Raw genomic sequence first — 144,179 nt, forward strand, 5'->3', positions numbered from 1 at the left:
CAACCTCTGCCACGGCTTTACCGCTGTCACATAGGAGAAGGGAATACAGGTGACCTGGCCCCTGATAAGTAAGAGCTCTGTTAATTACCCAATTCAGGCTCCCCCCTGATGAGTCACAGCTATAGCCTGTAAAGAGAAGTGTGATAAAAGGGGGTGGGTTTGCTGGGGAAGGGACTCATGAAGGAGGAGAAACCTTCAAGAAGAGTGAACAAGATCATGAAGAATAATCCTGGGGAGAGAGAATCCCTGCAGTGAGGTCAGTCTGGGGCTGCAGTCAGAGCCTGTTGTTGGAACCTGCAGTCAGGGTCTGCAAACTAATCCTTGCAGTCAGAGTTCAGCAGGGAATAACCAGCAGTCAGAGGCTGCAAGGGAAACCCACAGCAGGAGCTGCTGCAGGCAGAGTCAGTGAATGGTTGGAGTCAGGATGGCTGAGCTGTAAAGAGGAATAAACCAGGACCCTTTTCATGCTGTGACAAACACGAAGTCTGTGACTCTGCTCATTTCTACCCTCTAACAAGAGGGCTGCTGCAACACTGTCACAGTAAAGTTCCTCCTCTTAATGCCTAATCTAAATCTACCATGTTTCAGTTTAAAGACACTCCCTCTTTGAAGCCTGTCTTACAATTGCACATTCTTCTAAACGTCTCCAGCTCTATTGTATGTATGTACTGGAAAGGGCTTTAAGGCCTCTCTGGAGTCTTCTCTAGGTTGGACAAGCCCAACTCTCTCAGCCTGTCTCCATACTCGAGGTGCTCCAGCCCTCTGAGGGTCCTCATGGCCCCCTCTGGACCCTCCAGCAGGTCCAGAGGTGCACACAGTGCTCCTGATGGGTCTCACCAGGGCAGAGGGAAGGAACAGTCACCTCCCTGACCTGCTCCTCACTCTGCTTTTCATGCAGCTCACACTGTGCTTGGCTTTCTAGGCTGCAGGTGCACATTGCTGGGTCGTGTGGAGCTTCTCACATCCATGGCCTTCTTCTGAGGACTCCTCTCAATCCATTCTTTGCCCAGCTTGTATTTGTGCTTGGGATTGCCCCAACCCATATGCAGCACCTGGCCTTGAATTTCATGGGGTTCATACAGACCCACTTCTCAAGGCTGTGAGGTCATCAAGAGGGGGTTACTGGGTTTTTGAACTAAGTACTCAACACAAGTCTCAGCTTGTCCTGGGCTTTCTGAACTGGCCATCCAGTCTTACTGTCATAATGAGAGGCTGATGAGGTGCATTGGAAGGTGAGGAGAAGGAGGCTTACCTGCTGCCCTGACCAGAGAGCCTGAGATTGTATGCAGGAGAGCTGTGTTGTGCTCCTGGGAGCTGCAGTGGAAGTACTGCAACATCCCTGCTGCATGGTGTAGTGTGTTAGGAATTAATTTTCTAATTTGTAATGAAAGCATTTCTTTATTTTCTCTCTCTCTCTTTTTATTTTTTTTTTAATATCAAGGTGCTGCTGTTTTGTGGATTAAGTGTTCGGTATTTGTCAAGCTTTAGAATAGAACTAAAGGGATCTCTGTTGCTTGCAGTCACCCATTGTCTCCATCAGATGACAATCCCTGAAGGTAACTAAAATAGATTTTGCTACAAATCTGTTAAGATTTACAGGAAGATTGAAGTGTGCTTGGACAGAACTCTTCATGGAGAAAGAGAGCACACTTCCTCTAAAGGAAGTGTGACCTGCTATAAGATACATAACAGAAAAGATGAGTGGTTCTTTTAATGTGCTTACGTAACTGTTGTAATTCAACACTGACCCAACACCAGGGCCACTTCCTCACCCTTCCCAGCTACAGCTGGGCAGCAGAGAGGAGAAAAAATTAACAAAGGGTTCGTGAGTGAGATAAGGACCGGGAGAAAACACTTCAAGGGCAAAACAGGCGCAATTTATAGCTGCAAAGGGAATTTGTTATTAAAAGAATCAGAGGAGGATAATGAGAAGTAAAATAAGCCCTTAAAACACCTTTTCTCCCCCAGCCCCTCTCCTTCCTACCCAAAAGAGCAGGGAGACAGGACATGGGGGTTTGGGTCAGTTCAACCAAGATTTTCTTCCACTGCCCAGGGAGAGGAGTCCTTCTCCTGTGAGATTCTGGGGTCTTTCCCGCAGGAGACAGTTCTCCCTGAGCTTTCCCATATTTTTCCTCTCATTGTGGCCTGGATATGCAACAGAAATTACTTCATTCACACCTTGCCTGGGTTGCACAGAGAAAATCATTACATCACACGTGGTTCTTTACTAGTTTTTTCACATACTTATTCAGACAAAGCCCAGAGAAGTTCATTGGTTCAATGTTCGTTTGTCCCAGATCACACAACTCTTAGCATTGGATTTCCTATCGGTCATTGATCCTTTTGCCTTCGATGCTAATTAGGTTCTCATTCTTAGTTCTCGTATTGATCTTTTCCCAGACCTTGTCTCCAACAGGCCCGAGGAGGATGTTCAGGCATTGATGTTTTTAATGGTTGCTTATTTCTTGTGCATCTTCTGGCAGCTCCCTGTCCATTGAGATCAGCCCTTGCCCAGGGAACAGTCTCTGGAAAAGAAACTTCCATTCCCTTCCCCCTGGGCGAAGAGGAACAAAACCCCTAACTAAAGTTAGTTTAAAAAGTTCAGAAGTTGCATCATTTTAATAGGGAAGGTTTGTGCTAATGTCTTTACAGACAATTCCATGGGTGAGGGTATCAGTGTTAAGGCCTCCACCAGCTTCAAGCAGCAGCTTTGTTACAGAACATAATTTGACTCCTGAAACAAACAAATGGCTCCAAACAAGCCTGACTGACTGAATTTTGGGGGAGAACGATGTGTTTAAGGGGGGAATATGTGTTAAGTGGTTCAGGAAGGCTGTACCTTCCTAGTATCTAGCCAGTGGGGAAAGGAAGAGGGCAACATATGGCTGGGAGTTTAAAAAGGAGGCTGTGTCCTCCAAAACCTTGAGAGAGAGACCCCAAACGCCAGGGGTAGGTGCCCCAGTGCACTCTCTCCCTTTACTGGAATAAAGCTGCAGGACTCCTCTGTCACCTCTATGGACATTGTCTTTTCATATTGTGATTTTCTGCACAAAAACAACATCCTGGCTGGAATGCTGAATTAATGCCGTAATTCTCTAACACTAAAAAATGCTGTTGGAGAGTTTGGATTTTTTTTTTTCTGTGGATCCTGTGACATTTCTGCTCTGGCAAGCATAATCTTGGTTGTATTTTGCAAAGGGAGACAGTTGGTTCATTTTCCTTTCCAAGGTAGGCAATAATATTCCTACGCTATTGAAGTATTTAGCTAAACTTGCAAGGACTTAAGTGACAAGTGTTTGAAGTGCCTTGGAATTTTGCACTAATACTTCCATATTTCCTATATATGGGGAGGTTTTTAAATCATCTTTTGCTTGGTAAACTAGGAGTAATTATTTATTTAGTAAGATTGTCAATTAATTTGAACCAAAAATGGAAAGCCTTTAATTACAAGAGTAAAAATGTGATATTTCTAAGGAGTTCTGCATGTCTTATGTGCTTATATAGAATATTTCTAGAACATCTTTGAAGTTGTTATACATTGATATTTGGTCTCAAAGTGTACACAGCACAATAAATCAACTACAGTCTATGTCTAAGAAAAATCTGCGATTCTCTCTCATTTTTTGTATAGATATATTATTGTTAAGATGCACATTATGCCTCTGAAATAAGCAACTGACCAGCCAACTAAAACACAAAACCCCCTCCAACTTGTCAAGATCAAAGTCATTTATCCTAATAGGAGGGAGGAAAAAGGATGCATTTCTGTGTCTTTAGGCAAGCAGCTGGAGTACAATCAGCTCTGACAAGAACAGAGTTGAAGATTAAGTGCCCAGCCCTTAATTACAGAAATTTGCCTCTAAAAAGGCAGATTTTCCTTTTGCTCTACATGCATTTACTGCTAAGCATTGTCTTCACTGTGATGCAATGGTACCTGTGTCTGGCTCAGTATTTCGGGTGCAATTGCTGCAGTCTCTGCTGGGCCTGGCTGTGTCTGTGCTGACCTGAGCTGGGAAAGCTGGTTACGCATCCTGTACCCTGAATTCTTGAGGTGCTCGCGGGCTCAGAGCTGTCACAGTCTTTATGGGATAGTCACATCAGAGCACAGCTAAAGCAACAGTGCTGGTCAGCATGAAGGTTCCCGATTGCTCAGTCAGTTCTGAGTGGGATGGAGGAATTAGACAAAGAATGACAGCGTTATGTGGTGTGGGTGATGTAGCCCTGCCGTGGCTGCACATTACCTGTACTGAAGTGGCTCAACCACCTGTGCAGGTATTCTCCCATGTAAGGCTGGTGAAACCCCTTGAGGTGAACCCAAGGAGCAGCAGTAGACCTCTCTGTTCCACCCCCTACTTCCCAAAGAACAAGGCACAGCAGTAATAGAATTAAAAAATAGTTCCTCAACTTGCAAAATTTTATAAGATCACTCAGCATTTTTTACTGCCTTGCTGCACCAGTACCTTCCCCTCTGTTCCACCCTGTATGAATGCACATAAAAGGAAGATCAAAGAAGTATTAGCTGCTGATACATGACTATGAGGTGCCTGGTAGACTGGAAATGTTGGCTTTTTCTCGAAGAGTTCTTTTTGTGACCTTTCTACTATGCTATCATAAGTATCCATGGTAACATGACTGTTCATTCAAGCTGGTACATAGCATCAAATTAACAATAAATACATATTTAAATTAATGTGATTGAATAGGATGTGCTGCCAGGTGTGCTGAAAAAGATTACTGGAGTTGGAACACAGAAAGTCAGAAAGTAATTATTTTTTGTTCTTTTTTGGCTGTGTATATCACCTTTTCTTTTTTTCTTTTACCTCCCATCCTTCTCAGTTTGCTGAGACTGAAGGATGTAATTCATTAATTTAATTTGTATTCACCATGGACATATCTTATTAAAGGACAATACTATTTTAAGAAGTCTTCAATTCATTTCAAACAGTAAATTTCTGTTTTCTGTGGTGAAACAGGAAATTACTCTGCAACAAACAGCTGAATGCAATGACTAACCAGTTTAAACTAAGGAAATTTTTATTTTATGCTTGTGAGGTATGATGTAGTTCCTGGATGCCTTTTGTAAGAGCAGACAGGCACATGGGTGACCAGGCATCTTTTTGATAATGACCACATTTCCTTCACTTGCAGACAAGTTTGTTTGATTGGGGTTACGTGGTGTTGTGCAGAAAGATTACTGATGTTTAAATGTTATACTTTCATATGATTTCCCATCAGGTGAACTTGTATTAAGGTAGGCAATTATCTACACGCTGGAAACAGGTTTAACCAATGCTGATTTATGTAATTTACAATGAAGATCGGGAGAATACAAACACAGGAAATATGAAAAAGGTATTTATTTCTTTGAAGGTCTTGTCCATTGTTTAAGGTGCTGAAAGGCTTTTAGAGATGATATTGTTCTAAATCCCATTCTGGAAGCTATTTCTGCTTCTATATTCAACTTGACACGGGGTGAAGGAAGACCCGATTGCAACAGCAGCTTGTGTGTTCCTGCTTGGCACTAACGACACCTGGCTGTGACCAGCCCTGCCTCACATCACCTGTCTCCTTTATAGCTGCATCACATAAAGGCACCAACTGCGATATCTTGGCGGTGTTTTTACCGCAGCTTTGTCACCCTTTTCCCCTGGCAGTGGGGATTTCTGTCCCCGGGCGGGGAGCGGGGAGCCGGGAGCCTGAGGCCGTGCCGCCTCCCGGGCCGCCCCTGAGGGGCGCGTCCTGCGGGCCGGGCCGGAGCGGCGCCGGGCGGGCTCTGGGCTGGCTCTGCCTCCTGATCCCATCGCTCCCGGAGCTCGCATCCCGCTCTTCCCTTCCTCACGGTGTCTGTCTGTCTGTCTGTCCGCGCTGCAGGTGGAAGCTCCGGGCAGCTCCCTTGGCGAGGCGGGCACGGGCGGTGTGAGGAGCGGCGTGAGGGACGGAGCGAGGCGAGCAGGGCCAGCATGGGATCCATCGCCGCCTATTGCGTGCTGCCTCTCCTCGCTGCCCTGGTCTGTGGCGCCGGGTGAGTATCGCCGGCTGCTTCTCCTTACCCTGCTGCCTTTCCTTCTTCGCTGCTTTGAAGAGAAATAACACAGGTTTCAGATTTTACCGGGGCATTTAAGTTTAGAGCGAAGATCGTCTCTTACCTGTCTCGCTCCCCCTCCTGATCGTGCCAAGATCGAACGTTCTCTTGGTATCGTTTGTTTGGGGTTTTTGTATTGGTTGGGGAATTTTTTTTTTGGATTTCTTTTTTGTTTCTACGTGGGTTTGTTTAGGTTTTTGTTTTTGTTTTTAATGCTGAGAAAAAGATGCTCCTGTATAACTTGACCCACGGCTTGTGGGATGTAACAAGGCAGTGACAAATGTGAGCTTTATATAGAGGGCAGTTAAACCAGAGGGAGCCTATTTCATTGTAAAGAGAGGCAACCAGCTGAAACTGAGAACACCCAACGTTTTCCCTTATAGAGCGCAAAAAATCTAAAAACACTTGAACATTCTCATCTCAGTTATGATTCTGTATCTGGATAAAGACCCGCCCGGGGCTTTTTTTTTTTTTTTTTTTTTAACCATAAGATATTGTAGTGTTATCTCAATGCCAGTAAATATATAAAAAGTTGCTGCAATCTAGAATAATTCCTTTCTGTGAAAGTGTGAGAAAATATGAACAAAATCTGTTGCAGCTTAAAAATGAACCTGATCTGACCATGCAGTGTTCTGGTAAGATAATGCATTTGCTCACTTGCTCAGAGATAGCATATTGTCTATGTTGTCAGTGTAATATGTTCAGCAAAGAAAAGATATCGCTGAGACACGTTATCCCGTTGTCTTGATGTACACAGATGAGAAATTAATCTTGGCTACAGAGCAGATCTGTGATGATATTGCTCTCTGTTTAGACTGCTCAATTTCCAGTTCTTCATCAGTAAATCAAGCCCAAATTTTGGCTGTGGTATTTCTCTGCTGTGTTAGAATAATAACACAGAAATAAGTGCATAATAAATAGTAATGAGTCTATAAAGCATGTTCTTGGAGGATATATGCATGTACATTTTTCAGGGAAATGTGGCTTTTTCCTTTATGCTGTGTCTCCTGTAAAATGGGCATGAAAGTAGCCTTTTGCTGAAGCACTGCATGTTTTAAGGCTTAATTGCTCACTGAGATGTAGAAAGAAAAGAAAAAAGATGTGCCTGTAACATAGTCAAAGACAGCAGGAGCTACATACACAGGTAAATAATAACTAAAAATCCGTGAATGGGAAAATGTCCAAATATGGGGAGAAATCGGGAAATTGCTTCAATTACCCAGTAACTTCCTTATTTCAGAGTGGGTTTTTATTGGCACAAGGAGGGTACTTTTTTTGGGAACATTTCTGATTAGGGGTTCCATAGTGCTGGTCCATATGAACCATGCCGATGTGCTTTGGAATATAACACTTGGAGGAATATATAGTGGTTCAATTCTTCTGATTTAATAAAACGCCTCAGGAAACTTTCACTAGCAGTCATGTGAATTAATTTGGATTAATAATTTTATGCTCATTGAAGAGCGATGCATCCTTGGAAGAAGAGTTGAAATGGAGAGGAAGCACTAAAGCAGCTTTTGCAGATGCAGGTTTGTGTCTTGCATGAGCTTGTGCAGGTTTAACCTGTACTGAAACGCGATATGGAAAGCTTAAAAACTGTCAGAACATTCCTGAGAGTGAAGGTATTTAGTGTAGAGCCCTAAAACTGAGTCCTTATCTCCTTGAGCAGATGTTACCAGTGTCAGAAATGAAGCGTAGCTAATTCCGGATAATTGTAAAAAAACTAAGAAATTCAAATCCTCCCTCAGCTTCCAAAAAATAGTTGGAAAGAATGTCAAGAACTTGAAAGTGGCATGTGGATGCTAATTAGGAAGATGATAATTCTGAGGAGTGTGTGTATTTTCATAAGAGTGCAATGTTGTGGCTTGTGGTGGTTTACATTCTCATGTAATTGAGAGATCAGTGGGAGAGAAATTCCAGTTAAAATTCCACCCAAGTAGAGTATGTGTTGCGCAGTGAGTTTTGGTGGCAGATTGGTCATCAGGTTAGAAAAGGAGACTGAAACTCCTTTGTAGAGTTGGAGATCTGTAAAAGTCCTGGTCTATTCTCTTCAGCAGTCATTTGGTTTTTAACTGGCTGTGTAGAAGATGGAGCAGCTTTTCAACAGCGCATACTGGAAGTTTAAAAAGTGCAATGCTGTCAACATGCCATTTGCTGGGAAGAGATTATGCTTTAATCTTCTTCAGCAGAAGGCAGCTCTGGCTCTGGCAGTTAATACTTGTTGTAAACCTATGGCTGATTCATTGGTTGGATCCAACAGGGGAGGTTTGCAGGACTAGTCTTTCCTGCAAAACAGCAGGGTGCAATGTCTTACCGTGTGAAATTGCTTAGCTGAGGCAAAACTGTCACTTTGCAGGACAGTGCTTTCCATCATGAGGGTTTATTTATTTTAAAAGTTTGTACTCTGTTTCATACGTTGGTACTGAAATGGGTGAACACAGTACTTATTGCAGAGGTGGACAGCTCCTAGATTTTTGTTCCTTGTCAGGTGGTGATGTCATCTTTTTAAAATCACGTCATGGTTTTGAAAGATCTCAGCATGTCTTCAAGCCTTATTTCAAACAAATACAAGTTGATGAGTTAAGCTACGTTAAGGCAGCATATAATCTTTTCTTATTTGATAACTTTGTTAAGAAGAGGGAAGTACACAGCTGCCACCATTATTTCATAATTTTATGTAACTTCTAAACTTGGTCCAAAATCATATGCATTAATCAAATGCCCATAAAATTACAGGAAGTTCATGGGTTTGTAATGAACGACCTTTTCTGCATTATCTAAACTGGATTTTGGGATGGCTTTGTGGCACAATGATAAGCTTAGTCATATTTCTTGTTGGTTGTAGTGCCAAAGAGGTTGTAAGATTATATTGAATTTGTCTATCCACTTACACATGTATGTTTGGATGGCATAAGTCAAAATTACTGCTCTAAAATCAGTCTCTCAAAATGTAAAGTGGAACATTTTTGAAGATGAATTTAGCTCAGTAAAAATTATGAAATTTGTGTTTTCCTGTCCACTTTTATATTTCCTTTGACATTTCAATTTTGGCAGATTTACTGTGATAGATTTCATATGTTGATTTTTATTTTTTTTTCAGCTGATGCTGAAGACAATACAGGGTTTTCATATGACATCAGAAATGAGTCTCACTGCCCTGAGAGTTCAGGGAGTAGACCCAGTGTACAATAAGCTCAGGGTCTTATTCCGTGTACACGTGTGTGCTTTTGTGGCCCCAGACCCCTTAGCAGTGTGACTGGGATGCTGCTTGTCCAAGGGAATCTACATGAGGGCAGTCACTGGGGTCAGGAACTAAGGTTTATGGTCCAGATGATCTTGTCTAGTGAGACCTCCCTACTTTTAGCTGAAAGGACAGTTTTCTGACTATTATTTGAACATTACTGTTGAAATGCTGTATACCAAATTTTTTTTTTGTCTATACAACAAAAGTATAACTCGTTAGAAGAAGCCTAATGTTAAACAGTGTATTCCTTTCTGTCCACATGTGAAATATAAGAAAGATACAAGACTCTGAATAATTTGATTGAAGTAGAATGCTTAATAGCAGAGAGCAGGACCATAAACTCAACAAGATGCACTTCAGTAACAATTTTAATATTTCTACTGCAGCAACTTACTAAATGCATGTAAAAATAACAGGGCTGTAAAGGGCAGAATTTTTAAATTGTAGAGAAGCAGCTGGTGGTCTTTCTTTTTTTCTCAAAGTACAGTTTATTGCCAGTCTTACTGCACTGGTGTTACAGAGCAATCTGTAACACAATGTCTTCAGAATAACACATCTTCTGTTGTGTTATGCAGGATAAAAGTGCTGTGCTCATTTCAGGTTGGTTAATGCATGTGCAGGTGTTGATCTGGTGTATGTCTATTGTTGGAAGTGATAAAAATATGATGAAGTTATTAATTAAGCTCGAGAATGGTTGAGCTTTCCTTGGGTGTATTTTTAAAGTCAGCTATTTTCTTTACATTTGTTGATTATGGTAATTATTTTTAAGGGATATGAAAATAATTTCCCTCCTTTCAGATAAAGGTGTGTAAATAACTCAGCCTGTGACTTGAGGAAAAGATAAAGAGGAACATGTCTGATGTTACTGTACTGGCATGGAGTGGGAGAAAGTTGAAAATCCTTGTTTCTAGTTTTCAAGATCTTTTTGATCTTAAAAACCCAGGCTACAATTGGCTGTTGAAAGTACCTGTTTTTCATTTAGACTGATGTGATAGTAGATGGAACCCTTCCTTATAGACTTTGAAGTTTGAGGCTCATTGAACCTTAGTGTTCTTGGCTGTAGCCAAAGCATTGTAACATTCTCTCTGGCAGGTAGCCAGAACTGATCCTCACTTGTGAGATCTCAGCCTAAGGTCCAGTAGTGTCCTTTCTCTTCCCCACAACTGAAGATTAATTCTGCAGAGCAGTAGTTGGCTAATACTTTAGGAGAAAATATGATACGGGGGTTTTTTGCTGTAGATTCTTAATATCCTTTCTGAATTCTTTCAGAAATGCAAGGGTAATAAATATAATTTTTCTCCTGCATGGAGTTCACAATTCTGTTGTCTGAATTATCTGGGTTCTGAAAGCCTTCTGATTTCTACCAGGTGCTTGTTTGGTGAATGGCTTGTAAGGATTTATATTTGAAGTACAGATATGTAGTATTTAGGATGTGACTTGTGGCCATGTTACACCTGTCAACTGTGTGCTTTTGTCACGGGCTGTGTATAAGCATAGTGGGTGCTTAAACCAGTGCTGCAACTCCATAATTTCGTGGGATGTGTTTGTCTTGATGGCTTTATTTTTATGGCTTACAAGAAAGTGCCTGACACAGCAAACTAGAAGCTACTTGCACCTTGCTGCCAAAGGAACAGAGAAAAATTCATTGGCAATATCAATGGTGCTCCATATATTTGAGATCACGAACCTAAGCTAAAAATCCACAAAGGAAGTCTCAGTTTGACCAGAAAAAAAAAATTCTTTTGTGATATGGGAACATAACAATTGAGTGTTATGCTATGTATAATGCATTTCTGCCCAGGAGACTTACCCTGGAGTTACTTTTGACATTTTAATGTATTCTTTGTGTTTAGAAAAATTAGTGTGCTGGCACTTTCCTGTGTCTGATTTATTAAGTTACAGTAAGGACAGAAGTTAAGGATATCTTAACCTAAATCGTAATCCCTTTTTCAGTGAGATTGTGAGCTCAATATTATTCTCTATATTTAATAGAAAAGTGTTCACAGACAGCCTTTCTTACAATGTACCATTCTGCAGACAGAGAAGTCTCATTTATGCCATTTATGTCAGTGGCAGTGTTTCTTCCCATTGTCTAGTTTTGCCCCGTGGTTGCACCTTTTGTCTTGTAAGGGTCAGATTGCAAGTAGTCTGTCTTTGGAAGTCGAGTAATATGTTTGTCAGAAAGCAAAAAAGATTTTTCATATCATCTTTCAGTCTTTATACTGTGAAAAGGTTCAAGATGTGTATTGTTATATTTGCTATTTCAAACACATTGGGAGGCAAGTACCTTTTAGAATTACTGAAGAATAAATATGGCATTTCATCAAATAGCAATTTTTATGTGCTGCTGTAGTTTTCTTTACTGTCTTTCCTTACTTACTCATCTTACCCTTTACATAATTCCAGTGGAGTTTTTTTTTAACGTTTACTTTTACTGGTTTTTATCTTGGCAATATTTTTTGTAGTGTTCTCTTAAGTTTCTGCTGTATTTGTAGATACAAACAATTCTTCAGTCAATCATTAGAGAAATCAGTACATGAATCTTACAAACTGAAGAAATAGGTGTACAAAGAATTTCTTCATATCTTACTTGGTGATATTGATTAATAGTTTCTATGGAAAAAAAAGTTGAGAAGTGTCAAAAAATTCTGGTGTGTTTTGTCTTCATGTGCTATCTTAGGAAGAAAAGACTCATTTGCTGCCCAGCTAATTTATATTACCCAAAGTGTTGATTTTCCCAGCCATTGACACAGTCTTGTTGTTGTTTATGAATTTTGTCAATTTGTGGTCAGTTTCCTTGCAGGAAACAGGGTTTGTTTGCATTTGCCAGCTATGGAAGTGAAGCTAGTTGAAAAACAAAGTAAACCTACTTTGGACAAATTGAAGCACTTAGAAAACAGAGCATGTATTTGCTGAGTCACATGTAATTGCAGAGCTAAAACCTTTCCCTTTTAGCTGGAGGTGGAACTGCAGCAGAATATCTTTATCTAATGTCTCCATATAAAAGTCTTCCAGGCCACCACACCCCTACCCATGACCCAAATATGTGCTCTTCCTTTGACAGCTTCAAAACACCTTCTGTGCAACAACAGGGAAACAGGGATTTGTGGTGGGTTCAATCTCTGTAATTCACCATAGTGAAATCATACATAAACAAGTCATCACTAGTTTCTTGGGGTGTTCATATAACTTATTTTAGCAGTGGGAGGGGAGACAAATTACCTGGTGTAAGTGGCAAACAAAACAGTTTACTCATGCTTTATATTGTTGAATTCTCTGCAGTTGATAGAGAATTCTTCAGGTGATTCTGTGTTTTTGTTGATATGAATGACTACAGAAGTGGGAGTCGTGACTTTGTAGCTCAGAATTGCTTGGTGAACCCAGAGCAGCAGTAAGCCCAGCAGTTATATGTCCACCATATATATGTCATCCTCATCATGTCTGAATGATTTTTCCAGCCATGTATTTGTTTCAGGCCAGTCTGTGACAATAAACGTGGGGGAAAAATCTGCGATTTTACTGAAATGTGGAAAAGGAAAAATATGTGGAAAAATTGAGCTGACAAGACAGAAAAGCAGCAGCTGTGCTTTGGGTAGCATTAGACTGTTAAGAAAGTTTCTTCCTCCTGAGGCAATGTAATGAAATGTGTGCTCGATGTGCAAAGAGAGACTGTCTCTCTTGAAAATGGAGAAATAAAATCAATTTTATACTGCTTCACTTGGGTTCTTTTTGCCAAGAAGTATTTTTCAGGATGGGGTGAAACTCTGCAAGGGTGCAAATCAAGGAACTGTGTCTAAGTGTGTAGTAACTGAACCTTTAAGATGTTATCCTGAAACTAATCAGTTGATAATTAATTGTTATTTGCAGTGCCAAAATGTCCAAAACAGCCCCTGTATTCTTACTACTTATCAATGGCTGGCATAGTCCATCAGTCTGCTGTACTTCCACCCCTCTGTTCTATGGAGAGTACAGAAGGTCCTGGTATTTCCTCCTCTGAAAAAAGCTACTTTGATTTTTTTGTTGTTGTTTTTTATTTGTTTTCTTCCCCCTTCCGTGAAGGGAGCCAACATTTACCAACGGACCAGAGATCTTTAAGAGCCTTAATACCTGTAATCTGTGATGGATTTTCTTTCAAGTGAGCTGAAAGAGTCTAATCTGATGACTTTTGAATTTCAGAAGGGGACAGCTGGTTGACTGCGCTAACCTTTTGAAACTCTGAATGTAAACAAGACCTATATTCTTTGAAATTTATGACTATTCTTTAGGTGCTTAGTGGTATGGGGGATACTAGATAGTCCTGGTTCTTAGGAATCCATCCTGACCTCTTTTAGCAAGCTTAGCCTTGCAGCTGTCTTCATTTCACCCTCAGTCGAGGAGTAAGATTATTGGGCTTAATGCAAAGGGTAATTAATCTGTAACCATGGTGCCTGTGAAGTGAGGAGGGGTCGGAGCCCATTACAGCATTGCTGCTTTCCTTCTGGTTCCTTAAGCATATTTAATGTTGCAATTAGTGCAGCCTGTGCAGTTTAATTTGGTGAAAAATACTGCTTTCTGTGAGATCACTGCATTCATATATGAATATATATGCACTCATATATGAAAAATACACTGTCCTCAAGTGCATAGATAGTGAATAGAGACTCATCTGATTTTTTGTTTACCTGTAAAACCTCTCTCTGCTCTTCAGTACACAGATGTGCTGTATTTGGCTCAGGAAAGTTCCTGAAAGCAGACATTTAATTTATTTTCTGTTCCCGTTTCAAACATCCTAGTTCTTTGCCTAATTTTAAGTCAGCTAGAGTTCCTTCGGCACAAGGGCAGATTGTTATCTGCTACTGGGCACAGAAGGAATTAAAATGCTGTAAAAATTAAATAGCAAGATCAGTTTTAAAGAAATTACAGTCACTCCATTTGACTCAGAAAAAACCTTGTATTTCTATCTGTTTTAATGTCATAATGTGTAGTGTTGTCAGTTTCATATGTACCTAAACTGACAGAATTTAAATAGCTTCTGAAAATAGCTAGGAAGAAATACAGGACATGTATACCAGAACTAAGGGTTTAAGGAATATCTGTTCCCTTTGTATGAGATGACTGGCTTCACTGGCTTATAAAACATAATCCCAAATGTTTAAGGCATTGCCATCAAATAGGTGACGTACAGGAGTTGATGCTGCAGTCAGGTTTAAATATTTCAGTGTGCACTCACATCATATGTTCCTTTGCTGCTTAATCTTGCTGATAATGCCACGTGTTAAGATTGTGCTGTAAAATGTGATGGGGAAACTGTTCCCAATACTACTCAGTAATTAGAGGAACATGAAGTTTTTATCACACCAGACACCTTGGAAGCAGTATGAAATAATTTAATCTGCCTTCATTCTTTCTGTGTCCTAGGGAATTAAAAGATCCTTAAGGTAGTTTTTGCCATTCCTGTGGAAGAATATTCAGTGTCTGTAACAGAGGCTTTGTTCTTGTGAATATTTGCAAGGGCCCATCTAAAGAAATAAGTAGATGTGTTTTCAGAAATTCAGCTGCTGAATAGGTCGGAAACAAACATATAGATGTGAGCAATCCCCCCAACCACCTGATTTTCAAGGAAACCATTGAGAAAAATCACTTTACAGAGTCAGATTTGTGAAGCTGCCAGAGCCATTCTGGGACCTGATAGGATGAGGTATCAAAGGAGGGTGATGGGAGAACAGTCTAATTTCAATGCCTGTTAGAAGGAGGTAGATAAAAAGGGACATTATGTGGATGGATAAGTTGAAATATTGATGCTGTTCTAGAAACACACTGTTGACCTGTATCTTACCAGATGCTAACTGTATCTGGGTGCTGCTCTTTCTAAACAAAGATTTTAAAAAATGCTGTTTGTGTAGAGAGACAATATTGGAGAGGAGGAGACTTTTTAGGCTGTTACTATTTGAGACTTAGAAGTTATAGTATTGACATAGTTTTAATTCTTTAAAATAAAAGCTTAAATTTTTTTTAAATATGTCTTAAAAGTCTCCTAATCAGAAAGCAGTACAAAAACTAGCACTTCCACTTCCATTTTGGGCAATAGAGCAGGTTCTTTTGGTGCTACAGATACCTGTGCTCCATACATTTTAAACTTCATACATTATATATACCTAGTGCTAACTTAAGGGTAAAATGTTTGGGGTTCTGTGGATGACACTGCTTTTTAGGCAGAGTATCTGTGTATGTATGGAAATCTGAGTGCTCATTACTAATGACACACTAATGAGGATGGAGAGAACTCCTACCTGGTCCTTGTTAATTTATGGCAGTAAGAAAGTCTCCTTATCTGGAGTAGGTACCAAAAGATCGTTGTGGATGCTGATAAAAAGAAATCAAAAATTGCAAAATTGTAATAAGTCTCATTGATATATTTTTTGTATGTACATCTGCTTCTACAGAATTAAATACTTCAAAACAGCTGGGTTTTTTTTCAACAGCTAAAGCATCAAATTTGGCTATACTTTTGCAGATAAAAATACCAGAATATTTCTACAGATAACATTGGTTTGGTTTTTTTTTATATTCTGCCACTTCCTTCAAATGCAAGAAACTATATTGGAGACAAGCACCGTTTCTGGCAAATACATTTACCTGGAATTACTCTGCCAGCTTCCACTTTTGCAGTCTTTCAGCTGGGCAGTTGCGTTTCAGTGTATAAAAAGATACTCACTTTTTTTAAATTCCTCGTATTTTAACAGAATTTCATATTTATGTTGATGATGGCCATTAGTCCCTGTCATTATGGCATAGGTCACACTGCTGAAAGAGAAACTTTAGCAATTGGTGTACTCTTAAAAGCTCACTCATCTCTTGGCCCTCTTGGTGTGTGTTTCTTGGTGGCCCATTTACCAGCATAACCTTCTGCTGCAGCAGCATCTGACATCCTGAAGCTGTTCCAGATAACTCCCACAGGGATGGCAAGCAGTGGGTGCTTTTGCAAAGCCTCTCCTCTTGACAGGCTCTGGAGCTTTTGCAGGGTGTGCATGGCAGGTAACCTTGCAAATCTTCTTTAGAGGAAGATCTGAATCTTTTCAGACTTCCTTTCAGTGCTTTTATGTTTCACCTGAGTAGGAGGAAGAGCTTCTTTCCTGTGCAGGGAAGACTGGAGTCTCCCTTGGAATAGAGAAGGTAAGCCGCCCCCCCCCCCCCCCCCCCCCCCCCCCCCCCCCAGCCCTTTTCCAAATTATTATAAATCTGCAATTAAAAGGCTGTCAGGCAAAGATTTTGGGAGTGGGTGTAGCAGTTCTTTATACAAATGTTGTAGTACAAAAGAATAAGCAAACAAACAAGGAATCTCAGAAAACCCTGACAGAATCAGAAATACAACCTGACACCCTGTTGGTCAGGGTGTTGGAAACAGTCCAAAGTCAGCCCTCCTGTAGTGGCAGATGTGTCCTGTTGGAAGCAGAGATGGTCTTGTAGAGAAAAGGGTCCACAGATGGGTCTGGTCTTCCTTTGGGAGTCCCATGGGAACACTTGATTTGTGGTGACACTTGTGGCTCCTTTTTATCTAGGTGGAAATGGTTTGGCTCCTCCTCCCCAGGTGCAGCATCTCACAATGGGATGATGTAATGTGTCATGTCATTGGTGAGCTTTAATGGTCCATTAACAGAAGATACCCCCATGGAGGTAATGGGAGGGTGAAAAGAGATAAGAAACAATGCCTCACTCAGTTGGCTTGTTTTCAGAAAGGCAGTTACCCCCTCCCTTCTGGAGTTACAACAGATAAAGGAAAAAAAAAAAAAAAACAACACCTCCCCAACCATATTTCAACAGATGGAATAGAATAAACTTTTTTTCTTTTTTTTTTTTTTTAAAGTTACATAACCCAAGACACCTGGACACTTGTGGAGTCCCCTTCACTAGACATCCTGCGGAGGTCTGGACATGGGAACATGGGCCTGCTTGAGCAGGGTGGTTGGACTGGGTGACCCACTGTGGGCCCTTCCAACCATACCTCTTCTGTGATAATGTGATAAAACAGTGTTCATGCTTTTACCATCATTTCTTTGACTTGCAGTGTTGTTTTTAATCAAGATAATTTGTGGCAAAAGAAGCGGCTTATGTTGGGCTTCAGATCCTTCACTTGGTGCCATGGTTTATTTGAGGTTAGGGTTGGACTGGACTTGGTGGTCCTGGAGGTCTCTTCCAACTTAATAATTCTGATTTTGATTTATGTGGAGGAGAAAAGTGGGATGATTACTTTTCCTATTTTCTATCTTTTATTTTCTTCTTCCAAAAGCCTGTATTGAAATTAATATGTAAAACTCAGTTTAGGTGGAAAAACTGATAAAATCCTGCCTTCCTAAAAGGCAGCTCTGGTTGTTTATGGGCATGGTAAGGCTTGCTGCTTCTTCATTTGATCTGGGTTTTCATCTCAGAGCTAGTCCGGGCATCATTCTAATAGGCTTGTGTAAATGTCTCTTTCTTAAAATATCCAGATGACCTGAATTTCCATAACAGCTTCATTTGGACTCTAAAAAATAAAAAAGAATGGTAGAAAACAAAATTAATGTTTTTGTATATTTTTGGATAAATATAAAAACTGATATGTTTTCTAAATATAGAAACTGATATGCTTTCTGTTTAAACCTGTATATTCTGTGTTTGTTGCTATAGCCTAGGATATGTCTAAGGAATGGAAGTTGGTTTTGGAGATTCAGTCGTCTTCCAGTTATTGAAAAAGTAATAATCGAAGAGAATGACTCTTTCAGTAATACACTAAAACATATATACGGATGTATTCCTAGTGAACATCAAGATGCAGTCTTTAAAATAATAATCTTTAAAAAACCCAGCCAAAAATCATAAAAACGCAAATGACAAAAAAATCCTCCAATTTCTCCAACAGTTCTCCAACACTTTGAAAATGAAGAGACTACTTACATAATTGTTACAGTGTTAGCAACATGTTCCATCTTACCTGTAATCTTTGTTTGCTTAACAGTTGCTTTGGCATTTTAAAATTTTGGGCCACAAGACTACAGTGACCATGGGATATTTCAGTGAAATCAATTTCAGAGTAAATAAACTTTTAGCCTTCAGGGAATCCATATACAGACCCTCAGACCACACCAGTTCTTTGACCATTTTGGATTTGAATTACTGTTTGTGATACTGACTTAGTAATTTCTTTTTTAGAGACAGAAATCATTTAAAACAGCAGAAGTGCCTATATTCTAGTATATGTAAGGGTGATTTTGATCCCTGGTTTCAATATAGTGGTAGAACAAGCAATACAAACTTCCTCTGTTCTAAGAAACAATATAAACTTCCTCTGCCACATTCCTCTGGCAATAGATGTTTAAATGCATCTTAAAAAGGAGGGAGGACCATTGACTTCAGATATTTTAGCTTAGAAACACGAAACTATCAAAACTCTGATTTGCCCTGTGGATCAAGGGGTGACATCCCAGCCCCAAGAGGAAGGGTGCACCCAAGATTCACAGGTGCTTATGGTTAAAAGGGATGACAAAAGTAATCACAAAAACTCACCAAAGTTTTAATAATAAATGACACAATTGGCATGGAAATTGGCGTGTTAGTGCCCATCCTCCTGTATGAGCACATGGCAGTGTGGTGAGGTGGAAAAAAGAGAGAGGAAGGCAGGCAGGCCTGTGCCTGAGCTTGGTGGGGGCACCTTTCTGTAGGGAGCTCTAGGGTGGGGAACCTGAGTTTCTCACTTTCTGTTCCAGTTAGTTCTCATTCCTTCGTAGTCCATTCTTTCAGCTCGGTCTGGAAATGGGGTAAAGGGCTTCAGGGGTCTTTGGTGGTCTTGATCCCCACCTTTATGGTCTGTGGCCACTTTTCAGCCTCATTCTTGCCCTTGAGCTGCCCTGCATTGTGCTTCTCTCCAAGAATTAGAATAAGGGCGTTTCTCCTGGAAAAGTGCTGCCCTGCCTCTGCAACAGCATCTTCTTCTTCCCCACAGAGTATGGAGACATCCTCATCACACCATCTTTTGGGATTCTACACAAGGCCATTGGAGTTTGCCTTGTTCAGATGACGTGGAGCCTTGAGAAAATGAAGTGGCTTGGCAGGATTATACTGAAGTTAGACTTGAATAACAGCCTGTAGCTTTAAATCAATTATTTGAGTACCTTCAGTAATGACTAAATAAATCACACACTTGATCCCTTCATAGTCATTGTAACATTCACTGAGTTCACTGAATCCCCATGGATGATAGAATAATATCCTGGTGTCTTCCTAGCACATGTGAAAAGAGAACAAGAAATAGGCATTCAGTTTAGCAAGACCTGAACCAAGACAAGCACTCAGATGTTTTAAAAGAGATAATTCTTCTCTTATTTATATACAAGAGAGTTACAGATTTTTTTTTAATTCAGCCTTTGATAGTTAGCTCTAATTTCTCTAAAACAGAAAATCTCAGAGTTAAGGCTTCTGTCTGAAAGTTGGCTTTTTAATTTTAATTTTTAAAAAATTATTTCATATTTAATCCTTGAAGTACTGACACATAGATTGAGTGAATTCTAGTTTTGCTTTCTTTCTTTATAGCCTTTGTATTTTGTTCATGCACACTTGATCTACTACTCACTTTAAAGTCCATGGAACAACAGTAACAGTGGAATGCATAATTACAGATCTGTCTTTTTTTTTTTTTTTTTTGTGGTCAACAGGTTTCTTGTTTTACAGGCAGCCAGCGAATTTACTGGAGTTCTGTGGGAAAAGTTCTTGCATCTTGTTTATTTAATGCTGGGGAAATGAGGAGAAAAGGGACACTCTTGATACAAGATTGTCACTTGTGTTATGGAAAGTGCTCTTGCAGGCTTTGCCCTCTTCCTATTTCACTTTGAACGTTTGGTTTGCTGAGGGATCCTGTTCCTCATTAATTTTATACTTTGGATTTATGTGGGGAGTATAAGAATTAGCTGTCCCAACTTTCTGCATCCCACTCAAGATGGACATGAGAGCTCTCAGGTATACAAAGCTTTCTAACTTACCTTCCTTTTCTATTTCTCTGAGAGCCATTCTGGGAAACAGAAGGCATTATTCTTCCAAGTGTGTGGAATTACTAGTATTATGTGCTGTGAGTACTGGTAGAGCACAGAAATGTTACGTGAAGATTGGAAATTAACGTGATTAAACATCACAGCTTATACTACTGACGTTCTAGTTAACTCTGTTAACCAGAGGCAGGGTGAACAAATCTTCAGTACATTAATTTGTATTTATAATTGTGGCATTTTAAGCCGAATATAATGATTGTGGCCTTTGTGCACAAGGATAAACTAATCCTCAGGTTTAAAGTAATTGCCACACCATATTTGTTATTGACTGAGTGGTTACATTGCCTTCAGCATCAAACAGAAGCAACTTGCTAGGCTTAATCTCAGACAATTTTCGTTTAACAAATTCTGATTTTTATGCAGTTATTAAGATTGTAGACTTTGAAGGATCACATGAAAATAGGCCTGACTTTGAAGTTTGATTTAGACTGATAGAGCTGTATTTATGAAAACAAACTAGTTGAGAAATACTGTCTTTCCTCTCCACCATACAGGAGAGTCCATTTCCTAATGGACTCCTGGCTTTGTCAAGCCTGTGTGTCAGAGGCAGCAGAAATAACTTTTATCATTTCTAGGAACATGTTTTGCTAAGCGTGTATATATATGTGTAGCAGAGACAGGTTCAAATATATGCAAATACTTGTAGAGAATTCAGGGGTGTACTTAAAAATTGAAGAGAGAAAATACAAAGACTGCATAAAGAGTTGAAGTTCCCTTTGTTATGTTGGACGTTCAGCTATTTTTGGTCCTACCTCACTTCTCTGAAGTGAAAATGTTGCTTTTTGTGTTTCACGGTGGCCTGGCTGTTGCTTGTGATAATTACTTCTGAGGGAGAGTTATTCAGCTTTGGAATAAAAAAATCTGTCTTTAATTTTGTCTGTTGAAGAAACCATACTTGAAACTCTTGTGTTGAGAATTAAAAAGAAAAAGTGTTTGAAGGATTTGAACAGCAGATAACTGTGCTGATTAGCTTCCCCTGTAAGGTTTTGTTAATGACCTTACCTGTGATGGGAGTAGAGAGATTGACCTGAAAGGGAGGAAATTGTGTGCAGAAATTTTCTGTATTTTAGAAACGGTTTTTATTATTCATATATTAACAAGAGTATTAACTTTCAATGGCTTTTTGTTATTTGTGTTTTTTTCATAAGTCCATTGTGCAGGTTCTGCTTGCTGTGGTGTAGAAATGTATCAGTGCTACTTTCCTCCATTGCAAAAACAGGTCAGCTCCAATTCTTTCCATTTCAAGGTAGTAGAACAGGTTGATTCTTGCACATAACTTCCACTACATTCTCTATTTCTGTGGGTTTTATACAATCAACCAGTTTTGGAGGGCAGAGGGGAGGAAAAAAGGCTTGATTATGAACTGAACAGTTTAACACATATGCTGTTGAGGTAATGTGAGATTAAATGGGGATTATGACTCGGCATGAGAGAGGCATTATGTAGGTAAACACATTTTTTCAAGACTTGTTTCTTTCAACTTAGTGCTTAGTCATCTGGTGGAATGTCTTTCAGTTTTTCAGAGAAGCATTTCCTAGTTAGTACTAAGATTTTTTTTTTTTCCTAAACCAAAAAGGGGTGGGTTTGGTGGGTTATGAACTTCCTTGGAATGAAAATATGTTCTTTTCAGAATATTAAAAAAAACAAGCAAGCAAACAAAAAAACAACCAAAAACCCCACAAAAACAAAACCCCACCAAAAGCCACCAAAAAACCCTAAACAAAAGCAGCGCCTTGCTAGCAGCTCATTCTCTGGTGGTTAAGGTTTTGGGTTTTTTGGGGCAGGTGTAGGTTGTTTTTGTTGTTGTGTTTTGGGGTTTTTTCATCGTTGGGGTTTTTTTATTTGGAAGAGGTTGTGATGTTTCTGACTTTGGGGGGTTTCTTTGGGGAGAGGTTTTTTTTGCTGTGTAGAGGGAGAGTTTGCTGTCTGGAGCATTTTTGTTGGTAGGAGAATTCTTATTTAATGAATGGCTAACAGATATAATGATCCCTGAAAGCTGGTCCCCCCCCCCTCCCCTTCCTTCTCTACATAGGTATCAATACAAGTGGTTTCTGGAAGTAGTGTAGTTCTGTGAAAGGATGCTTGTGAGTTAAAGGCAGAAAATACTTTGGGCTCTCACTGAAAGCTTAAGCTTGAGTCCTTGAATTGTTGAAATGATGCCAGAAAAAAATTGTTCATGTCCTTGGGTTGTCCTGGTGCTTCAGAAGGGCTGGAGGTGCTCAGCTGTGCCTCTGCTGGATTCTCTGGTGGCCTCTGCTGTTTCCTTAGTTTCTGTGTATCATTGCGTCTTGTTTGGCTTCACATTAGGGTTATTCTTACTGTAAAATACTTTAGAAATGCAAAATGTGCTGAAGCTTTCAAATTCATGTATAAGAAATATCAGAAAGCCAGTTTTGCTTTCACCTGTTTCATTCTGTATTATTTTCTGTGTCTCCTCACAGAAAACCTCCTTGTGTAGAGTTACATGAGGACTGAAGTAATTTTTAATCTCTTGAGAGAATAAGAAGGTTCAGGAAAAACATCAAATAGTACAGAAAATAAGAATTCAAGTGAGGTGTATTCCCAATTCTGCATTTTTTTCTATGAGATTGTTACTTTATATTTATATATTCTCGATTTTCTACTGTTCTTTAGTGTATGTTTCTGAAAAATGCTTGAGGGTCCAACAGTCTTAATAAACCAGATGAAATACTTCACGTAGGAGAGGACATCTCTGCTGTAGTGCTAAATGGGACCAGTTGAAATTTGAGTTATAAAAGTACCCAAAAGATAGTGAGTTAATTGCTGGACTAGAAACAAGCTGCTTTTTGGTTTGGGGTTCATCTGAAATCTCTGTATTCTATTGCAGAAAAATAGTAATTTCAGGTCCAGAATCGATTCCCCAGACTTTTAGAATATGTTTGGATCGAGATAAAATTGAGCCCTTAATGCACCTGAGCAGAATGGTCAGTGGTTCTCTTCAAGATTGAACAGAGAGCTTTGTCACCCACTTTGCATAAAGCTCAGCAAGCACTTTGAGGCCTATAATAATTTCCCTCCTAATGTATTTGTAAGACCTATATAAAAATAGTATTTTGAGTTGTTGGAATTATTGCTGTATGTTGTTATATTGAGCCCTAAAAGTTAGACCTTATTTTATACTCCAGAAATTGTGTTCCAAAGCTGAATTTTTGGACAAAGTGGTCTTTGATAAATATGAAAAGTGAAGTTGAACCTTTTTTTATAATTAATGTTTGTGGGGAATTAATTTTTCATGCTTTCTTTAGGGAAGGAAAAAATTATACGGAATTGTTTGATATTGTATATGTATATTCTATGTAAGTGTGTTTATGAAAACATCCAACCTCCAAAATCTCTGCACAGCCTCCAAAACACCTCCCCAGAACAGCTGGTGCAATACTATTTATGTTAATAGAAATACGTGACAGGCCCAAATGATGTGGCAGCATTCCATTCTTGAATGTTCTGTGTTTAAAAATTGACTGAGTCTCCACATTTGATTGTGGAAACCACTGAAGTGTGTTGAGTTTCCTCCATTAAAAAGTCCCAGTTGGTGTGTGTTTGCAGGGGTTTATTTATCTTGGCACTATCCTGAACCTGGGAATGTGGTCAGGAGGCAGAAGGAGCAGTCGGGAGGATCCCCAAGGCGGCAGCACCAGAGTAAAAACCCAGGGCCTGAGTCACAAGGTGAAACTGCATTCCTTTGAGCAGTAAAAAGCCATTTCCCAGAGTTTTTGCTTCTGCACAAAACACTTCATGTTTCTGGTGCTGATTTGTGAAAATGCACTGGGAAGCAGTTAGAAATATTTAAAATATGGAACAGTCCTGCTGTCAAAACCAATGGATATCACCAGCCCATCCCATGAAATGTGAACATTGCAAGCTTTCTTCCACAGTTCTACCAGCTGAAGGATATTTAGGTATTTTATGTCTTGTATGAATAATGTATCCCCCCCCCAATGCTTAAAAAAATATCAAGCATAGCAAAACCTGTTTATTATAAGGAACCACAGTAAAACAGAAGTAACTTCTTGCACAGCTGATGCTGTGGAGAGAACAGACTGCTTTCAATATTCTGCCTGAACGGTGTCAATTCTGTATTACAGTGTCAAGCAAGTAGGTTTGAAAATATAAGAATAAGATTTATGTGGCAATGTTTGGCAATGACTCTTCATGAAGTGCAAAAACATAGTGTAGAAGTAATGACATTGACAGTTTTGGGGAGAAGAAAGTCATCAACTATCTAAAATCAATAATGCAATGGATTTTTTTCCATTTATTAATGGGCATATTAAGCAAAATGACATTATTACAAATCAGTACATTATTAATCGCTACAAATGTAAATGTATTGATCAGACAAATGCTAAATTAGAGACATTCACCTTGGATGTTTTGATTATGATTTTAAAAAGGGGAAGCGAGTGGTGTTTAAAATTCAGTGTGCACTTGAGATTCTTGACAAAAGAAATCAGCTCTTAGTATTTAGTAACACTGACAATACAGAGAATGTGTGCTGTAGAACACAGTAATATGCTGAACGTTCATACTTAGAAAAGTGATTTAATGCAAAGTAAAAACAAAACTCCAACCTCAAATCATTTAATATGTTTTAATTGCTGAATTCCTGCTCAGTGGCAGGTTGCATTCAGTTATCTTCACTCTATTAAGATCTCAGCTAACCACAGAATTGGTTGGAAGGGCCCTGTGGGGATGATCCAGCCCAACCCCCCCTCCAAGGCAGACTCAGCTGGTGTAGGTGACACGGGACTGACTCAGGTGGGTTTGGGACATTTCCAGGGAGGAGACTCCTCAGCTTCCCTGGGCAGTACCTGATCCAACTTGTGTGTGCCTCTCTGGGCCCCTTGTCACTGGTGTTATTTATCTGTTACACATGAGAGAGATGCTCCAGAGCCCTCCTCATCTCTGTGGCCTCTGCTGGACCCTCTCTAGCAGCTCCTTGTCTTTCTTGTACTGAGTAGCCCACAGGACTCCAGGTGCAAAAGCCTATTAGAAATCTGATTGGTATGGATATGCAAAATCCCTTTTTTACCCTGACTGCTGCTCTTGGAACAAAAACTTTGTACCTAAACATTTTATGAACTTAGAGTGTAGGTAAATGTAAAGGTTCCCCTTTTACTTTCTGTAAGCAGATGTGAATGAGAGAAGATGAGTTTGAAAGCTTGTTTTGGCAGGTTAATCACTGTATTTGTAAGGAACTATAAAACCAATTTTGTTGGAAGAATAGAGATTTGTTAATCATTTAATTCTATGCATGGAATTAACTGTACTTGCTTTGATCTGAGTAGGTATGGTCACTACTATGGACCTTGAGCTTCTTGAAATTGGCTTTGGCTCTTGAAAAGAACTGAAAGCATGCTGTAATTTTAAAATAATTTTAAAGGTAATTTTAAACTGATGTTTAGGCTTTAAGGTGTTAATAGATTACCTTCTAAACAATGTCCTGAGATGTGGAAATCTGTTTGAGTGATCCCCACCTATGGTTACTTTAGCACTGCAATGCTGAGTGTCTGTCAGTGTCCAAGGCCGGGTTGGATGGAACTCTGAGCAACCTGGTCCAGTGAAATGTGTCCCTGCCCATGGCAGGTGGATTGGAACTGATGATCTTTAAAGGTTCCTTTCAACCTAGACCATTTCATCTATGGTTGAGTAACACTTTTTCTGGTATGTCCCAAATCAGAAAATGCACTTACTTGATGTACAAACACCTTCTTTTTGCTTTTCTCCTTTTCTTCTCAATGAGCAATTAAAAAATTAGAATTTTAAGTTAGATGGAGCAAATATCTTAGAGCAACATACTCTTGGTCATAGATCTGTATCCTAAAGAAATGCATTCAATCTGGAAAATAGCCAGGATTTTGTGATTTTGTCTGAGGTAAAACACCAACTTTAAGCAATTGTAGTTCATAAACTATTAAGGAGGGAGGAAAAAAATACAACCACCAGACCAAAACCACACAAAACCCAACCCAAAGGTGAAAAACTCCATCAAACTCAAGCAGAGGGATTAATAAAAGCTAGATTTTCCTGTCTTGAGATGCCAACTCAATTTCCCTGTCAATTTTAAGATATAAACTTATTTTTAAGTGCAGTATTAAAAATACGATGGTTTGACTGGTGATTAGAAATACCTCATCTTTTCGAAAGGCATCTTTTCTATACCTTACTAAGTGTTTTTCCAACACAAAACATGTCAGATTTCATGACTGTACTTTAGTAATTGCTTGTAGCATATCAAAGAGATTAATTAGGATCACATATATGTCTTGATATTTGCTAAATGTGTGTTTGATTGCATGTACATGTACTGTTTTCCAGTTCTTTATGTCGGTGGTTCATTTTATTGGTGATTATATTTCTTGGCCCATAAGCAGAATCTTCAATGTGTTACTAAGTTTTCTGGCAATAGAAAGGTGCAGCTGAGAAGGATGTACTGAGGGGAGAAAACGTGAGGAAAATAACATGAGCTCCTCCATACTGGTGGAATCTCTTGTGCTCGAGTTTTTGCTTCCTGCCTGAGGGTGGGTTAGTGAACAGTGAAGATTTCAAAGTAAAGGATGTGCAAATGATTGCCTGATGTAATAGATGTAAAATATAAATTCGTGTATAAAATTGTTGTATCGAAAAGTATGGACTATTAAAAAACTACCAGGGACATCCCCAAAGTTCCCAGACCGATTTTGCGACAGAAACAGCAGGACCTGGCGGAAGATGGCCCAGACATCTAGAAGGAATCTCTACTTTACATCTACTTAAGAGACTGATATCAATCTCGAAGGACACCTGCACCCTGAGAAAGAACTCAGGGAGACCCTCTGGACTCACAGGAAACCAAAATTCAGAACCACATGAATAATTCGGATTTTCATCTACACCCCAAAAGAAGGAGTCCGGGAAGCTTCTAAGACTTACAGGAAATCCTTTCAAACCAAGCCCAGGAATACAAGAAATACATGAATATTCGGACTTTCTCAATAATCATAGCCTCCGGACAAAAAACTGTATAAAACTGTACATCAGAAACCCAGCATTCGTGGGCAAGGTCGGAGAGCACCGTTGTTGCTCTCAGCCTGTCCCCCCGACATTCAATCGATGTTGTTTTTATTGTGGCTTTGCAATCCAATCTTGGTAAGTTGTTAAATAAATTCTTTTATTTTGAATTGGCTCTTAATCATTTCTAACACTTGGCAAGCCACTCTGTCCCTTTTTGGGGGGACCAAGGCCTTCAGCCTGTGTGACTCTGTAGAGCTAAATACAGGCACCCAGAATATCCAAGAACAGCAGAGGTTTTTAGCAGAATTATTTTCTGTCTGTGCAGTGGCTGCACAGGTTTTATCTTTGCCTACCGATGCAAGCAGACCTGTAAATTTAGTTGAGCAGAAGTTGTGGGGAGAGAGCTGGGTGTTGCTGCTCTGCCTCAGGATTGACCAAGAAAAGCCCCGTTACAGTTATTTATGGGGGAAGGTGGAGGAGTAGAAATTTCTTGTACATTTGTAGCACAGGTGCAGCAAGGTTGTGAAGCTGTGAAGAAATACCTTATTACCAACAGAAAAAAAGAAAACCCAGCCTGCTTGTCCACTTTGCACAGGCCAAATGTTTTTTCTGGTCTTCATTCTGATGGAGGCTCCTGGGGGTTGCAGGAATTGTACTCTGTGTTTTAATAAATAAAATTGCATCCTGGTGCTAACAGTGCTCCATAGAGCAGAGGCAGTGCTCTGCATTCCAATGACTCTCCAGCACACAAGACAGTGAATATCCCTGCAATGGGAGAGGAATCCATACAGTCTGCCCATTCAGGGCTGCTCTGGAGGAAAGAATGAACAGTGCCAGGATTTGGCATGATCAACTGGGTTCCTAAATGATGTGCTAATTAGGGCAGCAGACAAAACAAGAACTGTAGAAGCAAAATGTAACTTGAAACAAAAGCACCAGTTGTATGAGTTGATGCTAATGTGGAGGTTTTTTTCTTTAAAGAAATCTGCACTGGATTGATATGCTATTTAGTTTTTTAAAAACTTGTTCTTCCTTGGCAGGCATTCTCCAGGGAAGAGATAATCTGCTATTTCATCAGTTAGAGTAAGAAATGTGTGGTGTGATTAACAAACATGAACCTGCAATTAAGTAAAAGAGAAAGAGCTTGGCATAATAAAATAGGAAATAAAAAATGGTCCTTTGCTCGTTTTTGCTCTTCCTGATCTCAGTGGAATTGACCTTACCTGCAGGGGTCTACATCTCTTTATTAAGAACCTGCAATTACAGACTTTAAGTACCATGGGAAGAAGCACTAGAATAAGACTTTTAATATTTCTGGTACAAATTCAGTGAAGCAGAGAAAGTGTTGTCCCAAAATAGGTTCTTTCACCTGGTGTGCATTAGGCCAGGCCACACACAGAGTCAAGGTGTGTGACGTATTTACAGTTCTGCACAGAAAGGGGAGCTGGGTGGCAAATCCGTAAACTCAGCACAACAACCACCACAACTTTTCACTGCTCATACATTTTAACAAACAAAAGCATTGATGTTCATTGGGTACAAGTTACCTTGTAGTTATTTTATTAATTGATATCCTCTCTTCTACTGGTCAATATTTCTCTCACTTCTCATGTTAATTAGTCTGCATGCTCTTTCTCTTTTGAGTTGGTTGGTTTCTTGGGTCAGTGGCTGTGATCTTTCCTTTCCAGAATTACCTTTTACCCAGCTGGAGCTGTTTGCAGCAGTTTCTGAGTTGTCCTTATTAGTTTCTTCCTTATCTTGGGGGTTCTGCCCAATGTCCTCCTGGCCTGTAAATTCTGAATTCTTTGTGTCCACTATCAGGGGTGTGTCCCTCCTTCTTCCCAACCTTTGTTAACCTCCCCCTAAGCCTGAGATAATTGAAGCATGTCCAGCCCTACATGGTAACAAACTAATTCTGCCAACAAGTAATTTGCCTTTCTAACACCTGGACCTCACTTAGATCTTGTTGGCTGCTCTCTGGTCCGTGGATTAAATCTCCCTTCTTGTTGAAAACTTGAAAACTATTCAAAGAACGAATACCAAAATCATCCTTTCTTGAGAAAATTTTACATCAAACAAATTTTGCAAGAAGAGGAATGCCTTTCCAAGTGCAAATCACAGCTAAAATAATGTAATGTAAAAACCAATTCCTAATGCTTGCACATCCATTTTGCATTTTATATTTTAATCTTTTCAGGGGACTGGATTCACAGAACTGTGCAGTAGGTAGGGCTATAAATCAAGCCTAAAAAAAGAGGAAATGTGTCTCAGAAATGTGTCTCAAAATTTCAAACTCTGTTTTGAGGTGCCTCTAAGGCAGTGATCAGTCCCTCCATTGCCCCTGGGTTAAATAGCCACTGCCCATAAAAGCTCAAACCATCTCCTGTGCAAAAGGCACTGAGGTATCAGTAAAGCTGGACCACAGAATCTCTTTGTGGGTAGATACTGAGGCTTGGAAAGGCACAGTTTGCCCTGGTACAGAAATGTGTCCTCTTCAATCTGAAGCTGGATGTGTAATATGTAAACTCCAGTTTTCTGCTGGTGTAGAGGATTCCTCTGAGTACCTTAAAGTGAGAGAACTGTACTGAGCTATGCTGGCTCAGACTCCACACCTTATTTCACCTGCATGTCTTCTGCTACAACGATACAGGTGATCTGTGCTTCCAGACAGCTTACTCAGATTGTCTTTATGTCCCTTGCCCTATTTGTCTCAACTTTCCCATCTCCCATGAAATCTCAGGAATTCATTACATGGGTGTCAGCTTTTAGGCGGATACAACTATGCCATTGATGTGATTTCTTCTGTTTTGCTTGTGATCTCAGTGCAGTAGCTGTTTTCTTAGGTATTAGTGCAGCACCTTGGGAACCCTTGATCCTTGTCATCCAGGATTTTCACCGACAGTAGTAGTAATGATTGAGGTAGAGAGAAAGAACAGCTGCACGTGGAACTTGAGAATTATAAACATTCCAGTTGCTTGACAATTCAGTTTCTTATTGAGGGTTCTCAGTGTTGTCTCATGCCTGTGGTTTGCAAGGATTTGTTGTTGTTGATGATTTAGAGTGGTGGTTTTCTTTTTTAAGCTAGCACCTAATTAAAAATGAAGCCACTTTAAATGCTTTTTGTTTAATTGTTATTATAATCTGGGCATAGCCTCTAAAGAAAAGTAATAGAAATGTTAGATTATTAAAGCAGTCTCCCCTATAATTTTAGTGTATAGGGAGATAAAAATCCTGAAAATTTTAGGAATGCCTTTCAGTGTATGGGTTGTAACCTTGGCCAAGGTTACAAATTAGTAATCTTCCTCAGTGTAATTATTTTAGAAGCCAGTGGCCTTTCACATGCAAGGAGAATGTCATTTTTGTCCATCCTTCATGAAAGAGTTCCTGTCTAGTGGAGCTGTCATTGCACCATCAGCTTTCTAAGGCTGGAGAAAGAAGATGACTGCTAATCCTAAATGTGTTGTTGAAAGATTTCTTCGCTTGTCAAACATTTTGTTCTAGAAAGGACACGCCTTTTTATCACCTTTGATCAGCTGATGATTTTAGTGAATCCAGTGGTCCAGTTCATACTGAGATCCTCAGTTCCTGTTCTCAGCTCTACCATGGACCTGCTGTATGACATTGAGCAAGTTCCTGCCCTTGTGTGTCCCTCCCTGGGCCACTGTCACTTGTGTTATTTATCTGTTAAACAGTCCAGGGCAGAAATCATTACCTTCCCTGCTCTATGGAGTTGAGCCTTTCTTATAAGTGCCTAAATAGCAATGTCAGTATTTCAGTCCTATGGGCCCTGCTGTTACACACATAAATATAATAAAAATAAATAAATAATAATAATAATAATAGAAATTTGGATGGTAAAGTGGGAAGAATACTTGAGTTGTATTCTTCACAGTTAATTATAATGGAGACTTTATCTTGCTTTTTTTGTGTGTGTTAGAAACAGTTCTCTTTCCCTTGTTTACCTGCAAACCTTGATAATTGGAAAAACCAAATCAGAACTGAACAGCTTTTATCTGTAAAGCTGGGAAATAACAATCCATTTATCAGTGAGGCACCTTACTCTGCTGCGGATTGTGCTGCCTTTCTCCAAGTAGACTTCCATTGTCTTTGAAAAATGATAAACTTTGCTTATCTTAAATCATAGACTAGACAAAACATATGTTTTCAGTGTACCCTTAGTGTTATATATATGTGTTATATATGTCTTCAGTGTATACATTTCCTGAAAAATCTCCTGAGTTCTAGCAAGTGCTTGTTTTAAATTCCAACTGGTTGGTCAGTAAGACCAATGCCCCTGTATTAGTGGGAAATAGTGAACTGTGATGCTTCATTAGTAAAAAAGTTGAGTAGACTTTACGTAACTTTTCAAGTAATGTCACTTCTTTATGGATTTGTCCTGATTTAGTTCCACCCCTGCTTTTCTGGGATCTAAATGTTTGAATACTCCAGGTAATTCTTTCTCCCAGTACAGTAAAGTATCAGTCAGTAACCATTATACAAAATAGATGTAGTTTTGCAGATGCACAATAATGTAGATTTGTGCTATAAACTCTTCTCAGACTCAAGGTTTGTTCCATTCATTCTAGTGCATACTCTAGACTGCCTGCATCAAATTATTCATCCCAAAATTCCTTCCAAAAAGTTCTCAGTGAGTGACGGAAAGTTCCCGTTTGCTCTGAGATGCTCTCTGGTGTGCATTGCCTCTTTTTGGGGGTGTCATTAGTCAACCTCTGCTGGAGCACACTAGGACTGCAAAGTCTTTGCTCACTTTGTTCCTGATGGTGCTGCAGGACATTTGGGAGCTGACAGAAATCCTTTCCTGGGCTGCCGCTTCCCCAGCATATCAGAGGAGAGTTTCCTCAAACTCTGCCTCGCCTTTCTCGGTGGGATGCTCTGGGCTCTCACTGTGCTCAGTGACGTGTGTGGACAGCAAAGTTTGCATTGATGGGACAGATTTCAGCTCCTGCAAAATATTCCAAAGTGTTGCTGCTCTACTGCACCCCAGGCAAATTCCCTGGCAGACTCCATACTGAGCCTGGTGCCTCACTGACTTTTGCTCTTTACTCCAATGGCTTTGCAATTTCCTCCCTAAGGTGGAGTTTTGTTGCTTTTGGGGGATCTTTGCTGCCCATTGAGTGTCATGAACATCTCTTGGCTGAAGGGCACAAAGGAAACATATGACTTTACTTTCCTGGGAACTTTTTCTTTTGCCTTTCAGGCACGTGGTATAAGTCAGATATTCACATATGGTTCATGTTAGAAAACTTCCATTTAAGATGAGAATTATTTCTAATGTTGGAAAGGTTGCTCATACTTTAAAATTAAAGTAAACTGTAGCTTTAAACTCCTATCAATTTTAATAGAACTAAACTGAGGAACGTGCAGCCCTTCCTACCACAAAGAAAAGATAAACTATGAAGCCTTTGTGTTGCATATAACTATTTGTTGATGGGAAGATGAAATGTCAAACATATTTTAATAATATAGTGCAGCTTTTTTGCTTTGATGTTCCAGTTAAAATTAACATCTGGAATAATCCAGCCCACATGATACTCCATTAATTTGTCTCAGCAAGTTAGTTAGATTTTGTAAATATTTCATGTATTTGTAAATGGTGGGAGAGAAGTAACAGAAATATCTCATAGAAAATATGGAAATAGTGATTTCCTGTGACTGTGATAGTTACACATCATCTATCTGATGTAGCCTGTCTTTTTATAGCTTATATTTTCCTAACATTAGGGCTGTCATGATAGCCAAGACATGCTACATGGGAGGTATGAATTAAGGTGAGCTGTGATAGTTGGAAAAAGCACGACTGAGAATGTGCTAAACTGGGATGTTTTAATAGAGAAACAAAATTTTAATGTATTTTCTTTAATATATTGCATATTATTTTGCTGATCTCAGATTTGGTATGAATTGCTTCATTTGGGGATTTGAACATAACGAATGGTGAAAATAAATCCACTGTAGTGTAAAAATACACAGAACTAATAGAAGAGATTATTTCTGTCTACATTTATCTGAAATGTGAAGAAATAAGCTAAGTGCATGCTGGTGTGAGGAAATTAAATAGTGTGAAGCTCATACAGCTGTATTTAATCAGAATTCTTTGGTTTATTGGGTTTGTACAAATTAAATTAAGATTGTCCTTGTGAATCAGTAGTAAGAATCAGAATCCCGTGAAACACTACTGCTAAGGTTTTGTGTCATGTCACATTTCACTGCATCACTCAGATAAACAGATATTCATCCTCATTTGTGGTTGTCCAGGGTTTCCTATCCAGGGAATAATGTTTCCTCATGAGTTTCCAGGATTTTTCTCCCCTTCCATAGATATTTTCTTTCTAGTTTTAATTTTACTTTTGGCAGGGTAGTGAAATGGTCTTACAGCAGACATGGTTTTACGCCACTGCATTTGTGTACTATAAATAATGAAATGGATTAATTAGCTGCATGTTAAATAAAATGTTAAATGCAGCAGGAAATATATCTGCTGTTATCAACATCCAAATTGCTTGAAGAATATGGATTTGAGCTTAATGCATAGTACTTGAGGCTTTTTAATTGATGAAGAGATAGATGCTATGACCTTTTAGATTTGTTTATCTGGGCAAAATATCAACCAGTGCTTTAAAAATGGAGCAGTAGCAATGACTTAAGTTCATGTTAGCAGTCCTTGTAACTGCAAAAAACTATAGGGAATTGAGAAGCTCTGAGATTTACAGCCTTAATGGGTATTCATTGTAAGGATCTTTGGAAAGGTTTGTTTAAAACCAAGAAAAAAGCCTAAACCAAAAAGAAAGGAAATCTATTAAACTTCCATTTTAAAGTTGTATCCTACTGTTTATTTGTTGCATTTCAGTTTAATACTCAAAAAGATATTTAATACTGCAGAGGACCTAGTTATGAAAGCAATGTAATGAAGTCATTGATAGTCATCTATCATTTAAAAAAAAAATAGAAGGAACTTCCTGAGGAATCATCTGCATCGTATTTTTAGAGACAGTCTGCTTTTCAGAGTGAGAGGGACAAGACCTAGAAACTAGAAACAAGCTTCCCAGCAGTAGGATCTATCTGTGGAAATGTGTGTGTGTTTAGTTATTTACAAGCTCTGACATAATCAGATTACTTTGGAGTGAAATTCTCAATGCCTCACTTCACTTTCTAGATATTGAAGTGGGGGTTTTTTGTTTGTTTTGTATTTTTTTATTATGAAGGGCTGTCCTTTCCTAATTTATAAAGGATCTCAGGGTGTTCTGATTGACTTTGGTTATTTCCTGGGTAGCGACACCAACCAGTTTAAATATAGCCTTGGCCCAGAGCTAGGTGGTGTGCTACAGCTCAGTGATGTGCTTGATGAGCATTCTAGGAAAGGATCACAGTTTATATATAGCTCCAGATATAATTAGCATTTCTTTGCTTCCCTAGGAGGAGGCAGCAGCAGTGGCATAATGTTGTCTTGTCAGTTTTGTGGTGTGAGGCTTGGTCTGTTAAAGGTGTCGCTGGCCAAAATGGCAAAGAAAAAATACAGGAATAATGTAAAAATATCCCCGTATGTCCTGTCTTTTGTGACTAGTGGGAAGTGTTAGGTCAAACAGCCATTTTGAAATGTATATGAGCATGTAGACTATTGTCCCTAGGAAAAGAATCTAGAGAGGTTTCTGTGTACAATCTTGCCTTTCAAAAATCTCCACCACCACCTTTTGGGCACCCTCAGTTTGGTTGCTGAGTTTGTTTCAGGCACTTTATTTTCCTTTATTTTCTCTCTGTATGTCTTTGGGACAAAAGGTTTTTTCACTTGAGTTCATCCTTCAAAAGAACTGAAAAAGGGGAGAGAAGCATTGCTGCTGCTTCTGGTTCCACTGGTGGGTGTGAACACTCCATCCTCTGCCAGCCCTGCAGCTGCTGGAGGAGCCTGTGCTCTCCTGCTCACACAGGTTGAAAACAAGGGCAGGAAAGTGCTCCTGGAGATGGGGAGGAGATGGCCTTGGACATGGACTGATGGAGATGAGTTGCTGGAAATGTGGCTGGAAATGTGCTCTGGGAAGGAGGAGTGCAGTGCCCAAGTGGGTGTTTGTGAAGGAGCTGCAGCTGTGGGTCACCTGCCCCAGGGCAGGGACACACCTGAGCAGTGACAGACAGCCTGTGGGTCACCTGCCCCGGGGCAGGGAAACACCTGAGCAGTGACAGCCTGTGGGTCACCTGCACTGGGGCAGGGACACACCTGAGCAGTGACAGACAGCCTGTGGGTCACCTGCCCTGGGGCAGGAACACACCTGAGCATTGACAGCCTGTGGGTCACCCGCACTGGGGCAGGGACACACCTGAGCAGCGACAGCCTGTGGGTCACACGTGGCACAGTGGGACACCCCAGTGACTTCAGAGAAGCCCCAGCAGAGCAGGAGCAGCAGGGAAAGCAGCTGTGCACTGCCCCAGTCTCCTGTGGCTCCTGGGATGGCTCAGGGATGACCTGCCCTGCACACAAGTGGAGATGGGCTGGAGGAGAAAAGAAGAGATTTGGTGCAGGATGAGCATGGGCAAGAGGAAGGAAGAGTATTTATAGGAGTTGATTTTTTTTTTCTTTTATGCTGCCCTCTTTTCCAAGTACCCAGATCAGCAATCAGAAGTTGGGGTTTAATAACAGTAAGTTAATTTAAGGAAAAAATTCCCAAACTAAGACAGTTTTCCTGGTGATAGCCCTTAGCAAAAGAAAACTCAACATACTGATTCAATTACTGCAGAGGGAGAGTTCCTAGATTCTCTGCTGGATGAACATGCAGGTATTCCTGACTTAAATATATATCTCAGCAAGAAAATTATTGATATTATGGTACCTTTGAGAGAGGTAGAAATGAAAAGACAACTTCAAAGTCAAATCTTCATTTCAATTTCTAGGTCAATGTATTTATTTAACCTGAAGAAAACTCATGAGGTGTGAAGCATTTGAATTCTAATGTGAGTCTTTTAAGAGCTGATATATTTATGCTTGTACAAAAAATATTGAATATAAAGAGCAGCTGTCAAAAACCTATTATATAATGAAACTAAATTATAAAATTCTGCTTTGAAATCTAAGATCTTAGTCCAATTAAATAATAAATAACAGGTGCCCTTGAAATCAAACTTTTTTGAGTCAGGTCACCTTTTCAGAAGCTCTTAATTTCATGATGACACACAAATCTATGTAGTGATGCTCAAAAGTACAGAAAGAAATTGTGTAATTCCATCTTTTCTATTTCAGTTTTCTATTTGTTATATTTTCAAATGTCTATGCATTTATTCTTGTCTAAGTGCCCCTTCAGTAATGGTGGATCAGCAATATAACTGGAATTTGTCTTTCCTTTCAGAATTGCAAAAGGAAAAGTTGCAAGAAATATTTGTAGCTGGTACAAAAGTCAGCCAGATCTCTCAAAATAATTATTTTTGTAATTAAAACTATATTGGCTATATTTGGTGGAGATGCTTGTTTGGTGTTCATTGCATCTCTATGACAAATGTTAACAAACAGATGTCACTTCAAGAGGTAACATCAGTTGAAAATAAGGTCCAGTGCTTGTTTCTACCCTTCCTGAAATTTCCTGGCCAAGGCAATGATTTAGGAATTCTGATTTCAGGGAAGGAGTGAGTCCTCAGGCTTGTGCATGAGGTGGTTCAAATGTATCTGAAAAGACAAACAGGTCCACAGAAATGGCTGGTTAATGTGAGCAAATGCTGAATGGTTCTTTGTCTGAAGCTGTCAAGATGGGAGTTTATATATACATGTATCTTTTTGTTGTGAATATATATATTTAAAATGTAAATGTATGTAAAGGAATAACTGAATTACAGAAGACCCCATAATAGTGCCTGAGCTTCTCTGAGAGGAGACAGGGAACTAATTTTTGTTATATGCAGTCACACAGCTAAAATAATGCTACTTTGGCTTGGTTCTGTTTTAAAGACTAGGATATGCTTCCTTAAATACTGCAGTGTCTTTTCTCCTTTTCTAAATATGGAATGAGGATTTAAAAGCCAAGTCCTTTATTCCTGTCAGCAAAATATGAATTGAGAACACTCAAGGCAGGTAGCAGGAGTAGTAATGGACACCTGTATAAAAACAGAAAAAGCTTTGAGGCATTCCATGATGTACCTAAAAATCAATGCATAAACAAGAAAAATATTGATCAGGTTGATGAGAAGTCTGTGACAGCAGTGTCAGCACTTCCAAAAGACATAAAAAATCCTTTGCCATAAGTGTGTAGGTATATGTAATTATTAGTGTGGTTGTATTTGAGTGTGTATGCATACACATACATATACACAGCTTTTGTGTTCCCCAATGGGAGAAAAAGGTTAGAAATTATAGGGAAAACTGGAACTGCTGAAGTGTCTATGTCAAATATTATGAAATCATTAATTACCAGGTGTATTTCTCCCATTGAATGCTGCAGAATCCTCTTCCCAGACACTTGCAGAAGATGATCATGTTGAATTCAAAATGTCAGCATATCCTGAGAAAGGAAAATGAATGAAGGACAAAGGGCTTGAAACAAGATTCTTCTGTACAAAGCCAGAATGTGCAGAAGTAGAATCTCCTGTTGATTTGATGAACACAAGATTGCAAGTGGGGAAGTTTTTTCCCTGTCCCCACTTCCCCCTCTCCCCCCAACCCAGTCTGAACCACAGTGTTCAGGTAGTGCCCAAGTACAAAATACGGAATGTGAGTGTCATTTGAGTCTGGAGGATAGTTGTATCTTACAGATGCTGGGGTTCAGCAGAAGCACATCTGCTAATCAGCTCAATGCTTACATGACTTTTCCCAAGTGTCATAGTTAATGCAGAATTCAATTAAATCAAGTAGAAGTGCTTGAAAGTCAGGTTGGATACTATTATAATACTTTATATATGTGCTGTAATTATATGTAGCATACTTTATCTAGATAACCTGATCATTTTGGGTTTTGATTAATAAAAATTTCACAGATTTTCTAGGTTTAAAATGTTCCTACTTAGAAAGACAAGCAAATCAGCATTGCAATGCTCTGTTATATTACAGATTATTTCCATCTTGTTTGGTTATTGTACAATTTTAAAGATTCTTATCTTCAACTTCCATATGTGTTAACTTAGAATTATGATTAATCTTTTTCTCACTTAAATAAAACCAGATCCATGTGCCCACTTCCATTAGCAAGAATACCTTCAGAAGATTTCTTTATGAACATCTAGGTGATAATGCACTTTGCAAGGATAATAATAAGGATAATGCACACTTTGCAAGGGTACTTTGTAAGCAGTATTTGTTACAATTTGTTACCCTCTTATCAAATAACCTGATTTTCCTAGAATTTACACTAGAATGCCCTAAACTAGTAATTATAATTAGAGCACAAAAAGGGTTTTTTTAAAAAGAGGAGCTTAAAAATGAACTGTTGCATGTTTGCTGAAGGAGTGTCTAGGTTTAGAGACCAATTTGAGGAGAAAATGCTCTGGCAGGAATGTTTCCTCCAAAGAGAAGGGCTTTGGGAATCCCTTTTTTTTTGCCAGTGAGAAATGAATACCAGTGAGTGAAAGTGGGGAAAAAAAAAAAAAAGTAAGCCTGTTTATTACCAAAGCAGTGCTACTTCTCTTACTTTCTTCTCCATGGTGAAGGATGATGCCATCCTCCTCAGAGACATGTGTGCTTCATTCTGACAGGGACCTTGATATGGATGAGGTGTTCTTTCATCTGAAATCTTCTTCAGCTTCAGTGGAATTACTCTGATTGAGTCTTCTAACATCTGGTTCAGTTGGTTTACATGTTGCAGTTTTTTCTTAATGGAACAGATCATCTTGTTAGTTAAATTCAGACAAGTGTGCTTGTATTCATCAGGACAAAATTTCTGTGTTTGTAAAGATGTGTTTTGAAACTGGTATGTTTTCAAATATGAAATAAATGTCACTGTGCTGTGGTAAAAATATTTAAATTTTGTTAATCTAACATCAGCCTCAGAAAGCACACTGTGCTTTTCATAGAATAACACAGCTTCAGGCTGTTGGCATGCTGATGTGGAAAACTGACCTGTGTGAAACCTTCCTAAGAAATGGTTATCAAATGCATGTGAGACTAAAATTTGGTTATTTAGGAATCCAGATGAACTAAGATATGTTTTCAGGTGCATTGGCTGATGTTTTGGGATGATCTAATGCTTTTATTCTTTGTGTTAGACAGGGCTATGAGGAACTGGAAAGACAGCTGAAAGAAGTCTTTAAGGAAAGGACCAACATACTTCATCAACTGTTAAAGACTTCTAAAGAGCTTCAGGGAATTAAAGTCAACCTCCAGGTAAGACTCTGTCTCAGTTTCTATAGGATTACTTACTTACTTCAGCATTTTCATATTGGTGTCTTTTAATTACCAAAAAATGTGTTTCTTTTTTAAAAAAATTATTAGATATATAAATAGTTATTATTTTGGGGTTTTTTTGATCTTCTACTTAATATAAACATGATGGTTTCATGGAAAATTTCACCCTAATGTGTTGGGGCCTTTGTCAACTCAATAAAAATAAAGAAAATATGAAAATAGGATATAGGAAAAGGAAGGGAAGGACAAGAAATATTATTGTAGGGTTTTTTTCGTACTTTTTAGAGAAATACGCTTCTCCTTGTAGGAAATTTCTTTTGGAATGTAGCACAGTTGACGGTAGTATTTAGCAAAAGTACACCGTGAAATACTTTAGACTTAACTCTACAGAGATCCTGATGTGGACAAAGATCTGTATAGTGTTATCTTCTGTATATACACACCTACTTGGTCATAAAATTCTCATGCTTTTAGTAATTTGTCTGTTTCTAAATCTACTTACTGTATTTATCTCTCATTTAGTATCTGAAAAATACACAGCTGTGTATAGCTGACTGTGTTTGAGTTACAGTAAAAGAAAAGTCAGAGTATTCTTCCAATTTTCTTAAGTGGCGATGTCTGCAATTCACTAGAACTATTTTATGAATGAGGGCCAGATACTTTCACAGATTAATAATAAGAAGAATCTCATTAATAGAGTTTTTTTTTGTTGCCATCAGTCTTTAAAAAATGATGAAGCAGCAACCAAAAGTGACGTGCAGAAACTTCTGGAACTGGGCCAAAACCAAAGGTAAGACCCTCCCTTCCTTCTCTTTCTATTTCCTGACTATAAACTGTCAGACTATCAAATACCATCTTTCCTTTTGCTATATAGATAAACACTGCTGTATTCCAGAGTCTGCTGGTTGTAACAGTCAAATAAAGGCAGGAAATACACGTTTTGAAACAAATTACAGATTTGCTGGTATTGGACATATGATGATGGGAAAATATATTAAAATGCTATGGTGAGATATCTGCTAAAGAAAGGCTTTGTGAATTTTAAAGGAAGATTTAGTCATGAAGTATTGCTTAAAAATAAATTCAGAATATTTAGAAAATTAAATTACTGAAGTGTCTAAATCCCTAAGTTTGGAGGTGATGACATGTATTCAAACCTCTTAATTAAATTTTTATGTGTATAGACACTGAAAATCCCTAGTCCATGTGCAAACAGGAATATTTTCACTGGATTTGTGATCAATGGAGTTAGGAAGAGAAAGAAGTATTAATTTCAAATTATTCCTTGAGCACTTCAAAAGTGAGTTCCCCTGGCTGGGAATGCCAGTTCCCAGCCTAGTGCTTAGTCTCAATTTCCCTGGTGCTTCATTGCAGGTAAATCTCATCATTCTGTGTATCTTCATTCTTGAAATTCAGACCAGCAAATAGCAACATCAATCCAATTGTAATAGCAAGAAAATGTAACTAATATGGTCACCACTTTTGCTGGAAAAACGGTATATAATGAGTGCATCTCTACTTCATCTTTTTCCCTAGAAAAAATTTTTAGTAAGAAACTTTATTAAGTTCATACTTCCTTCGTTATTAAAAATGCAATAATTAAATTCCATGACCATCTTACATCCACATTCAGTGTAGAAGTACATGTGGAAGTGCACGTGAAATTGCATTGCCACATGGAAACCTTGTGAGAAAATGGCCTTCATGTCTTAAATACCCAATATATAAAGTCCACAGTACAATACCAGTGGAATTTCTTATTTTACTGTGATACATAACAATCTTTCAGGTATTCCTGGCAAATATATTAAATTATAAAGGCAAGACATGAGCTAATGTCCAGTTTAAATATTTACATCTCATACATCTCTGCATCATAGATTTCCTATTTCCACAGACAAAATCCTTCATCATAAATTAACTCAGTTTTGTGGTGGTTGGGCTGTTGTGCAACTTTCCTTTCTGAAATTGAGACATGAATTGATTAAAGGTATTAATGGACTGTTTACTAAATAGATGAAGAAAAGTGAACACAGTATTACACTTACATCTGCATTTAACCCAAAATTCAAAATACATCCCAGTGTTAATGTTATGATCTTTCTTTGAACAAACATGAGCTGCATTTGGTCTGAGCACGACTTTGATTATGCTCTACAATGCTGGATGATACAGTAAAGTTTAGAGTACTGGAATCTCAGTTTTTCTAAGTAAATGTTCTGCTGACTTCAAAATAGATTTTTTTTTAATTCCTTTTGTGCAAATTCTTCAATAATTCTCAAGTTGCAAGTAAGACTTGGTCACTTACTATGATGATCCCAGATTTATTCTTTCTATGCATCCTCAGCACTTTGAAATGATGGCATCTGTTAGTGCTGATGGAAAACTGTTTTCATGCTGCGCAATCACTAGTTCTGTGCTAGTGTTGCTGAACTTGCTGAAAGCAGTAGGAGTTATCAGCTAAAAAGAAAGGTGATCCAGCAGGCAGCAAGTTCTTTTAAAATTAAGTGGTTTCCATTCAGTTTCATTTCCACAGGGCTAAATTATTATCTGTTACTGTGTATAAATCCAGTTTTGGCTTGATCTTCGTTGAGCGTTTATCCATACAAGCAGCAACCCTCCAAAAGCTCTCCAGCTGTTATGAAAACTGTCATTTTACTACTTTGCTACAACTCCAAAGTGTGTCATATGCTGTGGGTAGAAAATTCTTGCAATTTGGAGAAAATCTCTGGCTGAATCAGTAAACAGAGGGTTTTCATTTGATTCAACTAAAGCCCAATCCAAGCAATTATCCTATTTTTTTCTTTTTATGCCACAATCTTCTACATTTTTCGCTTCTCTCTAGAAGGTACCATATGAGGTTGAATTTTATCAGAGCATGATATTTTCAAGCAGATATAAACTAGTTCTTATTGATAATAGCCTGTCTCCATGTCAGTGCATTTTCACTTGCCTACTTTCCTCACTATTTGGTGCCAGTCATTTTTTGTTAGAAATTATGCACTGGCAGATGTTTTGCACAGCAGGCCATTCAGTAGATAGAAAGAGTGGCCAGTTTGCATCAGAGATAATTTCTGTTTTGCTTTGGAACTTTGCTTCATGGAGTCATTATGATTTTATTTGTGAGACTCATACACAGAGTACATCTGTTTGCTGCTCTGAATAGTTAAAGGTCCATTTTTTGGAATCTAAAGAATTATTTCCTAATGGAAACTTGTGTTGAAGTTTGTGTTCTGTGTTTTCAATAAACCAGGGAAATGAAATCTCTCCAGGAAGCCCTTCAAAAGCAGCTTAATGAGGCAGCTGAGAAAGCAGAGAAACAGCAGGCTACCGTGAGTGATTCTCTTTCTTTCTTTATTTTTGTTATTCTTCTGTTGTTTCTTAACACTGCCTTGAGAATTTATTAGCTCAAAAACTTAGTAAAAAAAGAATGGATTTCACATATATATTACTACTCTGCAAGCTTCAAAAGAAAGGAGCTGGAAAAAACTTTAATGTTCTAAAATATTAAGATTCCTGGTTTTCCTTATTTCTGTGGAATTTAGGGATGTTTATACAATTTTGGAGACTTTAGACAGGAAATTTAGGCCTAAGCCTCTCCCTGGTGAATGATCTTTATGGATCCTCACATCTCATCTCTACTAATATACACTGTCATACATCCATTGACTTTTTAGGAATTACTATGGATTTTCAGCAACAAAATAGAAGTAGAGTGTCTGATTTTGACCATAGTGGAACTAATTATCACTATAAAAGGTCTTATTAAGTCCCATTAAGATTTCATGCTTTATTGAAATTCTGGTTCTGGGCAAACTGCACAGTTGTTTTGACTTCCATGTAGCAATGTAATGTTTTGGAGCATAAATAGACATATTTTGCCACTGTAGGCAAAAAAAAGGTAGAATCGTGTTTACTAAGATGAAAGTATATTACTGTGTTGGTTACCAATATCCCTGTAACCTGGACATAACTGAGCATGAGTTGACTAGATAATCTCCAGAGGTTCCTTCAGACCTCAAGTGTTTCATTCGAACTCTGGACTTGAAAGCAACCTGCTAGAAGTGTTTATAGATCTATTTTATATTTCATATTGGATAACTACTGATTTATTTACTAAGATTTTGCTGTCTTCTAGGGTCACAAAGCAAGGGCTTGTCCAGGACAGAGGTTTAAATGTAATTATTATATTCAACAAATATTTACAATGCCTTGTTTTGTATGACTGTGATTTGTATGTGGCTTTATGCCCTTGGTGAACAAAACGTCAGAGTGTATGTTTTGCTACCTTCTGATTAGAAACAGCATAGATTGTGGACCAAACTATTCCTTTTGCAGGTTTCTTTCAGTTAATCTGATTTTTGAAAACACGTGTTTTCCCTTTGTTGCTCAAAAGTCTGAAGAGTAAAGATGCTTTTTGTTCTTGTGTACCACACAACATATAATTAGTGTATTTTTGGTACTTGTATTTTTGTCTAGAGGAAAAAAAAGAACTTCTATCCTCTTCAGGAGAGAAAAGAAGTAATCTTGAAAGCTGTACTGAGTTTGGAAAGGATAGCATATTTTGGTGATCTTTGTTGTTTTGTACCAAGACAATCTATAAATTGTCTATGTTGAATCCTGGAGTCACAGGATGTTGAGGGACTGGAATGGACCTTAAAGATCATTTAGTCCCACCCTCCCCTGCCGTGGGCAGGGGCAGCTCCCACTATCCCAGGTTGTTCAAGGCCTGATTGAACCTGGCTTTGGGCACTGTAAGGGTTGGGTGTCCACAGCCTCCCCAGGCCACCTCTGCCAGTGCCTCACCTCCCTCACAGTGGAAGGTTTCTCCTTAATGCCTGACCTGAATTTCCCCTCTTTCCATTGATCCCTTCCTTGTTCCTTCTTGTCCTGAACCTGCAGTTCCTGAGGCAGGGTCTCTCTCCAGCTCCCCTGGAGGTCCCTTCACAGGCTGGAAGGTTCTTCTGAGGTCTCCATGCAGCCTTCTCTTCTCCAGGCTGAGCAGCTCCAACTCTTTCAGCCTGGCTCCACAGGGGATGTGCTCCAGTGCTCCAACAGCTTTGTCACCCTGCTCTGGGCTTGTTCCCTGTTGTTCCTGTGCTGGAGACACCAGACCTGGGCACACTGCTTCAGGTGGGATTTACAGGAGCAGAGCAGAATCACCTCCTTCAATACAGTTCTGAAATCGGAAAGAAATGAGTATCTGGTTGTCTCTGATAAGTTCTCAGAACATACCAGTTGAAAGCTGACATTTTTTCAGGTGCGTTGAATGCATTCCTGTTGACCTTTATCAGCACAATGAATTCTAGTCCTACAAATGGAAAGTGGAAAACATATTTCATTGTTGAACCTCTTGATTGGATTTTGATACTCAAGACTAATTCAGGAGTGGATTACATAAATCTGTAATGAATGGATTTGTTTGTGTTTGTTATACAGTGCTTTTTTTTTTTGAGCAACAGTGCCTTGTGTACATTCAGTCCCACTCCAGCACTTTGCAGAGCACAAGATTTGTTCTACACAAAACAACATCTGCTCTTAACTGTGAGCAAAATATCACCTGGTGCAGAAAGCAGGAAAAGCTCCTCTGAGTGCATGACAGAACCTGGCTTGGAGTGGTGGCAGATGGTTAAAGAGTCTGAATTCCTGAGCTATATTCCAGTACTTGCCACTAATAGCATATTAAACTTGCTAATAATTGTAAGGAAATCAGGACTGTGTCCTTGGTTTGTGACATTTGCTTCTTTGTGCCTCAGAGTACAATGTGCATAGTGAAGCTCAACAATACAGTAAGACTGAATAAATATTTTAAAAGTGCCTCAGGATCCTCAGATGAAAATTCCAGTAGAAATGGAAAGATATTATTATTGACACACAAGGTTAATTTATACCTGGTTTCTCTATGTGTTCCTTGTTTTTCCCAAAGCAATGTGAAATCTGTGAAAGAAGGTCTAAGTACTTCAACGCAAGACTAGTGAGAGGATGGGAGATTGAATTTAAATCTCATTTAATTAATTGTGAAACTTGTTTCCAATCCAATTTAAGTTTATTTTATATTGTAGGACTTGGTGAAGTAAATCTTGATTTTCATCAGAGTAAATGAAAGTAGAATTACCTTTCACAAAGACTAACCAAGCACTGGTGGGAGGGGGAAGGGTGGAAATACATATTTCTTTTCTGCACTTGCCAAGGAGGTATAGCACAGTGCTTTTGTTAATTGGCTCTATAAATTCAACAGGTAACACCTGCCTGAAGGGGTCCTTTATTAGCCATGTTTTGACCCTTTAGGACCAGAGAAGCCAAGAGCTGTGGGCAGCAGAGAGGTTGCTGCTGTGAGCAGCTGCTGAAGGGTTGGTGGGTCCCAGCTCTGGCTGGGAGAGGGGAGCCAGGGGAGCTGCTGCTGCCTGGGAACAGCCCTCCGAGGGCAGAAGCAGCAGCTCAGGCTGGAGGAAAGTGACAGGACTGTAAAGACATTGCTGTGCTCTAGAGCAGCAATCACACTGAGGGCTGACCTGGGGAATCTCACCAAGAGTGAGCTCTGCCTTGCTGGATTGTGTTCCTGCATCTGCAGCACCGACAGAAAGCAGCAGCATTCTGTCTTAGGATAGGTCTTTCCTAGAGAATGGATGGCAGATCTCAGATACATTTGTGCCTGTTGTTTCAGCTGTTTTGTCTGGGATAGTAAAATGTGCAGAGAAACACTAGTTATGATAAGGGTGGTTTAAATTTTAGACTAGTCCTGCATTGCAAAGTTCAAGGTCAAATCCAGTCTTCCAGAAAGACTTTGGTTGTGCAGGATCTTCTCTACAGATGGTCTCACACCAGAACTCTGGATTATTTTATATCTAAAATCATTTCAGAAGGACCATACTGGGTTTAGTTACACATTATGCATATAAAAGATGTAAGACGTCATTCCAAATAACCTGAGGTCCTCTTTAACAATCATTGAAGATTAACAAGGCTTTTCCGTCTGCATTTACATCAAATACCTAAGCAATTTGTATGAAGTTTTTGTGCAGTGAAAAAAATATTAATACTGTCAAGCTATAACTGTGAAGTGGAGCCATTTCTTCCAGCCACAGAGTTGGAGATCAGGGACTCACTTTCACTTTTGTTAACAAAAAGCCTCAGAGCAAATGACACATGTAACTTGAAAGTGTCTTGCTTTGTTTGTTTGGGGTTTTTAGTGAATTTGAATAAATAGAATAAGGATTGATTCTGTATGTCTTCATTAGGTGAAAAGGCTCTTAGAGCTTTTGGGAGACTGACTTTTTGCTTGGCTGGACTTCATACTCACTGTTTGCATGTTTAGAAATAGTTACATTTTTAGCAAGTTTGCAAACTTATTTCCCATTAACTGCAGTTAAAGCTTATATAAAGAGCTGGCTGGTTCTGGATGAGGGAGAAGATAAAGAAACATGGAAACACTCAAAAATAATTTGGCTAAGTAGAGTAAGCTTAGTCTACCTTTTCTGTTTTATTCCATTGGTATTTTATATCATGCTAGCAATTTTAAAGAAGATATGCTAATGGATTGTTGGGCAATACAGTTACAGTAGTGTACATCAAAATAAAGGAGAAAATAGGTCTGTGTAATTTCCTTTTTTTACTCAGTGTTCATTATGAGAAATGAGAAGTAACACTTTATGTATGACTTATAAAAAGAAACCATAAAAATATGGGTATTTTTAAGTCAGTAGGCTTAAGGATTATTTTAATTCATTATGTGAAATGAATTGTGTTCATTATAAGAAATGAGAATTTAGTAACAGTTTATGTATGACTTATAAAAAGAAACCATAAACAATATGGGTATTTTTAAGCCAATAGGGTTTTTCTAGTAATAAAAGGCTAACAGAATGTGGGGAATTTGATTCAGTATTATCTCCATACTTGGAAGATTTTTTAGTAAAAAGACCTGATGTTCTTTTCCCTTCAAAACTATTTGTTTTTTCTAGTAAAAGCTTTTATGACTGTTCATAAAGTCCTAAATGTTCCTTCAGCAAAAGTTTAATTTACTAATCAAACCCTAACTTGCAGCTGAGAAGTTACATTCATCTTAGAAACACTAATAGGTGAAGGTCTATTTAGCTTTGCTTTTAAAAGTACTTAGCACTCTGTAGAACACTTTTTGCCCAAAGGAAAGAATATTTTCTCTGTTTTACATAATAGCCCAGACAGTTCTCTCCGGCTTTTGAAGTCAATTTTTACGCTGTAACTTGAAGATTAGAGCAGGGAAATGAACACTGAGTATGTCAGTGTTTCCAGATATGACCAGAATAGTCAAGTGTCAATGAATGAATTTCAGTTACACCTGAACTGCTCATTTTAGTCCTGGGTAAGGTACAAGAAGCCTGGAGATGAGCAAATGTGCTCATAGCTGAGTCTTGGCTGTGCAGTAATGATGTTATATTGGGATTTTCCATCCTCTCATGGATAACTGCTGTTGTCTGACTCTGAGAATTAGATCGCTGCCATCTGCTAATGCATTCTCTATTTTGATGGGGGAAAATTTAATTTAAACATTTCAAGGTCACCAACTGCTGTGAGTAAAAGAATGGGAAGTGTTGTCTTTAATAAACATAATGAGCTCTGAAACACACAAAGCTCTGAGTATCTGATGACTGTCTCCAGGATATGGAAACAGTGTCCTTGCTTAGGACTGAAAAGTTCAGCCTTAGGACAATATATTTTCATTCTGTATTGTCATAATTGCAGCCAGATAGTAATTAAAGGCAGACAACATGTGGAAAGAGGTGACTGTTATGTTTTTCGCTATTAATTTAGAGCTGGGTATAAATGTCTGTTATTGTTTATTATACTATCAGGATTTGATGACTGAACATAGTATTTTTACATCTCTGCTAGAATATTCTAGTATGTCTTGTCCTTGAGACTTACTAGAAGGATCATGCAAATGGTCTGGTCCAGACTGATGTGCTTTAAAGCATGAAGCTGTACACATGGATACACTTAAATGGATGAGTAAAGTTACTCCTTTATTGGCTCCAGTAGACAGGTCATATCAGTCCCTCCTATGGAATTCTCCAAACCCTCCATATCTGTACTTTGTGACTAACAAAGTGGTTCTTCATTTGGTAGAGACTTAGGAAAAGACCCTTAAAATGCTCTTACAATATAAAGGCAAAAATTATTGAGCTCCTAAATAATATTTCTATTATTTTTTGAAAAATGAAGTTATGTAAAAAAAATTGTTTTGAGTTTTTAATTTGTTAATTTATTTTTTTTAAATTCAGCTAAGCTAAAACAGTATGTTTGCAGTATGTAAGATGTCCATATCAGTGATACAAGATGCATGTGTATGTGAACAGTAATTAACAAAATTTAACTAACATGGATTACTGGATAAATTTATAGTACTGGGCTGTCTTAAATGTCTCTGCCCCAAAAGATCCAAACTGTGTAGAGATAATAATTTTGGTATCACATCTCTTTAATGATTTCATATATATTCATAGCTAGAAATAAAGTGCCTTGAAGGAATATTAATATTCCTGAGAGATAGGTCTAAGAAAGAGAACACTCTTTAATGGAGGTTAGTATATTTGTTTTTTCAGTATTTGATGGTAGATAGCTGGCAAATCCTTTGAACTGCTGAAAAAACAAAATAAGCACAACAAATGGCTGTATTGTGTTTCTCCCCGTTCATCTTGATCTGATATTTTGATTATGACCTTTATATTTTGTCATGCAAAATCTTCATATTTATTATCTCTGCATGTACTAAATGTCAGTATTGGTGGATGTCATTGTTGAATAAAGCCTCATTCTCAGCCAGCAGGTGGATGTGGAACAGTATTGCCACAATCAAAGCACTCAGACAAAACTTGGGCAGAGTTTGTAAAAGAAGTTCTGTTTGTAAAAGACATTCTGTCAGGGAGCCCTGGTCTCATGGAGCCCACCTACATTTCTGTCTCAGGTGATGATGGCATTCTCTGCCTTCTCTTTTGGTACAGCTGAGAGTGCTGGCAGCTCAGGGATGGTTTTAAATTGCTGATATGTCTGCTGGAGTGTGGACATGATTGTGAGAACAGCTATCATACCATGTAGATTTGGTGTCATTTTTTATCTACATGACATCCAAACCATTAACCTTTGGGTCAATGCCTCTGTTATCTGAATCTGTTTCATACAGGAGTTTTGTTTTTCTTAACAAATCTGTTGCAGTGTCAGAACAGCTGCAGTTTCCCTGGAACTTGGGTAGAGTTTTGGGACATTGTGTAAATAGGGATGAGTATTTTGCTAATTGAACTATCCAAAAGCATCTTCCTTCAAAGTAATGGAAATGTGTTCTTTTAATCCTAGTTGTTTATAATTACATCCTCCTTTCTCCCGTTGTATTCCATAAACTCTGATTAAAGCTCAATCCTGAAAAAACTCACTTGTAAAATGAATTTTTTAACCTATGTTTGATTAAATTCAGTCTTAAGCCTTTTAACTGGAATTTCTACTTTCCTAGTCAAGCCATTGGCTTCAGCAGGATCTAAAGACCATATTTGAGTGCTTTCATGTATAACACACTTTATTCCACAGGTGGGTCTGACTAGAAGCAAGGTCTTCGTCTAGTTGGGAACAACACTGTAGCATTCAAATAAAATAACTGTGTTAGAAACCTGCTCTGATAGATATGTTCTTAGAGAGGAAAAATATTTTTGTTGGAAAATCAGTTAATACTGTTTTAAAAATCCTCATTCTTTGACGATCACGGTGAAAAATAAACACTGTCTACTGGTACAAAACAAAAGTAGGCCTATTTATGTACAGCAATTTTTCTTCATTTGATTATAAGTTTTCTAGTAAGTATGCTAAATGTTTGTAGATCTAGCAAATACTTGACTGTGGCCTGTACCAATTTGGTATGTATGCAAAATGTTTTGGTTTGGTGGTTAGTTTTTTTTTCCCAAAACTTTTAAAAGCATAAAAAACCAATTAGTATTTACAATTACATTTCAGCAACTCCCACTCAACATTTCTTTAAAATTGTAGATCAACTTTTTGAAGACTGAAATGGAAAGGAAGAGCAAAATTATACGAGATCTTCAGAATGAGGTAAGAGGAGCATTTGATTGTCATCTCACTTCAGGTTTCATACTGGAAAAAAGTGTGGTTTGGCTACATATATAAAACATGTTCCTGTAGTAGGTAAAAAAAGGCACCAGGGAAATTGTCTGGACAGAAAAACAAACGAAAATGACTGTGTGCATTTAGAAATAGTGTTTTCTTGAATGCAATGGTTGGCTCCATGCTAGTGGTGCTTAGTTTGATAGCACACCTCTGTAACTTTCTGCTGCTTTTTCAGAAAGGAGGTTCTGTAGATTATTGACACACAGTGAAATGTCATTCATGTTGTTATTGCTTGCTTTAAAAATAAATAGCAAGAGGAGGAGAAAGGAAAGCAATCTCAGAACTGAGATTACTAATAAAATTTAAAAAAACCTCAAACTCCTACAATGTTTTTTTAAGCTTTGTATGCCATGATAGCAATCATGGCAATATCAATCCCAGATTGATCCCAAAATTCCAAATAAAATATAAAATATGTTCTAAATAATGTTTGTTGGTATCAAGCTGAATTTATTTTGAAATTTGGTCTTGGAATAGAAGCTTAAAATATTTGAGCAGCATTATATTTCTTTTCCCCCTTATCCCTTTCTCTCCAAACAATTTGCCTAAATCATGATGTAATTTCCCTTTCTGTTTCTTTATTTTGCAAAGAACTTTGCACATGAAAATATTTTATTCATACAATGTCTTGTTCTCTTGCCAGCCAGGCTTCCTGTCTTTATCTGCTTTGCTCAGTTCTTATGCTTTTCTAAACTATTCTGTGTCTCTGCATATGAAAACTTGGTCTCCTCAAAGCTGTCATTTAAACAGAGATCTCTGATTTCTTTGGTCTATGAGAGTGTGTATATATATAAGGCAAATCTGAAAAAATGTCTACATTCCTTTTTAAGTCATAAATGTGTCCTGGTTTTGGAAAGGACAGGATGAATTTTTGGCAGTAGTCAGGGAGGGGGCATGGCCAGCCCATAATGTTATTTGATACCATCTTGCATCACTTGCCAGGGGCAGGGGCAGGGGACTCTCATTTCTGGTTCTCTTTGAGAGAGAAAAGCATGGTGACTGAAATGGTCTGGTACTGTTTTATTTGCAGTGTAAGTTTTTTTTTCTTCTACCTTTTGTTATTAATATTGTTGCTGTTCCTGTCCATTTTCTTATCTCATTGCTGTTTGTAGTAAATTGTTCTTATCTCACTCAGCCTGTGATTTCCACCTTTGTGCCAATTCTCACTTCCATTCCTGGAGTGGAAAGTGGGAGGGGGAAGGAGAAGAGGAAGTGAGCTGGTTTAGAAGAGTCTCACTGGCCTTCTGGGTTAGGGAGCACTGTTTCCTAAACCACCACAGTAGGAAATGGCTCTTTCAGTTGCTTGTGTTAATTAGGCCAAGCTCTCAGTTGTCTTCATCTCCAGTCAAAAATGCCTTGCTTTCTTTTCTCACTGTTACCATGGGATGCTTTGCAGCTGAGCCTGTGAACTGTAATAAATCACATCAGTCTCATCCTATTGACCAGTCATTAAAAATCTTTTACTGAACACAACTATATACTTCATTAATCAACATTCAAACTGTCTGTCTGTTAATGATTTGCTTAGGTAGGTCAGTAGACTTCTCTAATATTTACCGAATTTATAGCACATTTTAGAAAATCTACTTTGAAAGGAATCTTTCTTTTGGCACCAAATATCAGCTACTATGTGGAAAAGGAACCAAAAGCTCTACCTTCCTAATGGCTTTCTATTAAACTTCTATACCATGTTTGTTAGTTCCCTAAACGTAAACACATCAATTTTTTTGACATTTGTCTGAATTTAAATTATATGATTTTGAGGAAATATTACATTATTTAGGTCCTGCCTCCAAACACTGAATACACACTGCTTTTTAAAATCTCATAAATTTGGATGTGCTATATATTTAAATAATAATAATATATTTAAATGATAATTTTTAAATAGCATTTTCTGTGTTGGTTTTGAAAGAATAATCTGCATACAGATATGTAGAGACAGATGATGAAAGCGCTTCCTTCGTAGCTGCGCTTGTTCTTCCAAGTGCTGCATTCGCCCTCATTTTGAATTGCCAGATTGTGCATTTTGCAATCTCAGGCTCTTCCGTGGCTGTAGCAATAAGTTCCTATTGAGTTCTGCTCTTTCAGTGCCTTTCAGCTTGGCCATTGGGAGACACAAATCGATGGCAGCAGCCTTGCAGCTGAATGCAGCAGCTTCATGTCGAGTGTGAGGAGAGCACCTTGGACAGAAAGGCAATTTTTAGCCCCGGGACTGAGGCAGAAAGCTTTTTATTTTCAGGGTGGAAGCTTTGTGAAGAACACGTTAAGCAGTTTAGCAAGTTGTCTTGAAGAGTTCTGACTTTCGTGGGCTATTGCAATCCAGTTTTTAAAGTTGTTAGAGAGATGCCTCTGCCCAAATTAAAGTGCAAATGAGACCATATTGAACAGTAAATATGAGCTAAAGTGAGATAGAAAGAAATAGAAAAAGGGAGAGGAGAGAAGGAGAGTGTCAGAGAGACAGATTAAGCAGAAAATGTCACCATTCCTGTTCCTGTTGAGGCAAATTGTAATGCAAATGCCTTTTCGAATTCTGTAAGGGGTTACTGTGCCTTGATTAATCTCTCTTGTCTTATTTATATCTTTGCTGGTGAAGATGTTATCAATATATAAAATCAAGCCACTATGATCAAATAGTTAAAGGGTCCCTTAATATTCTATTAACAGTTACTAATAAACTGTTTTGGTTTTTTCTGTCCCACTTTCAGAACAAAAGCCTCAAAAACAAGCTCCTGTCAGGAAACAAGCTTTGTGGTATCCACGCAGAAGAGGTAAGGAAGATTCCTCTCTATTCTAAATCTAATGTACCTAAAAGAAGTTTGCATTAAAGTCTTTTTTACTGGGGTTCTGGTGTATTATACATGTACACAAGGATATATATATATATATATATATATACACACACACCAGAATACAGAATATATATTATGCTTATATGGTGAGTGTTCTAAAGTGCTCTCATCCCAACTCATTTCTGTGACTTCACAAGAAGCAGCTCAAAGGTATTAGAAAGCAAGTTGCAAATTCAGATTTTAGACAAAAAAATCATCTGGGCATGCCTATGATAGAACTCTACAGATATATACATTTATAACATATATAAACCAGTTTTAATTTCCATGATCTCCATGTATGCACTAAGACAGGAATTGTGAAAGCTCTGTTTTGAAATTAACTTGGAGACAGGGAATATCTATTATTATTGATTCCCAGAATGTTTCATTATTTCAGGGGGAAAAGGGTCACTTTATGGAGCTGAGGGAAAGAAATCTCCCCTCTCCTGAGGAGTGAGATAGATAGTCAATGATACAAAAGCCTTATTTTTGGCAGATTGCTCAATGTAGAAGTACCTGCACTCATGGGAGCACTCCTTTTAACTTTTCATTAAAAAAAGCTATTACATGTGATGTGAATCTGATTTAGTCACATTACTTTAGTCTGGATATTTTGCATATATAATTTCTGTTAAGGTCATTGCACCTTGCCAGAATGAAACCAAAGCATAAAAAATTTCCTCAGTACTAAAATTTTCCTAATTATGGTTGAATGCATTTTCTTCTTTAGAGTCTCTACCTTTTACCTTAGAGATCAGTACTTAGGAGGTCAAGTTTCTGATAAATTCTCAAAGGTAGGAAATAATAGGGTCAGGAGTATTTTCTTTTTCATTTTTCAAAATCTGTTGTCTTCCTTTATCCCTCTTGTTGCTTTCAAACATGTCACAGTATAGGAGTACAGATGTATTTTCTCCCCTTCTTTACTGCTTAAAAAGACCAGCAGGACGTGCAAATAGTTTCCTGTTTCCCCCTCTTTTTCAAGTTTGTTTTTCCTGGTGTATTGGGTTTCCAAGGCAATGTTTTGGTAGTGGGGAGAGCTATTGGGGTGGCTTATTCTGGGAAGCTTCCAGAAGCTTCCCCCGTGTCCAACACTGCTACTGTCAACCAGCTCCACTCTGAACCCACCCTTGGCCCAGGCTGGGACAATCAGAGGTGGAGTAACCCCTCTGTGATCATGTGTTTAAGAACAAAAAACGCTGTTGCCCAGTAATAATGGTTGGCAGAGCAGAGAGGAGTGAGAAGATATGAAAGAATCATCTCTGCAAGGGCAGGGCAAGAGGAAGGAGAGGAGCTGCTCCAGGCCCTGGAGCTGAGATCCCCCTGCAGCCTCGGGGGGAGCCCCAGGTCAGAGCAGGAGGATGCCCCAAAAGAAGGTTGGGACCTTGTGGGAAGGCAGTTCTGGGGCAGGGACTGTGGATCCATGGAGGGAGGAGCCCAGGCTGGAGCAGCTTCTGGTAGTACTTGAGAGCCCATGGAGGAGCCCTGCTGGAGCAGCAGTTCCTGAAGGATGCAGCCCAGGAAAAGGGATCCTGCCAGAGCAGTTGGTAAAGAAATGCAGCCCATGGCAAGGACTCACGTTGGACACGTTTGTAGAGGACTGTTTCCTGTGGAAATACATTTCCCCGTGATGGAGCAGGGGAAATCCTCTCCCTGAGGAGGGAGCAGAACAGAAATGTGATTGACTGGGAGCACAGCCCTCATTCCATCTGCCTGTGCTGCTGCAGGAGGAGGAGGAGGTAGAGGCTGGGAAGCAGAGGAGGGGAAGCTGGTTTCAAGATTTCTTTTACTTCTTGTCCTGCTCTGATTTTGATTGGTAATAAATTCAGTGAATTTCCCCAAGTCAAGTCTTTGTCTACGATGGTAATTGGTGAGCAACCTCTCTCTGTCCTCAACCCATGAACCTTTTGCTCTATCTTCTGTTCACTGGCCAGTTGAGGAAGCGATAGAGTGGCTTTGGTGGCGTCCAGACAGGGTCAAACCATCACACCTGGCTGCATAATATTTAAGTCATTGGTAATTGACTTGAAGATCTTTTCTCTGATTATGTCTTTTTTCACATTTGCATCTAAGGATCAGGCCTAAGGACAATTGAATTTTATTTCAGTGTGATAAATCCTGGAAGTCAGAGATCTTCAGAAAATTAAACATAAATTAAGTCATAGTCAATACAGCAGGTTGTGAGTGTATTTCAAAGTGTGAGAATCTCTTACTTTATGAATCATCCTGGTAAATTTGCAGCAATTAAGCACATTACCATTGGAACAAACAGAAATGCTACAGGGGAATCCTTTTTTTGTGGTCATTTTGCCAGTTAGGCTGTGCCAGCCAGAGAAACAGAGTGTTTCCTCTTTTTAATTAAATCCTGTGCTCATCAAGGACAAGAACCGTGTGAACTCGGTATCCTTTCAGTGATTATATCCAATACTTTTGTGGGTCCAGTTGCCTACCAGGGAGCTCCTGCTTGGTTCTGCTCCCCCAGGCTGCTTGCAGACAGACACACAGACAGGGATTCCTTGTTTCTGGCTGCAGCAGTGGAAGCATGACTGTGGTCCTGCAGTTTTTCCATGGCTGGATTTCCTTCTCCAAGAAGTCAGGGTCTTGAAGAGACAAAGGCAGAGTGATACAAACATTGGGGTTTCCAGGACACAGAGAGGGCCCTGTGCCAGGGCAGCACCACCAGACTGTGTATTTTAGAGGCCTGTGTTTAATGGTAATTTTATCTGTGTGACTCTGCTAAGGGCTCCCTTCCCTTGAAGCACAGAAAATCTGCAGAACAACCAAATTTCATCACAAAGAGTTACAGGTCATACACATGCTTTTGACCTGCATTGAATGTATTTAGCTTTATGGCTTAATTTCATCACAGGCTTCATACTTAGCAAATGAGTTATACCTTTATGGTAACTCTTAGATTCCTCTCCAGCCTATTTGGATACCTTGTACAGGACAGAAACTGTGTATTTCATCAAACATAGCCCTCAGAACAATTAAAATCACTGAACATTTCCTCATTGGTCTTGAGGTGATGTGGAATATATTCCATAGCTCAAGTGATTGCATTGCCCAGGTCAGAGGACAGTGCTATTGAATGAAGTAACAGCAGATAAAACCACAGAACAAAGAATTCTGCTGCACTGATCTTGGCTGTTTGTTTCAGATTTTACAGAATACCAGAAACGTTTTGGTCTCACTATTTAAACATTTAAAGAAAGTTCTAAAATTTTATTATTAGATCCATTCAGCCGTCTCAAAAGTCTATCAGTGGATTTGACTGCATCAATTGGAAAGAGAGAAAATCTTTCCTAAAATTCCAGCTTATGGAAATACTACTTTTGTAATGTGTTATGTTTGTGAAATGCTCTTTCAGGAAATGTGAAACAGACTTCTAATCCATTCCAAGGACTTCAAAACACTTGGCATTAATTAATACAAGGAAATTTATTGAATATCAGTTGGGACTGTGGATGTTATTAAAAATACATTATTATTTTCAGAGGATTCTTAGATAAATGGGGAAATAATGTTCCTTGGATAGTTGGGGTTAGTACAAAAAATCAATTTCTATTATGTTTGGTTTAAAGTAATTTAAAAAATATATAGACTATTACCTAGAATTATTTTAAGGATCTTTTTTAACAATATAGAAAATAAATACCATCTTAAACTGATATAGATAAGTATAACTAGGCCTGTGTTTCAAGGGCATGGTTCCAGACTGAGAACCTGGTTCCTTTGGACACCACCTGGAACACCATGATCTTTACCAAGCCTGTGAGCCTTTTTACTTCTAAGAATAAGATTGTTTACTTTGAAGGTGATGCCTTCAGTTATGCTTCATGGAAAGTATTAATGACAGCTCATATCTAAACTGTGTAAGCCCAACAGCTCTTCTTTATAGTACTAACTCAGGGATGTGCTTTAGGTGAGGTCCATTTTACATTTTCCGCTGTACTTCTGGTTTGTTTGACTTGTGAACCTGGAAAAGCAACTGACAGTTATTTGCTGGGGGATGTTCTGCATTTTAAATGGGATCTAGATTCTGCTGTTCTCAGAATTCACCATGCTTTTTTTAATATTTAAAATTAAAAAAAAAAAAAACAAACCAAACCTGATTTGATTATCCTTACTTTCAGTCAAAAAAGATCCAAGCCCAGCTGAAAGAGCTTCGTTATGGGAAAAAGGATTTGATTTTTAAGGTAAGTTTTATTTCACTATAGTTAGCTAACTTATTAGGGTTAATATAACATTGGAGTAAAGTAGGATTATGATAGCTGCCTTTATTACTGCAGTTCTAAGGAATAAGTTTGTTCTGAAAAGAGCTCAAAACACCAAGACATACTTAATGCCATAATGCATTTTCAGAAATATATTTATATTTTTATGCTCAGAAAAAGCAAATGTGTAGGTTACTGCTGATGAATAAAACTTGTTGCCCCATTCCATACATTCTGTAATGTCTTTCATCTTTGTAACTGAATGATATAATATTTTACAGATGCTTCTTGTTTTTCCTTTAATTAGCACTTCATGGCAAGTCAGGTATTGTTAACATTTAGAGCAAATCTCTGTGTTTATGACAAGCTTGAGCAATGTAATGTTCCTTAGGTCTGAAGATTTAAGAAAAAGAAGTGTCTGTTGCTTAAACAATCCAAATGAATAGTCTGTTCCAGCTGGCACATTTCAAAAAATAATAAAAGTTTTAAAAGTAATAGAGGGGAGGACAAAACATAAAGACATTGCTGAAGGTCACTGAAGTGCCTGTTAACACGGGGAGAAGTTAAATCCTGTTAAAGGAAGAGGAGAGAGATGCAGATCACCTGACTGAAAACTGGTAATGGAGAAGTCCTTTTCTATATTCCCAGCATAAAGGGTGAAGATTAAGTGCTCATCTTCCAAGTGATTAGACCTAGAATTACTTACAAAGTCATTCATGTCAAGATGAGTTCCAAATTGTCTTCTGGAAGTGCTGAACTCTGTTGTATAGACAGTGCTGTAAATACAGAGTAATGTAGGCCATTTAAAAGATACAGTGTGATTTCTGTAGTTTTTTGGTGTTGTTTTGGTTTTTTCCCATGCATATGTTTATTCCAAGTTTTATCAGGGACATTTATTTCTGGTCTTCATAAAACCAAAACCAGGGAAACAGATTTAGAGACAAAAATCCGGTATATTATAGATGTAGGCATTTAGCTTCTAACACCATCGAGCATTAACAAAAAGAACACATTTTCTTCAAATTCAGTTTAATGGAGAGCTTGAGCAGAGGTAAACATCAAAAATTCTAATCTTGCCTTGCTGTGAAAGTTTGTTTTCTTTAGCTGAAGCAGTAGGATTGTGCAGCACTATTATCTACTTGTTGTTTTCATTATGCTAATACACAGTGATCCCAGAAAAGGATCTGAGCTGTGCTAAGCTGTACACTAATGCTTAGCAAGGGGACTCCTGCCAAGTCCTGCCCACCTGAAAAAAGCTGACAGAAGATGAAAAAAAGAAGAGGGGAACATGAACAAGTGATCATGGAAAGGCTGTCCAGCAAGTCCCTGGCATGCAAGCAATGAAATCCACCTTCTCCTAACCCTGCCTCAGTACCCTGTGACAGTGCATGAGCTGAGGCACACGTGTAAAGAGCTGTAGTAAGGGAGGAAATGTGTCTGTTGTGAATGCGAATAGACCTGGGCTCATCTGACTGGATATAGCTTTCTCCACCATAGTCTCCACTTCAAATCCTTGGGGAATTATCTTCTGAAGGCTGTGTCTACATTTGACCACGTGAATTATGGCTTGATTTACACTGAATAGACATATGGTTGATTATGAGTGAGCACTGGAGCCACCAGCTGAGATGGAGATCCCAAGTTGGGTAGTGTGGGTTCTCCTCTGAGGGCTCTTACTGCAAAATAAGGATGGTTACTTGCCTTCTAGGTAAACCATGGTCTAATGCAATTAAAAACACTCTGAGAACTTGAGATGGAGAATGTTGGTGAATTGTGGATTCCAAAGCCCCACGTAGTGAGAACTATGTATTATATATTTATATGTAAATAATTGAAACATCTCTTGTGTGTGTGCAGTTCTCTATGAAAATTGAATGCCTGCTTTGCTAATATTGATATATCCTTTATATGTAACCAGAAATACTACTGCAGGTTTATTCATCAATCTTTTTCCTGACCAAGAAAATTTGATTTATGAAGCAGATGAAGTAGCAACCTTATGCTATCCTCCTAAACCATGTGCACTGGGGGGAGGGTGGGTTCAATGTGCTTGCTTGTGTGTGTTTCATGTCTGAAGACAGACACACTAAGCAGAGTAGAAGCCGTTTGGTACAGTCTGGAAAGTTTTTAAGTATCTGCTTGTGCTGAGTGGAAAGTAAACCAGTGGGAGGAATGAACCCCACACAAAATACGTTATGAAAGATTTCAAGTGGGAGCTACCATTTAATAGGAAAATGCCGATAAAGGCCATAGCACAGAAACTGGTTTAAACTGATAAAGTCAGAGCACGACCTGGTACCTTGTTGGTCAGGGTGGTGGCAGCAGCCCAATGAAATTGTGGTTGCAGTCCCATGGGAGTGATGGAAGTGCTCTTGTTGAAGCAGTCAGCTTGTGGAAAGGTCTGGTCCTTCTCTGGAGGTCCAGTGGTGGTGGAGAGCTCTTAAGCTCTGAAAATCCAGTGGTAGGTGTCATCCTGTCCCAAAGCCCAGATTATAAAGAGGCAGGAATGTTCAGTACCTCCCCTAGGGTGGAGAATGTCCCAGTGGGCTGATGTGGAGCCATTCTGGGGAATCCTTGGCAGCCCATTAGCAGAGGTGACCCCTCAGGCTGCTGCTGCTTCCCCAGAAGGAGTCACTGCAACTGAGTCATGGCACAGATGGAGAAACAGTGCTCCAGCCACCTTAACAGTTCATCAGAAGGTGATGAAGATGGTGGTGGAATACATTGGTTACACCCATATTGTAACCCAGGAAGGACACTGCTTGATCAGAGAGAGGCTGCTGGGTTCGGGCAGGAACAGGAGATATTTCATTTCTAATTGCTTTGATACTGGAAACATAACAGATTTAATCTCAGCATTGCTCTTGAGGCTGATGAAGCTGTTGCTCTTCCTGATAAATGAAATGGATAGTCTTCCTGCTGGCACAGCATGAATGTTTAGGATAAAATCCTGGCTGCCAGCTACTTTCACGTACTGGACTTTTACCTTTTCCACTTTTCCACTTCCACTCCCTTCCCATCCCCCTAAACTTTTTTTTTTTTTCTGTATGGCCTACTGAGGACTTTAGGGAAGTCTGTTCCCCATATAGATCTGAACATTGCAAGCTTCTTGGAGCAGTTCACCAAAGGATGTAAGCTGCAGGCTATTAGATTTCTAAAGGGCTTGAAGGAAAGCTGCAGTTCATGTCCATCAAAATAATGCTTTCTCTGAAGGAATTAATTCTGCAGATATATGTGAAATAAATAGGCAGGGATTGTTGGATTTTTGTTTTACATAATCGACATCCAGAAACCATTTCTTCAGTTCTGTTCCCTATTACTGTCAATGGCTCTGTTCTGAACTGGCCCTCTGGGGATTAAGTGGGAGAGGAAGAGAAAAGGGGAAAAAAGGAGCTTTCTCTTTAGCATTCCAGTGAATAAGTAGATCATATCTTCTTTACCATATCTTACCTACACTTCTTGTGTTTTCAAAGTGGTTTACAGTCTAGCTGATTAATTAGGGAGCATATATGTGTGTATGTTTATATTTTTTAAACTCTCCCTATGTGATATAAAGCCTTGGGACAGATAAGGAATGAGCATCACAAAAATTAATTCATATACCCAAGGCTTTAGAGCTTGTCAGTATCTCTACTGAGATTACAATTTGAGCTCCTGTCTCTTTGTCAGATTTCAGGCCCTTCCAGCATGCAGCATGTTATCCTTAAAGAATTGGCCTAAGTTGAAATTTGCTTTGCATTATAATGAGAAAACCAAGGAACTATTAATAAAAATTGCCACTGAATGTTCTTCATTTTATCGCTGCCTTTTTAAATAGGTACTGACTAGTTCTGAATGACACTCCTCTTAATTGCAATCATTTAGATGATCATCCTAAACCCTGATTCAGTGAAGTACTGCTAAATGTAAGTGCTTTGCTAGATGGAGGTCTGCATTTGCTCCAGGCATTACAGACCACTTCTTTTTTTAACTACTTCTTTTTTAAATTACATCTGCATGTATTAAAATCATCAGCTGCAGAATTCAGCTAACTTTGCATATTTGAAAAATTAGTCCATTTAACAGATTTTAATTACACAGGATTGTAATTTACCTTCAGTACTCTTATATTCCTCAAGAATGTTTCAAGTCCTATGAGTGCTCGATATCTCTGAAGGCCTAAGGAACATATCACTATTGAAAATTTAGAGTCAAAACCATTTTCCTAATTCTTTGAAAGACCTACTTCTACACAAATTAGGTCATTATTTGACATGTGAAAATAATTAAAATAATTTGCTGTGGTAGAGTCAAATACAAAGCGATGTGAAATTATTTTTGCATCATATTGACTGGATTTGGTAAATATCTATACGATTCCTCCCTCTGAGGTTGAACTGAGGCCACATGTGTTTCCCTCTCTATTAGCAAAGTTAATTACATGCCACAGTAAACTGATTTCCCAGAATTTTCAATTACTTATTTCTCTAACAGAGACAATGAGAGTCTACATTACATACAGAGAGAGATATGAAATAATAAAAGAAAAACAAAGGGAAGAAAACAAGCAGAAAACCACCAAAGACCTGCTTTGGCAGAGAACTTTTGTTAACAGTGGGATTGCTTACTGGGCTTGAAATAATTGATTACATATTTTAAATTTGTGATAATCTTTTACAGAAGGATTTTGTGTGCTGGCACATATATGAAGATGCAAGTTTCAGGCTTTCCAATATAGTTTTATTTGTATACTACTGGTGACTAGGCTTGATCCTAAACCCCTCCATTTCACACATGTGCATCCACTTCCCCCATGATTTGCATCCGCACATACTAAAATTATCAGCTGCAGAATTCAGATGACTTTGCATATTGAAAAATTAGTCCATTTAACAGATTTTAAAGCATTCTTCATTATGTTCAAAGTACCATTAAACTTCTATTTTGATTAAACTTTCTATTTTTTGAAAGCAGAAAGCTTTCAAAAAAAAAAAAAAAAAACAACCCACAAAACAACATCACTTTCCTACAACTTTATTTGTACATTCATTTATCTAGCACAGAAAGAATGTTCTTATCTTTCTTGCTGCTTTTACATTGCCCTGTAATGGGAAATGTAATTCCTGTAGTTCAGTGTTCAAAGGAGATGATAAGAGAAAACTGGGAACAGTTTCCTTTTTGGCCTGTTGTGTCAACTTCTCTGAGAGAATACTGCAATTTCTCTTGCTTTCAGACAGGGTCTTTACTCTGTGGTGTGTTTATTCACCCAATGTGTTTGCTCAGTATCTGGATCTTCTGCAGTCTCCCTTGGGAAATTTACCAGAAATGTGTAGGAAAGACCTAACTAAAGTAAAAAAAAAAAACTATTATAAAATACCAGTTATATAAATATAAATGCAATGTAAAATATTAGAGAGGTTTTTTTCCAGCAATCTTGCATCACATTATTAGAGATAATAAGTTCTATAAGCTACAGGCTGACTTCATCATGCTGCATAACAGCTGAATAGAGTCTGGAAGAGGAGACTTTCTGTTGTTATATATTTAAGATGTACCATTTTTAAGCGTATTGATTTGAGACAATAACTATAAAAGACTTCAGATAAGACAATGCTCTCAAAAGGGTTTCCCTTGACTATGTCAGAAATGACAACTGAATTAAAAGTAGCAAACTGAACCTCTGGTTAGTTATATCTTTATTTATTTTAGGGTGTTTTCTTCTTGATAAATTTAATCTCATTGGTCTCGAGTGGCTTAAATGTTATTAGTGTTGCCCAAACACTTCTTGAGCTCTGTCAGGCTTGGTGCTTGTGACCATTTCCCTGGGGGGCCTGTTCCAGTGTCCAGCCACCCTCTGGGTGAAGAACCTTTTGTAATCTATACCTTAAAGCTCCCCTGACACAATGTCATGACATTCCGTCAGGTGCTGTCACTGGACCCCAGAGAAAAGAGATCAGTGCCTGCTCCTCCCTTCTCCTCACAAGAAAGTTGTGGACTGTGATGAGTCTTCCCCCCAGTTTCTTCTCCAGGCTGAACAGACCCAGTGCCCTTTTCACATGTCTTCCCCTTCAGGCCCTTCACACCTTTGTAGCCTCCTTTGGGCACTGTCTGATGGCTTCATCTCTTTCTTACACTGTGGTGCCCAAAACGGCACACAAGACTCAAGGTGAAGTCAGACCAGTGCAGAGCACAATGGGACAATCTGCTCTGTGGACCAGCTTGATGCCTTAAGTTTGAGCTTTCCTGTATTTCAGACTCTCTGCTGCCCAGGGGTGCAGTTCTGAGCTTTTATCCCATATTTAGGAAAAAAATCCTGAAAGTTACTGAACTCTAGCAATTTCTTATAACTTAGTAATTCTTTTCTCTAGTAAACCAGTGATAAAATAGAAGAATTGTTTCTGTAGTGGATTCTTTGTTACCAGACTAAAGGACCAAACTACTGATCTGGTATGTGTGTTGTGACAGTGACTGGTATTAGCTGTAAGAAATGTGATGCAGTGGAAATTATGGACTGCAATTCACAAGAGACTTTCCCACATGTGAACAAACAGTTGACTTCCACTTTGAAGTAAGTTTGGTTTTGACTAATGAAGCTGTGATTCTGGTGATAAATCTGAATATAAATGCCTAATCCTGTTTTAAAATGCAACTAATCGGTTCTTTGCATGAGTTGGGAGCTGAAAATTCCAGTTTTGACATTTCATTTGGCTGTTCAGCCTATGCCTAATGCTAATAAACATCACATGAGCTGTCTGCTGGGGACTCCAGGCTTGCCTAAGCTCAACACCTCATCTGTGACATGTGCTGGAAGGACTGTCAGTACCCCAGCAGAGACCAAGTTAATCCTTTATAGGATTTACACTAAACAGCATTTGTGTGCTGTGGCTGTCCATTGAGCTGTGCTACTATCAGCAGAGTGCAAGAGATCTTGAAAAGTGTGTCAAGAAAAAAATCTCTGGCTGGGGTTGAACTCCAGAAACCTGGTAGCATGAGATGGTGTTGAGGAAAAATGCACTTGCAAATACTGAGTTGAAATAAAAATGTATTGCTCTTTATCTGAGAAATGAGGATTTTATCCAATTATTCTGCATGTAGAAAATGTATATTTACTTAATCCAAATTTCAGAGAGAAAAGATAACTGGCTGGTCCAGTGTCCTTCTCTAGGTTCCCATTTCAAACAGGGAAAACAAGGAATAGGCTGGTTTGTTTGCAGGTACAAAGCAAAAGAATCCTTATTCTTTTTGGTTGCGTAGTAATGTGTTATTAGTGACAAGACTGAGAACTGCAGGAATCTGGGAGCTCCTGCTTCCCTGAAATGGGAAGTCCTTGCAGTGAATGGATTTCCTTCAAGTGAGCAGGCTGGGTTTATGCACCTCTTAGGGAAAGAGAGAGAAAATAATTGTCTGTATTTACTGAACATTGAAAAGCATCTTTTAAAGCCCTGCACTGCACACATGACAAGTACATTATATAGAGCCAGAAGTTCTACCACTCAGGGTGCAGCTACTGGCCTGATCCTGACCTCAAACACCAGTCTCCCAAAATGCTTTCCTGCTGTGTAGTTGCATAGCCAGCTATTCTTGTGAATTTTCCTTTTATATTTCCAGGAAAAGACATGGGGAAAAAATCTGGAGTTACCTCCTTGTACACTAGTAGGTAGTATAATTTCATAGGGTGTCTGCATGCCAGAATGTTTGGGTGTTTTCTGATTTGTCTGTTTATGCCAAATTAGCTTAATGTTGGCATCTCAATGTTTAAAACCACAAAATGATGTTCAAATTGCACTCAGAAGTCAGACAAATGAATAAAAAATTAAAAGACATTTTAATATCTTGAATTTTCCAGAAGGATATTATGGCATAACATTAAATATTTTGTAGTATGGAATTAATTTTGCTGTTGACATAGAATCATTATAAACTTGCATTCACATCAATGCATAAACATCAATGGAGCATCTTTGACCATAATTTTTTTCCTCAAGAAAAGCAGATCTGGCCCAACCCATACATATGACTTGTAAAATTTATATTCTTTCCTCTCTCATGTGGAAAAATGCATTACAGATTGCATCAACTGTTTTTTCTTGATTCCCACAGGCACAACAGCTAACAGACCTGGAGCAAAAACTATCAGTTGCAAAAGACAAATTGGAAAATGCAGCCCTTGACAAAGTAAGAAGTGTAATGTAATGTAAGCATGTTTACCTCTATCAGCTGTGGGTGTTTTGGTGTAATTTGACAAAATCAGATGAAAGCCTTGCAGTTATTTAGATGCATACTAAGTTGTATCTGAATTGTACCTGGGTGTGATGCTACTGAAATCAGTGGAACTAATTATGATACATGAAGTGAGGTACATCTGCAAAGTTATTTAAGAAGAGGATAGACAAATTAGGAAAAAAAAAAAAAGTTCTAATTTTTTTTCACTGATTTTTAGTAGATTTAGATAGTCTGAAGAAGAGGAGGCTCATGCTTATTGCTCTCTACAGCTCTCTGAAAGGAAACCGTCATGAGACAGTGGTTGGTTTCTTCTGCCATGTCTCAAGCAAAAGGGTGAGAGGAAATTACCTTAAGGTGTGCCAGGGGAGGTTCAGATTAGAAATGAGAAATTTTATTTTCACTGCAGAAGTGGTTGGGCATTGGAATAAGCTGCCAAGAAAGGTGGTGGAGGTACCATCTCTAAAAGTGTCAAAGAGGCATCTGGACGGGGCATTTGGGTTTAGGGGTGATTCAAATGGTGCTGTGCTGACAGATGGTCTTGAAGGTCTCCTCCAGCCTTGATGACTCTGTGGATCTGTCCATGTGATAGGAGCACAAACAGATCAGGGAAATAGGAAGATCTGCACCATCTGTGTTTTGGCCAGTAAGCAGCCTATTTTGACCACAGTCACATCTATGCAAGATTATAGAGAACTTTGTCAAATTACATCCCTGGTTCCAGTAGTGTTTCCTTCACCTGTGCTTTCATGGTGTTCATTTATAGGTCTCCTGTCAGCAAAGCCAGTATTGAATTATGCCATCCACAGGATGAAAGCAAATTTACTTGTTCTTCTTTTACCTTTTGGAGTGGCAAAATTGGAATGGCTGCAGCCCAGGCAGAATGAGCAGTGGATGGTAGGATTGAGAGATGAGAGAATGAGAAATTATCCAGAGAAATTTCTAGGTGAGAGGAGAGTGATTTCAGATGGGTGTGATCTGCAGGGAACACTAGGGTCACACAGGACTAGATTGACTGAGTCCATATCATCATGCAAAATTAGGCAGTCTGCTCCCTCTGCCCATTTAACCAGAACAAATAGTGATTGATGGTGTCTGTGCAGTCACCAACTTGGAAAGTCAGGATTAAAGACATGTTGCATGAAAAGTATGCTGGTATCTTCTGCTGCCAATTAGAAATTAAAGGGCCCCTGAGTCAAATGGATAAAGTAATCCTTTCTCTTTGACTCTGCCATTAGTTCAGAGACATCATCCAACTGCACACATCTTAGGCAAAAGACATTCCATTTTCTCTGTTTGCAAGCCAACCAAATGCCATTCTATGGGAGACTGAATTATGAATGGTTAATGACTCAAACCAATTGGCTTTTTGGGCCCTTGGCAGGGTGTTTTCCTGGGACTGGGTTTGCCCCCAGACTGAGGTAGAGAGGAGAGTTTTTGGGTGTTGTCACGGCAAAATCTCTGATCCACATAGGACACAGGGGTGAACACCCCCCAGCAGGTGTAATAAACCATCAAAGACACCCAGAGTTTCCCCAGACTCTTTTCTGGGACCTTCCATCAGAGGACTGTGCATTATCCACAATGTGTCACCAGACAGTGGAAACTGCTCCCTCAGGAGAGGTACCCTGGGCACTCTCACATCAGCCTGAAACTCTGTGTTTTGTGGGCTTCTCCCTCCTCTCTGAGGAAACAAGGCTGTGAATATCACTTTGGCAATGGACATGTAAATTGCAACAATCAAGTCTCATAACTGGACCTATGAGTGATGATTCCTTCCTTCCTCCCTCCCTCCCCTCATTTTCTTAAGTGTTATTTGTGTGCTTTAATATCGATATGTTACTGTAGGTAATAACCCAAACAGTGACATATTTGCTTTCCATTGCAAGCAAATTGTTCTAAACTAAAACAGATACATAGGTATAAACCACAAATAATTCTGTGGTTTTTCATTCTAATCTGCCCCAAGGGATCTATTAACAAGAACCTGAGTTACCCTTTCCTTAAGGGGTGGGTCATAACATGTTCCATCTCCTATTTCTTTATTTTTCCCTATTGTGCTCTGCATTAATAGTCTTTCTATGCTTGTTTTTCATCCTACTATTGAAATAGACTCTACTAGTTGGCTTTGTTTGGTTTTTTAAGAAACACTCTTTTTTTCCAATTATGTGACACATTCCCTGCTTTCAGTTCAAGGGAAGTTTATCTGATGTGAAACAGAATATTTGTCACGTTCTCAAAAATATTTGCTCAGAAAATAAACTAAACCTGCTGTATGCCAATCCTTTGGATAAATATGACTATGAAATACTTTTAGATGTCATATTTCACATACTTGATCTGTAGTGCTTAATATTATATACATGTTTTACACCATATATACATATGTTTTCCACCAGCTTTTGCCATGATATACCTTGATTTATGTGGCTTTAAAAAATCTTGGGTGACTGAAATGTGAATGTATTCTGTATTTACAGGTGCATTTTTAACAATAAGAAAAAAAAATAGGGTTTTTTTAATGTCAAATGCTGGTAACTCCCCTTGAAATGAGTGTAAGAAGTTACCTCAATGGCTAACATTTAACATCTTGCTTTGATGAAACAAAGATTTAAAATATGGTTTCCTCCCTGCTGTAGTTACATCATTGTTCTTTATCTCTCAGATCATTTCAATTACAGACTTCTATTTCCATTAATATCTCTCTCTGTGTTTCTGGGAATGAAATACAAATGTTCTAACATGAGTTGCAAACACCTCACCACTTACAAGTTTTATTTTGGCTTCATGGACAGTAGTGGGTCTGGACAAATACACCCTTAACTGTCAAAAAGACCTGTGGCTTTTTTACTATATAGTGCAAAAATGTAATGTGCTCATGGGGGAAGCCATCTTAGTTGGATTAAAATCTATCTATAATGTGGAAAAATAGCAATTATTTGAAATGTTATAGACAAAACTCCATGCAAAGTCTGTGTCTTGCAATACTTATGACTCCTCTGTAGATATTACACATAAAAGCCTGGGGACTGTATGATATTTTGTAAATTGTATTTTTCTCTTCAGAAGACAATTATATTTAAGCATTATTTGCAATCATCAATGTGGATAAAACTTCCTGAAGGGATGGGAAGGGAGTGCAGTGACTTCCTGGGCAGTTTGGTGTCTAATGTAGGACAACTTAATCCCAGAAAAATCCTGCTTTAGACAGTCTTAATTCCTTCCATCAGTGGGAAGCAGCAGCAGCTCCCCCTCAGTGTTGGGTTAACACAGCCAGAGAAGGTGAGCAGTTGTGTTCACAGCAGCACAGCTCAGAGCACTGATGGGTTCTCATCTCCCCAGGAGTCCCAGCTGAAGGCTCTGAAGGAGACTGTGCAGCTCTGCCTCTCCTCTGTCCTGCACCATCAGCCTCCCACCGTGGATCCCATCTCTCCCAGGGCAGCTGAGGAGCTGAATTCCCCCAGCACAAAGGGCTCCAAAGCTCCATGGCCAGGGACAAGCACCAAGGTAGGATTTCTCCCCTGAGTGGAGTTTTTTTAACATCTTTGAAGGTTTGTCCTGTAAGAGCATCAGACTGAAACTGAGGAGGATTTCAAATTCATTGGAAGATGAGGACAAATTCTGAGGATAATTCTGAGACTGTTTCTGATGTCAGTAAATTGGGTTTTGGGTTGGAAGCAGCTACGTTTTACTGAGTAACATAATTCTGTCACTTGGTAAATGGATTGTGTCTGCACAACAAATCTCCAGTGCAGATGGATTTGCATTTAAAATCAACGAGGGTGTTAATTCATAGGATCATTTACCTGTCAGGCACTGATAGTGAGTTTGTGGTAATAGAGCCCTAAACAGTCATATGGGGTTTGCTTATCATGGCTTCCTTCAGAGGAAAAGAAATTACATAAAAACCATAAAATAATCTGGGACACCCAAATCAAAATTGCCAAAATGGGTCAATGGACTTGACAATAGGCCATAGAGAATATTCCAGGCTTGCAAGATGAGAAGGGCAGTTTCAGAGAAAGTGTGAGGAAAAAAAAAAGATGAAAAGTGTTTTGGGTCAGTAAATTCAAATATTATAATACAGTCAAGATTTACAGTGATTAACAACTGTCCTGGTAATTTCCATCTCCAGTGTTGCATTTTGCTCCTGAATTCAACTGATTCAGTACACAGATCTAGAAGAATTCTGTAATTTCAGTGAAAAGGAATTTTACAGAAGAATAACTGAAGGACACTTCAATGTTCTCCTTTCATCCCAAAACTGAAATAAAAATAGGAATTGCTAACTCATGGCCAATTTGTAATTTGTATATGGCAGCTGTTGGTATTCACTGCTAGTGCATAGGCTGAAGCCAAAAATTAGTCATCTTTCTACATGTAATTAAAATTAAAATACATTTTCAGAAAGCAAAAGATAATTATAAAACTGGATATCACATTGCTGCTCCTAAAATTATGATTGTTGGTTCCTTTATAACAGTTTTACAGGAAGAAATTATCATTTCCAAAAATTCTTACCTCTGGAAAAAAAAAGCCCTGTATGAATCAGTAGCAGCCCATGGGTGTGACAGTTTGGGATTGCAGTTTTGGGAAGGCTGTTTGCCCATGGAAAGAGAAGTGTGTTTGAACTGTGCTTTTCTCCTCTGGCCTTTGGGAGAAGTGTTGGTGGTGTTTGAACTGGAACTGAAGAGGTCAGAGCAGTGCCAGCCCAGGGTGACAGTGTGGAAAGTGACTGTAGCTGATGGTTGTGTGGCAGCTGAAGGGATCAGTGTCCCTCAGTCAGAAAACAGGGAATGATCAGTTCACTGCTCCAGGTTTGGCTGGTGGCTGAGCACTGCAGCTCTGGGAAGTGATTTTAACAGTTTGATACAGAATCTGATCATGCTGAGGCAATCATAGAAATTGAAAAACCTCATCAAATCTTGTCTTTTGTTTTGGGAGAGAGAAAAGAAGAAGAGTTCTAGTATATAATAATGAGCTTCACTCTTTTGAAGATAAAACAGGAGACAATTGGAAATTTTCCTTTTTTCCAGTTTCCTAGAAATAGGAAATGCTGTAAACGTCTGAAAATTGGACACTTGGAAAGTACTTTCTTGATGACAACTTACCTAAAATCTCAAATTTCCTCTTGTTCTGTAGAAATGAGTACAACATGCTGAGAAATTGTGTATCATTTGCTAAGGTACAATCTTTAGCAAGAATCACATTCTGAAATCAGAAGCACCATGCACAGGCATTTATTCTCCACAGTTAGTGAGGCTTAAAGCTGGCTGGGCTTGCTGGCATCCCATGGGATTTCACTGTGTCAGGTAGCCAAGAAATCAAGTGAACATATATTTTATCATTTATTGAACACAGGCTCCTTTTGTTCAATGGGAAGAAATTTAGGTTTGAAGAACTGTAATTTCTTTCAGTCTGAACAGACAGGCCACTCAATACAGGGATTAAATGGCATTTATTATTTAACAAAACAATTATTTGTATTGATCTTTTTAATTTTTTTATCTCTACATTACTTCTTTTAGTAGTCAGTTGCTCTATAAAACTAACAAGTCCTCATTGGAGAGCTGTTGACCAGAGACTATTTGAACTCTTTTTTTTCAACTATGAATGGAACTATTTTTCATGATTCAAGTTAAATTATAAATAGTGACCTGTGTGGTTTGGTTTCTCCTGTTCTCCATTATTTCTGAAAATTTTGTGTTACTTAGTAATTCAGTGCAATAGAAGTGACATGAGAAAGGTTTTAAAACTGGTGCCTAAAGTTTTAACTTTCCTTTAGGGAAAAATTGTTTTGCTTTGTTTCCTGTCACCACCCCCTGAAGAGTTTCCATGTGTCTTGCAGACAATTCGATGCTCTCAGGACAGTTTCAGTGCATGTTCTTCCTTTTTTGTCCTTTTAAATCCTAGAAGCTTCAGGAGATATAAGAAATGATGCTTCAAACACGCAGCAGTTCACTGGCAGGAGATCCCCGGCTGATGCAGTGGGAGCAGGGTGCCCTCCCCAGCAGCAGAGCACTCTGGGCAAGGACAGAGGCAGCAGAAGGAACAAGTTTTGGCACTTGCAGCTGGGGAGGTCCCAGCAGAGAGAGGCTGTGTCAGCTGGAGTCAGCCAAAGCCCTTCATGAACTGTCAGCTCACAGCCTCAGTCTGCCCAGAGCCCACAGGAGCCACAGGAACAGGAGTGCTGGAAATGCTTTTGGTTCCCTTGGGCATTGAGATAGAATATCTTGATTGTCTGTGAAGTGATCATTTACAAGGGAGTGCTCTAACCAGAATGTCTATGAAGACATTACCCATGTAAAATTTGCTGAAAATGCAGTATATAAAGTTGGTAATGGTTTGCAGTATTTGACCTCTTGGTTTTTCATTGTTATCCTGAATTTTCACCTGTTAATTATTTGATAGTTTATCTCAATTGTATTCATGCCTTTAAATTGTTATTTTTTATTTTTATTTTTCAGGTCTGGCAAAATGTCTCAGCAGAGAAAGATACTTTTCCCGTGGCCTTGAAAAAGGGAGAAAATCAAAGCACCCAGGAGTGTGATTCTCAGGATGTAAGATGAGTTCCCCTGAAACCCAGGGCCTGCTCTGGGCTCTGTGGGAACATGAATGCTTTAGGCCACTGTCAGTGGGACTGTTCCTAGTCAGGATGACGGACAGATTTTATCAGCCAGTTGTGTTCTGTGTTCAAGTGCTGAGGAGCAAATGCTCTTTGCTGCCAGTCTGTGCATATCTGTTATCCAGGTTTCTTTTAAAAGCTGCTCAGTAGAACTGGTGGAGCTGTTGCAGGAAGAGCAGGGGTGGAAATTGTGTAATTTGATCTTTAACCATTTCAGGAATTCATTTGTTCCTGGTTGAAGTGTTGCCTGCATTGTAGTGAGATGCAAAAAACCTTTTTTACATATCTTTATATTTATTACTAATTTATTTGTTTCTAATAATCAGGCCCAGCCTTCACAGATGCTTCGTTTAATAGAGCAAAGCCTTGGGGAGATGTCAGGCATGGCAGCACAGGAGTTGAGAGGATGTGGAATCATTCATTGCCAGCCTAGAAAAGCTGCAAGCTGTGTTTTTCCTCTGGCAGCTCTGACAGAAAGCTAAACGTGGTGCTTTTACTGAGACCATGCACTCAGTCAGACACCATGGTGTGAGCTCTGAACAGAAATCTCAAATGCATGTGTGGTGGCTGGAATTCTAAACAAACAAACAGAACAGGAAAAAAAATCAGAAGAAATGAGTAAGACAATTTTTGTTGAGAGAGTCTGCTCTGACTGTTGAGAATTTTCTGCTCAATAGTTCAAAAAGTATAGTGCTACTCTGACTAATTTGCAGGTGAAATATATATACTGAATATTCAATATGTATTGAATATATTTTTATATCTTGAGATAAAGCAAAATCCTGTGGAGGTAACTGGGTAGCTGTTTGTGATCATGGCTGTGTGAAGAAAATTCTGGAAAAAAAATCTTAGCTAATTCAGTACACAGTAAATTATTTTAAAAATTATACAGTATCCATTTATAGCAAATACATGACAAGTTTATTCAGTTCTAACTAACCTCCCTTCTGCCACATCTTCCACTGAACAAGGAGAAATTGCATTTCCGTAAGAGTGCATACTTGGCTGCTGCACATTTCTTAATGTCTAAAGGTAAAGAGAACTTCATTTGGTAATAAAAACGGAAGGAGGAGAAGAAAAAACATGTAAAATGATGAAGTTGGAGTGAACTCCATTTAGATTATGACTAGAGGTCAGTTATTCCTTGGAAAAGTTATGGAAGGTTTGGTGAAATGTAGAAGACTTTTGGTAGAGACTGAAGTAATTTAGGCTAAATAGTTGTGTAAGTAAGTTTAAACAGCTCTTTTTTACAGAAGTGAAGACATTAAAAGAGAAAGAAAAAGAAAATAACTGTTAACATATTTCAAGAATCAAAAGAATATTTAATTTTTGTATCAAGTACTGTGATGAAAGAGACCTAAAAGACTGACTTTTCCATGAAATCAAGGTTTTAGTTATTTAGGTTAGCCACTGGTTGTATTTTGTGCTTCTGGCAGCTTTTTTAGCTGTTTAGTCAGTCAGCAGACAGACACACTGTCCATCTGAACATTGGCTGACCTGGACATAAAAGTAGTGCAGGTGATGGCATTGGGCTGGCAACATCATCATCATCATCATTATTATTATCTCACATTAACAGAGAGAGACACACAAGGAAGATTCAAGTTATTAGCTTGGAGAACTGAACTAAAAGTGTCTCTTTTAACAATTAACCTTCATATATTGGCATTAGAGATAACATCTGAAGTTCTAAAGAACAGGAAGGAATTTATTTTCCCAGAGGATCATATTACTTCAGTAATATAGCAAAGCTACAGTTTGTACCTGTGAACACCACTTGAAAAAAATTCAACACTTTGGGAAGAGTTTTTATTGTATTTTTATCATTACTGGGCTGTGTGTAATTTTTTTTCTGAAGTTTTTACAGCTACTTCACTCCCAATCAAGGAAGATTAAGGTTGGATGGTTAAGAACATATGATAGGTTGTAATGCAGCATTTTTTAAGAAAAATTAGTGAAGATGTACTTTAAATTCTCTTGCTTAGAAACATAATATTTCAGCAATCTTTGCTCAGAACTTTACAAAGATCTTTTTATTGTGTCTCTGATAAATAAAATGTGATTGATATTTTGTAAGAATTAGGGTAGTGAGGACTAACTAGAGAAGGACATGCAATCTTACAGATATTAAGGCAAAAACTAAAGCAAAATGGTTAGTGCTGGTTCCAACTGGTATTTTTACCATCTCTGTCTTAAATTTGTGATCTTTCTGCAATTTTGTATTTATGAGGTTTATGCCTGCTCACAATAATTAGTGTAGTTCACATTAGAACAAATACAAATGAAAATCTATTGACAAATGGGATACTAGTGGGAGACTAGTAAATTTGGACAACTAGTAAATTTGGAAATGAGTCACTGTTGATATTGATCTGTAAGGAAATTTGACATAGGACCAGTAATAGCCAGAAGTAGGTAGGATATCCTGTGATATATAATCTGAAATTCATCCAAACCCAAAAAAAACCCATTAACTTCAATGTTCTTGTACAAGTTTCCATTATTTAGATTACTTGTACTTTATTAGAGGCATCTTGTCAATACAACTTTTTCTTAGTCTTATCCAGAGATGTTTTCCTATGTCTGGCTCCTGAAAGTCTCTGTGCAGAACCAGAGTTCTGCAGAGCTCTTTCCCCTCTATCCCTTCCTTTTTGTGTCTTCCCAAAAGCTTGGGGGATTTGGGCTTTTACACCAGAATTGACTTTATTCCCTTTTGATGTCAGATAATTCTTATGCATGTGACATGTCATTTAAAACCATTTCTTTGGTCTCGCTAAAACATCAAAGAATTTATAAAATCATTCTTTGTTCTCTGTTGTCATATTAGATTGTTTGCTTTGTCCCTGTAGAATCTTCTCTCATAAATAGAAGTGATAGTGCTTTTATTTACTGCCCTAATTTCCTGCAGTAACCAAACACTGTATTAATCATTCAGTGACAAAGGACATTGAGTTTTGGAGCCAAAATTGTACCCATTTCTAAGCAACCACAGCATTTTGCTTTATTGTCTTCAGTCGGTTTTAGTTGCAGAGCTTTGATCACATTGCACTCTCCAATAGTTTTCCAAAGGGAGTGATAAGAGGAAAAAGTAACCATTGTTATAACAAAATTTCAAACTAATAGAACCCTTAAAGCAAATTCAGTTCTGTAAATGAGGACTAGGAAGGCCATCAGCAGTTACATCATCTGAGTTTAAGCATCCTCTCATGCTCCTTAAAGAGAGAGGCAAGAGAAAACACAACAAATAGTCAGAGAGAAAAGACCTTTTTTGTTCTAAATGCCAATGGCAGGAAATAAACTTCCACAACTAAGTTAGAATTTGAGAATATTGTTGGATTTTTTCTTTCGTTGTGCTGTCAGTCTCGTAAATGCAGAAGAGTATTTTTTAATCATCTTGTATGCAGAGTTCATTAGAAGACAGCCTTTCATCATGCTAACAATAAGCTGCTGATTTAAGAATGTTGTGGTATTTCAGCCATCCAGTATTATTCAGCTAGACCAAAGCATGGTGTTTGGAATTGTCTCCTTACTTTAGAGCTTTCCAGGGCTTTGGTCTTGCCCAGCTCTTCTGTGTTTTCTCCCTTTTGGTCTGCAGTCCTTCAGGCACACACAAGGAAATGGCCAACATGATTTGGCTGTGATTGTGTTGGCCCTGCATTCACACTCTGCCTTTCTGTGTTCCTGGAGAGACAGACACTGGCTGATGTCCCAAGGGTCATCACCTGGCTGGGCATCAACTCTTGGGGTTGAAGGTTGTTCTTCCTAAAATATTTTTAGTATGTAGCTTAAGAGCCTGCCTGAACTTCTCTGGAAGCATTAAGGAGAGGGGCAGGCAAAAATCCTTTCATATTTATTCCAAACTCATTGCAGCTGTGTTGGAACAGGAGCCTGCATTGCTTCTAGAGATAGCTGTGTCTTGTTCAGAGTCTGCAGATGGGGAGAGAAAGGCAGGGCCTCTTCCCTGCCGTCCCTTGGAGTCAGCACTGATTGAAAACTCGCCTGGGACTGAGAGGTTCTGTGCAAACAGAACTCGTCCAGCTTACTGCCCAACAGTGGGGAAAATAATCCATATAGTGAAATGTCATGGTATACTCGCTATGAAAACCAGAACATCCTTGAAGTATTGCTGGCAATATTTTAAATTACAGCCTGCCTTGTTAATGTTGGTACAAGAAGATCCAATGGAGTTGTATTTAGCTGACAGGACTGACTTGAGATCAGGTGGGATTTTTTTACCTCCTAAATATTTCCTTCAGAGATGTTTTTACTCTTTTGTTAGCATTTTATTAACATTTCAGTAATAATCTTTCCAAAAAAATGTTCACTCCTTGGAAGAAAAGCAATTAAGTGATCCATCTCTGACAGAAGTGGAGAAAGCTGCTTTTTGCCCACTTGTGTCTCTCTGTTCAAGCATATGTTGAGGGGCATTTTTTTACTGTTGAGTGATCGTGGTGCAAGGTACAGAAATGCTGCTCTTGTGGTGAAACACAGAGTTCCTCCCTGAGATATGTCCCTCAAATATTGAAATCTTGATACAAAGCTTGGCATGGTCCCGGTATCTCTTCCAGCAGATACTTCTAAAATCTCATTTCCATAAAATAAAACACCACCCTGACAACATTTCCACGCCTTTACTTTCGGAAAGCAATTATTTTTGCTTTTTGATCATTTCTGCCATGTCAAGCTTTCATTTTGTTCTTTTGTAATGAGTGAACCTCGCATGGGAGGGAAGCTGACAGACAGACAGTCACAGAAAAACATACAAAACAATCCAGTATTTGGCATAGAGGGAACTAGCAACAATAACAAAAGTTCAGTATTTTACTTGCTTTGTCTGTCACCTGAGGTTGTGAAAGGTATTCCACTACACTGGGTTTAAATTTCTCTACTGGTCTTTAGCTGAGGGACACACAGATAGATATATGTACTCTGTGTGTTTGTCTATCTATGTGTTTATATATGCATATATATATATATCTCACTATAAAAGCATGTAAATACACACATGGGGGGGCGGGGGGTGTGTGTACATGCCTGAGGTCGTATGAGGACGGGATTCAATTTGGGTTCTGTTAACCCCAGCTTACACATAGAGCAGAAGATTCTCTTAATACTCATCTGACTCAGTTTAGGAACCAAAGTGAAAAAAAGCCACAACTTCTGTGTGTGTGTGTGCGTATCTATATACATATATGTATATATACGCACACACATACGTGTACATACGTACATACAAATATGTATATTTATATATAGGTATATGTATGTATGTGTGTTTATATCTATATACATATATGTATATACACACACGTATGCATACATTCATATAAATATATATATAGGTATATGTGTGTGTATATATACATATGTATGCACACATGTATACATACATATATATCTTTATTTATATATATAGGTATATGTATATATGTGCGTGTATATCTATACTCATATATGTATATACACACACATGTATACATCCATCCATATATATATATATATATATAAATATACATATATATACACACCTATATATATATATATATACACACAGTATTTATAGGTGTATATCTATATTGTGTGTGTGTGTGTATACACCTCATCCATAAGAACTGGTTCCACTCTTGGCTATTGATCTGTTGTTGACTGATGGCACATTGAAAGTCATTGCTGTTGTTCAGTCTGTGATTGATTTGTTAATGATGTACAATGTTTCACAGGGACAGGCAATCAGTAATGAATGTGTTCTGCTTTAACAACATAAGGACATTCTTTAGGAAAAGTCCCTGCTGTCTTTCTCCAACAGCGATCCCCGGGGTGTGCTACTGAAAAGAAAATAACTCAGAGTGAACAAATCTGAAATACTACAGACATAAATCTTTATTGCTCTTTTCCTGTCAGGACAGCCTTTTTTATCTGGTCTATCAGAAAAGTGTGCAAGACTACTCACTCATAAATCATTGTTTTTATCATTTGCTTTTATTTTCTCTAAGGCAGACATGGTTTGGTGTTTTTCTTCCTTTGCATATGTCTTAAGCAGTTGACCTATAGCTTTATTAATTCAATTAATAGTTTTTGTTTCCTCTCTCCTATAAATTATGTTGGTGAAATAGGTTACCTGATTTCATGTTCTAGCATGTACAGTCAGAGTAAATTCTGGATATGTAAATTATCTTCTATTTAATTAGCATTATTTTTGTCTTCTTCATTACACAGTTTGCAGTCCTGTTCATTGTTTGACCTATAGTCTTTTGTCCTCAAGCTGACATCTAGAAGTCACTCAAACCCTCATTTTTTTCTGAACATGATTCAGCTTGAAATATTTTTTTAAATCTAGATTACTAGTAAATAATTTAAATGGAAGTTTTGGCAGGACTGCACTTACAAGGTTAAAAGTATTCAAAGTCTACTAAAAATTGCTACCCTGTCATTTGACTTTTTATCTAAGACATAAACCACATTTGTTTGATGTTTTGTTTGATTTTTTGTCATAAAAGGAGCAAGTGCTTTATCAATAGACATTAACTTAATCAATACTGCCTTAATTATTCCCTATATTAATCCAACTTTTATATGCTACTGTCTAGAGTGGGAAAATATGAAAAAGAGTTCCTCACATCAAATCCATCTGCATCATCTCAGAGGCTCACTTCAGTAGCTTAAACATTACTAACCCTCCCCACTGTTACATTGAAAAGAGTCTTGATGACTTCAAACTTTAAAAACCCCTGGCATTTTCATTCCATTTAAATGTATCAGTTTTAATAGCAAAACAAGTAGAGAAATTCCAATGTGAACTCATTTCAGAGTAATTACCAAGTATTATGAATATTTGACTGTATTTCAGGTTTCAACTCCTTTTCCTATGGCATCCTTAATCCTACTCCTGAAGGAACTGTGATTTAAGTACAGGAGAATTTTCAGTGTTGAGTAAATCTCTGGTTTCATATCCAGAGATCTCCTTGGTTCAAAAATTTGCTTTGTAATTAATTTGATTTATGCTGTGCAACTCAGTTTTCCCACATATTAAAGACCAAATGGGCAAAGAATATAACATCATTCCTTGAATGAAATGACAGCAATTAATGTAACAAGATTTTGCACCTTGAGAGTCATCAGCCTTCCCCATTCAGTGAGTTTATATTCCCATTCAGGGATTATTATACCTCAGAGATCCAGAGTTTGGACAAGAGAATAGTAACAGAGCTAAGTTGTAACTGTAATGCTGATTTTCAGCTGTTACTATTTCCTCACCCATAAAATACACTTGTGATGACTTTATGACTTTTCTGTTCCCTAGGACAACTTGTAGGAGTAAACTTGACTCTTTGTGATGAGATTTAAACATGAAGTAAAAAAGCTGGATGAGTATTAAGTTATTAAACTTGCTGCCACAGGAATTTATTGTTAAAGACTATTACAGGGATGATGGGAATCTGGGATGAGCTTAGCCATGAAAACTTTGGTCCAGTTCATCAAACAGGTTTCAAAGAAAACCTGGCATTTTTTGGAAATTTATTTTTTTTTTTTTTTTTTTTTTAGGAAAATGGAATATTTTAGGCAAAAATCTAAAGTAGTTCTCTCTGCCATTTGTATTGCCAGGTTGCCAAGACATGTCTGGGGAGTGGGAATGATTCAACATCTCGTTTGAAGGCAGCAGGAACAGAGAAAAGCTTTCAGGTATTCTTTTCCAGAGCCATTCCTGGGGTTTTACTAAAAGGTCTGGTGAAATGCAATCACTTGAAGTGTAATTACATATTCTCCACCAAGTTCAGTCTCTAAAGAGAAGACTGTTTAGTTCAGACTTTGACTGCATCCAATTGCAATTCATCTGTTCAAAATGTTCTCTGGCTGGTAGCAATTTGCAAACTATTAAATATTTGAAGAACTAGTAGTCAAATGGCTTAATTTCATAGTGTGATGGCTATAGCCCTGGAAGCAGGAGCAGAGAGAGATTTCAAAAATAATTTTATATCTATATCTAATTGTTATATATATATCACATGCAATTATATGAAGCTGTGTGCAGCATCAGACTTGCAGGGTTTTGCACTGTGAAGGTTGTTAAATATGCTTCCTTTAATAGAGAACAGGCCCCTTTTCTAGGCACAGTTGGCAAATGGCACATTCTGCTGCAATAGTTTATAACTGGTACGTCAGTTCCAAGGAAATACAGCTCTCTGTGCACTATTGCCATGGATTTTTAACACACTTTTTTTATTTTTTGTTATGTATATATGTATTCTACACACAATGTTTACACTGATGATGTTTTCACCTCTACAGAAGTTGCACAACCCTCCATGGACTAAACCTGAAGATAAAAAGTCACCTGAAAAAAAAGAGAAAAAATACAAAGAATCAGTTGGTACACAAGGAAAAAAACTCTAAATGCTGCAAATCTACGTTGCAAAATGCCAATCTCTGCCGTCCTCACCTTCTGTTGGCACAAAGGCATGAAATGGCCCAGGTTTCTAAAGCATGCATTTCTCACTATTTTATCAATGTCTGTAAATTAGTTTAGAACAGACCCATGGGTACCTTACAGCAATAATCCAGAATGGATGTTGGAAGAAATGCTTTGTAATGCAGTCCAGTTTTTGAACTCTTGTTCTACCTTACCAGTAATTGTAGATTATAAATGACCTTCTTTGTAAACAACAGCCATTCTCCAGTATTTTCTCAGTCTGTTTGATTTCATGGCATTTTGTGGCAGATTAGGTGTTAAGATTAAGGGGCAGTCAGTGTGTGTGGGGAAATATCTGTGGAACCATATTTGAAGTACAATCTTTAAGTGCAGCTGTAAAAAGAGAACTGTGTGTGGGGGTCCATCTGTAGTCACCTTCCAGTAATTCCATTTCAAATCTACTTACTTACACAATAAAATAAGTTTATTTTGTTCTTTTTTTTTTTTCCTCACTGCTATCTTAACTAGTCCATTTTTGAACACTGAAAAGCTGACAGAATTGGAGTTGAAGAGATGGAGATAAAGAGCATCATGTCTTTGGGGATTCAAGCAAAAAACTTGGCAGGTGGTGGTGCTGAGTTACAGTTTCATAGCTTGGATGGCAGCCGTGGGAAGTCAGTTTCATCCCTTATATTTGTGCTGATCTCCACAGAATAAAATAGACTTTAAAGGACTTGTTTTGTCCACTGCCATTGGCCTTTGGTGACTCCATCAAGGAGGAGTGCATTGATTGGAGTGAGGTCTGTCACTCATGGATTCTTTCAGTTCCTCCTTAGTCACACACTCTGTGACAAGAAAGCGGAAAGAAAGGGAGGAGAAGGAAGAGAGAGTGTTTTGTTGGTTTGTGTGTGTGTCATTATTGGTCCAATTTAAGGATTCATGTGCCATATCTTGTTGAGAGGCAAATCTTTCAACAACAGTAGGAACAGGAAATTGCCTGATGCAATGCTGTTCTATCCCTGGCAAGAAGTGTTCTCAGCAGTTGTAACTTGTAAACTTCCACCTTTGTCTTAATGCACACACTTTTTACTAGATTTGAAGTAGTTGTAATAATTGACTTTTTCTTGCTTTGTATCAGTTTAAAAGCAAATAGACAGTTTCTTAATTTCACTTAGCGGTGCTTTGTCTTCAGTTTTAGCATTGAAGAGTCCTTCAAGAGTCTCCTGCCATGCCTGCCTTTTCCTTGCTGGTGTGAAAAATCTTTCACCCTGACACTGTAGATGCTCCTCTACTCAAAGGTAGATAGTTGCAGAATGGTAGGCTTCTCTGCCTTGAGAAAATACAATTTTAAAAGGAAAGAAACCTCATGAGCTGACCAAATGATGACAAAGTAGGGCTCAAGACTATCCTTTTTAAGGATCAAAAGAAGTGAGATTGTGGCCACAAAATTAATCAGAAAAAAGAGATGTGGCTTTTGCCTCTGATCCTAAACCTTGCTGAAGACAGTCAGCTGTCTTTCAGAATTTTCAGTGAGCAAGAAACTTGTGATCTTGTCATATCTACAGGTGGCATTAACTTCTAGTCATGCCCAAAGCAGCATTTCTTTGCATATGTGGATGATTTACTCCTTTCAGGAGACGATGAAGAGAAAGTCTGGGAATTCACCAGATCATTGCTGAATTTCTTCGGAAATCAAGGGCTTCACATATTGAGAGAAAAACTGCAATTTGTAGAGAATGAAGTAAAAGACTTAGGATATTAATAAGCCAATGAAGCTGGTGATTAAACCCTGAAAGAATTACAGGAATAACCTCACTCCCTCAGCCAAAAACTCAAAAGGAAATCAGAAAACTTCTGGGCTTGTTGAGTATTGTAGGATATGGATAGAAGGGTATACCCAGGCTGTTAAATTCCTCTATGAAAAACCAACAGAAGAGGAAATCACGTGGGAAAAAGAAGATGAACAGAGATTTGAGAATTTAAACCAAAAGTTGATCAGTGCCCCTGTGCTAAGTCTCCCTGCTTTAGATAAACCTTTCTTCTTATTTGTGGATGTAGAAAATGGGGTAGCCATGGGATAGAGGGGCACCAAGAAACCTGTAGCTCACCTGTCTGAAGTGTTGGATCCTGTTAGCAGAGGGTGGCCCACCTGTATTCAGGCAGGAGCTGCCACTGCCTTAGGAGTAGAAAAAATCAGAAAATGAACTTTTGGAGGGAAACTAAAAGTGCACACCCCCCATGCAGTTAGAAATACTTTGAATCAAGAAGCCAAGAAATGGCTCACTGACTCTGAAGTGTTGAAATATGAAGCAATTTTAATCAACAAAGATGATCTAGAGTTAGTTACAGATAAACACCTCAATCCTGCCCAATTTTTATCTGGAGACTCAGTAGAAGAACTAGTGGATGACTGGTTAAAAATTATAAATTATCAGACCAAAGTAAGAGAAGATTTGACTGACCAGCCCCTCCAGGGAGGAGAGCAATTATACATTGCTGGGTCCTCAGGAGTAATTCAGGGGAAGTGAATGTCAGGACGTGCTCTAGTAAATGAAGGATTGATAACCACAGAAAAGAAAAAGTCACCTTCCAGCTGCTCAGTCCAAGCATGTGAGTTACATGCTTTAAAAGGAGCCCTTGAAATCTCAGCTCTAGAAAGAGGGACTGTGTACACTGACTCTAAATGTGCCTTTGGAGCAGTGCACACCTTTGGGAAGATTTGGGGGGAAAGAGGTCTGCTCAGTTCAAAGGGGAAAGGACCAGTCCATGCAAAGCTTATCTCAGAAGTATTAGAAGCATTGCAGTTACCAAAAGAAATTGCTGTTGTCCACATTTGAGGACATCAGAAAGGAACCACCTTAGAAATTGGGGGTGCAGGGGAATTTTTGGAGTAACAAAGTAACTGAGAAGCGTGGGAGGTGCCAAAAGGTGAACAGAAAGGTCCTGAGGGGAGGAGGATGAGGATCAGCCTGGCCACCCTTCCAGAGTACCCAGGTGGATTTCACTGAGCTCCCTCAAGTGCAGGGGTGGAGATCTTTGCCAGGAATAAATCACCCAGTGATTTATTTACATTTTTTATTTACATGTGGGCAGAGGCCACACCAGTGGTTAAAGCCACTGCCAGTGTCAGCAAAACCCTTTTAGAACTGATTGTTGCCCAGTGTGGAAAAGTCAGTAACAGCAGCTCAAACCAATTTCACAGCAAAGGTATCACAGCAGGTGGTGCAGGCTCTGGGTATGGAATGGGAATTACACACTCCATGGCACCCACAAAGGTCAGGATGGATTGAAAGGATGAATCAAACCCACAAGACAACTCCTAACTAAACTGATGATTGAAACCCAGATGTCAGGGGTCAAATGCCTGCCCCTGGCTCCGTTAAGAATCAGAACACAGCCCAGAGCAGATTTAGGGAATTCACCTTATAAAATGATGTTTGTGTTACCTTTTCTGATTTCCCCAAACCGCATTGACACTTATGGAGAAGGGGAGGACAGTGTTAAAAAATCTGTCCTGTCTACAGCAGGAGCTTTAGACTGTAGGGTCTGTAGGGAAAGGGGAGAATCCCAAAGACTGCTTCCCTGGATTTCAGAATTCCTAATGTCAGTCCCGGGGACTGGGTAATGGTTAAATCGTGGACAGACTAGTCTTTAACCCCCATGGGAAGGTCCCTTTCAGGTTCTGCTCCCCACGGAATCAGCTGCAGGAACCGCGGGGCGAGGCTGGGCTGAGGCTGCAGAATAAAAGAAGCCCCGGCTGAAGATCGTCACCTCTACAGAAGGGCTGAAAATTACTCTGAAACAAAACCCCCGTGGGCTCCAAGTCGCCAGTGAGCCACGGGCACCCACACATCGATCCGGACTGGGAGAGGGAGGGTTCCCCGGGGGCTTTATCAGTTCTTTTGTGTTCCCAAAGACCAGAGGCTTTCCCAGCTCCAGGGCAGTGATTTTGTCCCTCCCCACTCAGGGGTTCAGGTGATATAAACTAACAAACACCGGCTCCATCAATCCTGGAGGTTTTGCTTTAGCCTGCAGCTTACAAAAAGAAACCCCATCAGCTTTCCCCGGTGAACAGCTCCCAGATTTACTCCTGGTCACATTGTGAAAAATAAGGTTCACTTTTTAGTAAAATTTAAGGAATATGTTTAATGAAATAATTAAGACAATTAGGAGATAAAAAAAGCCAATTACAGCCGGCCGGGTGACTTGGCATTCAGCCAAGTCCACACCTTGCTTTCTCAGGGATACTCGTTAAATACCCTTCCAGTTATATCGATATATGAATATTCATAAAATTCCATAAACTAGTTTCCATATTCCAGGAACTGTTTTGCATGGCCCCTCCTTGGGTCCGCCTTTTTAGAGCATGCGTGTTTCGTGGCTGTGTCCTTTTTATCGCTTCCAGTTTGGGCCTTGGTCCGTGCTTTCTGCGGGTGGTAGATGCTGATAGTTGGTGTATCAGTAACAGAGTCTTCTTTACATGTTCACTGGATGTTATCCCAACCAAATAGACAGTTTACATACTTACATCAACTACTCCCATTATATCTAATCTTATTTTACCAATAGCAGAAATAAACTTATATCCTATATCCTTACTATGTTATTAATCATATAGCACACATCTTGCGAAAAGCCAATTTTATAATACACACATATAACAACATCATCCCCTGTCTGAAGCACCCCGGGGCAGGACACCCAAGCCGGGTACAATGTCAGGGTGAGAACTGTGGCCAGTCTGCTGCTGTAAATCAAAATCAGGGACCATATTTTGGGTGCAGACAACTGCTCTGTATGGTGGGGAGGGAATAAGAGACTTGGTGAAAGAACAATTAGTATCCCCAAAACCCCTGCAGCCGATGCAGAATACTCTGAAAACACCTGTAGGAGACACCTGATTTGGTCAAGGGTTTGCAAAGAGGCCAGAGCCAAATCCACACGGGAATTTCTGTGCAAAGCTCAAACAACAAACAGAAGCTGAGATAGAAATCCCGAGGTGAGGGAAGAATTTATTTATAGACCTGGGAGAAGGGATCAGCAAAGAACTGAATGTTACCAACTGCTGGGGGTGTGGGGGCCTCAATGTCTGAAGAATGGCCATGGAAAGGTGGAACCTGGGCCTGTCAAACCCCTGAAATGGAACAGGACCAACAGGAAAGGAGGAAACCGACCAGAGGGGTGGATAATAAGTTCCAAAGGAATAGCAGAGGAGTGCCTCTGGCATTTAGGGAAAGAATTCTTAGATAATGTAGGACAAAGTTCCTGTAAAAGGTAGAAAGTTTATAATGGAACTTTCACAGGGTGGATCCCTGAAAAACCCACCCAATATTGGACCCAGGAGAGGAAAAAGAATTGTAAATATGAAAAGGAGACTAAACTTTTCTGGTGCAATGACCCTGGGAAGAATTCCTATTATGAGATCCCAGAAATAGCTGAAATTTGGGAAAACAGGAATAGCCAAAGAAAGGAATCCTGGAAAGCCTCAGGTGGCTTATTCTGGATATGTGGGCAAAGGGTTATCCAAAACTTCCTCCCCTAGGGAAAGGAAGTTGCACTTTAGGAATTCTACAAATTGATGTTTACAGGGATGCAGTTTTGGATATAGTCAGAAATATCTGGAAAATAACCCATGTGCCAGTCCAAAAATGGGAATCTATTATAAATAAAGGATGCTTAGAAGATTTTTGGTTTTGGATTATCCTGGTGGGAAAAGGCAGACTTTGTAGTGTTATGTGGAATAACAAGTTTAATCTTTCTTCCATGTTTGATCCCACGTGTTATCCAATTAATTACTTAGGTGGTTCAAAATATGCCAACAATGGCAGTGCCCACCCAGAAAAAAAAGGCAGAAAATTGTGGTGGTGAGAAAAATGAAAGATGATCAAGACCTAGAGAAGGCATTTAGGATCCATGAAAGATATCAGTATGCCAGAGGTGCAGAGGTTCAGAAGTTGTAGCTCAAGCCAAATACCGTAAGACAAAGGGAAGGAGTTGTTAAAAATTACCCTGTAATGTTGCCTTTCCCATTTGTGTGTTAGTCTTTATTTGTGGTTATTGATTGTGAGTGTAGTGCAATTTATAACCCCCCTTAGCTGCTCACTAACCTATAACCTATATAACCTAATTTCTCATTTTAACTCTGCACCGTGTGCACTACCACAGGAACAGCAGTGTGATAACTGCACTGTGTGAGTGTGTACACCTTATACCTTACAGAAATAAACTACCATAGGAATAGCAGTGTGATAACTGCACTGTGTGGGTGTGTACACCTTATACCTTACAGAAATAAACTACCATAGGAATAGCAGTGTGATAACTGCACTGTGTGGGTGTGTACACCTTATACCTTACAGAAATAAACTACCATAGGAATAGCAGTGTGATAACTGCACTGAGTGTGTACACCTTATACCTTACAGAAATAAACTACCATAGGAATAGCAGTGTGATAACTGCACTGTGTGTGTACACCTTATACCTTACAGAAATAAACTACCATAGGAATAGCAGTGTGATAACTGCACTGTGTGGGTGTGTACACCTTATACCTTACAGAAATAAACTACCATAGGAATAGCAGTGTGATAACTGCACTGAGTGTGTACACCTTATACCTTACAGAAATAAACTACCATATAATAGCAGTGTGATAACTGCACTGTGTGAGTGTGTACACCTTATACCTTACAGAAATAATAATGTGATGGGTGTATTGCGCTGTAGGCCTCAGCAAGGTATCAAATGTTAAAGTACCTGTGTGTACCTGAGGGAACTGGATAAAGCCTTCAGTTGTTTCCACACCTGCTGGCTGACCTCTCCCAGGGATAAGAAAAGAGTGACACAAACCAGAGCCCTGGAGGAGAATTAGAGAAGGATTTGTTCACTCTTGGTTATCAGAAATAACAGGATGAAGCCACAAGGAGGAATAAAATACATTGACTGATGTGCAGGATGTCATGCAGATAAGTCAGAGTGGAAAACCAAAACAAAGAAAAGACTCTCCAACATCCAAAGCTCCCAGGAATGTTTGAGTGATGCAGGAACCTCAAACCTCAAAGATGTGTGACCTCAGTGTGGTGACAGTGCCCAGAGAACAGTCTGGACCCTCAGGAAGGTGTGTGTGAGGTGACAGTGCCCAGAGAACAGTCTGGACCCTCAGGAAGGTGTGTGTGAGGTGACAGTGCCAGAGAACAGAGTCTGGATGTGCCGCTGTGTTCAGGGGCCCAGAGCCAGAACAGCCCAGCGCTGCCATTGCCCTTTGTATCCCCTTTTAAACTTCTGACAAATATTCTAACAGTGAACTTTCGTTCTTTTACAATGCTTCAACCTGCAAAGATTCCCATTTTCTGTATCTTGAGAGATAATCCAAATTTCTCTATAGATGGTTTAAGGTTAACTCCCGTACCCGCCGTGTCACAGTCCGGGTTTCGGACCGTGAGAAATTCCAACTGTGGGCCCGTGGGGTTTGAACATAAACCCACAACGTTTGTGTCTATCAATGGAACAATAAAGCGCTGAAAAGGCAAGACAAGGCGATGTGCACGAAGGCACTGGACAGGGTTCTGTGTGCCGGGAACTTTCCTGTCCCGGGCCGGGAACAGCCGGAACCGGGATCGGGGCCGGGAGGGACATTGGGGGTTATCGGAACGCGCTGCGCATGCGCGGGGCCCGCTCCGCTCTCGGTGCTGCCGCCTTGTGGGCACAGCCGGTACTGCAGCTCCCAGCGCTTCCCGCGGCTCCGCCGGCACCGGGACATGGAGCCGGGCTCGGAGAAGGAGGAAGGGGGGATCCAGGGGAGGCGGTCCCGGGGAGGGGCCGGGGCGGGGCCCGTCCGGAGGGGGAAGGTCTGAGAGGGGGCGGGGCCAGAGGGGGAACCACCACCCCCCCCCCCTCCGGAGGGGGCCCTCCCTCTCCCCCCCGGGACCCCTCCTAACGAGGGGCCCCTCCCTCCCGGACCCCCGGGGACTCCCCGGTGTGATGCAGGGACAGCCGGAGCCCCGGCGGTGTCGGGCCGGGTATTGAACCGGACCGGGGGACACCGGCCCAGCGGGCCCGTCCCCTGTGGGGACTCCCGGGGACCGCGGGGGAAGCCGGGTCCGGCCCTCTGGGCTTTACTCTCCGGTCCCCGAGCCCCGCGGCTGCGGGGAAACAGGGAGAAGGAGAGAGAGGAAGGGAACAGGGGGGCACAGGGGGTGGTCGGGGGCAAGGAAGGAGGGCAGGTGAGGGGGTCGGGGTGAGCAGAGAGGGAACGGGACGGGTGGATGAGGATGGAGCACAGGTGAGGGGGTCAAGGAGCAGAGGAGAAACCAGGGAAGGGGAATAGGAAGAGGTGCGGTGGAAGGAAGGGTAAAGGAAGGAGGCGGAGGATAGAGGAGTAGGGTTGGGTGTGTAGGGGATGGGGAGAGGGGAGCCGGGGACCGGGCCGGGGGGGTGTAGGGGGTGGAGAGGAAGGGAGGGAAAAAAGGAGAGGTTTAGAGGAAAAGAGACAAAGAGAAGTATAAAAGCAAAGAAATAGACACAGAGATATAGAGCCCGGCCCAGCACCAACCTCCCCCACCAACTGTCGGAGACCAAATAGCTCCGCCAGCCGCTCCCCGCGGTTTAAATACCCCCGGCCCCACGCCGCGCAGGCGTTCTGGGGCCCCTCACAGCTGGGCCGGCCCCGCCCCGCCCCGCCCGTAAATCCCGGCGGCTCCGCGCCCGCTCCGCTCTCTGCGGAGGATGCTCAGCCCGGGGTGCGGCGGGACCGGCGCTCGGAGCGCGGCGCGGAGCTCGAGGCGCTGAGGTGGGGCCGGCTCCTGCCGGTGTCGGCGGGGGATCCCGGCTGGACCCCGGCGGGTGCGCTGCGCGTCCCGGGGCTGCACGTCCGGGGCTGGGATTGGAACCGGGGTTACCGCGGCCGGGAACAGCCGCTCCGGGCCGGACACTGGGACCGAGCTCGGCACCGCCGCTGCTGCTCCGACTGCGGCCGGTGCGGGGCCGGGGTCCCGCTGGGGCTCCGGGCAGGTCCCGCTGCAGTGACCGCGGGGAGCCGGGGCTGTGCCGGTGCCGGGCCCGGCAGGACGGCGGCCCTTCCCTGGAACAGGCGCTGGATCGCGGCTGGAAGCGGGCGGGGCGCGGGGACCGCCCGTACCGGCCCCGGGAGCCCCCGGACGCCGCCGCTCCCTCAGCGCCGCCCGCCCCTGTTCGCGCTCCCGGCCCGGCCCCGCCGCGGCTCCCACGGGGATGCGGAGTCCCCCCGGCCCGGGCAGCCCCGAGGCCACCGCAGCGACCGCCTCGCCCTCCCCCGTGCCCGCAGGCCCAGGGCGCCGCGGAGCGAGCGGCTCTGCAGCGCCGCGGGCCAGAGGAGCCGCCCCGGGACGGCCGCTGGGGCCGAGCCCGGCACTGCCGCTCCTGCTCCGACTGCGCCCAGGGCGGGACTGGGGCCGCTCATCTCATACACCGGCCAGCGGAGGCCTGATGCTCTCCCTCCTTTCCCCCACTTTCTCTGGGGATCGCACTCTCCGATGGAAAAAACCTCTGCGTTTAAAAGGCCAGTGAAAACTGCCTACTCTTTATTTCCAGGTCAGAAGACATCCTGAGTAGGAAGGGACAGAAAAGGAGCATCAAGCTGAACCCTTATGTCAATGGTTCATCTGGAGATTGAACCCACACCCTGGCATTTTCGGCACCCTGCTCCAAACACGCCAATCTCAAGTCATGGCAATGTCCTGCCTGGGACGGGAATGCCAAGTGCCAGCAAGGGAATTCCTGTGCCAGTGCAGCTCCTTCTTTGATGCTGATACTGCTTTACACACCAGCCCCTGGAATGTCCACGGGTAGAGCTCCATGGCCAGCACTCCACCATGGAACACCACAGCTTAACCCTGGTGTGACAGCAAAAGCTCTTCCCATAACCCTGATCTCCTGCCCTTTGCAGCATTTCCCTGATGGCTCTAAAGGTGCTTATGCCACGTCCCTTTCCAGGGAGAAATGAGCAAGATGAGCCCTGAGGAAGCCTTGGCCCATGGCCAGAGTTCTTCTGGAGAGGGGCAGGGCTGCTCCTGCCTGCAGAAGGGGCCTTGCCTGCAGGTGAGTGTTCACAGCCCAAAATCACAGTGGGGGCCGAGGCCCAGGCCCTGGCTGTCTCCTGCTCCCTGCCAGCAATGTTCCCTGCTGTCCCCTGCCGTGCCCCAGCTGCCTGGGAACACGGGCTGGGAGGAGTCTGGCAGGGCCAGCAGCCCCTCCTGTCCTCGGCCCCTGCAGGGGAGGAGCTGTGCCTGCAGTGCCCTGCCCGTGGCAGCAGCAGCCAAACCCCGGGCCCAGGGATGGCCCCGGGGCGGCTCTCCCCGGGCTCCTGGAGATGCTGCAGCCCAGACAGAGGCACCCACAGCCCAAAAGCTCCCAAGGAACACCTGCCATGGCCTGGGAATGGGGCTCGGGCTGTCTGCAGAGGGGCTCAGACAGAAATTCCTGGTTCTCACCTCCCACAGCTGCCAGGTATGTCCTGGCCACCCCAACTGCCCTCCCTTCCAGCCTGGGGATATCATCTATCAGCAATATTAAAGCCAAGGGAGTTTCCCTCACAGAAATTAAATCCCCAGCAATGCTCTCAGAGATGCCATAAAATAGAAGGTTAGAGTCAGGCAAATTTATTTGGATGAAGTTTGGAGTTTTTCAGGGAGCCAGCTGGAAGTGCAGAAGGCTTTTGCAGGTGGGTGCCACTGGAGGTGTGCTGAAGGCAGGGATGTGCATCCCTTTCCTGGGGGACAGGAACTTGCAGAGGCCCCTGCTGAGGCTGTGAAAGGAGCTGAGCTCCTGCAGGGAGAGATTCCTCCCCTGGGCACAGGGGCTGTCCCAGCACGGGCCAGGAGCAGGTCTGGCCACCACCTTCTCCTGCTGGAAAACATCACCTGGAGCCCCAGCTCAGGGCGTGGGATCTGCTCAATTCCAAGTAACTCCCAGGGGCTGGGGGATGAGGGTTTTAAACAGCAAAATCTGTGAAATATAAACCTGTCCTTGTCCTGATGCTGCTGAGCTTTCTTGGAAGCTCCATGGGCGCCTGACACAGCTGGTGTGAAACGGGCAGCTCTGCATGGGAATGTCCAGGCTCCACAGGGCACTGGGAGCTCATTGCAGTGGGAATTGAGCAGGGAATTCTGGGCTCTGGGTATCTGAACTGGCAAAGGTGACAGTACACCCCAAATCTGGGCCCTGCACAGAGAACAATCTTTGTGCTGCCCTGGCAGCTCAAGCCCCTGGGCTGGACATTTCAGCAGGCAAATGTATAGAATGATGTGGATCCCAGCAGGCAGCATCCCCCAAAGGGACAATCCAGTCACCTCCATTGGCTCCCAGAGTGTCCATTCTGTTCCCCACAGGTGCCCTGGTGATGCCAGGGGGTTTCTCCTGCCCCTCTCCAGCCAGAGGCCTCTTCTCCCTTCCCCACCAGCTGCTGCCAAGGAGGGAGGACACAGTGAGTCCTGAGTTCACCTCAAAACACTCATTCCCTCACCTAGAGGCCCCCTGAGATCTTACCCCCAAATGTTCCCTGTCTGTCCCCTTCTGATTTCCTCAGTTTTCACAAGAAAGCATTCTTTCTCCACTCTGGAGATCACTATGAGCTTTACTACCCAAGTTTTCCCTACCTGTTCACTACCAATTTCCTCATTTCCACCTCAGTATTTTCACTCTTTACTCTATGGATGCTTTCAATTTTTACCCCCCAATCATTTCCCTACCTGTCCATAACCCATTACCTCAGTTTACCCCATGAAGTGCATCCTCTCTGCCTCAGATCACCTCAGATTTTACACCTGAAATTTTCCCTACCTCTGAGGACCTCATTTTTACCTCAAAATATTCATTTTCTACTGTGGAGATTCCCTCAAGTTTTATCCCCAGATTTACCCACCTGTCCACAGCAATTCCCTCAGTTTGTTCCTGCTCTCTCCTAGAGATAATCTCCCATTTCACCCCCTCAGTTTTCCCTACCTGCCCAATACTGATTACCTCCTTTTAACCTCAAAATATCTATTGTTTCCTCTACAGATTAACGCATGTTTTATTACCAAAATATCTAGTTTGTCCCCTGTATACTAACTAGATTTTAAAACCAAAACCACACAGGGTTATGTCTCTTATCCCCAAAAGGTTCATTCTGTCCCCTACAAATTATGACAGGTTTTTTCCCCAAAACACTGACTGTTCTTACAGAATTACCTCAGAATTTGCCCCCCAAATTCAACGTCATTTTACCTACTGATCACTTCATTTCTACCTCAATATGTTCATTCTCTGCCCTACAGATCTTCCCAAGTTCTACCCCAAAAATTTCCTTCCTTGCCCCTAGTGACTGCCTCAGTTTATGGCAGTGTTCACTCTCTCCATAGAGATTACCTCAAGTTTAACCCCCAAAATTTTCCTTTACTCTCCACAACTTATCACCTCATTTTTACCTAAAATATTAATTCTCAACGTTTAGATTATTTCAAGTTCTTTCCCCCAAATTCCCCTACATGTCCAAATTCCCCACCATGTCCACTATTGATTCCCTCATTTTTCCTTTAATATTATTTACTTTCTACCATGTAGCTTTTGTCAAGATTTACCCCCCAATTTGTCCACCTGTACCTAGTTTTTTACTTCAAAATGATCACTCTACAGATTATATCATACAATTTTTCTCAAAACTTTTCTCTACATGCCACTACTCATCACCCCCGTTTTTCCTCTTTTTTTTTTTTAGATTTTGTAAGTTTTACCTCCAAAAATTTCCTTACTTGTTCACTACTGAGTACCTCATTTTTACTCCAAAATATTCATTCTGTCCCCTGCAGACTACATTGAGTTTTACCACCAAAACTTTCCTTCTAGTACAATATCACCTTTTTTCTACTCCAAAATGTTCACTCTCTCCCCTAAACATCACCTCAGCTTTTCCCTAAGAAATGCCACCTGGCTCCCTTCAACATCCCCTCACATTTTCCTACACAAACAGTTCTCGTGTCCCCTCTTAATTGCCTCAGCTAAAAATGTCACTTCTGTCCACTCTACAGTTATTCCAGGTTTTTCCAGTCAGGAGTTGCAAGGAATTCAGGCAAGTGACATCAGGGACCAGTTGGAAATTCAAAGGCAGAAAGAGAAGATCCACCAACAAAGGGGAAAGGCTTCAGACAACATTTCTGCAGTTGATTATTATTTTAATTCCCCAGTGAGAAGCACATAAGCTCACAGCCATTCAGGCCTGACAGTCCCTGCAGGGAGAGCTCAGCACACACCCACAGAGGCAACTCCATCAGCTGAAAGAAAGAAGAGGAAAAAGGAGATTTCTTTTGTTTCCAGGTTATTTCAAGTTCTCAAACCCAAACCAACCTTTGCTCTTGATTTGGATGGGGTGAATCCTGAGCAGTGGGCACAGGTCATGCCATTCCTGCAGATGGGAGTGAGGCTTTCTGGGGAAAATCAGCCGATTCCCAAAGTTCCCTTCCTGCCCTGTGCCTGGGGTGCACAGGAGAAAACCTCTTCCATGAAGGGATTTTGCTGGATCTGCTCCCCTTTCCTCAGGCAGCTCTGGGCACTCTCTGCCCCAAACACAGCCCTGGGCTCCTTTGCAGGCTGCCTCCGCAGGGAGGTTTTCTCCAGGACAAATCAAGGAATTGCTCATGACCCAGTGGAGATTAAGTTATCGCAAAGGGAAGTAAAGGATAAATACTCCCCTAAAAGCCTTTGGGATCTGCTGGGCTGGACTGGGAAAGGGACATTCACTCCCTGCAGGGTAAATACACAACAACCTCTAGCACAAAGGAGGAAAACATAGAGGGGATTGTGCACAGAGTCCAGAACCAGAAATTCATCCCAATTGCACAGAGTCTGGAATGGGGGAAAGCACAGACAGGGGCACACATGGAGACTGGAATGGAGGAAAATGCAGATGGCATCACATGAAGAGTACAGAATCAGGAAACTGTGGACCAGATCATGCACAGAGTCCAGAATATGGCACAAGAGGGACTGGAGGACACACAGACTCCAGAATGGGGGAAAATGTGGACTGGATGGCACAGGGAGTCCAGAATGGGGGAAAACGTGGAGCAGATTGCACATGGGGTCTGGAATGGAGGAAAACACGGACAGGATTGCACATGGAGTCCAGAACTGGGAATTCACAGAGTGGATGACATGAGGCTTCTGGAATGAGTAAAACAGACCAGATTGTGCAGAGTCCAGAATCAGGAACCCATGGACTGGATTGTGTGCAGAATGTGGGAAAACATGGCCCAGGTTGCACACAGAGCTCAGAATCAGGAAAATGGACAGGAGCTCTCATGCAGTCTAGAACATGGGAAAACACAGAATGGATGATGCATTGTACAGAATTAGGAAAATGTGGATGGGATTACGTGTGGACTCAGGAACTGGGAAAAGACAGATGGGACTGCACAGGCAGTCTGGCATGTGGGAGAATGGGGAGTGGAGGGAACTAGTCCACAATCAGGAAAACATGGACAGGATCACATCATCCAGCCCACACTGGGAAAACCCTCTGGTCAGAAGAAATCAAAAATCACAGTAAATCACAGGAAAAGGTAACAGGGCAAGGGACAGCTGAAGGGTTGGGATCACAGGCAGTGTCTGTGTGCAGCAGGCACTCAGTGTGTGCTCTCAGCCTGTGCAGGGGCTGGGGGGCACGCTTGGCCTGCACTTGTGGCATGTGCATGGGATTGTCATGCTCAGGAAACGTGTTACTGCAGTTTGGGCTCTCACACAAAACTAAGCCACTCTCTTCCTATTTTCAACTCTCTTTGCATTCCAGTCTCTTTACCACATCCTCCAATCCCTGCCCTGTCAGCACCAGAGAAAGATCTTATTTCTGTACTACACCTAAACACAGAACTAGACTGGCTGCCTGTTACTGACAAGACCAGGTTGGAAAGTCCATGTTCAGGGTCAGACATCAAGGCCAGAGGTCAGTAATCGGGGTCAAGTGTCACAGTCAGGGGTCAGCAGTCAGGGTGAAGGGATGCAGGTCCTCACTGTGTGCCCTGTGTGTGGCAGGTGTGGGGACAGTGCAGGGCCAGGGCTGGGTCTGCACTCGGTGAGTTCATGGATCCAATGAGCCCCACCCAGCCCAGGAGCAGCACCCCTGGCACAGCCCTCCCACAGCAGCACCTGCAGGCTCAGGATGCCACAGCCAGGGTGGGGACACCTTCAGAACCACCCTGAGTGTGTGGCAAAGGCAGTTCCCCCAAACACAGCCAGGATCAGGAATAGCCCTGCCCACTCACAGCCCTCACTGTGCTCTCATGGCAGCCTGGGCTGATGGCTCCAAGGGCAGCGGAGAAGGACACTGCAGACAGCCCAGGACGTGTTTCTGCACCCACAGGGGGAGGCTGAGGCCACAGGGAGCCAAACAGCCCCCAGGGCTGGGAAGTTTGATCTGTGGGACAGGAAGGTGTTAGAAAAACAACAGCAGATCAAATGCAGGCAAAACAGAGGAGGGAAGTGCCTCCAACCCCAATGCAGACTGTGAAAAGCTTGTGAAAGACTGGGCTGTTTTCTTCCTTCTTCCATACCAGTCTCTCCTCATCCATAGTGCACATCCAGAGAGGAGCAGCACTGCTGTGGAACTAAGGCCTCAGGTCAGCTGTACCCCAGGCTAAGGTGACCTTCTCCTCAGGGGCACGGGGAATTTAGGCTCTGCCTAGAGGAGACTCCCACTGGAGTTTCAGGGAGAGCTGCTGTTGGGCTGCCCAGAGCTGGCTTGTTTTAATTTTGGTTTTGTGTGCAAAAAACAGTTGGAAATTATTTTCTCGCAGAATTTTCCAAGCAAATCCATAACAAAAGCATGACCTTGCTTATCTGGCTGGGAATCCTTTTTCTCAAAGTCTCTCTGTAGCTGAGCACTCCAGGCTGTTCCAATGTGACAGCAGATGGAAAAACCTAGGATGTGCAAAGCACCCAGCTGAGTTGCCTGGCAGCATTCTGGAAGAAAATAAATTGTTCAACTGTTTATTGCACAACAAAAAAATTAACTAAACCAGCTCTGGGAAACCCAACAGCACCTCTCTTTAAAACTCCATTGGAAATCTCCTTCAGGCTGAGACTAAATCACCTACTCCAGTTAACTTGTGTGCACTTGGACTGCTTTGTGTGGAAGGGTCAGTGTAGTTCCTGTGCCCTTATGTACAGAGGATGAAACCAAAAACCCATTCTACTCCACAAAACCAAAGAGAAAAAAATTAGAAGAAATTAGATCATGCACTAGAAAATATCTAATTGCCTTTGAATGCAGTGCCCCAGAACTCAGATGTTCATTAAAAAAAGAAAACACACAATATGAACAAAAGCACTAAGTATTAGACAAACCTTTCCACACAAGTGTCATCCTGCAGAGTGGTTCCCCCAAGTCTCTTTGCCTCATCCCAAGCCCTTCTCCATCCTCAGGGTCACTGCACTCACTCCAGGGTACCTGGCAAAAAAAAGGAGCAAGTGGAGACTTTGTGGCTTTCCTGGCACCTTCTCTCTCTGGCAACCCAGGGCAAAGCAGAGCCTGCAAGGAAGGCACAGATCCTCCTGCCAGGGCAAGGACTGTTCTGTCAGGGGCACACGGTCAGCAGCACAAACATGGCCGTCCACTCCCGACAGGGAACCTCAACAGGATCAACCTCTCCCTGCTGAGGGATCCCGCAGGAATCCTGGAATTGGTGACACTTGTTAGCAATGCTACCTGTGAGCGGCAGCTTTTCTTCTGGTCAGAGAAGAGGAGGAAGTGAGAATGTGATGGAAAACAATACAGTGGCACCAAGGTCAATGGAAAATAGGGGGAAGAAGTGCTCCAAACATCACAGGCAAGTATAGCAGAAGAGAGGGAGGAAACGACTTTTGTGGATGCCTGGGTTGGGCCACTTGCCTGTAGGGCCTGAGATCCAGCCCCAGGGACACCCTAAGGCTTCCCCAGAGCAGCTGGGAATCCCCTGTCCCAGGCCAGCCCTGCAGAGCCCCCCCAGAACTAGGAATTCCCGCGGGTACTCCACCCGAAGGCAAAGAGGCTCCGGCTGGGCTGGGACAGGGCCCGGCTGGGACAATTGGCTGCAATCAACAGCTCACACAACGGCCCCAGGGAACTGCAGGGCTCTGCCTCCGCCTGCCTTATCCCCAAAGTCTGCCCAGGGCTCAGGGAACACGCCAGGGAGCTGCTCTGGGCCATGGAGCTCCCAGTGAGGCCACAGCTCTCAGCTCATGACCTTGTCCAGTTCTCACTTACAGAAAGGTCGACGGTTTTCCAACTCCCTTTGCTGCTTCTCTCCCTCTGCCAGGGTCCCAACAAGCTCTACCCCAGCTCTTGTCCCACCCTTGCCAGTGACCTCCAGAGAACAAAAGGTGCAATTCTGACCCCTCATTATCGCCATAGACTCTACATTCACCACTGGGCTCAGCCTTCTGGAAACAGGAGCAGACAAAGCTCAGCCTGCTGGGGCTCATTTGTCCATTCCCTGCTCTGCTCTCACAAACCCTTCAGCCAATGCCAAACCTGCACATCCACAGGGGAGAAGCAGTTTATCCACAGCCACTTCTCCTCACACACATTTCCCATTGCAAATCCAGAGCAATCCAAGGGCTTGTTTCACATTTCCCTAAGTGCAGCCCAGGTCCCAGGGACACGAGCACACCACATTCCCACAGGGTGCCAAGAGAAGAACCTGCAGGAACTTTTGTGTGCATCTTTAAGAGTGAGACCAAAACCCAATCCTGCTCTGTAAAAACAAAGAAAACTGTAAGAAATTACACTATAGAATAGAAAATCCATACCTTTAACCCAGGCAAGGATTTAACTGCAGGAAGGGACCGCCTGGAAGGAGAATGCTGCCCCACCAAACACAGAGCACAGAACCAGGGCCTGCCCCAGGGCCTTAAGGTCAGTGTGCTGCTTTGGAGGGAAACCAGCAGGAGGAATTCACTATGCACAAATACTTGGGGAGAAACTCCAGGTCAGAACTACAATTGAATAAGAAATTACAATAAAGGCAATAGCACATAAACAATGGCTCAAAGCAGTCAGAACACAACCTGCCATGCTGTTGGTCAGGGTGGTGGCAGCAGCCCCATTAAATGGTGGCTGCAGTCCCATGGGAGGGATGAAGAGTCTTGTCAAAGCAGGGAACCTGTGGAAAGCTCTGGTCCTTCTCTGGAGCTCCAGTGGTGCTCATGGAGAGCTCTTGTCCCCTGGGCATCCAGCAGCTGCCCCAAGTCCCAGATCACTCCCCAGGGACAGGTGTCCCTACACCAGACAGGCAGGAATGGTTAGTGTCTCCTCCAGGGCAGGGAATTTCACCACGGGCTGATAGAATTCTGGGAGTCATTCCTGATAATCCTTGGCATCCCAGAGGCAGAGATGGCCCCTCAGGGTGGATGGTGCTGCTGCTTCCCAGAGAGCGTTTTCAGGATTGAGTCCTGGCAGAGATAAAGAAATGCAGCTCCACCCACTTCCACAGCTGAGCACAAGGCAGTGCTCATGGGGGCAGAGCACAGACTTTAATTACGCCCCACAGTGTAACCCAGGACAGTCAGGAGAGCTCACACTGCACAAAATAACTCACATTTCCCACAAGATGCCTCTGCTTCCCCTGGCTGCTCCTGATGCACTTGAGAGTGATCTCCATGGGAGTTTTGCCATTAAACTCCCTACAGAAATCAGTAAAGGTGAACCTCAAAAGGTTGTTTTGCTTGCTGCATTTCCAAATTAAAAGCAAGTAAAGAGGCTCAGCATCATACACAGTCCAGCTGCTTTTCTGTATCACTCACCCCACTGTGTAACCCCATCACAGAGCTCAGTCACCTTTCCCTGCAAGGTTTTCAGGCTGTAACTCCCATCTCCCAGGAGGAGCCCCAGTTAACAAAAGCACCCCTATGCCCCTGGCCCAGGCAGGAGTTCAGCAACACCACCTGGAAAGGAAGCAAAACTTCACAGCTCCTGTCCCAAACACTGACCCTGGCCACAACAAAAGTTTACGAGTTGGAGAAAAAAAAGCACGAAAAACTCTATGCCTCCCATCCGCTGCCTAACAGGCTCTAATTCTACACTGCAAGTATGAGTTAGGAGTTTAACTGCCAAAACTTAAAGATTTAACATCATTGTTGTCTATAAAGGAGCTTCCTAAAGCAATTATCTGTCCCAGCAGAGAACAAAACCCTCTGCATTCTACCAGAAACCACAGGAAACTCAAACCAAGGGTAGAGACTCACAAAGAATCTACAAAAAGCATTCTTTCAACCTTAAAAAGGTCAGGAAAAAGCCAAATTAGAGCAACTATTACCTGCTAACTCTCCTTGAAGAAGAGCTAGGAGGTCTCAGGCACACTACAGGAGACCCAGAGAGCAACAGCCCCTCGGTACCAACAGAGCTTCAACTGAGGCCACCAAACATTTGCTCACCACCACACCACATACTTAAACATAACGTTAACTTCAATACAGCTTAAACAACTGAAGCAAAACACACACTTACCGCACCCAAACAACCCAGAAGAGCCAACCAGTAGCACAGACACAAATGAACACCCAGAGCCTTCAACCTCGAGCCCTTATAAACCCCCTCCCAGCTCGTGATTGGCCGATGCGCTGAGGCGCTCACAGCGCTGATTGGGCAGTGGGCCCAGGGCCCCGCCCCGCCCCGCCCACAGGTGCGCGGCGTCCCCGCCCCGGAGCTCCGGGAGCCGCAGGTGGGGCTGAGGCACCGCCCGACCGCCGCCAGGGGGCGCTGCCGCAGGGCCGTGTCCGTGCGAGAGCCCAGGGACAGCCCCGGCCCACACCGCTCCGGAGCCGGCGCTGCCGCGCCCGTCTGCTTTAAACCAGAATGAGGGGACAGCACGGCGTTAGATCAGGGACGCCAGGGGACTCACCAGAACTCGTTACCCCTTCCCCCACGGCCGACCGCTGCGTTAGGCGGCAATGAGGGAAGCGCGCGCCTCGCGGTGCCCGCGAGCCCCCACGCTCACCTGCGCGCTGGGCGGGGCGGGGCTCGGCCACCGCTGTCCAATCAGCGCTGCCGGCGCCTCAAGCGCATCCGCCAATCGCGAGCCGGGCGGGTGTTCATAAGGGCCGGTGCCAGAGGTGGCCGCGTTTCGGAGTCCTGCGGATATTCTGCGTGAATGTGCGGCTTTTCTGGGGTTTTTTTGGGTTTTTTTGGTTTTTTTTCCTTGGTGAGGTAAGAACTCGCTTCATTTGCCTGTTTATTAAGTGCTATGTTTGTAGCAATAGTCAAGTGTGTACGATGTACTGGAGAGCAGGTACTGGGTGGCTCCCGGTGAAGCGATGCTTGCCTTGAGGAGCTGTTGCTCTCGGTGTCTTTCAGATTTGCCTCAGGATCCCAATAGTTTTCTCTAAGCAGGGTTAATATGTAAAGATTGCTCTAATTGTGTTTGTTGTTTTTTTTTCTGGTCTTTTTGGTGCAGCATGAGTGCTTTCTATATATATTGTGTCAATTTCCAGCTTTGGTTGTAGCTTCCCATGGAGCTGGTAGAGGCTTTTGCTCCTGGTGAGAGAGAGAATTGCCTTGGGAAGTGTTTCTACCACACAAAACTTTGCTGAGTCTATGATAAGGTTTTATAGGTCTGAGTAAGGCTGGTACTCTCAGGGAGGGTTTGGGCTGTGTTGGGAGCAGGAGGCACAGATGTTTTCCTCTCTTAATTTTTCCAGCCTTTAATTTCTTGTTGTGTGTGATTGTGGCTGGGGTTAGTGTCTGAGACAGAGCTGGAATGCTCTGCTCCCTCTCCAGGACCTGCTGCTGGTCCTGCCTGTCCGCTTGGGGTGGGACTGTGGGTGTGTTTTTGATATTTCAGCCTCTTCCTGAGGGGTAGAAATTGCCAATTGAAACCTTTGTAGGTAAAGGTGTCGGAGCACTGGGATGTGGTTAAAGCTGGACTGCGTGTGATGCCAAAGTTGTTTATTAGCCTTTCATTTAGGGAAAAAAAAAAAAAGTATGAGTCCTTTGTGATTTCTCTTGTTTACTGATTTATGTAACAAGTTCAATGGTAAAATTTCCTTGGAAGTTATTCTCAAGTGCTCAAGAGCAATTATAGAAAGTAGAGGCAGCTTTTGGGAAATGTGAATTATTTTATCTAGCTTAAGCTTTCCTAACCTTAACACACTGTCTCCATGTCTTATGTGTTTGATTGATGAGTATCTTTCTATTAGAGAGTCCCTCTAGCAGCTAGCAAATTCCTCCTGTTAAAGGTTTGTTAGGAATTGCATTAGCTGTGATAGATTAAAATCCATAAAGGCTGCTTTATAGATTATTTTATAAATGGAGTATTTAGCCCCTTCGTTGCTTGTAGAGTACTTAGAAAATGTAATGTAATTTTTCTGTCTGTTCTATGAGAAGTAGGTGAGGGAGTTGCCAGCATGATATGCAGTGGAAAAGGTGACACAGAATTCACTTGTTGTCAATAACCTCTTTCCCTTTGAAATAATTTCCCAAAGCTCCTGTGGAAGTCAGCACTGGGGAATGTAGGAATTTCATGCTCTGGGAAGCGTTGGTGAAAAGATAATTGCTCTGATACCCTTAGGATGTCTGCAGTGCCAAAACCTTATCCCGCTTGCATTTTCCTTCTCTGTAGCTCCCAGGCACTGAAGCCTGCTTGGCTTTGTTGTTTCTGTTCCCGGGATTCCCAGATCCCTGCAAGATCTGGAGTTTCATCGTATCAAAGAAGGGGTGAGGATGAGTTCTTAATGGATGGGCAGGGCTGTGACTCGGCTCCCAGAAGCGAGGAGGGTGCCTGCAGCTGGTGGAACACAGGAGCTGCCCGGGCTTCCCTCTGCTGCTTGGGTTCTGCTTTTGCTTTGAGCTCCTCGGAGGACTTTTTTTGGCTTTTCTGGCCTTGTCTGCCGTGAGTTTTCAGCCCCCCATGAAGCACAGCTGTGTGCGAGGGCAAGGAGAGGGCTGGAAGCAGCGGTGGGAAATGCTCTCTGGAGGCGGCTGCTGCTGCTGGAGCGGCGGAGCGCTGGGCCCGGCAGTGAAACCCGGCCCGGCCCCACTGGGGCTGGGTGATGGGGACAGGGCCCAGGGAACGCTGTCCCGGCGGGGGATCGGGCTGTGGGGTGTCTGTGGGGGCTGATCCCGGCCCGCAGTAATCCCTCGGTTCCAGGTTCTCTGTGCCTCTAGCAGGAATGAAACCCGCCCAGCCCTGGGCGGAGCAATGGGGTCTGAGGGGAGGGAACTCACCGGGCCAGAGGGGCTGGGAATGGGGTGTGAGACCTCCCTTAGACATCTGGCTGGGGAGCTCACGGACATCGAGCAGCACTCGGGACAGGCTATGGTTGCTTTGTTTGGCTTTGATGTTCTTTTAGGATTTTTTTATTATTATTATTGACTGGGGTAAATGCTATTTAATTTCCTGGTCGGCAGGACCTTTTTTTCCTATCTCAATTCTGTTGTGAGATCTGATGATTTTGCACTTGAAGCTTTGTGTCTGCCAAATTCGAGATTTGGTGCTTTTGTCCATCTCGTGTGTGTTTTCTAGTCTAAGTGGCTGATTGAGCTCTTGGGCCCTGTGTTCAAAGGCAAGGAGGTGTCTTCTCAACAGCTTAGAAATGAAGAATGTGTTTTACAGATAGACTTCAGGTGGAACATGTGCCAAAGATAATTTGATGCAGCCACAGGGATGGATGATCCCCACACAGCCAATACCAGCCTGGAGCCACCCAGAGACTGGGCACTGCCACCCTGGGTGTGTGTGGGAGGGTGCCAAAGCAGACACTTTGAATCCAGCTTTTGAGTTTTGTTCCTCACACAGAGAGTGGTTGGGCACTGGAACTGACTCCCCAGAGCAGTGGTCACAGCACCAAGTCTGACAGAGCTCCACAAACATTGAAGCAATGCTCTTGGGTCCATGGTGTGACTCTTGGGGATGGGTTTGTGCAGGGCTGAGAGCTGCACTTGATGATCCTTGTGGATCCCTTCCAACTCAGAATATTTTGTGATTCTTCTGGATTCATGCAGCCCAACTTCCTAGAATCCTGGAATGGTTTGGGTTGGAAAGGACCTTAAAGCTCATCTTGTTCCACCCCCTGCCATGGGCAGGGGCACCTTCCAACTAGACCTGGTCTCTCCAACCTGACCTTGAACACTTCCAGAAAAAATGCATTTCCTATTCAGTTGTTTGGCCATAAAATGTAAACATGCACTAATCAGGATTGACAGCAGTAGAGCAAAAACGTATTGCTCTAAGTTTAAAGAAGTGAAGTTTAAACAAACTGAAACGACTTCCAGGCTACCCTGAATCCTTTTCCTCCCCATGGCATTGGTATCATAAGAAAAACAACATATTCACATTCTCATTGCACATTTGTTACCACTACATTCCTAGTCAGTCTGGTAAACAAATAACTTATTAAATTTCAAAGAAATATATAAGTTGTGGTTGGTAATGAATGAGAATTACAGAATCATTAAGGCTGGAGAAGACCTCCAGGGTCATCAAACCTTTGACCAAATGCTGCCGTGTCAAATAAACCACAGCACTGAGTGCCAAGGCTACTCTATCTCTGAACATCTCACGGATGGCAGCCCACCACTTCCCTGGGCAGCTCCTTCTGATGCTTCACTCTTTCAGTGAAGATTTTTCCTTATATTCAATCTGCACCTCCCCAGATGCAACTTGAGGCTGTTTTCTCTTCTCCTGTTTCTGTTACCTGGGAGAAGAGACTGATCCCCACCTGGCTCCAGCCTCCTGTCAGGCAGTTGTAGAGGGCAGTCCAATGTGTAAAGTGTTCTCTTTTCCAGGCTGAACACCCCCAGTTCCCTCAGCTGGACTCTCCAGACCCTTCTCCAGCTCTGCTGCCCTTCTCTAGACTTACCCCAGCACCTCAAAGCCCTTCTTGCAGTGAGGGGCCCAGAGCTTTAAATATACACTTGGATAAATCTTTTCCTCATCAGGTTCTTAAGGTTTGTTTTACTAACCGACAGGTATGACGAGTATACTTTTTTTCTATCCAAGCAATTCAAAATATGTTGGCAATGGTCATATGCTTGTATGTTTATGTTTTGATGTTTGAAAAACAGAAGAGATCTATTTTTTTTAACAAGAAAACATTTGAGCTTTCCACACCTGTCTTTTGCAGTATAAACCTCCATAGATTTGTCAGTCAGAGCATAGCACTGGCATCCAGCTGGGACAATTAAGTTTTCTTACTAAATTGGTGGTTTTCTTACTAAATATGATTTTACTGACTCCCTCTAATGGAAGGAGAGGGCAAGGGAGGTCCTGCTTATCAAGTCCACAAGCAAAAATATTTGGTGAAATATTTATATTAACATTGTCTGATATTACTCACAACACCAAATTAACTCCAACACTGTAAATGGCAGTAGTCATAAACATTGCTTTTCATTTCAGCCCTGTTTGTGTCCAAACTAAAAGAATTTGTGGGGCTGTTGGTTGAGGAAATACAACATCACATGACTGAGTAACCAGAAAAACAGCAAGGAATGCTCATAAACAAGATGTGAATACTTTTTTTAAAGGAATGTGGTGTGTACACAGAAAGAGGACCCTGATATCTGACAATGCACAAGCAAAGCAGAAGCTAGATTCCTGTCCTTATTTATTCCATTACTCCAGGGGAAGAAATATTTCATCTGTGTACAGCTGCACTGGGTAAAGCCAGTAGTTTAGGTTCTCCTATGGTGAACTAGGCTTCAGGAACCAAAGAGATTGTAAAGGAGCCTGAAAAAAGTGAACATCTTCCTAAATATTTCAGTTAAAAATCCCAGAAGAAATCTTAAGATCTTAGCAGGAAAAAAAGCATTTACAATAGCAAAAAATGAAACACTTCTAAGGCTGAAGCCATGAACCACAATTCCAATCTGGATCAGAAAGACACTGTCTATAGTTATGATGGAAATGCAGCTGTTGTCATACCAGCAAGTTTTTGATACTGAGGTACTTCTTTTGGCTGGACATAAATTCATACTAGGGAGAAAATAATGGTGATTATAAATATGGAAAAAAAAAACCCCCAAAGCTAGTTCCGTATCAAGAGCAGAGCACTTCTACTGAAACAAATATCAGAAGCACAATAAAGATGACTGACCAGCATTGTTTCCTGTTCAGAGAGGATTTTTGGGAGATAGAACCCCTTAACTATTTAATAATATTACAAGTCAGAGTACATTACGAAGCTGCAAAGAATAAAATAATGTGTTATGATAACATACAATAACAAATACATCTCAAATTTAAGATTGGATCTGTGTAAAGAAAATTAAACTGCGAATTACCTGAAAAAGGCTTGCTAACTACCCAAATGCCAACACTTACAGTGCTCATTAATATTTTTCTCTGTGATTAATTGTGGTTGTATTTGAATTAACAGAAAGCATGGCAAAGCACAGAAGCAAAGTTTCCATTTTCAAACAGAGACAAGTTTATTTTGTGGCTTATATAGCTGCAATTGGTATGAAATCACAAGAGGATTCAGAGGTCATTGGCAGTGAAACACAGGTTTTCTCAGAGTCAATCAGAACTCCTGCAGCTGTAGCACGGAGGTTTTTTTCAAACTAAAAACAACTCTTCTGAAAGAGTTTGTGCTGGAATTAACTTGGTTCCCCACCAGCTCCAGTCCCAAGGTGGTAAAATGTGCACAAAGACTGTACAGCTTCTACCCCCACGTTGTAGTCCAGTTTCTAAGCTAGTTAACTTTAAGAAAGTAAAAATATATCAGTAGACACTTTCCTGGTTACTTCTAAAATGTAATGAAAGTACAGTGACCAGGTACGTGCAGTCACCTACAAAAAATGTTTGCAGCTCAAAGGGCAGGGGATAGGGAAGAGACTCTTTAGACTTAAAAAAAGAAAAGGAAGAAAAAAAAAAGCCCTTAAGAGTGAAGAACTGCTGAAAACCCGCAATCTGTTGGATAAACAAAAGAGGTCTTAGGTGCTAAGTCAAGTCTCAGAAAAGCACCAAATTTATCTCTGAGGGTAGAGAGAGGAACAAAGGAAATGGGGAAGTGGTTCAAGGGTTCTTTGACAGGAAACCTGTATTGTGCAAAACCAGGTCACACGTCCCCAGGGAACCTGTAAATCCAGGAGTTCCCCCTGATTTGTCAATCAGGGTCAATTACTGAGAATTTCCAGGCCGTTCACGCTGTGGTACACCCATGTCGGTTATCAGCTCCTGAGTTCGAGACAAGCACTGCAGATCGGACCTGCTGCTTTTTCTCTCTTTGGGGCGGGCTTTGGGGCTGGCGTTTTCAGTGGGGTTTTTCTGTAATAGACCTTAATGACTGCTCTTAGACTGGCACTTAGGATGTGAATCAGCAGACAGTCAGTTATGCAACTGCCCGCTCTTTAATCTCCATAGAAAGCACCATTCACCCCCTGTGAAGCCACATCTCAGCAAACATCAGAAAACACCAGAGCACAGCTGACCAGTAAACAAACATGAGCAGTTTGATGTAAAACTCCCACTTTGGCCATCTTCTCTAAAGACACTAACACAGTCCTTCATTTGTAGCCCGTGACTCTAATAATGGAAGAGTTCTGCCTTAAAGAAAAACTAAACAAACCGATGCCGTAACACCGACGCAGATTAATTATTCTATTAATATAAATAGAATATGTATTAAACATAGAACGGAGGCAGCACCAATCACTGAAAGCGATACCATGGTGAAGCAGCACTGAGCATTGAAATTGAAATGCAAGTAACGACTTGAAATAGGATGTTCGTTTCCACAAGTGGAGCAATTCTTAAACTCATTCTTAAAAATAGGCACCATGTTAATCTGTGCATAAGAAAGAAAAGCCTCCATTTCTTTTCTGTTTTTCGCTCAAGGTGTTTAAGGATCAGTGTAAGGAAGCTCAGATACTTTGACTCCGAGTGGAGCACAGATGTCTAAAACAGGCAATGTTTGTAGCACTTCCATGCTGCATTTAAGACCGAATATGCAAAACCAGTATATAACAACTCAGATACATATGAAGAAAAGTTACTATCAGGATACATGCTTGCCCGTTTAGTCTGTTTCCCAGAGAAAGATATTCAATCTTGGCTGTTTGACTTGCCTTTTGAACTAGTCTGATACATTACTGAAGCATCACATAGTCCAGTTAATGCTTATGTGAATAATATATACACATAATGACCATGTAATGGTACTGTGGTCATCCATTTCTAGATCTGTGATCATACCCAAAGATCTTCATCTTGCTTTGCAGGGCTCAGGCATGGGAGTGAGCTCCTGCGTGTCAGCTGAGTGCCGGGAGCTGACTTTGTCTGCTCTGGCTCATGTCGGAGTTAGATGAAAGGGGTTTAGGCTAATCTGGCCTGCCTGAGAGCTGGGACAAGTCACACCCCACAGCTCATTCCTGCAGCTGAGCCAGCACAGGCTGTTTTGTTCTGTCACAGCACCAAAGGACATCGGCCAGAGCTGCCTCAGGTCTGCCCCGAAACCAAAAGCCGAGGCACGACCTGCTGCAGCTGTGAGAAAAATGGCTCTGTGAGGGCCACCACCACCCTGGCACACACAGCTGGGCAAGGACATCACTAGGGAAAGAGAGCACACAGAGGCCCAGCTTGTGTCCTGCCTCCAAGCTTGCAGGTAAGCTGAACTCAGGGCTTTTCTGCTGTTATGGCCTCTCCTGATGTTTGAAGGTACAGGCTTTTGTGGTTTGTTTGGGTTTTGGTGGTGTTTTTTGTAAGAAATACCTTTAAAAAAAAAAAAAAAAAAAAAAAAAAACCAACAGCAACAACGAAAATCTGGCTGGGAGATTTCCTGAAGAGAGAATATGGCCATAGATACCTTTTCAGTCAAGAAACAGCTTAATAACACTTTATGTAGCTCACAAGACTTTCTAGCGTGTTTTCTTTTCTTATGATGAATTTAGGTGTTTGTTAAATCTCCCAACGTCGTGACTGAAAGAAATCCCGTGACCCAGCATTACCTCGTGGAAGGAGATGGAACTCACCAGCTTATATGGGGCTATGTTGTCTACACAAATCCCTGCAGCCACACACGGGATAAATTCTGTATCTCCCGAGCTGCCTGGTGGTGAGAGAAAAATGCCAATGTTATAAACAGCTGTGCCCCATCAGCTCTTGATTTACTGAGGCAGTCTTGCTAACCCCAGAATCTGTAAAATGCCTCAGCGTGGGGAGGTTGCATTCACCTGGGGGAGCCAAAAACTCTCGGGATGAGTCGCGAGTGATTTAAAGGCTGAACACGAGATGGCGCCAAGTCCTTGTAGCAGCACCACGTAAATTTGGATAATTTCACATGTCTCAGGTGGAATTCCAGTTACAGCAAGCAACCGCATTAATGGCTTGCTTAAATGTTTGTTAAAATGTTGAACGAAAGGCACAACACGTTCCTGAAAGGCTTTTTTAAGGACTGCATGACTTTCATTGACACAGTCAATGAAAGCTTCTGGAATAGAAAGAGAAAACTGGAGGGAAAATCCCCAAACTTCTCAGCAAGTATAGCTCTCTCTGGCAAAACTATCTACATATTAAGGATTTCTTTTTTAAGTGTATCATGTCTATCCTAGTAAGAAGTCCTCTATATCATGTGTTCTGCTAAATGATGACAGAGGAAAAAAAATTAAAAAGTTCTGGCTTTGTATCAAGTAGCTGCAGCTATCCTGCACAATCTCTATATTCTATTTTTTAAATGCAGGATTTCTACTTTTATATAGGGGTAAAATGCCTTTATTCAAACTCTCAACTTGAATGTTGCAAAGAGATTCCACCAAATAAAATAAACCACAGGCATATCTTAACCACTTAAAAGAGAAAGTTTTCAAAGGGTAAGAGAAGGTTGAACCAGAGGAAATTGGTGATGTGACTGACCACAAATCTCTGCTCAAGATAAGGCAGATTCTAGTGAGACATAATGGATTAGCTGCATGGAGCCCATGGGGAAGGATTCTCCAACACATAATTTCCTGTCTACAGCTGATTTATCCCCATTTACCTTAAAGGAAATCCCTGAGCATTTCAATGGGTCACTTTTTTTTTTTCAAAAACAAGAGATTACACAGTACTGCAGCTTTCACAGCCCTGCATCATAGTGTTTGTTGTTCTAATGCTGGTGTTTCACAGCCTGCAGTCTGTGAGGACCACGATTTGGGGGATGCAGTGAAACCATACTGTGACTGACCTGTACTGGAGTCTTGGAGTAAAAATTTCATCAAGAAGGATGTGAGATCTTGTGAGAAATCTTGAGTAAATTGATACTAAAATATCCAAATGGTTGGGAGCGAATTTAGATTACTTTAGTTGCAATTAATTAACTCTCCTTTATAAACAGGAAAATCACAGCTTTATAAAAACCTTTCAGGAAATATAACAGCAATTTGAACCATACTACAAAGTGATGTATCAAAAGATGATTTTTTTTTTTTCCTGCCTTAGAACCATGAGTTTCTACCCAGGGAGCACAGCCATTTTAGAGCTTTCATCTCAGTGTGTTTTGGCCCTACAGGGGCTACAATCCATTTTTCTGCATAATCCAGTAACAGGGCAAGCAGCACAAGGAAAGGACCACTGGAACCATCAACCTAAGCAGCATTCAGGGAAACCTGCAGGATCAAAAGTCTGGCCTGAACTGAAATTCAGCATTGTCAAAGTGACCCATAATGTGACCATGACGCTGAGGAAGAGAAATTTGGTCACGTCTGCTCAATAAGTTTTAACAGCATAAAAACAAACCCCGATGATTAAATCTCATTAGGATAAACTGTGGGATCTCACATGTGGGGTCTCACAGATAACTCTGGTTTTTGAGATGGAAGAAATGAAGATGATTGCTAAAGCCATGTCCAGCAGTGCTCTGCCTTGGGGCTCCTGACTTGTTTTTCTCGTAGCCTTTCCGAGAAGGATGATTCTGCTCTCCCTGAATAAACCCCATTGTTACATAAGAAAGGCAAAGACTCAGCACAATGCCAGCTTTGTGACGGTCATGGGTCTGCACCACTGCAGCAAAGACACAAACCACTCTCAGTGAAGGGGCACTTCTGGAATGGTAATTAGCCAAGAAGCCTGCACAGCTGAGGGAGTGCTCCTGGAACCCACTACACTGAGAGGTGCAGAAATAACTCACTTACTACAGAGGTATTAAACAGGATAGACAGGACCAACGAGCTAAAGGCAGCCCAAAATTAAGATTCTCTCTGCTTTCTGGTGGTGCAGCAATATTATGCCAAATGAAGAAACAGAGCTGTAAATTCATGGCCCTTGAACAGCTGGGCTTGTGCTCTGCTCCCTGTACTCCTGCCTGCGCTTCCCAAGGGAGTGGCAGTAATTGCAGGGCCTCCCCATTTCAGGCCCTTCCCCTTCACAGCACTGGGGCAAGGCCATGCTCGCCTTCCCAGACACTGCCTGACACTGCTTCTCCCAGTGAAACGCTGGAGAACAGCATGTACCAGCAGGGGCTTGGCAATTCCAGCTCAGAAATAAACAGGATAGGGGGAGACAACCCTGCATCATGGAGTTTGTGAGGTCTCAGGTGCTGCTTCTATCGTGTGGAATGTTGTCCAGATGACCTGCCCTAGACCTCCAGTGAGTTGGGAAAAGGAGAGTTTTCAACTAAGTTTTCAACTAAGTTTTGCCCAGATTGTTCTAAATTCCACTGACTCCTTCCCAAGTGGTTTAGCAATACTCAACAAGTAGTGCTGCCCAATAATTTTTGGTATCAGTATTAAGAAAGATGCAAATGTTATCAGCCAGTGTGATTTTCACTGCTCCTCTACATGACCTGTTTGAGAGGAATACTTTGAAGTGGAGAGAAAAGACAAGAAACACTCAAAAGCCAAATTAATCCACAGCCCGTGGATCCTTGCCAGTTTAAATTATTCTTTAGCGTGTTCAGAGATGTTTCAAAGGGACTCTACTTCCAGTTTTCTCTCTCTCCCACCTTGGGCATGTCTGCTCTGTACGTGAGGTCCAATCCTTTATCTGGAATATCTGGTATGTGATTCATAGCCTTGGTGTTTCGTGTGAGTTTAAAGCAAAACTGAAATAATGTGTCATTCTTCCCAAGGTCAGAGAGTGGCTCAGCCGGTAACAGGGAACAAGTTTTAGCACCCCAAATAAAGAAGTCTAGATTAGTCTAGGCAAAAAGAGATTCTAAAACCGAGGGAAAATGTTGTAAGCAACAAAATTACGTTAAAACAAGGTGTATATTAGACATGCTTAAACTATTTAGTTGAAAGACGTAATTATCCCAGAAGGAAGACAGCAAACTGCGGTGGTCGAAATACAACCACTCCACAAAGAGGGAAGAGTAGGTGTTAATTGCATTGTATTATGTGTCTGGAACCTCTTTATCTCGCTTTCTACTAAGTAGTTACTTTTGTTTAGGCAGCTCCGTGAAAAAGTGACGTCCCCAGAGGCACCCAGGGCTGCTGTGAAAAGAGTTGTGCCAGTACAGCGCAGGTGACCCCTTTGGTCAACAGAAACCCTTTATCAGATTTTTGCTCAGCCAGGCGCCCCAAGCGACCAGGGAACTCCCAATGACCAAAACTCGCAGAACTTTTCATATTTCTACGAGTGACCCTGGAATCTCTAGTGACAGAAGAAAAGCTACGTTTCGTGTGTGTGTTTTTGTTTAACACCCGTGTACTTGGAGCCTTCCTGCACCAGAGATTTTTTCAGTCATTAACAGAGCATTAGAGGCTGATTTTTAAGCAGGAGTCAACAGGGGGTGATATGAAATAGTTGTAACAACATAAACGACCTGTGCTATTATTTTACTAGGAGAATTAAAGTAGGTAAGAAGCGCTGTAAGTAGAGAAACACCTGATTTTTGGAGTAGTTAGTGTTTTTCTCAGTCGATACCATGATCAGGAACAGACCCCCGGGGTGTAGGAAAACGCACCAAAAAAACTACTCGTGGTAACACTTCTTGAAACAACATCATTTTGATTCCAGCAATAGCGAGGAGGGGAAACGCTGCGCAGAGAATTCCCTGAGCGCAGGAATTCCCTGGAGCACCTGCCCGCGCGGGGGGGCCGGAGCGCCGGGCACCGTCATCTGGGGGCGGCCCCGAGCCGGGGTCGGGCCGGGGCTGGCATCGGGAACGGCATCGGGATCGGGCTGCGTGGGAAGGTCCGGCTGCAGCCGCCCGAACCCTCGGTGCGGGAGGCGGCGGAGCGCGGTCCCGGCTGTCCCGGCTCTGCGGAGGCACCGCTGGGCACGATCAGGAAGAGGATCGGGATCAGGAGTATCAGGATCAGGTCAGCGAGGGCTCGGTGGATCCGGGGTGTTCCGCGGGGCCGCTCCCGGCGCTGTGGCTGCAGCAGCGCCTGTTGCTTCTCGCCGCTCCATCCCGCTGGGAGCAGGGCTTTTAAATAGACGCTGTAAGGTAAATATTTATTCTCGCGGCGAGCAAAGCTCCGAAACTCGAGTTCGACTGGCAGGTCGGTAAATAAACGGCTTTATTGACGTAGCGCAGGGGGTTCAGCGAGCGCTGGCGGTAATGACACCCAACTGCAGCCGAGCTCTCTGAGGTGGGAGCCCACCCACTTCCTCCCCTCCGCAAGGCTTTGACAATTAACTCTAAAACGCGGCGTGTAGGGTGTCAGTGGTGAAAAAGAGGTTGTTTAAAAGGTGTTCAGGAAAAGGCAGCTGGAAGATGAAGCTGGCTGTCGGAGCAGTACGGAGATAAGGGAGGTAAGGGCATGAGAGGATGTCAAGTGATCCCCAGTCCCATCGGCTAGTACTGCCAGTGTCGCGCTGCTGTGGTAAGAATACCTCCTCCTGGCATTTGCAAGAAGCATAAGGAACCACCCTCTTTCGTGTGCCGTCCTTTGCTCAGCTTTGCATGGGGCAGAAGAGGATGCCGAGTATCAGTTTGGCAGGTCAGCCAAGTCAGGTCAGCTGCGGGTCTGACTGTGCATGGGTGCAGTGCAGTGTGTGCTTTTGAAGGCTTGCGGGTACCAAACTTTGTATTTCCACGGCCAGAAAGGTTGTTTACAGTTTCAAATGTTTAATTTTAAGGTTGCAGAAGGAGGGGAATCACTGAGGGGTAGTTTTCTGGGGTTGTGTTGTTTTTTTTAAAAAAAAGAAATACGCGAGGAAGTGTATTAAAGACTTCATTCTGCAACTTGTATGGAAATGTAGGTGGAAGAGCAAAGACAGTAGAATTCCAGCATTCCATGTTTATTTATTGAGTCTGCCTGTGTTACTGATTTTTACTTGCATCTGCTGCATGAACTTGTTTAAAACCAATGAATCTTTATGCTTCTCTCCATCTTTCTAATGGAGAAATACTTGGAGTAGAACTCGGTATACCAGGAAAGTGAAAGGTCAGACTGGGACAAACATAAGCAAACACGGTTTGTTGTTTTTTAAATTATATGGGTTTTCCATCCACTTGCTCGTGATTCCAGTTGAGAACAATTGCAAAGGCCTCTTGAACCTGAAGGGAAACCCAGTGTAAGTTAAAGCAGAGGAGGAACTCAAAAGACACTTAGCTTTGTTTTAAGGACAGGTGTAGCTTGGTACCAAAATATGAGAAAAATATAATATGTAATAATAATAAAACTTATAATATATACAATAATTCCAAGTCCTCAGTAACAAGGTTTAAGCTGAAGGATAACTCAAGACTGGTCTCACCACTGACTGCTGAAGGGTTTTTTCTGTTGTAGAGACACATGATTTGTCTGTAACTCTTTTGAACTAATGTTAGCATCACTTTTGAAAATTTAAATGCCTTATTTACCGAAGCCAGGTAGTAATCAAGTGTCTTGATAAATATACAGCAGGTTATCTGTCACACATCTGGGACTCTGCCCTGTGGAAAGCCCAAATTAAAGGGAGGGGGCAGAAACTGCCTGATCTGTGTGACTGGTAGGAATTGGGCTGGGAGCATTGTTCCCTGATTGCAGGTTCCCTGGCTGCTGTCATCTCCCATCCCAGGAAGCAGAGGAATTAGAAGGATGGTGGCAGAGAGCACTGCTGCTGCCATCCTGATTTCACTCCAGCAGCCCCAGCCACATGAGGGTGAGCAGGGAAGACAGGAAGGAGATAGGGAAGGAATAGGTAAAGGTGAGATAATAAGAGCTGTCTTCCTCTCACTCACCCTGTATCTGATCTCACTTTATTTTTCTTCATGTGGTACCATCAGTGTGGAAAAGTGATCAGGGTGGGTGGGGGTGTGTGTAGACAAAGGAGGATGTTTTGGTGTAGGCACAGACCGCAGAAGTGTTTTCTGGGTTCTTGAATCCATCCTCCCATTTTCCTGTCACACTTGTTACACTGAGTCAGGGTTTCTCCAGACAGACCATGCAGGCTCTGAGGCACCAAAATGTGGCTCTGTGTGGCAGTGTTTGAATGGAGGATGGGAAGAGAACAGATGGATAAGAGTAGAGAGGAGACCTCAATAATCACCTTCCCTCAACATGCTGATAAGTGTCAGCAAAAAAGCAGGAAAGGCAGAGGGATGATGTCCTGTGAGTGCAGAAGATGAGAAAATTAAACAGAACAAGAGACAGTGAGCCGCCTGCTTCCAGCCCTAATTTACCCAACTTGTTTCCTGTTTGCCTCTTTCTGGTCTCTCTCCTCAAAACAAACAAACTCCCACAAAACCCTACAAGGCACTTATCCTCAGACACTGCTTTCACTCTTATTAGGCTGCTCAGAGGCTGACCAGAAACTCAGTTCGTTTTCCCTACAGCTAAGGATTTGTTTGAGCTCAGGCAGCCTTGGTCTGGGAAGATTAGCAAAGGCCTGTGCTCACACAGGTAAAACAGGGCCTCAATGGCTCTCTGCTTATTAGCCAAAAATCCACCTTCCTGCTCCCTTCTCCAGAAAAGACATTTACAGCAAGAGGATGAAACCTCCTCCTAGCTTTAGAAGTTTATAATGTGATGATTTAGTTCATCAAAGCAGAGAATGATGAATAAGGAAATGTGTTTTATGATAATGATCACTCAGGTTAGGTGCAAAGTCATTGGACATGCTGTACAAAGAAAGGCTCTTCTGTGTTTTCCAGAAATACCCAACGATGTGGAACTAGCACTGCAGAAGAAGATGACATCGTTTACAGCAGTAGATTAGGACAGTCACAAGTCACTTTTCTATCAGTGAAGTTGCATCACTGCAGTCTCTGGAGATGTTTATCATTCCTGTTTGCCACCTCATCCCCAGAGATCCCTTCAACCTCTTTAGGTGTAACCTTGAAAATCTCGTAAGTTACTGAAAAGGGTTTAGCAGCAGTGGATGTCCCTGGAGGGACATTTAATCAGTTACCAAGGTTCTGTAGATGTGTATGAAATAACTTTGCTTCAGTCAATGCCCTGAGAACTGGAAAGTTGGAGCAGTAAATGAAATTCCTTAAATTTTCCCTGGCTTGCTTTTGTCTGTTCAGTGATGTCAACTCACCTGTTGCTTTGAAGCTGCAGAAACAGAGTCCCACCTTTGCTTAATCTTGTGTAAGCACCAGCTCTGAGGTGATGTCCTTGGTAACCTGTGGCAGGTTGAATTTCTTCTTGTTCCACCTTTACATCACTTTAGTTCCTCTTTTAAGTAGATGTACATTAAGCAACAAAACAAAGGTGCTGTTTTTCTTGTAACTAGATGCCTCTGCCTATATGTTTTAGAGTGATATTTTTATTTCAAGCCTCTCTGACCTTGTAACATTACAGTTACCTCCGTTTGTTTCGATCTTCACATGTTCATTTGGTATTAAACCGTTTCTCGGTAGCACTTTTCTCTTATCTGGCAATTCATTGATGCAGACAACAAAGCAGTTAAATTACAAGGACAATTTCTTTCTGAAACAAACATAAACAGTAAATCCTGATGGCACCATTGCCAGTCTAGGTCAATTTGTGTTTATAATGTGCATCTGCCAAGTTCCAGTGTAGTGGTTTAGAGGACTTCAAGCATAACCTGGATTTTAAACTCTAATTTGATAACCTGTAAAGCAAGATTTTATGACTGTTGTGTGGTTCACTCGTGTTTCTGCAAAATGTATGACTGAAACTTGCTGAGGGGAAAGGGCTGTATATTTTCATACTGATTAAAAAGGAAATTTTGGTATCTTCAAATGTCTAAGACTGGGCATTATTTCTCTGTCAGATCATCGACAACAACAAAAAAAGAGGAACCATTAGCAGTTTTCTCAACTCTGTGTATGTGATATATAAAATATATTCAGTGTATCTCTGTTTAGTCGAATTTTCCAGGTTAAATCTGAAGTAACTGAGGATAAAAGTTGAGGATTAATTACAAGTTAAAATAGAGCACTTTATAGCAGGGTAAAGATAAGAAACCTGATGTGACCAGATGTCACGTGTCATTGAAGGAGTGGTAAATAATGGATCTGACTTCCAAAAAGTTGCAAGTATGAGCTGGTGATTGTATGGGAAGCCTTTGGCATATCACCCAAGGAAATGGTGGTACATTGATGGTGGTTTCCTGAAGCAGATGTGATTTTGGAGAAAACAGATCAGCTGATTCTCCTTCAATGAAACCTTGCATTATTTTGGAGGGTGAAATCAGGCTGAATGCTCGAAGTCTAGAAAAAGACAGGTCCAAGGGATGCCTCTGTTGCAAGTCTTTCTTATCCAATGCTGACTGGGAGTGTTGCTTTCATTAGAGCAACATAAAGTGTATAAATATTCTTAGAGAATGAATCACTTGCTGCATAGGTCTTCATACTCTTTAAGATCAACAGATTGTGTGCCAGTTAAAGTAATTAGTGAAGATAAATCTAAGCTGTTGCATTTCCAGCATCTACAGTATGGGAACTCCTGTTTTATCTCTACCTTCTTTTGAAAACAAGTCTGGTTGGTCTCTGCATTCAGAGGTGACTTAGCTGGGGTTGCCTCCTTTCTTCTGTGTCTACTGCTCATACAAAAAAATAGTAATTTTATTTCCGATTTGCACTGTTTTCAACCCAAACTTTATATCAGAAATTTTATTTGGACAGGGGAAGATACTTGCCAAGTGTTTCTTGCATATAGTGAATCATATTTCTATTCCTCCACAGTGCAGATGATAGCATCTGCTTTAATAAAGCATAATCAGAACATCTTATTCTAATGGCATTGCAGTAAGATTTATGTGTGTTTCTGGGGTGATCACAAACTAATGGACATAATCCAGTCAGCTCCCAAACAGAAGAATTCTGATGTTTCACTCCAGACAAAAAAAATTAAAATCTCTAACAGAGACCTTGGGGAGATAACCTATTTTATGTGGACGGGCAGGAAACAAGCACAAACCACTTATGAAAGTGGGTTATTCTCTTTAAAAGTGTGTTCATTACATCTGAAGAAAAGAAAAGCAAAATTAATGAAGTCATTATTTTCTTTTCTTGAAGTAATCATCTGTAAATTAAATAAAAGTATATGTACAAAATATTTTAGTACTAGTACAGATTGTGTTAAACCTGAAAATTTCAGTCACTGGCACTATAAATGATTAGTTAAATATTTCTTGAATTGAAATGTTCTTCAATTTAGAAAGCTGAATGCATGCGAAGTCAAAATTTTACCTGAAACTGTAAAGTACAATTTCCAGTCTGCTCTGGCAGACTTTGTATCTATAGAAAGAAAATCATACTGGAACCTTTATCACTAAAAGAAAGGAAAGTTGTTCTAACAAGCTTTTGTGTAAGAAGAAGGTCTGTTCTGGCCTGCTTTGCAGAGCATAGTGCTGCTCTGTTGTGAAAAACACTGAAAAACCCTCACTAGTTACTCACCCATACTATGCCCAGAGTGTGCAATGTTTCATAATAATTGTAAATCAGCCTAAGGATTAGAAAATTATTTCAAGACTTGTGGTCCAAATCTGTTTTGCCTTGATTTCCTTCTCCATTTTAATTAGGAAACTTGTTAGCATCTTCAGTTTCCTGCAGATTGTCAAGTGCAGCTGGTTCTTGTTTAACTGGCAAAAGGCAGATTTTAGAAAACTGCTTTTGTACTTTTTTTTTTTTTTTTAGCATGGAGAGGGGAGTTCAGAGTAAATGGTTTTTGTTATAAAAATAATTCATACTCTGAAATTTAACTGGGATTTGCCAGCCATTTGTAGTTTTTATTTAATCAAACTTCTGATTATCCAGGACTAATTGCAAATGGAGTAGCAGCTGCTCACTTCCTTTGGAAACACAGATTTGGGTACTTAGAAGAAGAGCTTCCAAATTAGTAGAGAATGATAAAAATGCCATGCTAGGCAGAATGTTCATAAATATCATTTCACTGGAAATGTATTTTATTTGCTTTTCTTAACTAATGAGTAAACAGAACTGTGACATGTACGTGTTTACAGCACAGCCTTGAAGCAAAATTACACCTTATCAATAAACACTAATAGAGGAAAAATATTTCTTCATGACAGAACTATTTTCAGTGTTTGTCAATATGACAGTATCCTTCTTTTCAAGTAGGAACAGACAGGATCTATATTATTTTGGAATTAATGAAACTGTCATGAATATTTCCACTTGGAGGTTTGAAAACAACTGGAACAAAGGGGACTAAATCTCTCTTATATAATAGCAAATCAAATTTTCCTTGCAAATTTAATAGAAGAGTACAAAGATGCCACAATTACTGATATGGAAGCAGACTTTGGTCCATTTTCTGGAAAATTAAATAAACTGAAGACACTGATAGTGAATTCTGATTCCCTTTTCTCTCCTGAAATAGAAGCAAAAGATAAAGTTCCCCAACAAATGGTCATTTCAATACTTCAGTCTTATGTCTATATTTTATTTTGATTTTGATGCAAGTGGCCCCAAATGCAAGAAACTTCTGAGAAACTTTTCTTGTAGGCAAATCAGCTGGTAGCTGTTAGGGATTAAAGGACTTTGCAAGTCATTAACCTGAAATAGTTTCATTTTGTGGCTGTATTAATAAACAGGTCAGATAGAGACATTGTTATCAAGCATTAAAATACATGATTCTGTTATTACCCCAGGAAACTCCATAAGTGTATTCACAGACCAAATATGAGTAGTAGGACTTTCAAATAGTTCTGAAAAGCTGCTCTGGGTCTCAACATGTAATGGTCTGGAGCAGGACAGGACGTGTAAAAGCCTGGCAATCAGCTGCCCCCAGGTGACATTCCTGGTTTTGACAGTGCATTTTGTGACTTCTGGCCTTGCTATGAGGACATTCAGGCCCTCTAAAGTAATTCTTTTTCATTTTTCTGCTATGCCAGTTCAAAGGTGTCTAGTGCATTTATTTCAGAGACAGTACAATTAGACTAAATTTATGGCAATATATTGTTTTGGCTACAGTTATCCTCTAGCATCCACAATTTTTTTATTTATTTCAACCATATGAAAGAGTTCTTCTCAGCACTGGAAGTAACATGCAGTAGAATTTTAACTACAGTTTTAAATTTTTGGCAAATCCTTTTATGTCATTGTTCATGTTCAAGTAGTTAAATACTTATCTAAAGACTTATCTGAAAGCAATCTAGAGAAATCCTGTTATGCTCATTATAATGGTTTAACTTATGGATTTTTCATGCCCTAAAAGTAATGGGAATCCAGAGAACAAAAGATATCCTTTAAATATACCCCGGTGATGGATTATGCTGGCAACATCCTGAACTTCAGTTGTAAATATGTTTATAAAAGCCAGAAGAGCAATGAGTTTATGAATAGGTCTGTTCCTAGGTTCAGCTCTTGCATTCATTTGATTTGCAAAACTTCCCAAAACTTTCTGAATCAGTATCTTAGCAAACCTGTGAGGGGAAATGACTGAACTGGAATATGGAAACTAGAGACTCCTAAGTTCATAAGGCTCATAAGTTTTACTGAGCAATCAGTCTCTCTTTGGAAATGACACATGCTTTCAAAGTTCTGCAAATTCAAAAAGTCATCCTGATGCATAGAACTGAGGCTTTGCTTTTTGTTATCTCTTTCTCAGTTCCTCATATAATATATAAGGAGAAATTGACGTTGATTTGGCTTCCCCTGGATAAGATGATTTGATGTGGAAGCACAGTAATTTTACACTTGTAGAGAACTTAGAATAAATGCTTTGAAATGCTTGGCAGACACTGCATGGTGGGCTCTGTGGATGGCAAGGACCTGAGAACACCTCTCATAGTTAATACGAAAAGGTGCAATATATTACAGGAGAATTTCGGGATCTTTTTTGTATCCTGTGCCATAGGAGGCACACTTTGTGAAAGCAGCACAGTGAGCACTTCAGAACTCTTTTTATGTCTATAAAATGTTTTCCCCAGATATTTAAAATTGGATATACAGTTACTTTTTTTAAAAAAAATATCTTATTATTACTTAACTTGTTTTACTCGTGGTGATAGAATCAAACAGTACCAGTGCACACAGATGAGTGGGAAATACAAGAGCTGAGAACTTGATTAGTTTTTCAGGGAGGTGAATCCCTTAAGAGCCTTCCCTAGGTAAATATGTGTTTCTGTGAGCAAATACAGCTCCTCTGTCAAGCAAGTTATTGAGGAGGCCTGGATATTTTGTCAGACACTCACTGTGGGCTGCTCCATGCTCCTTTTAAAGTCAGCTTCTGATTTCAGTGCATGCCTAATCTGTCTGCAGGCATCTTGGTATTCACTTTTCTTCTAGGATTCCTTGGGAAAACTAGGATAAAGAGTGTTAACATTCTTTTTGCCACCTGTAATAATGTTTCTTCAGCTGGGGGATGTTACATGTTTCTCTCACCTCTGTGAATCTTAAAAGTATCAAATGTTGCTATTGGATATCCAGCTGTTCTTCTGTCCTGCAGCACTGCCTATCTGTGTAATGCCTTTTTTTTCTTTTTCTTTTTTTTTTTTTTTTTTTCAAAATTAGAAAATCATGTTACTCCATTAATGATGAAAAGCAAATACAATAGGAGGCTGGGATTTGAAATTCAGCTGTGGCACAGGGTTTGATACAGATACATTCTTAGTGTTGGCCAGTTCTGCAGGGAGCAAGATGTTCCACCTTCTGGATAATGGAGGAGCAAACCCAACAAAATATGTCATTTTAAATCAAGGTTTTACTTGCTGTGAAGAGTTTTTGCCTCTTGGTTATGGTGTCCAGGTGTTGGATTGATAAGTTACTTGTCTGTAGAATTGCCTTGTTAAAGTTTAGGGCTTGATGTGATCAGTGATCTCAGACCCAGGGGACCCTAACAAAGCTTGAGGAGAAGGATGTGCCCACTGACAGAGGGCACAAAGAATGCAGAATTTACAGGCCACAGGGACTTTGGGCAGAATACCCAAGATAAGGAAGGTGGTAACAAAGCCAATTCAATGGCTGCTGCAACTCTGCTCTGCATGTGGGTTGGTCTCTTGCACACCAGGTGTAATAACCTATTTGGGGACAACAGTTTTACTGTCCTTGAGGCAGAGAAAGAGGAAAAACTTGAAGATGGCTTTTTTTTTTTTTCCAAAGCTATTTTCAATAATCTTCAGGCAGCAATCTACAGATTGGAGTGTTTTGTTTATAATCTATAGGAGTGTTTTGTTTATAAGCACAGGCCTTGAACTGGCACAGCTGTTAACATTTATATTTTTGTTGATGTGTTGAGTCATGTGGGATATGATGCTTTTCATAGTGATCCATTTGCTGTTCCCAGTTTAGTGCTTTTAATCCAAGTGGATTCAATTTTGTTGAATTTGCTGTTTCTAGCAGAAGTATGTTTTTCTTTTCTTTGTTTCCCACAGACACTTTCCTCAGAATAGCAACTGAAGCTTCAATTTATACAGAAGTGCTTGATAATGTCAGTTCCTGTTAGTGTGAGTTCAGCATATTTGAATCCACAGATGCAGGTTGGGTAATATCAAAACAGCCCAGTGATGTTTCCTGTTATTTATAAATTGCTGCACAGAATGTTTCAAAGGAGGAAAATACTCATGTGAAAATGAACTTTGCAAAGTCAAAAAATTGACGTTTTAGTATACATTTTTTAGCCTTTACATCCAAAGCTGAGTTTAGACTTCACAAGAGCTTTCATGTCATATTTGTAAAGCTGAGGGAAATTCAGGACAAGAGTAGATAGTTTTGTGATAATAAATAGTCATAAGAATTTTTTTTTTACTGTGATTATGTTGAACTGTTCCTCTGTGCTGTCTAGCCCAGACCTTAGGTTTTTTTACCTTAGATATCTTATGGATGAGAATTGCCTCTTTGGATTGCAGGAAGTCTGTTTTCTAGGTCATCAACCCTGCCCTTTGTTCTGAGATTCTGCTGTGGAAAAACACATCTCGGGTACCTCGGCACCCACTGGTGCCAATTCCTTCACTGACCCTCACCTGTTCCGGTGTCTGCCCACATAAAATAGCATTTAGTGCCCTCCACTATTCTAAACCTCCCAAGTGAGTTGTTTCTGTAAAGATCCCTGGCTTTTACTCTGCGTGGAAATGGTCACACGTTCAGCTGTGATTCAGAAATCAGAAATACCCTCCCTGCACCTTGAATGGTTCCCACAGCATTCCAAGGGCTGCCTGGACTCTACACACTCTGAGGGGTGTTTGCCCTTTGTTGGAAAGGCAGCTGATTTTTACAGTGACCCTCTTTGTACATCAAGGACCTGAAGAAACAGAGAAGATTTGAAAATTGGACCTCCACGCATTTCTTTGAGATGCAAGATCTTCTGGCCCTGTGTTAGCACTGTTTAGTTTGTCCAAATTTTTAGGAGTTTTACAGAGGCTAGCTTTGAAAATTTTCCTTATCATATCTACCTAATCTCTCTCCATTTCTGTCAAGGGTTTGTTCTGTGCTTTACTCTAGGGCAGATTTAATTTGTGCATGAGTTCTGTGTTTACTTTTGCTATAACTCCTCACCTTTCAATTTGCCAGAGCATGAATTTAATTTCACGACGTGGGGGAAGGTGTGGTCTGAGCAGTTTCCCAGGCATTGGAGCTGGATTTAAGTAACTTCAAAGACCTCATTGAAATGTTGACCTTCATGGAAGAAAATTCGGAGCTCTGACCTTGAGGCATTGAGATTGGAAGGAAAATAAAAAACCCCATGGTTTATTTTAAATGTTGAGATTTTGAGGATCTAACTTTTCTTAGTTGTAAAACTCGCTGAACTAAATGTGAACAATACCAAATCTGACTTTTGTATGTGTTTATTTTAAGAGCAGAAATGTTCATATTTTGGCTCAGAAACTTTCCTCTCATGTATTTTATCAGGTAGTGTTTGGTTCAGCTGAAGTTTATAGCCAAACTATTTATTCATTGTGCTGATTTTTTTTTTCTTTTTTTTTTAATTTTAGCTAGTTAGCAGCTGGAAATAGTTAGATGACAGAAGTGAACTAAAACAATTAGACATTTTGGACTTGATACAGTAACAATTAATGCAATTTTGGTTTTAAGATTTGCAAAGTCAGAAGCTACAATATTTTTCCTTTATGCTGTGTATAACTCAGAAAACTTCATATATCTGATAACAATATGAAATTAAATTATGAAGGGCTTTTTTAAGCTTTTCTGAACAAAGTTTAAAGCAACACTGAGGAGTGAAGGGCTTCCTGCATTTGCTGGAAGCCTTACAGAGAGGAGCTGAAGAGAGCTCACTTTGCACATGCCATTCTGGCAGCGTCAGCTTTTATATGTAAGGATGAGACTTTGTGCAAACATGAGTCAGGAAATTTGGTTATGGTACCAGTAGAAACTGTAACTCAATATCCATCAGGCCCGTGGGGGAGTGAGGTGATATGTGTTTTAAAGCATCAATTATCAATCAGATGTAGCATTTTTTAAAGGGGGCTTTCTTTTGTCCTTCATCCTCTGTTCCCTCCACCCAAAACTGAAATTCAGTCTTGCATTAGCAAACTTACTGAGTTTATTTTTGAATAGAGATGTTTGGCTTTGACTTTACCACTTCATAATACAGAAGAGCACTGAGTTTATGAATGCAGTAAGTTTAACTATGTTCTGTTCCCTTTGTATTTTAAATCAAAATATTTAGCATATTATGTTTAAAAGCATCATTGCTTTCTGCTTGTTGCTCTGACTTGCATCAGTAAGACACAAATATGGTGGTTTACAGTGCCAAGGTGCTGTGCTTCACTTAAGGATATCCCCTTGTATAAGGACTCCCAGCAACAGGTTGAGCAGAGACTTTGCAGTTCTGCCACCTGCCTGAAGGAATTTGCTATCAGGTCTTTGTTCAGCTTTGGCTAGTCTGTATTTCTCTTTAGAGCTGCCCATTCTGCCTTTGTGTGGGCACTTTATACTTCCCAGCTGAAAATAAATTTGATTTTTTTTTCCATTCCTATTCTAGTTATTCTTAAAAACCCTCTGAAATAGGGTCTGATTTTACTTATTACAGAATGGGTAATCAATGAAAGAAGGAGGTTTTTACCTTTCTGCCTATTCCAGTGAAGCATAGGAAAATTAGAGCAACTACCATCTGCATTAAGAAATATATGAAATCTAAACTAGAACCACAGAATGGTTTGGGTTGGAAATGACCACAAAAGTCATCTGGTTTCAGCCCTCCTTCCATGGGCAGGGACAACTTCCACTATCCCAGGTTGTTCAGAGCCCTGTCCAACCTGGCCTTGGACACTTCCAGGGATGGGGCAGCCACAGCTTCTCTGGGCACCCTGTGCCAGGGCCTCCCCACCCTCATGGGGAGCAATTTCTTCCTGATATTGAATAGAAACTTACCTTCCTTCAGCTTAAGGCTCTTACCCCTTCTTCTGTCACTACTGCCCTTGTGAAAAGTCCCTCCCCAGCTCTTGTAACCCCTTTAGGCACTGGAAAACTGCTGGAACGTCTCCCTGAAGCCTTCTCTCCCCAAGGCTGAGCAAGCCCAGCTTCCTCAGCTGTCAGATAAATAGGATTTCTGGCTGGGTGGCCCTGGAGGGTCCTGCATAAGCAGCGTTCCTTAGGCAGTCATTGCAGTGACCATCAGAAATTATTCTGTTCCCTGGATTGCTGGTTAGGCCTAAGATTATCTTAATTAGAGAGTTACAGCAGGTTCTAAAAGGCCAGGACCCAAACAAGAATTTATAACTTTTGTAACTGCTGGTGCCATGGGCTGGAGGGATGAATCAGTGGCTGTGCTCCTGTCTGGATGCTACAGAGTGTAGCTGGGGGAAAAGAAAGGTGGGAAAGAGAGAGAGTGGAAGTTGGGCACATTTCTGCATTCCAGGGCAGGAGTCATCTTGCAGCTGAAGGAAAGCTTGGAGGACTTCTGAGGCTTATCCAAGGCACCTGATATTTCATTATGCCATTAAGTACAAAGCAATGTAATACTCAAATCTGAGTGTTCAGTTTACAAACACATATTTATTCATCCTAGGAAAAAAAAAGGTGGTGAAAGTTAATTATTACGTGTGTCTGCTAAATGTAAGAGGAATTTCTGGGCCACAGACAAGATCTGGATTTCTGGAGTTTGTGTCAAAAACCACACCCCTTGTAACTGATAAAGTTGGTAACCTCATTATTATGAGCCACCTTGGGAAAACATCTGAGTTGCCTAAATTCACATTGTTCATATTCGCATCTCTGGACAGCTGCTGGTTCAAGCCAGCCATGAAAGATTCCAATTTAATTAAGGCTGAAGAAGAACATCTTGCTCATCGTGAATATGTCTAATAAATATTTTGTTCCTTTTGGACACAGTAAGTTGTAGTTTTACATAGAGAATGTAGGTTAAGAAATTTGCAAGGGATATTGGCTCTGAGCACCATAGTTCTACCAGAGATTTTTCATTTTATTTGAAATGCAAATCTCAGATTAGGACTTACAGTGTAAAACCAGTTTAGCAAAATAAATTTCAGGAATTCAGACCAGTTTGCTCTGTCTGCACTTCCTGGAAGATCTCATTACTTAGGCAATTATAACAAATAGGGTTGCAGTATCTCTGTGGGCTGGGCTCTAAATTAGTACAGGCGTGTGGCTTAGAAGGGATGATAATAATTTGGACTTATGTCTGCTTAACAGTAAAACTTTGATTATTAATAGCAAAGAACTTTTACTGATCAGGCAAAAAAGTAAAATTCTTTTCCTCCTAGAGACCTGAAAAGGTGAGTAGCCTGGTTCTTTTATTTTGCTGACATATGTATTATTCTAATAAATCCTGAAGGTTAGAATTTGCTAATATTGAAGCTTGTACTGTAATGTGAGAGGCAGCTTTTGTTCAGTCTTTAGCAAAGTTTAGAAAACTTGGTTTATTTTAAATATATGTATATATTTATATGAGTAAATAACTCATGGTGTTCTGCATCTGTTGATGTCATTCAGGCATGAAATCTGTAAAAAAGATTTGTAATTAAAATACCAGCAAATGGATAGAGCTTGTTTGAGGGACTGTTACAAGTGTCTTGCTATTTAATAATATTGAAAAAAAAATCCACAGTTGAAGATATTTCTATAGAATTAGATCAGAAATGGTAGCTAAAAGCTGAGGAGATCCAACAAGCTCTTTTCATAACACTGCTTAGAACTGCCAAACTGTAAGAAGGGAGTGTCTGGGAAAGTGAGACTTGCCTGGAGCACACACAACAGGTCTGTCTAGAAAAAGATGTCAAGCAAGTAATATTACATTATCTCTCCAGAGCAAAGAACATTGTTTTTATTAATAAATCGTCGTTTGATCAGTAGGTTTTGCTATAGCTTAATGCAGGTAAGCAGCAAATACAGTGTGAATACAAGTGAGAAAATAGGCTGACTGTGGAGCCAGGGAGGAGGTAGAAGATTAACTTCAGGTGCAGTTTTTCAGCAAAACTTTCTGGGTTTTACCAAGGCTTTGATGGGAGTTTTTTCCATCAGTGAATTTTCAGTTTGTAATGCTGTGTATCAGTGCTTTGTCCTTTTGTGACTACAAATTATGAAATGCTGTATTAAAAGTTAACAAGAAATGTGGTGCTGCATCTGTTTGGACAGCCCTGTGCTGCTCCAGCCCACGGAGCAGTAGCTTTCACCACAAATAAGGGTATGGAGTGTGACCTAGCAATAGAAACTCTGCTGGATTTAGCGTTTTTTCACTCTTTTTCTGCCTTCTAACTGTGAGCCAGAAATCTGCTGCCCTGATTTCCCAGCACAGCTGGTGGCCATGCATTCCTGGGGGAGTGGCTGGTGGCACCAGGAAGCCTCGGTGCCCCTCTGGCACCTGTTTGCTGTAGGTGGATTTCCTGAATGATCACTGAGGTGATTATTCCCCGTGGTATGGCTGCTTTGAACTAGAGGAAATACTGCAAGGATGGAGGATCGTTGCAGCTGAGAGGTCTTTGCTGGCCTGGGATGTGGCAACAGAAGATGGAAGTCTCCTAAAAAACAACAAATGGAAGCAGCAGGATCGGGGGGGTGTCTGGAAAGTTCATGTGTGAAAGAAGGCAATTTTAACTATCAGCTGACTTAATGACTTTCCAGATTATTCTGGACACAGTTTATTTCCAGTGCCATTAAATTAAATACTTGGGTGACACATACTTTGGTTAAATTTAGCTTTGCTCGTACTCAAAAGACTGTTTTGACAAAAACCGAGGGACCAAAACCACCTATTAATTTACATTAATCTTAGCCTTGGGTGACACTAGAGATGAGGAATTCTCACATTGCTCTTCAGATCAATGTGATCTGGAGTTAAATCATGGCTTACCCACTGTGACAAGCTATAAATGGCAGAGTTCAAATTAGAGTGTTGCGCTTTCTGACTCATTGCTGCATCGGTCTCTCTAGATCCTGGGGTTATCTACATTAACTGGAATCAACATGGATGCTGATAACACAGAGGTTCTTAATAAATTAGCTGTCTTTGTGTGTTTCACCAGCACCATGGAGAAAAGCCCATAACGTCTCAGGATTCTTAGTTTTCAAGAGAAGAAAATATTTTTGGTTTGATGGTACAAATTTTCATTGTAATATTTATTTCAATTCGAACTACTTGAATTCTCAGCACAAGTAATCCCATGATAAACACATATTAGTGGCATTTCAGTAGCATTGGAATACAATAAAACACATTGCCTTTGCACTTATCCACAGGCTGAGTTATTTGGAGGATATCTCTGTCCATTGTCAGACAGGTGTCTTTTGTGGTAGCTGTTAAAATTGAACCGTTTTAAAGCACAGCTCTTACAACTTGCTGTAAAAGAAAACTGAGTGCCAAGAGACTGAATTGCAGCCTTCATGGAAGAGAAATCAAAGTACTGTGACCCTTTGTGGGCTGTGTGAGTGCTCTGAGCTGTGTTAGAGCTCTGTGAATCCCAGGCACAGGAGCCATCCCTGTTTCCTAGCTGTGTGGGCACTGCCCTCGTGCTTCAGCAATGAAGTGATGTGCAAATGGCCTGATTCCAGAGGGGGTTTTCACTGGCAGGGAAATGTGCTGCATAAATTCTTCTCCCCTTTGAAATGTCATCTGCCAGCTACAGTGGCTGCTACTTGACTTCGAGTCCAGCAGCACCAACTCACAAGCAGAGACTCATTCTGGAAGGTTTTTTCTTTGGTTTTGTTATCCCTGACGTCAGATGGTAACGTGAATGTATTTAATCCTGTTTTAAAGTAGCAGCAGTAGCTTCAGAGAACTCATACCTGGGACATTTTGGTTATCTGAACAGAAAGAATTGGATTTTCAGTGTTATGAAAGAGCTGGTGGAAAGATTGAACGGGGATATAGATGGGAGGAGTAAAAACTATTTCAGAATTTTCTTTACTCTTAAGTAAAGAAAATTTACTCAAAAATCAAAGCTCCTACAGATTTCTGCTTGTAGGCTAGACATGTTTTGCCCCATGTCTTCATTCCTTCATTGAACCTTAGTCAATCCTCTTTTTTTCCCCCATGGAGGAAAAGACTGAAATACACTGAAGTTTGAATCTAGGAAACCCTTGTTAAGGATGAGGAGCAGGAGAATCTCAGGATTCCAGTATTTGAAATTCTTCAGGTTTTTCTTTTGCATTTTATTGTTTTACTAAAATCTCTTAAAGAAAAAAGAGTCAGAACTCCCAAGTCATCTAGCAAGAATAGGAACAGTTTTGTTAATTTTGTTCTTATTACTAGACTGTATTTTTGTATCACTAGGCTGCATTACTAAGCTGTAATATGGATTTTGTTTGTGTAGCCTAATGTGTAATGTGACAGTGAAATGTATTTTGCCATCAAACTATTCAGTGTAATGCATATGGATTATTCTGTCTTTTCAGCAGAGGGAGTAAAGATCTGAAGAAATCCCAGATGATGGCTTCTGATGCCAGTCATATGCTGGAAGCAGCTTTGGAGCAAATGGATGACATCATTGCAGGTACAACAATGCTTTATTTTACACCATACAATCTTGAGATTTAGCTATGTCTGGTTTACTTTTCAATAATTATTCTGTTTATCAAGGTCTCTGTGCAGATTTCACTATTAACACTCTGATTCAATAGCTGTGTGGAGAAAACTAAAAGTTAAATAAAGGAAGTAAAACAAACCCTACAATTTCCCCTCAGACAGGTCAATATTGAAGTAAGAGAGATTTGCTTTGCTTTAATGCTCTATGGTAACTCAAACATGTCCTCAGCCCTGTGGTAACATTCCATATTTCATATGTTAGTTTTTTATTTCAATGTGTCTTCAAAAAAGTTTTCACTAAGTCTTCTGGCTAGCTGGATAATGCATCACACCTGCACATATAGATACAAAAATGTGTGTATACATAAAAATATACATTTTTATTATTATTATTTATGAGGTGTTTATTTCAAACAGCTTGCTTATTAATTATCTTTGTGGCCTATCTTCTTGTCGAATTTTATATCCAGAAGTGGAGTTGTGAACTGATTTTACAGAGCTGCCCACTAGAAAGGTACAGGATCCAAGAAGAAGTTGCTGTATTTTGTTGCTGTCATGGCAAGGCAATTAGCAGATTCTCTCTCAGCATTACAGCATGCCAGAAGAGAAGTTAATTTCTGTGGTTAGGCCTGGGTAGCCTTGGGGTTTGTGTCAGACGCTGTGCAGTAGGAGCTCCTTACAGGTGTGTCAGGGTAGGGCATGATCTCATTTGTGCACAATGGGAAAAAATTCACTAAAGCTTTATAAACCTAAATTATGGCATCCAAGCTGAGCCTTCTTCCCTGGTGATGAAGACAATGACATCAGCCTCTTGTTGCTGCAGTTGTGCTGCTCCTTGATCTTCTTCCTGCTCTTCTGGGAAAGCTTTCTGTCCAGAGACTGATATGGGGCTTTAATTATCACAATCAGGCTAGATCATTATCCAGGATTTTTAGTTTAAAACAATCACTAGGGTTTGGTTTGGTTGGTTTTTGCCTCCTCGTATGAGTCTTCACTTTATTCTAAATCTGCAAGCTTTAACAGACTACTGAGATACACAGAATTGTAAATATCAGTATGGGATAGATATAACTGAAATGGCTTTTCACACTGATGGGAAAAATTCTAGGCAAATAGGAAAAATCACACGTATATTTCCTTGTTCTGAATGCAAAACATTATTCTAACAAGATTTTAACCAATGGAAGTTAACTGGGGTTTTCTTTTTTCACACCTAAAAAAACACACAGATAGGGAAACATTGATCTTCCCTCAGATGTATAAGGAGAGAATAAGAAAGGCAAGTCCCAAATCATAATTCATAAACTAGGAAACTATAAAACTTTTTAGCCCCTGCAAGCTTTGGTCTGCTGTGGAACCTGTGCTCAGAAATCACCTGCACACAAATGGGACTCAGTGTCTCTCTTCAGTGGTCATTTGCACACAGCTCTGCACACGTTGGGGTGGATGCATGTTGGAGTCCAGGGCATCCCTCTGGGTGCCCTGGAAAGTCACAGACCTTGGTAAAGAGGCCTGGGACCCGAAAAAGAGGGTCTGGAATCTGTGCAGGGGGGTTTGCCTGGCACAGAGCCCAGGAAGACACAATCTTTGATTTTGGTCCATGAGAAAAACATCAAACAGAGAGAAGAATTGCAAGTCACAAATGTGTTACTGAGAGTAGTGTAGTTATCACTGTGCAGAAGATTTTGTAGTTTGGGTTTTTAGAATGTAGATACAAAGGCATAAGATGGAGATTTTAGGGTGGTGCCCTGGGTTCTTCTTCTTCTCCCTTGGCATCCCTCTTCTGCAGTGACGTGGGCACAAAGTAGTTTCAGTGGATTGGATCAAAGCAGAAATGACCCTGTTAGTACAGGTGATAGACATTGGCACAGAATTGTAAACAATGGTTACGTAGTTATCTGTATAAGAGGTAGCGACCTCCCATCACACGGGGAGTCACCTCGTGTCCAGGCTGCTGTGGACATCTTGGCTGGACACAGGGGAAGGGGAGTCACCTCGTGTCCAGGCTGCTGTGAACATCTTGGCTGGACACAGGGGAAGGGGAGTCACCTCGTGTCCAGGCTGCTGTGAACATCTTGGCTGGACACAGAGAATTGTAAGATAAGAACTAATAAACAACGCGAGAAACCAGAAAACCAAGACCTTGAGACTCCTCATCATTCTCACGCCGAACACCAAGCACTGAGCTCAGCACAGAACACAGAGACACAGAGTCAGACAGCAGACCCTAAATCCTTCAGAGGTCAAGAGGGAAAATCACTCCCTTCGTGCCCACACGAACCACCAGCCAGCCTTGGAATCTCGGGTGAGAAACAACCAGATTAAAACCGCGAGAGATGCATTGATGGTTCCACTCTTCAGAAAAAGCAAGAGAATGAGAAAAAAGTCACTCTATTTAAATTGATTTTCAGATTAGACACTTATCTTTTTTTTTTTTTTTTTTTTTATCCAGGAGCTGTTAGTTGTGAGGTGAGTCCTGATTATGACAATACGTGTTTAGTGTTGGGTGTTCTTTCATGGTATGGAAAGACAGCCTCATAATAGTTGGCATACCTGATTAAATAGCAATATATGACAGTCTAAGAAAATCAAATTTTTTCTAAGTTTTGTGCCAGAATGATGAGGCCAGAAGATAGCTTTCGTTTTGGTTGGTCAGTTTTAATATACTTTTCCCTGCTCCTTCTTCAGATTGTTTGTGCCATACCATTTCAGGGTTTAATCTTGATAAATAAGGAATAGAAAATTAAATTTTTCCAGGCTTTCAAATGAGATCACTTTTACCCCCATCACTTGGCTGTCTTGGTGCAGAGAAGCAAAGCACATGTTGAGAGAACTGTTCACTGGAAATCAGCTGCCCACAACTGTTCTGTGCTGGTCACCAAGCTCTAAACTAAAAAGATTCAGGCATGCCAGTGGCACGTGGAGTTTATTTCCACAGTGCATGGGTGCTCACAAGAGCAGATTGGCAGCCTCTTCAGGAGAGCTGAATTGGTGACTCTGCATTAATTTATATTTTCAGTCTAATGTTCACTGGTAAGCAGCACAGCGTTGAAAACAGGCTTATATAAAGATATCTAATGGGAGAAGAAACAAAATACTTCCCAGGCAGTGCATCTGTCAAGCCTCATCTATGTTAATTGAGTGTCTCCCATATGATTCCAGAGTTGTATCTACCTGTACTAATAAAGAAGCATATTGATTTATTCCTATACTTAGTGAAAACTCAGTGGTTTGGAAAGGTTGCTTAACTTATTTCTTTCTTTAATATTTTCTTTTGTAGGAATAAACCTTTTTAAGACAGGTTAAGTCTGTTGTCATTCTCCTCTACACAGTGTTTTGTGTGTTCCAGAACTATTTCTTAAATATTCTGGCATAACTGAAGGACCAAGTAGACCTGCTGGAGTCTATACTTGGAATACATTTATTGTCCCAATTTGTCTGAAACTGAGGAACAGGATGATTATTCAAGTTTGATTCTTCCTAATTCAATCCAGTAAGCTTCTAGATGCAATTTGGGCAGGTACTGGAAAATAGGCATGGTCTCTTGTCCTGTATGGTGAGAGAAAAAATAAGGTAGAAAACCCCTTTGAAAGAATGACTGTAAGACTGTTCTGAAACAAACCAGGACTAATGGGAAAAATCCCTCAAATATGGGAAAAATCATCTGTACAAATGTAGCCACTCTTAGAGTTGACAGAAATCAGAAAAAAAATCAATTCTTAGGAGCTTGTGCTATTTCAGTTCACTGTGTCCAGATTCTGTGGACATCTCCAGGATTCAAAAACCAAAGTTAAACTTCATGACTGATGTAAACTTAAGTAGCTGATAAAGGATATGTTTTCTTTTGCAGTGAGGCCTGAGTGAGTACTTGGAGAGCCACACGCTTCTCTTGGTCTCAGAAACTTTGTCTTTAGGTACAAAATTAGCATTAATCCCATTTTAGAGAATTGAGAAGTCCAGAGGTGTATATCTGACATTGCTTAACTTTTGAAGTTTAAGCATAAATGTATATATATATATACACATGCAAAACCAGCATCCTCTGTCTTTAATCAGCCCTCATTTCTTATGTTTGCTTTATTATCATGAAAATATTGGATTGTGGCCTTGTCCTTTAGGGTAAGAACTGGGTATATGCAAATATATATTGGAGGTATTTACAGACTTGCACTTTTAGCCTTTCAGTTCTAGAAGTCTTACCCCTTGCTGCAAGAGGAAACATCTCTCATTGCATGATTCTGATTAATCCAACCCAAGAAGCTCCACTGCAGCCTGTTCTCATTCTCAGTGCAACACAAAACCTATTAGTGCTCAGACTGCACGAGGGGAGGATTGTGAGGCAAGATTAACAAATTGAATTTCACTGGGCCTGATCAAATTTGACAGATAGGTCAGTGTTCCCAAGTCTTTTATGCCTCGGTACATCTGTACTGATAACCCGCCCTCAGAGCTATATAAATTAGGCACGCTAAATGCTTGGCCTTATTTGACTAAAATAACAGAAAAGGGCTAATGTGATTGTCAATGCACATCTCTTACCCATTAGCTGGAGTGACTTGCACTCCACACAGAGGCTTCCTCTAAAGAAAGCGCCCATATATCAGATCCCTCTGCTTATTCTTCATTGAAGGTGCGTGACTTTGGCATTGCTTCCCTTTGAGCTTTAATCAAGTCATTACTTCTCCTTTTATTCAGCTTGTACCCATTTATTAAAATGTGTTTCTCTATAGGACTGTGGATTTTGGTTATTTTTCTTTGCAATATATCATAACAAATTAATATAGTTTTTATTTTACAGTTATTTTCTATCAAACTGCTTCTCTCCATCATCAATTTGTAAATCCATTCTTTCGCTGTTTGATTAGTAACTATTAATTGTAAGGTCTAAAAACTCCCATCACAATATAGTTTGCTGCAGCCACTGACTCTCTTCAAATTCACCAATGTAATTACTGAGTTTTCACCAGAGCTCCTGCAATTATTGCTCACTGGAAAATCATGAGAAAGTTAAAAGTGTTATCACATGTGTCTGTATGAATATTTCAGTAATAGCACAGAAAGTAAATACAGTTAAAAAGTTGGGCATGGAGTTGTCCAAGGAGTATTCATGTTTGAATTCCCTTCTCCTGAGCTGGCAAAATATTGGTGTTCAGTTCATGGCTTTGGCTGCTTTGTTAGAAACCCAACCACTTCCCACAGCCTTGCTAGAAAAGGGGCCTTCACAGGAAATTGTATTTAAGAGCTAAACAGGCTTTTAGTTCGAGTTTGATATATTTTCCTTGTGGGATTTACGAGCCAGAATTTGGAGGAGGACTTGTTTGTGGGGATTATTAAATCACCTCTAATAAGTGATTAGAACTTGGATTCTAAACAAAAAAGAATTCTGACACTCACTTGAACTCCTTTGGATGGACTTTGAGTTCTGTGGAATAGAGTTTTCACTGAGTTCCTAGATAAATAAAAGGAAATCACAATGTCTCCTAGTGACCTCATCTTTCACCCCTGAATAGCCACATTTCACAGGATTCATTCAGTCTCACAGCACTTTAAGTGAAGGGGGTGGACATCTCTGTTCTGTTTCATGAGGGATTGAGATTTTCCAGACCAGACAGAGAGTACTTAATCCTATTTGTGTGTGTGTGTTGGGGAGGTCCTGGTGGGTCTCATTTGGAGTCCATGCTGGGTGACATTGCAGCTGTGACGGTGTAGAATGGCTAGAAAATGGCTTCTATTTTTTCTTTGCAATTTGTTCACCTCTAGATAGTTTTATGTTTTTATCACTTGAATCCTATTCAAGGTTTGCAATACTTTCAGATTCAAAGTTTGGTTTCTATAGTAGAGGTGTATAACTTTTTATAATTGTAATAGGACTCTTCATAGAATTTCACTTCAGAGCACTGAACTGACTGCAGTTAAAATAATGATAAGCAAAAGAGAGCAATTTAAATACCAAGCAATTTCCTTCATTGTAGATCAGAGTAAGTGGACAACAACAGTTGCTGTGGTTTTCTTGCATTTTCTAAATAACTGTGTTAAAAGGCCATGCTTCAGTTATGAGTAGTGCATTTTCTTTTTATGTTCTGTGATTTTTCAATCAATGATCAAAAGAAATAATATGTCTAGGGCACTTGTTTCTCTTGTTACTGCTATGCATTAAGTAAGGTGAGCATTTGTGAATTTATAATATTGCAGCTTTTTTAACCATTAACCACAGTGTGTTTATGCAAAGATCTTATAGCAATAGAGATATGAAAAAGGAAATTACATAGAAAATGAATTGAAACGAGGTCTTTGATAGAGGAACACATAACTTCCTGTCATAACAGTTCCAGAAAATTATGTGTCAAGAATGATGAGGGCTTGAGAGGAAGGGAAAGACAAAAACTGTGTGTGACCTCTAAACATCCAGGATATTAAAGGAGGAAATATAAAAGCTTAACACAATATTTATGGTTTTTAATTTGTGAAGTTTTATTTTATAGCACTTAAAATTTGTTTAAGGTGCTGACATTCACCTTCAGATACTTGACTTCAGAAAAGCTGATGAGTTAATTCCTCAGATATCAACAATAATGTATTTACAGCAATTAAAAATAGTTTAAACATTTAAAAATAGTTCAAACATTTAAAAATAGAGCAGTTAATTGTTTTTCTATTTACTCAATTCATATTTTTTCATGTCAGCTCTCAGCAGCCTTGCTTTTAATTTTGTTAACAACACCTAAAACAAATTGTACACTCTTGAATAGTTACTGTAACCAGTAACTATAAGAGCTATTGATTAAAGCTATTATACGTGTTGTAGCCTTCAGGTTAAAACCTTGTATAAATGTCCAGGTGCATTTTTGATCCATGTTTTAAAAGCATGTGAAAATCAGAGTACCTTGCATGCCAATTTGTGCATGTGCAGCACTGGCTACTGATCCCTTCCCCAGGGTTGCCAGAGCAACATGACCTTTGGAATTTCCTCAATTTTGAGTGCTCAGCTTTACAAGAGGTCACTACAGCTGTCCCCAAACATGCTTCCCATTCTCACTTTCTGAAGATCATGGGGCTCTGAGCACAGCATGGAGAGGAGAGACTCTCAGTCTTGTTTGCGGGACTGATGGGATTCCCTCTGTAAACAGGGCAGTACTGCAGAACTTGCATCTTGCCCATAAATCCTTAATTATCCTCTAAAAAATTGGTTGTTTAAAATTGTTTTCTCTAAGGCAGAGTGGTCCTTTGAAAGTCCAAGTCAAACTGATTTACTGATCAGTTTGGTCTTTGGCTTCCCTTGCATGTGTTTCTGCCTTTCCAGCAAAACAACAAAATTAGAGGTTTTCTTGAAAATGGGAGTTAAAACTAATTCAAAATGGAAAAATACAGTTTCAATATCCTACTTTAAATTCTTTATCTCTGAAAAGAGATAGTGGGGGTTTTTAGTATAAAACTGAAAAAATACTGGCATGACCTAGGCACATACACCAGCTTACCAAACTGCACTAATGCATTGCATCTATACCAAATAAACTCTATACATCACTGCTATTTGTGCTGAGTTTTGAGGAAGGACAGGAAAGAAACAGAAGCCCAAATAGATGCAGATGCAACATGTGGCAAAGAAAGGCAGTTGAACCACGATGGCCAAAAGCCCACGAGATTGAAAATCTGAGACACAGAGGTCCTTTTGTAGTTTGTATGATGTGATCTGGTTTTCAGTACATAAGTGAGTCAGTTGTTTAATAGGCACATGAAGAGAAATCTAAGATTTAAATTTAAAGAAGTTTGATATCATAAAATTCAAGATCATATCTTGTCCACTTCTTACTTTAAGCTAATGAAATTGATTTGAGAGTCTTTTAAAAATGAAAACAGTGTAATCTTAATGAAACAAATTTCCTTCATTTCCTCACAATCTGAATGCTCTTACTACTGCTTATTATAAACAATTATAGATTTTGTGCTAAAAACACTGTTTTATTTAGATTACTGTTTTCACTGGGTCTATATACCCTCCTTTTTTATGTGCGATTAAAAAAAAAGAATTCTTGCAGGTATTTTTTGATCTTTAATAAATGTGTTGGTCTTGTTTTTCCTGTGCAATGGAGACTCAGCCTCAAACCTCCATCTCAGCTGCATAATCCATCCTCCTTTTTTTCACCAGGCTGCTTGGCTTGTGTTTTTGGATAGGAGAGTCTTTTTTTATTGTAACTGTGTGTGCAGTCCCTAAAAGTGCTGCACATCACAGCTCAGCATCTAGAAGCAAATAGGAAAGAAGCCTGAGTAATTACACTTATAATTTGCATAAGAAATTATAGACAGTTCTTGGAAATTGTCTCAAAGATTCCAGGTGTGATTGTAGGCAGAGCTCAGCTGAAAATCATCTGAGCTGTGTGAAGCTCTCATCTTAATGTGGTCATTAGTGTTTCTAGGGTTGGAAATTTTTTCCTAGGGCTTCCTGCTAATCCAGCTTAATAGTTACTTTTTCCCTGTAGTTAAAGATCTAAAAGCAGAGATTTGAGGAGAACTTAATGTGAGCTGTGATTCAAAATACACCATTTGTGATGTATTCTGCATTAGGGTGTGAGAAGAAAGGGTTGTGTGAGCTCCCTCTTCACTCATTTTGCAGGAGGCTTAGGAAGGAGGAGGCTGAAATATGTCCTGTCCAGCCCTTACTGCTAGTTTACATAAATTCACATTTTCAAGGCTGTCTTTATGAGAAAAAGAGAATTCAAAGAAAATTGCACTGTTTAGTCTTGAAGGAGAGAGGAAGAACTTGGACAACCTCTATGCTCACTGAGTAAAAATTCAGGTAAAAACATGTTCTCTAGCAGTGTCATGATTGACTGAAAGGCCAGAGGGAAATGTATGTTTATAACTTTATCCTAACCACTGTCTGTTTATAACTTTAGTCTAACCACTGTTGGTCAGATGTCAGAATTGTTACTCATGAATATTTCAGCTTAATAGAAAGTCATCCTTACTTAGCATGGATGTAGTGTTTGGTGTGGGGTTTTTGTTGATTTTTCCTGGTTTCTGACCTAAAGGAACCAGAAGTCTTAGGAAAATGTATTTTTAACCACTGATGGTTGGGTTGTGCATTACCTGGAATTTTTTTTTTTTCAAAACTCAGCCAGTTTGAGAGTGAAAAAAATTGAGATGAAAAGGGTGAATGCAGGGGATTGGAAGCTCAGATGCAAGGGAGAGATCAGACACAGTATCTATTGCTGAGAGAGATGGAAGCTGTGTGATGGATGAATGCATACAACATCAGCTGAGAGAAGAGGGGGTTTTCAAACTGCCAGGACTTTTGCCTCTTTCTTTATTTGGGCTTAGTAACTGATTTTTTGCATGCTACCAGCAGTGCTATAGTCTGAATAGGTTATGTATTTGCCCAAAAGGAATGTTTCTTTGAAGCCACTCTGCTAATTGCAAGGAACTCTGAAAGAAAAAAATGTGCTTGCATGGTCAGGGTGCAAGAAATGTGTAACTTAAAAGTTGTTTTGCTTGTTTTATTACTTATTTTATTCTTTCTGCCTACATATAATGTGCAGCTGCCTTTAACCTCCTTCACTCATTGACTGTTTGGGTAGGCCAGGAGTGAGCTATTTGGAATGTCTTAGTTTGAACAGTTTTTCTCCCTTTCTTTTTTCTTTCTTTCCTGCTCTTTTAAAGTGAACATTCATGATGAATAATTGTGTTCCAGTAATACACTAGGAAACCATGGTGTTGGGTATTGTATAAACACCACGACAAAAGATTCCCCTGTGTCCTGTTTACCCCTGAAAAAAGAAGTGAGGTACAGGAAGACTGTTACTTGCTCAAGAGGAAAAAAAAGAGTTCTTTCGCAAGAGTTCGAAACTGCATCAATTTTTCCTGCGTGTTGATAGAATTCTGATGTTTGAACTGCATTCTTCCCCACTTCAGTTATCTATAATAAAGCTACACACATATAAGGAGCCACTAATGGTAGAGAATGCTAGTTACAAATAATGTAGTGTGGCATCTCTTTTTATTTCCATTAATCTGTGGGGGCATCCAAAATCTTACTGTCTGCTTCTAAAACTTCATATACTTTGCAGCATGATGATGCCAAGGTTTAAAAGCAATGCAAAAGAAATATAATTATTTACTCCTACACACTTCTGTTTTCCAGGGTGTGTTCTTGTCCTTCTGGTGAGCAGTGCAATCCTACTTAATATGAAACTACATGGAAAGCAAGTGGGAGAAGCAAGCCTGGGATTCATTTGAATTTGAGCAGTAAATCAGGAAGTCTTCTGAATTAAAATGCCGAGTTGGGCTTGGTATTTCTGCATTTCTGTACCTAGTGCAAAGTGCATTATTTGTTGCATTCAAAAGAGTTCTCTGTTTTCCCTTGCAGCCAGTAGAATAAAAAGTACCAGATTAGCAATCCATAGCAAACCATTTTTCAAGTCATTCAGCCTTTTCCAAAATGTGGGGATGCAGAGAGTTCTGCCAGTCTGAACTGTCAGTTGAAAAGCCTGGGATACCTCAAGGGTGCATAAGGAGTATGCCCAATCTCAGGAAATCAGAATTCCTGGCTGGCTCTGCCCCTGCTCCAGCAGTTTAGAAATTTTGTCCTTTATAGAATTAGTGTCTTATAGGTAACAGTCCATGTGTGTATCATATTGTTCTCCCTGGTATTTTGGTAAATGCAAATCAAAGAAAGGCACAATGAAATGTGTGACTGACACTGGATTTTCCTACATAACCTGGGATTATTTTCTGTGGAGGGTAGATGTTGCCAGGAATGTTGTGGTCATGATAAGGCAAGGATTGAGGCAAGAGGTGATACACAATGAGTCACTTGGACTGGTGAACAAGGATGTTACCCATGCTGTCCTGGAGAAAGTTACAGTTGATGTAGGTGTATATTTGCCTGTATAAACGATCTGCCTAGTGCAATTGACTGAACTCCTGAAGAGTTGTTTTAAATTGTATTTAGCTTGGCTTTTTTTCTCACCTGAAGTATTTGTTGTGGACCTGTAAGTTTATGTAGCTTTGTTTGAATTGTGTGGAATTCTGTTTGGTTTCTTCCTCCTGTCTGTAAAAGAAAAAATATTCATACAAATAACATGTAAAAATCTATAGCAGAATGCTTCTTTCAGTCTTCTTCCATTCCATAAATATTTTAAATTGCCAGCTCATTGAAGGGGTAGGCATTAGAGCTGATTATGAAATAGTTTTGAATCCTGTCTGATTTTCTAGAGTGGAGAGTGCTTGCTAAGCAAAAAGAGAATATTGGCATGGGGTTTCGGAAAGAAAGAGTGAGAAATGGCACAATAACCAAGGAATCAATGCTACTGAAGAAGTCAGTGTCATGTACCAGTTTGTGTGTGCATCTCTCAGATTGTAATAAGCCTCTCTGGCTGAATGGAAAGATGTCATTGGTTATATGATCCAAATGGCCCTTATGCAATTTCGAACTATGCTATTTTTAGTTTAATATTAATCTGCATTAGGAGATAAAGAAACAAGCTGGCCTGAGTAGCTGAGAGCATAGAAATACATAAGAAAACATAATTTAGTGGTTAGAGAGCACAAGTCCTGCAAACCAGTCAGTTGATCCTCCCCTCCAGAGGAAGCAATTCAGGAAGCCAAGGTTGGTTTACAGGGTGAGGTTGTCTCGTGTGGCAGCCTTTGGAGCACCGGATGTTGAAGAAACTTTATCTTGGACGTGGTCTTAGCCAGAAATTAAGATGAGATCTTGCACTTGAGGTATTAAAATAAACTCATAAGCAACGGAAGTCAACAGGCTCAGATGGGATATTCTGAGTCTGAAAAGAAATTCAGGTAATATGAAATGCTCCAGTTGTGAAAATGACTGTTGCTTTACCAAAATAAAAAAAGAAAAATCCTACTACAGAGCCTTGAAAAACTTCTAGGGAGGGCTCTTCATTATTTAAAAACAGTCAGAAAACACCCCCACGTGGATTGTGTGGTAGAATTCAAGCCGCACAACTTTTTCCAAAGATATGACAGGCTACTTTGGGTCATTGAAAGAGTTTTTGAAGAAAACTTGGTTAATATTATTTAAATTTTCCCAAAAGCTGTGAGTAAAATTAAGCATTCTCTAAATGAGAAACCAAGTATTGTTTTTATTCAAAAACTGGTTGAACATGGGTAATATTAGCACTGGATGATCAATTAGAAGTTTGGTTAAAGGCTACTTTAGTTGCAGAAATTATTTCTGTGTCTTAGGACTTACAGTGTTGGTGTATTCATGAGATGTGTATCAGGCTACACGTAAAATGAAACACTGGGTTCAAACATAGTTTGCAGTGCCCAGATCGTTGTAGATAAATGACCACAGCAGGCAAACCAACACTGATTAATGCCAGGCACTGTGCATTCAAGAAGAAAATCTGAAATCCTTACACATTTGTTCATCACATTAAATACATCTGCTGGGGAGAAAAATAAACTTAGCAGGTCATTTTCAAAGGCCCTGTGAAGATTTTTGTTCTTTTCATTACTAACATGTAAACTATGTTAAACACAGGAGTAAAAAGAATAACAGCAAGGAGGTTATTAAAATCACCTTGTGTGCATCAATTCTGTAGTCTTCCAGTACATACACAATGCTGTGTGGAGCCAGTACAATGTGAATGATCAGAAACCTAAAAAAATCTCCCATCGAGTCAAATAGGAAGACAAATTGTGATTATTTATGCCAGAGAGAACATGAATCTGTACAATCCATTATGTACATGAGGCAATGAATTATAAATAAAAACTTTAAATGTAGAGCAAATCAAAGTTTTCTACCTGGCTGGTTCTTAAAGTCACAAAGGCATATTAAATGAAATTGGGATTTGAAATTCTGGAGTGAGAAAAGAGAGCTTATTTTAGTGTGCATCTCCTTGAAACACACAGGGTACTAAGACAAGAAGTTTTGGAGATATTGGAATTTGTCTTATTTATAATTCTTCCATAAATGAGTTATGGGGATTTTGTGCCTATTGTTGTTGAGAAAAATAATATTGGTGTTAGATGACTGGTAGGAGACAGTGCAATTTAGAGAGCTTTTTGTAATTTATAGTACTAGAAAAGTTTGACTTGCCATTCTTATTGGTAACTTTCATGTTGTTACCTTCTTTGTTCTCCATGGGAGAGTTCCAAACCTGCTCATGGTCATTTATATTTTTTCTAGATCTGGTAACATGATCTGTTTTGATCCCAGTTTCTTGTCAAAGAGCTGCATCGGTCGTTCTCACATTGCTGAGCAGTGGGCTGTGTGGGGACTGTCAGTGATGTAGCTGCGAAGTTAGTGACATCTCATGGTAACTGTGGAAAATTACAGGTGATTTGGGATAAGCTTTGGGATTTATAATTTGGATGTTGCAAATGTGAGCTAGATCAAAATTCTTTTTTGGTATGCATGCACACACCTCTTGGATTTTATTCTCCAGATTTTATGATTTATCTAGAGACTAATTCAAGTACTCTAAGCCTGAAATGAAGGTTTTCAGCCTAGAGTGAAACTTGTCAGTCTGAAGTCCCAATATTGTAGCATGCAATACCTAAGCGATTATATAAAATTGTTGTCTCTCCTCATTTTGTTTGTTTTAGGCACAAAGTCAGCCACAGAGTATGCTAATGGTGGTTATGATATCGTGTCACCTGCTCCATCAGTGTACCTGGGCACATTTCAAATTTTGCACCTCCTGGAAGATCTGAAGATGGCCCTGGAGATGCTGGAGGACCCTCAGGAGAAAGAGGCACTGCGAAACCAAATCCCAGGGGCTACAGCTCTGTGTCTGAGGGAGTGGTTCGAGGAGAACCTGGTGAGCTGCTATTTGAGCTTTTCCATTTTGTCTGCA

The 144,179-nt window shown here is 40.7% G+C and overlaps 2 protein-coding genes and 1 long non-coding RNA gene across 14 annotated transcripts in view; 2 read left to right on the top strand and 1 right to left on the bottom strand.

The window, feature by feature from the left end:
• Window positions 1-5,753: 5,753 nt before the first annotated feature.
• On the top strand, window positions 5,754-82,206 carry LUZP2 (leucine zipper protein 2). Its single transcript, XM_083863116.1, has 12 exons — window positions 5,754-6,022; window positions 39,587-39,704; window positions 40,445-40,515; window positions 42,979-43,057; window positions 50,736-50,798; window positions 53,582-53,644; window positions 57,841-57,903; window positions 66,001-66,075; window positions 69,463-69,627; window positions 72,588-72,680; window positions 80,348-80,425; window positions 81,032-82,206. The coding sequence occupies exons 1-12, from the start codon at window positions 5,961-5,963 to the stop codon at window positions 81,134-81,136; spliced, it is 1,035 nt and encodes a 344-aa protein (XP_083719242.1). The 5' UTR covers window positions 5,754-5,960; the 3' UTR covers window positions 81,137-82,206.
• Window positions 82,207-94,240: 12,034 nt separating this feature from the next.
• LOC310910433 lies at window positions 94,241-101,141 on the bottom strand. The gene is made up of 3 exons (XR_014590346.1): window positions 101,039-101,141; window positions 97,506-97,608; window positions 94,241-94,438 (listed from the first exon to the last, which is right to left on the bottom strand). It is a non-coding gene; the product is annotated as an uncharacterized lncRNA (long non-coding RNA).
• Window positions 101,142-101,280: 139 nt separating this feature from the next.
• PPFIBP2 (PPFIA binding protein 2) overlaps window positions 101,281-144,179 on the top strand; it is a 101,188-nt gene continuing 58,289 nt past the window's right edge. For 7 of the 12 annotated variants that reach the window (XM_083863097.1, XM_083863107.1, XM_083863109.1 and 4 more), the window contains exons 1-3: window positions 101,281-101,343; window positions 130,227-130,321; window positions 143,929-144,143. In XM_083863097.1, the coding sequence (XP_083719223.1) occupies window positions 101,288-101,343; window positions 130,227-130,321; window positions 143,929-144,143 (366 nt within the window). In that variant the 5' untranslated portion in view covers window positions 101,281-101,287. Of the gene's footprint in view, window positions 101,344-113,219; window positions 113,371-113,456; window positions 113,499-113,730; window positions 113,807-113,982; window positions 113,995-126,996; window positions 127,109-130,223; window positions 130,322-143,928; window positions 144,144-144,179 lie in introns of those variants that run through there. The other 5 variants (XM_083863110.1, XM_083863112.1, XM_083863114.1 and 2 more) reach the window with 5 other exon arrangements.

Source organism: Zosterops lateralis, assembly GCF_965231275.1.
Source record: "Zosterops lateralis genome assembly, chromosome: 6".
Lineage (NCBI taxonomy): Eukaryota > Metazoa > Chordata > Aves > Passeriformes > Zosteropidae > Zosterops > Zosterops lateralis.

What these genes read in the sequence shown, in the direction of transcription:
- LUZP2 (XM_083863116.1), top strand. Translation starts at nt 5,961, where the DNA reads ATGGGATCCATCGCCGCCTATTGCGTGCTGCCTCTCCTCGCTGCCCTG. An exon ending in TACGAGATCTTCAGAATGAG is followed by an intron (nt 50,799 to 53,581) that starts GTAAGAGGAGCA and finishes TCCCACTTTCAG; the next exon opens with AACAAAAGCCTCAAAAACAA. An exon ending in AAAATGCAGCCCTTGACAAA is followed by an intron (nt 66,076 to 69,462) that starts GTAAGAAGTGTA and finishes TCATCTCCCCAG; the next exon opens with GAGTCCCAGCTGAAGGCTCT.